Genomic DNA, 123994 nt, shown 5'->3' on the forward strand with positions numbered 1-123994 from the left:
TAGCAGGAGGCTTGGGGCGGCTAACTGTTTTCTTCATGGCAATACTCCTCATCACTGGAGGTTTTAAAGTGTCCCTTTGCCACCCTCCCAGGTACTTAGGCCTGTCTGTCTGTCAGGCTGTTAAAGAGTGACTAAAGATGATTTATCTCTCAGATTATCAGGGCTGGTAGGTATTCCGTCACTCATACGATGCCCTGCAGAGTCAGGCCAGGAACAGATAACACCTCCTAGGACCAACACCCTTACACCTTTATTTGTTATAGGGGAGGCACCGCTTATAGCTGGCCTGCACCTTTAACACTTGGACATGAGAAAGTCACATCCTCGCCTTATGAAGCGCATGGGCAGATTATAGGTATGTATTTATTTGCAGATATGACATTTCTTCAACATAAGGTAAAAGCAGCTTGTTCTTCCATGCTTGTGTCAGTGTGTTTTTGTAATGTACGAACACGTTGGTGTGTGCACATGCAAGAGTATGTGTGTGTTTCTGTTTATGTCAAAGCACAAGGTGCTGCTTGTGCCTGCCAGTTCCATCTGCTGTTCTGTTTACCATAGACGTGATGTACCTGCCACTTCCCTCCTCAGCTGAGAGGTGTGTCTGTGTGTGTGTGTGTGTGTGTATGTGTTTATGCTCCCACCCTGTTGTTAGATCTGACAACTACTAACGCGGGCTCATGCTGAAAAAAAGAGGGGAGAAGACGCTCAAGTTCCATATCCCACCCTGACTTTGACAAACTGTCTAGAACTGTAGAAGAGCTACACTTTTGCATAACTTAGACTTTTCACCTCTCTCCTTGCCAGGATATCGGGAGGCCAGTAAAATTCTGATATCCTTCCCTTTACTGGAAGTTATTCTCAATGTTTTATGTTTTTCAAAATTAGTTTTCTTCAAATTCAATTACATTTCCATGCTACATGTAACCTCTTTTCTATCCCGTGTGATAGAATTTACAAGAGTAAATAATTCAAATCAGTTGTCAAAAAGCTAAAAAGACCTCTTTATCATCAGAGATGCACAGATAAATTTAGAGATTCATCCGGTTTTCAAATCGATTTTCCACTGGCACTTATCGGAAACCCATATCGCATTCACCTAAGACACAAAGTTTGCAATTTGTGATACTTGTGCCACCAAAGAATAGTCACAAGAACATTTGAACAAAATAAATCAGACGCTTAAAGCACCATCACATAGCTGAAGTTGCTGAAGAAAAGAACAAAGGGAAAGTGAGGGAAAGTAAAACCAACTCCAGACTGCTGGCCTCACCAATGTATGACGGCTAACTTGACTGCTTCTGCAGCTTGTGAAACTTTCAAGTATAGAAAGAAAGAAAGAAAATTGAGGCCGACCAAAATCAGCATTGGCAGGTCAGACAATTTTTGGCAGCCATGTCAGTTCAATACCTGCAGCTCTATTTGATACCTGACTTAAAATGGCTATCTATGAGATCTGTATATCAAATGATGTAAAAACATTGTGAAATACAGTATTTGTACGTCCTCGCAGCTTTACAGAGCTTGAAAGCACATTTTAGCTCACTGTTTTGTTGTTCAACCCAAAACAATGCTATTTTGAGAATTTTTATTATTTTCCTGATGTTTTGTTTCGCATTTGGCTGCATAAGATAAGTTGGTAGGGACCAAAACAGATCAAAAAGAGAGTCAGTAGTTTTTCCTTAAATGTTCTTAAATTCCTATTGAATTATTAATACAATCACCCTGCGTGAATGAATTAATTCACATTTTTTAGTGAAACTATTAGTTAACATATAAAGTAATTAAAAGAATTAAAATGGAGACTAAAAACTTTTTTGTGAATACTTGTTTGGATACCTCAAAATAACAACAACAACAACATCATTCTCTGTATTTGCTGTTGGCCATGCTAATGATTTAATACCTTTACATCTTACATTACCACTTCTGGGACTTCAGTTGATACAACCTTTCTTTTTATGTAATTCTTGACCTTGAAAAGCAATAATAATGATTCCCAAGTTCATGAGATGATTCCTGAAGAATCCCAGTCCATATTCCAACTGAGGAAATCAAGTATAAGTAAACACCTACATTTCAGTTGGTAGAAAATAAAGAACCCAGTCCTAATTGACAAGAGTGAGATGAAAATTAGATGTCTAACCCAAGAATAAATCAGCCTGGCCAGACTTTTCATCACTCTAAATAAAGTAATTTAATCTTTCTAAAACAATATGACAAGACAGAGCAAGTCTGTTTCTGTTTGGTCTGTCTGCGAATCGACTGAGGATCAATATCCTCACACTCTGTATAAATCCAAATGAATATGTGTATCAGTTGCAGTAAAGTGTACATTTGTGTGTGTTTGCATGTGGGTGCAGTGTGTGTGTGTGTGAAATGAGAATACATACACACTTAATGCATTCTGGCAAGCCATTTCCATTTCATGCAGGGCCATAGATCGTCAGAGGGCAGCAGGGCTCCCTCTCCCAAACACACACACACACACACACACACACACACACACACACACACACACACACACACACTGTCTAGTAGTTCTGGTGGTTGTAAAACTGGCCTTGTGGCTGCCCAGCTAGATTAATTAATTATCCAGGCCTCCTCTCTCTCTCTCCATTGCTGAGCCACTTACTCCATGTATGAGCCTGGGGTCCATATATATATATATATATATATATATATATATATATATACATGTATGTATGTTTTAAAAGGGAAAAAGAAATTGTCTGAATGTGCGCACGCATAATTAAAGATATAGCTCATCCACAGGCCGACACTCCCACTATCATGTAATATGAGATTAGCTATGCAGTGATATTGTTTTATCTGTGAATTGACAGTAGATCTATGTGCGGGTAATTGTTGGTTAAAGGAGAGGAAGTCTTTTTATGGGTGTGTGTGTGTGTGTGTCTGTCTGTGTGTATGTGGAAAGGAAGAGAAGAGAAATAAAGTCCTTGTTGATTAGGATTCAGAAGTCTTGGTGAAGCAGTGGTTTTTCATTGACCCATGGCCTAAAATCATGATTGGTTACGTGGACATGGTGGGTCTGTTTTGGCACATACGGGAACCACATCTAAACTTCTAGCTGTGTGTTCTTTACTGCCCTCTTTTCTTATAAATTTTGTTTTCTGTGGAATATTGCTTGACCTTTCAAAGCCTGGAGTACCAGTACACAATGCTACAGTTGTATGCAGAGAGGCAAGATGTTGCTGGTAATTGTGTGCGGGTGTGTGTGTGTGTGTGTGTGTGTGTGTGTGTGTATGCATTTGATTGATGTGTCAGCAGATATACTGGGCTGAATGAGCCAAGTATGTGTGCGTGTGTGTGTGTTTGTGTGTGACATACACCAACTCGCCCTGAGGGACAGGGGAAGCAGAGCACTGCACCTCCTGCAGGGGGTGCCGTGTCTCCCGGCAGGGGGGTGCAGCAGGCAAACAGAGGGGTGCCTGTACCGCCCTACACACACACATACCCAGCCTACTCCACCATACTGCACTCCAGGATGGGCGGGGGGTTTTCAGGACCCCGTGCTCCTCTAAACCTCCAGTAATGTATAATTCATGAACAAGTAGCAATTTTGCTAGGGGGTTAGAAAAATATGAAAACATCTCAAAATAAAGTTCCACAACAGAGTTTTGAGTTAAATTACATCACTACCATGATTAACTGGCAGCGCGCAGTCGGTAACGCTGCAGTTTACAGAGCTGTAGACTCTAAACACAGTGCCATTTACATCATTATTTTCAGACTGCCCTCATACCGTCTTAATACCTCCAGAAATGACCATCAGTATTCTCTACAGTAGTTGTATCTGCTCAATCCAAAGATCTGTGTCGTGGAGACGTTGGGCCCTCTCACACAGCTCAATAAACATAATTAACATGGTTTCATCACATCAAAACTTCATGATCTCAACTGATGTTTACAATGTCACAGCAGTAAATGATATATTATCTCAATTTAGGGCGTGTCTGCTGCGAAACATGCTGGAATAGCACTTCCTATGACTTCTGTGTAACAGACAAATAGACAGACAGACTGAGAGACTGAGTCAGTGACTGACTGACTGACTGATCAATTCTATAAGAAATATGGGAAATACAGATCTTCTGAAGTCATTGAGGTTCCCCTAAAGAGATCATGTAGAAGATGTTCAATAAACACAAAAAAAAAAAAAAACAACACACTTTGTTTTTTATGGTTATAGTTCTTTTGGGTCTATCACATTTAGTGATACAGTATCAACACTGTGTCCCTTTGAAGAAGTAAACAAAGGCTTCACGTTCACTGTTTGCTTTGTCTGCAGTGAAAGGAAAGCACACGGGGCCCAGGAGGGAATCTTTTGCTAGGCATGTAGTGCAGCCTCACATGCCCCCTCTCTCTCTCGCTCTCTCTCTCTCTCTCTCTCTCTCTCTGTCTTTCCACAAGGGCAGACAGATCTAAAAGGACTGTACCTTGGTGTGCGTCCAACAAAAGCTCTCCGCTGAATTTCATCCTCCTCTGAATTTGTGTTTGAATAACACTAACAGCTACAAATCAAAATATGTTGGACACTGAGAGTGAGGTCATGGGACGTAGATCATTGTGGCTTGCGGAGAAGTCTCCTTGTCTGAGGGACGGGAAGGGTGGCTGCTGCTTTGACTGATGGCTGTAGAGACTGAGAGTGCCGTTTGGTGGCCATTCTCCTGAGACTAAGTCCATGCCTGTGCCAAACCCCTCATTTCCCCCCCTGCAATATATTTCATTAAACTTTTAACTCTTTGTGAGGTAATTCATTTGACATTTCAAGGCAGTGCTGTTGAAGGCTGCTGAGTGTACCTCTCTGTGTAATTTTACGTCGGAGCAGATATTACCCTAATGCAGCCCTAAAAAATATGTTTCAAAATCTTTCTCTTATAAAACTCGTAATCAGGAATAGTAAAATGAATGAAACTGTAAAACATCCAATACAGCAAAGCTGAGCAGCATGGCACAGCATTTCATGGTTACAACCATGCAGGTCCCAGTGGCGCAGATATAATTAAAACCTCTTCTTAATTACTTAATAAGCCTAATTAGCAACATTTCTGAGCAGCAGATTTGGCTGTAAGAGCGATTGAAATCAGACGAATGTTAAGTCTATTTGTTATTTCATTTAAATCCTAATGTTAATGAAATTAGTGCATCATGATATAACAGGAACAAGCCACGCTGGGATTGACCATTGGGTTAATGCAGTTTTTTATGCTCCAGATAAACATTCAGTTAAGTAGCACAAAAGGAGGATAAAAACGATCGTAAAAAACATGCGTAAATATAGTTTCTGTTGACTGCTCCAGTCATTAAGCATTTATTGTATCCACCTCTTTTTTATTTTTCATTAATCCTTGGCCAGATGTGATGGAAGAGGTGCGTGAAACTGACCGGAGGTCTGCTGTGTTGTTGTCTGAGGCGACTAACTAAGACGAAGCCCACCAATCATGCACTGGAGCTGCTGCTGCATTCTTGGCCACTTAATTAGAAGTTGTTGATACCACAGAAGGTGTCACCAACCTTTTCAGGCACCGAACAGATGGTGTCCCCTCTTTTTGAGGTCCTGCCAGTGCCCACTCTGTGGCTCCTGGGAAAATGACCTAACTCACAGGCAGCTGCTTAGTGCGGCTTGAGTGATTCTTTACAGGCGCTTCTATTGAGGGGAGGGTGGGGGGCTTAGCAGGACATACCACTGCAAACAAGGGGTGAGGCTGCCATAGTTAGGCCTCTAGATAGCTGCTAAAATCTGTTTTGGTTGCACTGCTGCAGTTGTTAAAGCTGTGTTTTTAATGGCGGGTGCAAAGATGAAGCATGGACCTCGACCCTGGAGATCTTGATGTCTTGGTGCTAGTCGGGTTTGTGTGCACCTTCCTCTGCCGATGGCAGATGGTGTGAATATCAACAGAGAAAGGACCGGGGAAGGCCTGCTGAACAAAAAGTGAAAAGGGTTCCTTGACAGTTACAAAGAGGCCCCATGGATAGGTGGGGGGAGGTGATGGGGGGTGGCCTTCATCTTAATGGATAAGAAGAAGGAGGGGAGTAAGAGTTTGCAAGGGCATTCGCTGTCAAGGAATGAGAGTGGATGGAGAAAATGCGAGGGCCGCAGATTCGATATGTGTGGAGGCGGGGGGTCGGGGGTTTAACATGCTTCGTGCTGCGTGGACAGAAGATCTGCTGTCACTCTGTAGTTGGTTTGGCTCAACCTTCCTCCAACCACGCAGGAGGTGGAGAAAGAACAAGTTGAAAATTGGATGACTATGTTTTCTGACTAATTGCTTGATATGCATTACATTATGTGGGTTTCATCTTAAAGACATTTTAACCTTAACGATTTTTGCAGCAATTCCAGAAACAGATTCTTTAAGTAACATGCAAAAATCCTGTAATCAAACTACTCAGAACTGTAACAAACAGCTGCAGACTAAATCTCCTGCGCCCATTTGTATTTGGAGAAATCACTAGGGTCATGCCAGACGTAGCAGTGTGCTGCTCTCTGAATCCCTTGCTACTGATGATGAGATGGCTGAAAAGCTAGGAAGTCTTCGTGAAAAGCGGCTCAGCTCAGCGGTGCTGTTTCATTAACATGGCAGGGGACATAAAATCTGTCATTTTCATCATGTTCCATCGTGGGTAAACCTGTTTCCTGCAGTTTTCTCTATCAGATATATGCCTGTGTGGGTTTATGGGCGTGGAGCTCGGGCAGGCCCGATCAATCTCTCGGAGCTGTAGCTTTTAATAGGTGCACGACTCTCACTAAGAGGTACGCGGTGGGTAGTGTATATTAAATGACCAAAAGTGAGGAAGGTGGCAGGTCCCGGTCACTAACATTTTCTGTTTTATGAGTCAGAGTAGCAGTTTTCTCTGCACTATAATGTCTTTTGTAATTATTTGTGGTTATAGAATTTATAGACGGCCAAGTGAAGAACGCTAAAGAAATTATATATGATGTGCATTGACATGTATGCTGTAAGATTCAATGTGGTGATGTGTTCATATAAGCAAAAGCAATGATTGAAAATAAAAAATGACGATTTTCAGTCATGGCGAAGAATTATTTTCTAAGGACTTTGGGATAAAGATTTTATATTAATAAGGCTAATGCTACAGGACAAGTAAGGTGACAGAAATATGACTTTAATTAATGCATAAATTTGTGAGTCAATGATTTAATTAGAATAACCGGATACATTTAGTGAAATGGTCATTAACGTTACATTACATTCAATTTATCTGGGGCAAAAGACAGTTCAAGTGCCTCTTGTTGGTGTCGTTGCCGATGAAGCACTGCCATTCTGGTAAAAGGAGTTTACGGCTGCTAATATTTTATACTTTCTCCACTGTCAAAATTACATGCAAAGATCAAAGCCCATGATGAGTTGCTCTTGAATTAATCAGGGATCGTCTGTTTATTCAGAGCCTTCTTTATAATAATAATAATAATTATTATTTTATTATTATTTTTAGTCATTTAAACCTCCACTCTGAGAACTATTAAAACTACATCAGTGACCCATTCTGTTGCCTCATGTCTTCCTCATGAGTTTGAATATGGGTCTTGTACTTTATGTATGTACGCAGAATCTTACATTCACTGTCCTGGTCCAATGAATAGTCACAAGTGCACAAAACCTGGATTAATCTGCTGCTGTTGAAAATACTGAGCCTTTTTGAAAATAAATAAATAAATAAAATGAAAGTATGTCTTCAGTAGAAGGTCAGACAGTAATAACTGAAAATAATAACTTACTGCTTTTGGTCACAAGAAAGAAATATTGAAAAATATTGAATGAGTCGGGCTGCATGGAGGCATAGTGGTTAGCGCTGTTGGCCTGGGGCCTTTCTGTTTTCCCCCTGCCCGCATGGGTTTCCTCCCACTGCCCAAAGACATCATGTTTGGGTTAACTGGCGCATCTAAATTGTCCGTAGGTCTGAGTGTGAGTGGTTGTTGGTTTCTGTCTGTCTGTGTGTTGGCCCTGTGATGGACTGGTGACCTGTCCAGGATGAACCCCGCCCTCACCCAGAGTGAGCTGAGATTGGCGCCAGCACCCCCAGCGACCCAGAAACAGATAAGCAGTATAAGATGAATGAATGAATGGATGAATTGAATATGTCCAGCCTAAGACTGCAGTCAGAGCACTGCCCTGAAAAGGCTCCATCATATCGTCATTACAAAAGAGCAGTTAGTAATATTAGTTTAGATGCCCACTTGAACGTATTTCAAGGAAATCACAGTTAATTGTAATAAGTTGGGTTTAGCGGGTTCTAACACAGAAAATAACACAAAATCAAAATGCTTTACCTTTAATCATGTAGTATAAGCTCACCTAGAACTTCGAGTAATACGTGTCATTATTTCATTCTTAATAAGACTCCATGTGAAATGATGCGGTCCCAGTCACCTTCAGCAGTTGTGTTTTGCTACATGTCAACAGATTTCGCAAACCCCCTGAATGACCTTGAACTTCGGCAGTGCACCTCAGCCTGCACACCCGCCTGCCTAATGCTATTATGCTGGGGCCTACATGCTAAAAGTCATTGGTGGTGATAGCGGCTGATTAGATTGTGTCCATTGATCGTGCAGCGTGCTGTTAGGATGAGGACGTTGTGTGCAGCAGCTCCTGCCTCTCCTCCTCGCACACACTACAGTCTGAGACAGAGGAGATGGAGCCTCATGCAGGGCAGCAGATTGAGTTATTGATCAGCTCTCTTTTCTCCTGCCTCTGTCTCGCTCTCGACTGCTGCAAGAGACCCCGTCATCAGGATAATGAATTTCACTTATTGCAGATTAACGGCATAAGGTTTGTATGGTAATAAAGGCAGAAATTAGCTCTTTGTCACCCCCTCTGGATTTCCAAAAGGAGGAGGAAGGTTGTCACGGCTCTATTACTCTGTCTGGGGACTGTGACTTTAACAAGAGGTTGCTGAAGGAGAGAAAGCGCGTGAAAAAAGAAAGATTTGAGGGAGAATTAAGGGGAGACCCATTAGGGCTGTGATTTTGGCATCACTGAAGCAGCAGAGGAGAGTTCTGGTGCAAGAAATTTGGGTTTGATGGAAGAGGGTGAAGGAGAATTTAAAAAGGAAAAGAAGAATAAATAGCAGGTGGCTCAGTGGAGTAGAGAGGGCAAAGAGGAAAGATGAGAGCAGATGATTCAAAAGAAACATAAAGAGATGTCAAAGCATGAACACTAAAGAGAGAGAGTAAGATAGGCAGTGGTCACACAGTCACCAGGCAGCGATACTGTTTAAGGGGCCGCCACTGTGTCTTCAGCACCCAGATAGGGTGGTAAAGAATGAATAATGAGGCTTGATTACAGTCCATGAGATGGCACATTGTTCAGTATCAATCCTCCACGCAATTACAGGCAGCACAAGCAGCAGCCCTCAGCCTTAGCCCCGGACAGTGCGGGAAGCAGCGGTGTCAGAGGACAGCATCATCTTCATCGCTGACTTGTTGCCTTCTTACCTTGCTGCCATTCGCATTTACTCGCTTCTGAAGCACATTCAGCCACCCACAAAAAAAACAAAAAACAAATAACAACCAAAAAAAAACAAACAAACAAAAAAAAAACAACAGCAACCTGTAGTTCACAAGCGTAACTGCATGTGTGCTTTTAAGATATAGGAAAAGTATGAGTGGATATTTTCTTGCTTGTCTCAGGTACGGCTTTGGGCTGTTGGATGCAGGGCTGATGGTGCAGCAGGCGGCTCACTTCAACACTGTTGCTCCACAGAGGAAATGCACCAAAGAACTCTCCTTCAATCCTACCAGGTATAAAAGCATTTTTTTTTCTCATTAATTTTCAATGCTCACACTACCCCATAGTTTCTATTGTTCTATTTTTATAGCCTTTACTGATGTTTCTTAGTTAAATTTTTTAACTTTGGGTCTCAAACTCTGTCTATTGCTTTCATTTTGCCTCAACAGAATGCCTTCCCCACAGGGATTAATAAACTCATATTTATCTTCCTCTATACTCTCGCTGCTTTATGTGTGTCTAAAGAACGTGAGACAGACATTTGTTAATTGACGTGACAGATGTCATGATTTATTTTCCCAGGATTCTTTCTTCAGGAGGTGGAGTCAGTGTGACTATCCAGTCGGATGCCTGCCATGGGATGAATAATGAAATCAGTACCCTGGAGCATGTTCAGGTTAGTTAGTTGTTCAATAAAATCAAATGTCATGAACAGACTTTTGTATAAGTGTATGTATTTCTTTTGGAATAGCTTAAATATAAAAGGCTACATCTTACGTGATAGATGAAGAGATCCATATCGGCGTGTCTTATGTTTGAATCTCGAGCCATTTATCTTAGCTTAGTGTAAAGAGTAGAAACTGTAAGATGTAAGAGTTCATTGTTTCTGGCCCAGTTTTGCCACTTCAGGGTGAATTAGTGAACTTTAAAGTAGCAACCAGTGAATTTTTTCGTCCCTGGAGAGAGAAGGACAATCTGCTCTCCCCTGCTTCCAGTTGCTCAGTTAAAACTGCAGTAAAGATGGAAAAGTCTATTTCCACCCAAAGTATAGATAGACTTTCTTTTACACTGTTTTGCGGTTTGGCTGTATATCTGATCTTCCCGCCCTTGTTTCCTTGTGCCCTTGACAAGATACAAATTGAGAAATAATCAAAACTTAACTTCTGCCAACAACTGGGGAAGATTGAAGATTTCATACGAATTGTTTTCAGGTTTCTGTGTCATGGGTTTTATCTGAGAATAAAGGAGAGGATCACAGTGTGATGTGTGCCGTGTCAGCTGTGTCATTTGCAGAAAATGGCAAAAGTGTATCTTGTTTAGTTTAGTTTAGTTTTTTTTTTTTTTTTTATGTCTACAGGCGCATACATGCAAATGTGTTTATATTTGACTGTGTCAGCAGGCATACGAACTGCATGTGTCAATGTGTGTGCACATTTCAGTTTGTGCGAGATATCTATATTTGTGAGTGTGTGTACTTGTGAAATAGCTGGAGAGCGAGAGAGGAGGAGGAGAGGGAGTGTGTCAGCATGTAAATTGAAAAGGCTTCATCTTTGCGGCTCTGCTCCCTGGCAGAACGCGTGGGTCAGACCATCGCTGCGAGGTGTGATTGATGGACGTGTTGCCGTGGTAACACGCCGTAAACAGGAGCGGGCTGTCAGTCTTTTTGCAGCTTGGCAGCTCTCTCTGCGATGTGCCATTGTCACACCAGATGTGCTGCTTGTGATGAACAGGGACAGGGAGTGTTTACTGGAAGGGGATGGGGATGGTGTGGGGGGGGATTTGAGGGGTACATACACTTATTTAAATCATTTAGCTAATATTCCCCTCAGCCATCTTTGTCACTGTGTCTTCTTCTTCGGCTCCTTCTGTCCTTGTCTTCATCTTTTAGTGGCTATGGACACACCATTGTTTTCTCCATCTCTCTGGCACAATCAAAAAAGCAACAACACTGATTTCATCCGGATTTAAACTTTAAACAGAACCCGTTACACTGCACTACGGCTTTTGCTGAGTTTCTCTCTCCTAACCAGAGTGGCGCTACATTGTTTGTTCATCAGTGTGTCACACTAATCTTCCAGGATGTCACTAATGAATTCAGCAGTGCCATATTTATAAAGGAATAATATGTCATTTCAGGATATGTATTTGTTTTCTCCCTTGCTGAAAGTAAAGATGAGATGAGTGATTATATAATAACAATAATATAATATAACTCTTCTGCCAGTTAGGTTAGCTTCTCACAAAGACTGGAAATGACTATCTTGGTTCTGTGCTTTGGGAACAAAATTCATTGACTAGTTAAAACATTGTCTCTCACTTTAGTTTGAGCTTCACAAAAAGAGAGTGTACAGCAATGTTTCCAGCCCAAAGTTTGGGGTAAAATACTAAATATAAATAAGTATATTTCCCAAAATGTTGATTACTTCCTGCTTCCTTAAAATGTGCGCTCTTCAGCCTAAATAAGCACTATTGGACATCGAAGGTAAAATTTCAAAAGTAATGAAAAGTATGTCTAAGAATAAAGACAAGTTTTTATTTCACTTTTTGCCATCACACGAGTCACAGCAGCCACAGGCTGTCGAACGGTAATACCGTGAATCTGGGGGAAGGCCCGGATCGCCGACAGAAGATAACATGTTCATGTTGCTCTGTTTCAGCGAACCCTCTTCTCCTCCCTCTTGTTTTCCGTCTTTGACAGCCCTGCATCAGTCTCCTTGTTCACACCTCCCTCTCTCTGTTTCCATTCCTTGCCATCTGTCTCTCACCAGGTGAGAGTGAGCGTCAGCGCTGTGTGTCGCGGTGACCTCTCCATAAGCCTGGAGTCTCCAGGCGGCACAGTATCCCTTCTGCTGGACACGCGACCCAATGACGCCTCCACTGCTGGCCTGCAGAACTGGACTCTGATGACCGTGCATTGCTGGGGGGAGCAGCCGGAAGGCCTTTGGACCTTTCAGGTGAGGGAAGTAAGCTGCTCTCTCTTCTGCTTTTGTGCCAGCACCTAGTTTATCCTCAACTACTGGGAGTTTAATGCTAATTAGATCATTTTAGCACGCCAACTTAGATGGAGATGATGTTAAGGAATATCTTATCTTAGCATCCATATGTTGACATTAGTGTGTATTAGTGTGCTGAATTTAATTCAAAGGTGGTTTGGGGGTTGTTTCTGTTTGTATTTTTATTGTTTTGGCTACTTTGAAATCTGCAAAAAGTACAAATTCCATCAGGCAATTCATTAATCAGCGGTGTTTTGCTGTATTGAGAATGGCCCACAAATTTTATTAGCTTTATTAGCATCTCTAATTGTTTGTTTGAGTTTTGAATTCAGGGGAAAATTTCTGTGATAGCAAGTGATAACTAACTCTACTAACTATGCTAACAACATTAACCAAAATAACCTTGCTGGCGAAGCCTATTTACTAATTTTCACACTCCCTCATGGAAACCTTATTTCACATACCTTCTCCCATGATAGAGAAATTATTTGCTCTGCCTCACATTGTCCTCTTCCAGTAGCCGTGGTGTATAGAAGTTTAAAAATAGCCCAGCACAGCACAGCACAGCTCAGCTCAGCTTGGTTCAGTTCATTTCGCCATAGCAATGTGAATCATCCTCTACTTTCATCTCAGAGCTTCAGCCAAGCATGGCAATCTTCATTTTCCTCCCCGCACTCTTCTTTTCCTGTTTTTTTTTTCCTCTCATAAATGTGCTGATGTTTGATATGGAGGAAAGAGCTAAAATGGAAGGGAAATTAAGACTAGAAGGTTAAGTAACCTTGGCCGAGTTTGACAGACACAATACTGCCGACGTCTGATTAGAATCCATATTCACAGACAACAGTGCACTGAGGTCATTTACTGTATATACGTGTGGGTGGTAGCAGTAGGGGTGGAGGGGTGGTGGTCGGGAAGGGGGGTGGGGTGGGGGGGCTCTCTCACTGGGTATGTATGTGTGTGTGTGTATGCGTGCAAATACGCATCAGTCCTTGTAAACAGTTGGAGGTTTATAGAGAAAAAGCTGTGAAGATGAAAGACATCCGCCCCCTGTCCTCTATCACCTACCTTTTCCTGCAAACACACACACACACACACACACACAAACACACATGCAAAGACACACTCTTTCTCTCTGCCTCTCCCTCTTCGTGTCTCTCCCACGTCCTCGTGCAGATTTACTGTCCCCTCTGTGACCAATTACCAGGACCTGGTGTGTCGCAGAGATGGGGAGGAAACACTGTGAAGCCGAGCCACATAACAGCGTCTTTGCTCATTACCCCAGGGCCAACACAAGCCACCGTGATGCTTCAACACGAATTAACGCAGGCGTCTGACGTGCTGCATGCCTTCGCATGCCACTAATCAGCCCATACACAGACACACTGATTGGCTTAATGCTGGTTGTCAACTTTCCCATAGATTACAGAGACACGTGTACAAACGCAATCACAAATATAAGCCATTACAATGTCTGAAGGTAAAATGACTCAAAAAAAAATCCCAATGTATCCTTTCTGCCTTTTTTTTTTTTTTTTTTTTTTTTTTAAATACTGTTAGTAGCATTATTTAATGCCATGGTTTAACCAAAGTATAAGTTGACTCACTTTTATAACAGTAATTATTACACTATGTAAAAGATCTTGTTACATATGTTATATTATTTACTGCACTGAAAATCTAAATAATCTCTAGCCAGCAGCCAGGCCAATTAATGGTTGAAATGGCACACGGACAAGAAATGAGGATGAGACAAGAAAAACAGAGGACAAACAGGACTAATAGAAAAGACAAGAAGGCAAGATATGGAGTCAAGGGTAAACTATAAAAATTGAGGCCCTGGGAACAGAGTTTAACAGGACTATCTGCTGGATCAGTGTTTAAAAACTCAAGGGCAGCAGAGGAGGAGGAGGAGGAGGCTCTATGGAGAGTCTATATTGATTTGTCATGATGACAATTGTCAAAAAAAAAAAAAAAAAAAAAAGGCGCTGTGGTACTGTTGAAATAAAAGCCAGACTGAAGTGAAAAGGGAACGAGTGTTATTGCTCGAGGCTTGACTGACCTTCCAGCGCTGTGAAGGAGACGAGACCGCAGGGCTGGAAACACTCTCTCTCTTTTCTCATATCTGCTCTCCGCTGTGCTCTCTCGACCGCCATCTGTGACGCCTCAGCTCAGCTCTGAGCTTTTACTGGTAATCAGAGACAATATTGCAGACGGTTTTGCACAGTATAGAAGCCTATCAGACAGTAATGTACATTATGTATTCAAACAAGAGTGACACCATTAATTACATAATTTAAGAGCCATAAAGTATAAACATTAATATGAATGATAACCATTAAGGACAGTCCATAAGCTGATAGAAGTACTTTGTGTAACTTTGTGCATTTAGACTGTGTCCCTGCTCATTCTTTACTTTCTCTTCAATATCATCCCTTACCCTCTCACTGACACGCACACACACATGCACACACACACACACACACACACATGCACACACACACACACACACACACACGGCCCCGCCTCACAGTCTCCAATGCAGACATAGACCTAAAGGAAAGGAAAGGAAAGGAAAACATGTGACAGTTTTTTCTTTGATATAGCAATGGCAGGAATTGTGTTAATTCGGGTTCACCCAATTTACAAAGTCTTTACAAAGACGGTATTGTTCTGTGGTTTTATCTGCAGAGGTTTTGAGATATCTGCATCCCTGATAGCTGCTCCATACACTGTAGCTAAACTTAAATGTCTTGGTGCTCTAAGCACTGGGAGGTGTGTGTTCTGTGAATCATTTAGATTAATGAGGACAATGTTTTCAGAAATAAATATTTATTTTTTAACTTAAATTTTTCAGGCGCGCATTAAAAGCCATTCACCGCCATTGTACTGGATTATTATGTTCTGCTTTCAGACTTTCAGTCTGCACAGCCACAAACAGAAAACACACAAAGATAAATTAAAGTATAAATACAATTAAACATCGCTCTCCTTTCTACCTCACCTGGCTACATGCTACCATGCCCACAGGGAGCTGCTGCGTTTTTGTGTGAGCAGGGTGGCAGCGGTCTTTGAGCAGAGACATCTCTGATTCCCAGAGGAATTTGAGATTCAAGACTACTGTGAGTAGTGCTGCTGTAGGAATATAATGGCACTATTTAGCCTGCAGCACTGTGATTACACAGACACACCACATGCGCATGCGCACACACACACACATGCACACACACACTGAGCCACCTTTGCTGGCCATGACTGACAGATCACATATTTACCGTCATCATCCCCGGTGCTTCGTGTGGAGTCTTTTCTGTTTCTCTTGTTTCTCCAACAGATTACACAAACCAAACACACACTGACTAACTGATAGCAATATAACCAGCAGGTAGTCTAAATAAAGTGTGGGGTTTAAGCTGCACACAACATTTAGCCATAGATTAGCCATATTCCTCCAGTTCTCTGTATACACTGAGATGTAATTCCACCATGAGCTTTTAAATCTGTTGAGATAAAATGACATAAGATGTCTCTGAAGCTTGTACACCCTCTGAAAAAATATCTCGAAAACACCAAAATGTTAGGTATGATATGTTATGATCTTATAATTTTCTTGTTTTAGGCGAAGATCGTAAATGTCAGCACGCAATATCCAATAGTGACAGCTGTAATGTGAAAATATCTGTGCCAAGTTAGCTAGTGAAAACTTATTCTAAGTACAACAAAATTCATCAGCCAACAAGCACAGAATTTAGTGAAGTAAATCAACAGAACGGCAGAAATTATATGCTTTACATCATCAGGAACAATTCATTTCAACTCTTTTTACCAACTTGTGCCAGTACCCGATCGACCTGGGTGTCAGTGTGGTTACTAAGTAAGGACATACATAATATATTAATTAATTTCCTTTTTTTTTTTTACGTTTTTTGTTTTTGTTTGGTTTTTGTATGAGTGAATGTTGTCCACTGTCTGTCTCATTTGAACTGATAATGTTAGTTTTGATTTTGAAATAAAGTTGTGGTATGTTCTAAGAGATCAATACAGAGAAAGTTGGGCTCACCTCTGGTAAACTAGTGTAAAAACAGCTCCAGACTTTGCTTTAACTAAACAAACTCACACACAGCATCACACAAAGCCTCCATGGTTCCAACAGTGCAAACTTCTTTTACACGCACATTCGCACAAATGTGTGTTTTCACCCACAAACACACCCAAACAAACACACGCATACACACTCACTCTGGCCCAAGGTGGATTTCTAGAGGTGCATATATTAGCATAAATTTGCATGTTTAATGAGTTTTGGGAGATCAAGCGATCCGAGTGGCCCTTTGTGGGTATTTCTTTCTTTTCTTTTTTCTCTCTGTGTGTGCGTGTGTATGAGTGTGTGTGTTTGTGTGAGGACGTGGGGTGGGTCTCCATGTAAATATCACCCACTGTGTGTTGGCACCCATCACAGATGGTCGGGGGCGAGGGCGCCCTGTGGGCACAGGATACCTATTTCTGTTTGTCTGCATGCTTTGTGTGACGCTGGAAGGCAGAGAGATAGTGAATCTGTGCATGCTGTCTTTGTGTTTCTGTGTGTGTTTGTGCATGTGTGTACGTCGTATGTCATTGTATGCATCACTTACTATAAGCCCTTGCAGGGTGTCTGTATATTTCCCATTTGTGTATGTTGTGGAATAGCAGTTTGTGCGTGTGTGCGCGCGCGCATGCATTCAGCACGTTATAAGTTTTCCTTATGAGTGCAAGTGTGTTTACAAATCAGTACATATTTGTACATGTGTGTGTGGAAAATTTCTTGGCGTTAGTACAGCCCTGCGTGTGTTTGTTCAGTTGTTTGTATGAAAGCATGATGCAATGTGTGTGTGTGTGTGTGTGCGCGCATACGCCTGCATGTGAGCGTCTCCCAGCGTGTAGTGTGGCTATGATGGCCCTGTTTCGGATGATTGATGTGTTGGAGGGAGCAGCAAGGAGCTCAGGTTGGGCCAGAGCCTTGGTCTGACACACTGCTGCTTCCCTGCTGCTTTACATATGTAGACGCAGCAAGACTCCTCCTCCCCTCCCGCCTGACACTGCCTCCTTCTCCCTCTCAGCACAGCCGCTGCTCACAGGTTCCTTTTTATGGTTTTATTTTGAAGCTTCTGTTTTTCCCACAACAGTCTGCAGAGTGATGTGGTTTTTCTGTCAACTTCCTGTTATATGACAGTTGCTTGGTGGGATTGCAGCCTGAGGGGCTGGTGTTTAAAATACCAACACAGATTGGTGTGAGTGTGGACATGATGGAGATTGTCCTCACTCTTTATTTTGATGTACTGTAATTGTTTTCAGCAGTGTGGCAGGTGAAGATGCCACTTGTCTTCCTGTTTGTTGTAGCAACTGGCACTAGTTTTCACTGGAAGATGGTAACTTGAATTGAGTCCAATAAAATATTTTCTATCTGAGCTCACAGATGCAGTTTGTGTAAACAATGCAGTGCGAAAACATCTCTTGGTCTAGGATGCCAATCAATTTGAACTGAAGACCTTAGCGCCACAATGATTAATCAGCTTTATGTTAGATGATCAATAAATCATGATACTAACAAACAGCATCAGGCTAAATATTCCACTTTCAAAGACTGAACATTAACCTATCAAATAGATAGAGATAAATGTATTTAACGTGAATTCAAGAATGCTGAGCTATGATGAGCATATTCAAAGCACATTCAGATTTTCAAACCCTGAACCCAGGTAAAGTGTATCCCAAGAAAAATGAATATCAGACCTAACACTTCTCCTGAGCTTAATGTATTTTTCGCAGAGAACGTGTCTGACATGTCACAGCGGGGGAAAAAAATCACAGATATGAATTGTAAACTTAACGGCAACTGAAGTTGATTTCTGCGCAAGGATGCTGGTTTTGTGCTGACCCACTCCCCCTGTTGTAACTTCAGAGGGATCATGTCCCGTGGCTGAACAAATATCACTGACTAACCATTTAGACTGGCCCAGTAATTAAAAATTTTTATTTCCTCAGCCCGACATGGTGCCATTTCCCTCTCCTCCCACATTGTGTAATTCATATTTATAGTGGGACATTGACAATTTGGCATTGCGCAAAACTGGGAGAGTCGCGAAAGAAAACATCTGAGCTAAATTAGATCTGAGCTAGCTTGGCTCATTAAAGTCCTTAAAACGAGTCAAGCCACTTCTAATGATGTACACTTCCTATGTTCTCATGAAAGACCCACATCTTTTAAACTCCAAACTGTCCCCCAACATGTTCTGATATTGAGTTGAGTTCGTCTCTTAGACAGATAGATCTCACTCTGGGAGGCAGAGGACATGATACATCTGTTTTCACAGGTTGTGTAGGGCTCTATCTAACTAGTAAATTGACTGGCATGTAAATTTAGTCTTTAGTGAAGCCTTAAGTAGAAACTGGAGAAACACAAAACAACGCCAGTGCCTTGTGTATTTCACCTGGACTGGAATATATCTGCAATTTTCCTTCTCTTTATCTCACTCATACCTTCCCCTGCCTTCTCTGCTTCTGTCCTGTCCCACCTCTGTCTTACCTTGTCTGTCTGAACTCTTTCTCCTTTCAGACTTATGGTCTATCGGGGGTTCTCACTTTCCTTTCCCTGATACTCACTTGTTTCGATATCCTTCCATCCCCTATCACTAATCCTCCCACCCCTCTTTTTTCTCTCTGCAGTTTCTCTTTGAGATCCTTCCCCTTTCCCCTCCGTTCCTCTCCCTCTGCTAATCCGCGCTTCTTTTTTTTTTTTGTCACTCCTATGTCTAAAAGTCAGTTTAATTTCTCCTATCTCTCTGCCCTTGGTTTTCTGTGTTCTGTAGTTCTCACAGTTTTTATCCCCTCTGTAGTTACACATCATTTAATATGGACTCAGTATAATACTTGCTTTGTTTCTTCCCAATTATTTGTGATTGATGGGAAGATAGAGGCCAATTGATATGAAGATTAAGTGTACATATGTGTACATATGGTTGACACCTTCTGCAAGCGTGACATTTACTGCTGCATTAAATCAATCAGTCAATCAATTTATTTATAAAGCACAATTTTAAACAAACACAAAGTTTACCAAAGTGCTGTACATTAAAATAAACAAAATAAAACAATAAAACACAAAATACTAAAGGTAAAAACACAATAAAACACAGTGAATCAAAGATAAATAGAACTGTAAAGCTATAGATTTCTTGATCATGCTCGAGGAGCAACTTTACATTAAAATTTAACTTCAGCTCAAATGAAAACAACTAGGGAGCTGAAAATGTTTAACTCATGGGGTTCCCCAGTGACAGCAGGGTCACAGCTCCTAGGAGAGCCATGTCAACTCAGTAGAGAGGCATGCTGGGAGACTGGGAGGCATGCGAGGCGTATCGATCTACCTGTAGCATCCAGCTGTTTGTTGACCAACAACAATTCAATATGGCGCTCTGCTGGGGGCCGCCAAGCCTGGCCTCTGGTCCGCTCAGAGCACTCACACACTCACTCATTGTGATTCATTGTGCTGGAGTTTTAATTCCACATGGAGGAAATTCCCCTTTTGCACATCAATCTGCAATTGAAAAATGTGTATTATTTTTTTATAAGGAATCAAAAATTTAGTTATTTCTTTATTTTATTATTCACAACCTGAGTATATTAAGGAAATTAGATTGTGTTAAAGTGGCATCCTTAAGAATGGCAATGTAGGAAAAGAAATGATTATTCATAATAAATAAAGTGTAAAAATGGGTCATATTGTGATTATTATTAATATTGTTGTTGTTGTCATCCGTAATAATAATAACAACAACAATCATCATAAACATGCATAGCACTTGTATAGCACATGTCTTGATACTCAAAATCACTTAAAAAATAACACCAACAGCAAAACTAGACAAAAAATAAATAAATAAAAAATGAGAATGCACAACCAGCCAACAAAATAGAGTGAATTGGTCTGAATGTTTGCTTCACTCAAGCTGGGCAGCTGCTCTGCTCTGTCTCACCAGCTTTGAATCAAGGTGCTTCTTGGCACCTTAACATGATGGAGAAACTCTTTGCATAGACAGAAATATCAGCTTTATATAAAGTTTGAATAAGCAGCAGATATGAAATGTATTTCCTCTTGTATAATTTTTTTCACAAACTACATGATTCCAAACTAATTAGGTGATCAGTTGAAAATGGTGCTATAAGGTAAATGAAAGTTTAACTGAGACATGTGAGCAATAATATAATTGGCATAACATGATAGATTGTTGTACTTGAGAAGGCGCTGGCTCTGTACTTTACAAATGAACTTTAGAGTACAGACAGTGAACACATGAACCAGACAATGGTTAAGCTGTATTTTTCTACAGCATTAATTGCATATAGCCACGTTTGTCATTCGTCAGAATCAACCCAGTAAAATTAACTTTATTTTTCTTTGGTCATTATGAGTTCAAGTTGTGCGTCGTCGAGGCTTAAGTTGAAGTAAAATTTGATGTAAAGTGCGCACCCAACATCATGTCAAGTGTCTCAGGGTCGCAGCTCTGCGCTCACTTAAATTCACAATCAAATTACATGACATTAACCCACACCGTCAGGAGCATAAAATCCACATAATGCACCATAGAAGAAAACAACCGATGCATCAGGTAACATCTGGCTCCCTGCGATGTCCAGAGAAAAGGAGTGATCTCATTTTCTTTTGCCACATCCTGCTGAGTGTGACAACTGTAACATCTTTTGTGACAGATGCAGAGCATCTCTACACACCTGTGTGTGGAGAATGATGTTGGTGCTGCCAGATGAATGGTGAAGAGCTTCACTGGCACTGGCTTAGTTCATAGGGACAAGTACGTAGCATGAATCATTGCCTCGTACTTGGATATTGTCGCCTTAAGGTGCTTTACGCTGCCAGTACCTACACAGATTCAAATAAATCTAACAAATAAGTGCAAGATCATTAATAACTATATTGCAAGTTCCTTATTCAAAATGTTACCAGCAATTAATTTTGGACTTGGGCCCCCACCAAGCTACTCTACAGCTATTTTGTAAAGTTACCAACAATGTTATCTTTGTGTTGTTTTACTTATATGTTGTGCGCTATGGTCATATGATAAATAAAAACTGACTTCATTGCTTTAATTATACTCTACATGTAAAATTCCAACTAGGCACACGAGCGGAAAATTAGCAGCCACTATAAACTCTCTGTGCAACACATGAGTGTCATGGTTTGTACGACAACTGTGTTAAGCAGGATTGCCTCTATTAAACAGATTAATAAAACACTGAAAGCAAAAACTGAACAGCAGCACTGAAGCAGATTCTTAAGAATGTGGTGTTTTTTGTCTTCTCATCATTTTGTCGAATCTGCTTGTGACCCCAAAGTACCACAAAAAAAAGAGCATAGAACACAAAAAACTATTTGCACCACAAAATAGCTAGCTGTAATGAATATGAGTTTGTTTTGACCTATTCTGATGCGAGTATGAGACTTCTTTGCCGTTTCCTCGGTTTTATGCAGGTAGAGACAACCAAAGGATTGGCCTTTTCTGTTCAAGACAGATGGTAAAGGTATAATTTCCTATCCATCCTATCCATTTATCTTCTACCGCTTATCTGGAGGAAACCCACACAGGCACGGGGGAGAACATGCAAACTCTGCACAGAAAGGACCCAGGGCAGAAACCGAACCCATGACCTTCTTATTGTGGCTAACAGCGCTAACCACTATGTTGTTGTGCTGCCTCGTTCTATCCATCAGATATTAAAACACTGCCAGGCGTCTCCCTCTAGTGTGGCTGTACAATGTCCACTTCTGGAAGTTTTCAACATGAATTATTTCAGAACGCTGCTGCGTATGTTTGTTTCCAGGTAACTGACCACAGCGGCACAGTGAGGAGCTGTACGAGGGGGACTGAAGAGGAGGCAGCTGGATCCTTACTCAGTGTTTCTCTCATCCTCTATGGCACCTACCACCCACACAGGACCGTGGACAGTATGTGAAACAGTCAACTTGCACTAAACTTATGCAGCTTACTAATTACACAGTTTTGACGCATGCAGTGTAGTGTACTTTTGATAAACTGCATTCACTGAGAGCCTAATTAATTAATACACAAGTTTATTGCAAAGAAGAATGTGAAAAAATAAGCACATGATATTTGTACATAGAAGTGGTATTCTGATCAATCCCAAGCTTTTGATTTTGAAGTGGGAAGCAAAAAAACCTCCCAACCTTCCTTTCCCACCTCCACCTGCCATCTCTGCTTCCTTCCACTGACCCATTGTAGTCAGAAGAAGTCTGTCGGGCCGCTGACCACAGGGACTGTGATGTGTAATTACAGCCCGACCCCTGGTTGCCCTTCCCCAATACCACTTCTTCTTCCACAGCGTGTGTCAGCTCCCCCAGTGCTCACGACCTCCGCACATCCACACAAACCAAAACACACACGCGCGCATCGTTAGCCACACCGGCACAAACAGCACTGTCCTCCCTCTCCCTGTCGGGGGTAGTGGGGTTGTTAAAATCACCATGGCATTCTGTGAGATGGACACGGAATCAGACTTTTTTCTTGATCTCTGTCAGCAGGAGTTTGCACTGGTCGTGGAGGTCCTGGGTTATCATGGACTTTTGTAAAATAGAAATGAAAAAGTCAGGGACCTTAACAAATATAATGTGAAAGGATTTTACTATTGGTTTTATTTCACCCATAACTTCATCACTCCAGCTACATTATGGCATGCTTTTAACGCAACTTGATGTAAAACCAGATGACCAGGAAGAAAAGAAGAAAATCTTCAGCTCAGCTCTGGGGACCTGGATAGAGATGGAAAAGTCATGGAATTTCACCTGAGGGACGCATTGGGAACTCTCTCTCCCATTCCCTGTGTGTGTGTGTGTGTGTGTGTGTACGTGTGTGTGTGTGTCTTGCTCTGATGCTCCCTCGTCTCTTTCTGTCAAGATGCTGATCTCTCTGTTCAGAAATCAATGGCTCCCCCTACTCCTCTCCCTCTCTCTCCATCCATCCATGTATCCCTCTCTGTCCTCCTGGATCTAACCCAAGTTCAAGCTGTTAGTCAATCTGCTGTCTACACACACACACACACACACACACACACACACACTCATTCACAACTCATTCACAGGTTCTTACAGTGTTGCTTATCCTCGCTGCCATCAACCTGAGGTGGTTTAAACACTGTGCTTTGAACGTCACCTTCGGCCACAATGTTGCGATTCTTATTTCCGGATGATCTCCTGTTAGAAGACCTATGATGATGTTTGATGATGATGATGGAGACTTTCATATCTTCAACATATAATGAAGGCAAAGCTTCCATCTTTTGAAAAGTCCTCTTCGGCTTACCAAGGCTACATCCACCCCACTACATTTTTGTTGTAAACAGCAAATGGTTTGGAAGCCGTTTGAAAACTATTTTGGACACACAATGACACCCAAGCAACATAGAAAATTAACCATAAGTTTTACTGACCTTGTTGTCTTTGGTATTAGCTGTTGTGAAGCTAAATTCTGTCTAGTATCAAAAATGCCTTTGATAATCGCATATTAATGCACTGTCACACAAATATTTTGAGAAATTGAGCTGAAACACTCATCTGTAAAGAAAAAAAAAAACAGTGCATCCTTACAAAGGAAAAAGCCGTTAATATAGCCGTAACCCAATTGTTGCCCTCTTTGTGCTAAACTAATTAGCTGCTAGCTCTAGCTTCATATTTAGCATGCAACTCTAAAAATAGTACATTTTCTTTACTAGCTCTCCAAAAGGAAGCACATGTGTATTTCCAAAAGTGTTAAACTAGTTCAAGTGTTATGTTCATATCTAAGATCAGAACACACGTCTGTCCTATTTGTGTTTATTCACCTTTTTTTCACATGAGCAAACCTAGGCTGCTCTCGCGTTTGTATCCTTATGTGATATGGGCTGAAGATACAGCCACAGACACCCCATGGCCAAATGTACAAAGGCACCTGAACAAAATATGTAGTTCCCTCTTTGTAAAGTCTGTTAAACCCATGTGAAATTAAAAAATCATTATTAACCAATGTTAATATGCTTCTGTAGCTGACAAGCCCCGACTCTTCTGGGAACGCTGTTTGTAAAATTTGGAAAACTGGCTGCAGGCATGAAGCCACAAAAGCATTAGAGGTTGGATAGTGATGCTGGGCAGTAAGGTCATAGCTCGAAGGCATTGACAAGTTCAAGTTCTTCTTCACCAAACTGGAAAAAGCTCTTAATGGAGCAGGTTCTGTGCGCAGTGACATTGTTATGCTGGAACAGGAAAGGGCCAAGCACAAAGTTGGAAGCACACAAATGCCAGAATGTTCTTTGCATTGAGGTATCTTTTAATTGGAACTAAGGGGCCGAGCATAAGACATGAAATCCGCCTGAGGTATATGCAGAATTGTGCCAGCATTTTTAGCCATATAATATGAGCGTCATTAAGGAACATTTATCATTTGGTTTTGAGAAGTCCCTGGTCAAAGAGTGCCAGCAATAAATGTGAAAGACAAAATCTTTGTCTGGGGAAAGTCCCAATTCCTGTCCAAAGAAATTTAGCGTCACTAGATGATCTGCAGTTTTCACTGGAGTGATTTTAATGATTTCTGTCCTGTTCCAGGTCTACCCTGTGATTATTATAGACCACGCACGACCCATTGGGAGCAGAAATTACTAAGCAACTAACATATACTGATTTTCTGTGACCCCTTGTGTCTTCTGTTAAATCCTCTGTTCCTCTGCAATTTATTGGAGTCAAAGAAAGAATACAGTTGCCAGTTAATAAGTCACACCCGGCCTAAACTAATGCAGTCTAATACAGCAGTCCTGCAATAAATCCTACCGTCATGCACCATGAACTGCAGCCTCCGAAATGACCATCAAGTTGAATGAACACTTCAACAACAACCGGGCATAACAACCTTCAGCAAAATAGGATTTATTGCACAGCTGTTACAGCGGACTGTATTTGTTTTTGTAAATAAATTGCCGTCTCTGTCGCCTTTCTGTGCTGTCTAAATGGAAGCTAAACTGATTTCTGGGCAGGAATTATTTATGTCCTCCAGAGGGGAGGATATCGGGGACAAGAGGTTACGATGGTGGGAAAATAATTACGTTACTCATTCCAAGTACAGTAACACTCAATATACAGCGCCTGGGTGTTTTATGTAATGACAGGTGCCAAATGATTGTCTCTGAACCCATTAGTTATCAAGAAGGGATGAAATTTCACAGAATCCCATTGATTCCCAATTTACATGACGGAATCTGATCCAAGACAGTTTTATGCATTATCATTCTTTTATACACTAATAAACTATCTGTGCGTCAGAAACATCGATAGATATGATGTTGTGAGCATGTATGCAAGTGCAGTTGTTTTTAGAGAAAAAGTAAATTAGCAGCTATGTCAGTTACCCTGCAGATACCTCATGGTGAGCTTTACGCTCCTTATGTGTAGGATCACATGTTTGTCCGCCTCTTTATGTGTGTGTGCCCCCATGAGTGTTTGTTTGGTGGCTGTGTGGCAAGTGAAGGTAAATTGCTGTGATTATGTGGCAGTAATTGAACAGGGATGGTATGTTTAATTGAGTTGTTGTGTCCTGATGTTTCTCTGTAGTAGCAGGAGCCGCCGCGCTGACAGGTGCCTCGTCTCGCCTCACGGAGATTAGAGTTTTTCTTTTGTTTATACACCGTCACATAGGCTTTGTTGTGTCTTTTTTTTTTTTTTTTAAACCCATCTTTCTGTGTATTTTGGCTTAATGGTATTTGTTTGACTCAGGGGTGTGTGTGGGCTTTGCTGTTGCAGCAGGTAGAGGGAATCGTGCAGTTTACGAGATACTACTTTCAGCCCTGACAAATCATACACATGATGTTTGGATGTATAGCTTTAAAGTAATGTGACTGTTTGTTTGTGTGTGTGTGTGTGTGTGTCCACCTGTCTGTCAAACTGTGCATGTATATGCATGCTTACTTCTAAGCACGCAGATACAGTTGTTGCTGTATGGTGTATGTCCTCTTATTTGTGTCCTGTGGGTGTGAGTAGGAAACTGTGCATGTACCCTTTGTGTCATTTATGTGAGTCTGTATACAAACGGTATGTGCATGTGCTGTACCTGTATGCAAAAATATGTGTGCTATGTGTGTGCACATGTGGCTCTATCTGATCTGCCTCCTGGGCTCTATGGCCCAAATCAAATGGTAGGAAACATCAATTTCACCATCCTCTCTCCTACTCCTCCTTCCCCTCCCCTCCTCTCTCTCCTTGTATAATTTCTCCCCTGTTCTTCCTCTCCTCCCCTCCAGCTCCTCTCCTCCCTCTCTCCTCCCTTACTCGATGCATTGCTCTCCGCGGAGGTGTGATTATGCTACTACTCTGAGCACCACTGATCTGAGGGTTCAGTGTGTGTGCATGTGTGTGTTTGGTGACTGGTTGGTGATCTGAGCAGCCCGGCGCTTGGTATTGTGCGACGCAATTCATGGACGACATCTCCAGATGAATGCCTCCATTCACAATTACAGCCTCTCCATTAGCCGCAGCCCTCACCGCCGTGTCGTTGTCTTTTCTTCTCCTCTGCAAAGAGAAAAAAAAAAAAAAAAAAAGCAATTAATGCTGGACAAAAACAAGCTAGAGCACAAGCAGAGTACCTGGAAAAAGATTTAAAAAAAAAAAAACAAAACAGCAAGGGAGGGGCTTTGGTAGTGTGTGTGCTCGTGTGTGTGTGTTGGGAGGTGATTCTGAGTTTGGATTCACATTCACTACCTCTGTTTTGTTCTGGAGACAAACCTTCTGCATTCATTTCAACATTCACTCACTCGCATGACTAGCAATCTCCTCCAAGAGACAACAACTACTCGGTGTCCGATTTGTATATTTTATTCCCCTCCTCAACTCAACTCAACTCTAAGTGTCTTCATCCCTCACAAGCATAGGGTGTCAAGGAAACCCCTGTAAAGGGAAAACATTTTGCTGCTGCTGTTCTTGAAGGAGAACAGGTGCAGGATTTAAGCTTTTATTCATGCTAAATCAAAGTAAACATTGGTTGTGTGAGGTTTGTTGTTTTTTTTTTTTACACCCACTGTCACAGTTTACAGCAAGTGAGCCTGTAGGAGTACCTACAAGTCCAGTTTCAGCTTTTTTCAAAATATAACTCATTCAAAACCCTGAATGAAAGTAGCAAGAGGATTTTATGATAAAAGGCAGGAGGCTTCTTTTCATGGTATTTCAATTTTGCTAAAGAAATTTTCCAGTGTAATTAAATTTAAAATGATTTTTTTTTTTTTTTTATCCTAAGGATGGTATGATTTGCCAGTGTTGAGAGCTGTCCCCACTTCTTTATTCTACATGTGCAAAAGCTAGCATCGCTATCATCCAGCTGGTTACTATGTCATGAAAATACCACGTCAACCCTTTATTTTGGTCATCACACGTTGTCACTGTCTCATAATAAAATCCGTCCCGTGTTTTGAGAATCATTAACTCTACCACTACCACTAAGGCTAGCTATATGGAGACTATTGCTGAAAAGGGGGCATTCATAAATATTATCAAATCGGCTCTGTGAAAACTGTGTAAAATGTATTTCAGCTAAACTATTATTAACTGATTCAACCATTTCAAGTTGGAAAAAGAAGGCCGGAAAAATCTGTGTCTGGTTTGTATTCTTTTATTTTTTTATTTTCATCTCTCACTGCACCCCACTTGATGCATTTAGGGACCCAACGCCCATTTAGTCCTTGGAAACTTTTTAAACATTTGCAGAAAATTTATTTGACATTTGAATAAAAATGTAGCTATTCAGGCAGGCAGTGCCAAACAACACTTTAACTGTAGTTCTATGCTTTCTCTTTTTGTATTTCAGGGAGACCCCTGCAGAGTATTGTGTCCATGGGGTCGCGTCACCCTGTCCCTCCCAGTGGGGAGTACAAGAGGGGCTGGTACCCCCCTCTGGATCTGATTCAATGGGTCTACCAAATGGAGAGAAACGGGAAGGTGCGGGCTGCTGATATCACTGTACCAGTCAGACCAAAGGTATTGTAGCATACTATATACTGGAACACACGTTTCCCACATCGCACGCTGTGATTTACTATTCCAATAAATCACTGACGCCACCTAATTTCCTATGGATTTCAATTTCCCTCTGGACATATCTGCATTGATCAAGCTCAGGTGTAAGGATGTGCCAGGCGTCGCTCACTGTGACACTGAAGAATGGCTCACTGATCTGTGCCGTGTGTGCGTGTCTGCCGCTCTGCGTGTGTGTAGGGGGTACGAAAGAGGATTTGTGCAGATGCAGCATTTCTGTTGAACACTGTCATCACCGTCAAGGCTTTAGGATACAAATCCTTGAGTCTGAGTAATAACATCTGAAAATGTCAGAATCATACAGACAGAGATAGGGATCAGACAGTTGAATCAAGACTTGAGATATTGTTATTCTGATCATATCTGCCAGTGGACCGAGTCTAGGCCTGATTATAAGGAACAATTAAATATCTTTCTGGGTGCTTTAACAGTTGACAAAAAAAAAAAAGAACCGAAAAGAAAAAAAGGCCAGCACATGACTTCCTTTTGAAATTAGAGGGCATTTTGTGGTCTTCTTAATCATCTTCCAGCAGTGTCTGAATTGAAACAAATATAATTTTCTTTCAGACTTAGGATTATCCTCTCAAAATCACCAAAGCCTTCTGTCTGTGTCCTTTATGCCGCATTATCAGGCCAATTACAGCTCTGACAAAAAAGTGCCGCTGGACGACAGGTAGCCTTGTTTGTGTGCACGCTGCCGCCCGACATATCCTTGCAGGCGTACACGGTCCCTGGGCCTGTAGATGAGTTTGAGCCCGTGTTAGGAGGCAACAACGCGGCCTGACAACGTCTTTACCCCAAGTGCCTCCCCTAGAGGCAGATCTGAATGGATCGTAGAGGCTAGGAGGAAAAATAAATTGGAGAAAAGGATAAATCGATGCTTGGCGGAGAGGCAAACAGACCTTCCAACCCTCAGCTCAGACGCGCACACACACGCACACACACGTACCACAGCGTGGCTTTTTTTCCTTGGGCTGTATTGGATTGGTATGCAGAGCCGAGGAGAGAGACGCTCAGAAAAGACTTGGCCTACAAATGATGTCCTTTGTTTGATCCATTAGGTTGGGGGGTTGGTTGGGGGGGTGGATGGGGAGGGTCGTCCCACGGAGACAGTGGAAGGGCTGGGAAACAAACATCTCTGTCTATGAGCCTCTCTCTCCCTCACTAATAGCCTCTCATCCAAGGGAGAGGAAAGAGAGATCAGCTGCAGGAAAAGCTGGTTATCATGTGTTTTTGTTGATGAGTTAGAGGGCGGTCAGGATATAGTGTACACTGCTGAGGTACATGCTAAATTTACCCTCCAAAGCTTTCAATCTGAAGGATATTTCCTGTTTATTTCCACTTGTCTATTATTTTTTGTAGTTAAGGTTATTCCCATGGCTAATAACACGACTATGCTCACTAGGTTCATTCCTGACAACTGGCCATCATTCAGATTTATTTATTTTTTTATTTTCAAAAAAAAAAAGAAAAAAGAAAATGATTTGACTCATCTTTTAACACTCACTCAACATTCTCGGTCTAACCACAAACCTCTCTAACTGTTTTCTTTGAGGTTTCTCAGATTCACCAAACTATTCTTGAGTAAGTCTGCATTTATTTGTGATTTGTGATAAATTATGAGATTTGATCATTACAATCAAATCCCTCAAATTTACTACATAAGGACGCATGTGCCTCTCCGTTTTTGCAAATGTTTAATTTGCAATTATTGCATGCAAGCTCAGAAATTGAATCAATCAGAAAGCAAAATCAGCAAACAACAGATTTAGTCATGTCAGACCTGCTATTAGGTGATCAAAAATGAAAGAATGTTACAGTGATTTTGCACAGTGTGTCATCAGATAGCAGCATTCATGGTCCCAGAGGATCAACACCAACGACTGATGCTCCACTGATTTTTCCAATAAAAGTGTGTGAACTACAGCGTGGGGTTTTTTCCCACAGGGCCATTCTTAAAGGAGTAGGAATGATACATATGCATACATATATTTTTTTTTTTTTGCATCATCCATGTTGATGAAGGTCCAAACCAGACACTGCCCTGTGAAACAGCATCGTTATTAATTTTGGAGAGCCCCCAAAATTTCACAAATGGTGTTTTCAGGGGTGCCCCAGTATTGTTAGGGACAGCCAAGCTCTCCCTGGCTCCACTGCAGTTGCCGCCTTTTACATGCAAACGTATCTGATATATTTACAGGTATTACATTTATGCAATCTTTTCTAGAATTTGTATCGAAGCATTACGAGTGAGGCAAACCATTTCTTGCAAGGCCCTAACAGCTTGTTAGCATGCTAAAGCTAGCATTTGGCCGAAAGCCTCAGAAACACAAAGAAAACACAAAGCTTGTTTCATTTTAAGACTACAGGAAGATTAAAATCACTCCATCGTAGTTAATTACTTATACAAATCAAGCAAATGCTTTCTAGGCGCAATACAATTATAACAGCTCACGGCTACTGTTTTTATGAGTAGCTGCAAGCGGAGTGAAAGTTTATCAGGCAAGCTTGTGTCAAATCTATATCCTCAGTTGTTGACACTGAGGTTTTTGCTCCATCACTGCTCTTCCTATCTATACTCCGGCACACTATCTCTATTTCTGAGGCACACTCTATTCTCAGCTCTGCACCAGCAACAGCATACGTCGCCTTTTATTTTGGCTTGGGAGTTTTCTTTTCACTCCATGTCTTTTTTTAGTTTGGTCGTTCATACTGTCCGCCCCGCTGTGCTTCTATTTTCATGAATGCTGTGAGAAATAATTGAAAGTGCCGTGTACGCTGCTGCCTGTTGCAGTGCTCCCACTTCCTCATGCCTTGTAAATACTGTATCACTGAAACCCCCGATGTAAGCTGCCGGCTAGGGATTCCTCACAACTTGGAGACGTCAACATTCACTAAAAGCTTGAGCCAAGATCAAATCCTTACTGGAATCTGAACGTGGCTACTGTGGACAGACCCAATTTTTGATTGGTTTCAAATTTAGCAGTTTGTCCTTGTCTTTTTCCTTGAGAAAACAGACTTGACTCAATTTTGTGGGAAAAGCTCATGTTCTGTTTCTTTCTCGTGTGAATGGTTTCTCGATTTTATTTGCACCTGTGACAGCCATAAGGTGGGGGGAAAGGAGCCACAACCCCTGCCGCAAGTGGTGTTGATGTGAAATGCAACAGACGGAGGGCCTCAAGGAGTCTTAACAAGAATGAATAATGTACCACAACAACTATAAATAAAAATGGTGGCTTTTTAGAATTAAATTAAAGGACCACTTCACAGATTTATCACATGGCTGTCAGTACACCAGTCATAGGGGGAACCACTAAGCCTGTAAAAGTAATGTCTTTTGGGGGCACTGGAGCAGTCTGCGGAAATTATACCTTTTGATGTCACTGGATTAGTTTTGGACACTAAAGTGAGGTTTCCAGCCAAATGTGTTGCAAATTTTAATCAGTGAAGTAGAATAAAAGCCTGTTTAAGTACTCGCAGTGTTCGGACAGATGAGACAACTAACAATTTATTATCTTCCAGAAAAAAGAAAAAAAAAAGTGATTGTTTTGATTGTTGATTTATCCTTTGCATAATTTTTTTCTTCTCCAAATAATCTATATTGTGTTGTGTGACAGTAAAGTATTATCTCTGTTACCTCAGGCTTTAGCAAAAGATTTATTCATTGTTTTCAGCCATTTTATAGATGAATTGATCAGATTAATTCTGATAATAATCTACCTATTATCATAACAATAATACAAAAATACTACTGAAAATGGCCCACTTGCCTTTCTCTATGCTTCTCATTAGTTTTTGTATCGATCAAGTCTCTTTTTTCATGCATTCACCCTCACCTATTTCACATCCAACAGTTACAAAAGTCCATCGCAAGACCTGTTGCTGTGGAGCTTTTTGAGACATCAGAGGCCATTACAGATGAAGTGATCAGAGAGATCAGATCCTTACCGTCGCAGACTCTGCAGGATGCTGTCATAGCAGAGGTGCCCTAGTCAGACTCCTCAGATCCAGGAGGTGGAGGAGCTGGGAGCAGGAAGGAAGAGGAAGAGGGGGAGAAACAAACATGAGCCATGGTTAAATAAAGACTTATTTTCCACTGTGCAGCAGACCTCTCGACCGTGACTCAATCCACAACGTACTGTATTTCGACTGTGTGGCCTCAACGTCAGCAGAGATCATTTATTGTAAATTCCTATGGTTTTAACACATTCTTCAGAAACACACACACACACAAACATACAAATCCCTCCCAAAAAAACAAATAGTCCCAGAAGCAGGAATCGGAACTCATCTCCACTCTTCGTTTGCCTCTGAATGTTGCAAAGGTTAGTGAATGATATGTTTGTTTTTTTCCACTTCAGTGAAGGGTGAATTCATCTCGGTGCAAGAAGAAATGGATTACTCATTTATTAAAGGAACTGTGTCACTCCTCATTGAGTTGGACAAATAACAAATTAATTTCTATCTTCCTAATTTCTCTCTGTTCTCCACTGAATTTAATGTTGACTAACTGATCACAACCATGTGAGCTCCCTCAACTTTTTATCAATTCATTAAAAAATGTGCCACAGTGGAGATACAACAGGGGAAAGGCTCATCCTGCCTTTCCCATCACAGCACTGTACACAAAGAGAAGCCAAGGGAGGTGTTTCACTGAACTGACAGAAAGAAACTATTCCAAAATGTTGCCGTTTTGGAATCAGCCAGGAACTTTTTCTCAGGCCGCATGTCTCAGTACAAAACAAAGATGAGTTAAAGCGCCTTTTTGCCAGTCAAGTGCAGGTCTGTAGGTAGTGGCATTTGGTAAAGTAGCAGTAGTGTATTGACAGGGCAGTATTGATGTTTCAATTAGAGCAGCGTTACATAGTGCCGCAGCATGGTAACATGGTGCGTCTCCTGCCATCTGCTCTGCCTCCACGTCTGATGAACGAGGCACGTGGGGCTAATCGAGCCGCACATGAGCGATGGGACCGCGAGATCTGTCACACACACACACACACACACGTACACATATCCTATACTCACGTCCTTATGCAGAAAAATGTGTGTGGGGGGGGAGGGGGGAACTCCACAGCCCTGCTGTTTAAACAGCCTTCAGAAAGCTTGTGATTCCTCCCCTTTGCCTTGCACATGTGCCACAGGAGCAGCCAGCAGGTTATTTCTCTGACAACGAAAATAGGCTATAGCAGCAGATGCACAAGTTAAAAATCTTCAAAAGCTCATCTGACAGAAAGACAAAAAGGCAACAGCTTCTGCCAGGTTTTCTCTTGCTGGGACGTCTGAAATAACAGTGTGCATTATGCCTGGCATTATTGCCTGCCAAACCACACAAATCAAAGACCTCATTGTGTGGATTACCTCGTTAATCTGTTGATGCCATTAAATAGTATTGCAGGTGATAATGTGCCAGGTTTTTTTTTTTTTTTTCTCTCTCTCTCTCCTCTCTTATTGGGGAGGTGTAGCGTTAGGTTGGTAATCTGCTTTAAATGCTTTCTGGGGGATGAGACGTACTGAAACCCAGCCAAGAGAACTCTGCTATCGTGAAGAGCGCTCTCTTAATACAGCACGCAGAGGGGACTGGCTGACTGAGGCTACGGCACTGATGCCAACAGGGAAAAGCTAGTCAGCTACACTCCCCACGCCACTTGTTGAAATACATGACTGTATGAATAATGAAAGAGGAAAAGGGAAAGTGATAGTGCTAAAGCAGTCCCACAATGACATCCATCACAGAAATGCCTCATTGGTTGTCATCTTCTGTTTCCTCCTGGGGAAAAAAAAAAAAAAAAAAAAAAAAAAAAAACAACTCCAAGTTGTGTCTCTTTGGTGGAGTTAACCAAAGCTTTGCTCTGTGCCTGCATGAGCTCAGATACTTTAGAGGTGAAACCAGAAAGACCGAGAAAGAGCGATAAAGAGACAGAAAGAGAGAAAGACAGAGGGAAAGGGACAGAAAGAGAGGTAATCCTCCCTTTTCTCTGCTCCCCGGGGTGGTCTCTTCATCCAGGGCCTCAAAGAGGGACAGAATACACCTCCCCACTACAATGGAGGGGACCCACAGGGGCTGTTGCTATCAGTGTGTGTGTGTGTGTGTGTGTGGGGTGGAGGGGGGGACAGCTTTAAGCGGGCTTTTGAGTGGCCTAATTGCATTGGAATACAGCAGCCTGAGAGCTGGCTCAGATCACGGCGGGCTGCTGGAGGGGTTAGCGCCCGCACCTTGACATCCACACTCAGCAAAAGAGCCCCGACACAATGCACACAATTAATGCTCTCCCTCTCGTTAACTCTCTCCCCACTTTTTGTCCTCTCCTACTTTTCCCTCATTCTCCTCCCTCTCACCCCATATCTTACCCTCTCTCCTCTCACTCTCTTGTTCCCCAGCCACTCCCTCGCTCCCTCCCCCCAGTATGTCGTCACTCACCCACTGTATTAATCCTCCCATACAGCCTGCCAGTCTCCCTCTCTTTGATGCACACAACAATTACAGTAAGGATGAAAGGCGTGGGTAGACTCTCGTTATGTAAGACTTGAAACGGGCTGTAGCGAGGATTTTTGATATCTGAACAGCTAATCTGAAATAAAGCCTCAACAACATGACATCTCTGCTATTATGGGCTGTGCCTGATGAAGACGTATTGTTTTGTTTTTAACCATATATGTTTGACAGTCTACGGTAATGAAGCAAGTTACATTCTAGCACAGGATATCTTTAGAACATGGTTTAATAAGTCGGATGACATTGGTTTTCTTTTCTTGTGATTTGTGAGTTTGTGTCTGCTTAGGTAGACGTAAAAGTTGCGGCACGTGGTGCAAAGCAAAGAAATATCCATCTGTTATGATTGATGAGGCAATAATAAATCACCAATGCTCCAACTGGGAAGTTTAGTCTTTGTAGGAATAAAGTTAGACTAAAAACTATTGTACTTGTGTGTTTCTTTCTGGCCCAGACAATAGCCCATATGCAGTTGGGCTAATACATATAAAATGATTAATTGGATAAATTGATTAGTGAATCTGCATATATTTTAATTATGAGTTATTTGTTGGTTAAAAACAAGTCAAATGTCTTGTTTCAGATCCTTAAACAGTTTCTACCTCTAAATACATTCGAAGTTAGAGCTATTTAAAGACTTTTTTTGCTGCTCTTCCTGACGTAGTTTTGGTACAAAAGAATTTTTCAGTTATAGTTAATAGTTTGTCTCTGATATGGGTTATACAGATGCAGTTCCCTACACTCAAAATTATATGCAAACTTTTTCAAACATTGAAAAATATAAATATTGAAATACTTCAGCTACTCAGCCCAAGATTATGATTCATTGAACAGACCAGTCTTAATCTGTGTGTCACTGCAGACCCAATTCTACAGACCACAGCTGTGTAAATTTGAATACTGGCCTGTGACTGGCTCCAAACTAGTTGTGATGTCACAGGTTCCAACGTGCGCATGCCTTAAGCTGAGGTGAGTGTAAAGACACGTTCCCCTTTCTACTGTCAAACTCTGCACCCACGTGACTTTTGAGAGAGAAGACCAAACATCCAAGGCAAAGTATCAAAAGCCAGACACATTCATGAGAGGAAGGAGAGTTTAAATATGTCATTCTTGGTGATTTTCACTAATTGCTGAATGACTGACAGAGTAGCCGATGACATAAGTGCACATGAGAAGGGACCCTGTGCTGAAATTCTCCAGTGGGCTTTGTAAAATCCTGCTGAAAGTTATTAGGCATGGAGAGGTTCCTCCACAGCAGACACCAGGCGGTTTATTATATGACTTAATATAGTCAGACACACATAAAGATCCTAGTCTCTCTGCTCCAGTTTGAATCCAACAGCCCCTGTCTTTAAATGGCACTCAGTGGACTGTGTGTGTGTGTGGACGAATCAATGATTTAAAAAACATATCATATTTAACCAACCCCCCACCCCCTCCCCCCTTTGATTTTCTTTATTGCACGAGCTGCGTCTTAATAAAATCTAATTATTTCCGCTCACAGGACGCTTTCTGGTGAGAAATTGGCAGAGGGATGTGAGCTGATGTATGGGGAGACAGTCGCTTAATTAGAGCGTTAGAAATTGAATCTTTACAGCACACGGGTCATATAATTATCCTACTGTTAATTTAACGCTTACATTCTCTGCTGTTCATTTTTATTTCCTTAAATGTAGTGTGGCAGAGGTCCTCACCGCTCAGTTCTGGGTTTCTACAGTACAAGAGCAGGCAGCATGGCCCCTAACGTTGGCCCCTCTGAGCAACTGAATTACCGAGGACCCTGCAGTCCAAATAACAAGGTTCGCATCATTTATGCATTGTTAAGCCATGTAATTGAAACGAGCCATAGTTTGCATATTACACCATTAAAATAATGTGCTTTGCGTTTCTCCCAACACGACTATTTAAGCCTGTGTGGCGATGTGGTAATTCCTTGAATTACAGCCTAATTACCACAATGTTCTTTTGATTTGGCCGATTTCAATGTTACGCCACAATAATGTTCAATATTACCACAATGAATTACTGAACCATGCCTGGCAACTTTTCCTCATATGACTTAAATCCTTGCGGCTTCATGTGCTGTTACTACAGCTGGATTTACATCCATAAAGGATTATTAGCCTATGAAATGAGACCCATTAAAGACCCAATCAGTAATACTTAAATGAAGAGCTGGATTTGTACATGCAATGTGAGCATTTTGGCTGATCCTCAGTTGATTCTATATCACTGTTTACAGGTATTATTAATAAAAGCAGTCCAGCAGCATGACAAACATGTCTGACCAATCTGGTTTACTGTTTGTCCGTAAAAATAAAACACAAACTTATTAATTACTAATGCTTGTAGTATCTTATATGTAATTCTAGTTTTATTTTGGGGAAGAAAATCATTTGAATGTTTGACTCACTCAATGTACTTGTAAAGTATGAATATTTTATTCCTCTTTGTGAAAAAGATCAATGTTTTGGCTTTGTTACCACCGGCCTTTAAAGCAACATCATCAAGACAAACAGATAAGCTGTAACTTAGTGTGTGAAATGAATCCAGGTCATAAAAAGCAGAGAAGAGAGGACATTTTATAATTAGCACTTAGCTCTAACCCTGAACCCTTTGTTACATGCCAGCGTATTGCACGCACTCCATCTATACACACGACATGTGTCCCTGTGTGAACTTTTGGAATAAATTAATGTTGCTGAGAATGATTTGTGGGTGAGCATATTCAGTGTTTCAACTTTTCTGTTTTCACTGCATGATTTGATATATATTTTTGGTGAAAATATTTCTTTAATAACTGCTTTTTTATTGCCTTTTAATTTTACTCCTTGGTCCAAATTATTAAAGAAAATGTTTAATTACAGTTTCAATCATTTGCATAGTTTAGAAGTTATAAATTGTGGATATTGAAGAACTGTCTGCGTTGATTTATAGTTTTAATTTGTGGGCAGTATGTGTTACTTTATTTCTGGTGGATTGAATTGTTAAGGGCCTTAGACTAACTAAAAGTGCATTTTAATTGCATATATACAGCAGGAATTATTAATGCCTTCTAATAATCCGAACTAACTGTTTGCCTCAGAAGTTTAGAAAGGAAAAAAAAAAACACTTGTCCTCGCATTTGAAGTTTTGTTTGTCATTTTTCTCACAGTTTGCTTCATCTCGCTGGAGTGTGAGGAGCAGCTTTGAGGACAGGCATAATCTCTCTCATCTTTTTCACTTTTTCTAGCCCTTTCTCCCTCTCAGGGCCCTGTGCTCTTTACCCCTCCCTTCTTTATCCCTGCAAAGGCTTTGTCCCCACAGCAGAGAGCCTCTCTAAATAGAGGCCTTTAGATAGTCCAGGAACAGGGTGGAGATGGAGGGCGGTGGGGGTTCAGCAACGCGACTGCCGTTGTTTCATTTACCTCTCCCTATGGCAACCAGCAGCGGATGGCCAGGAATGTCCCCTCTCTGGACAAAGTCCTGGTCCCTGAAGCTGACACCAGGGGACGACAGCTGGGATGGGATCGAAGCCTGCCCTCTCTACTCTGGACCGGAGGCCTGAGTCTGGACTTAATCCTCCTCTCCACTTGCATATGGCCTTACTTTAGTGGATGGGAAGCATCCAGAGAGGTTCTTTCTCACACTATTAGCTCTGAAATAGCTGCAATAAGACAAGAAAATTATTTCTAAATGTCTCATTGATGTAACAAATCCTGGAAAACTCTCTACTGATGCATCACACTCTGGTGGTCCCACACACATCCCTCAGACTAGAACTACAAGTCATTCAAAGTGAATTTACTAAAGAAAAATTTTCAGGATTAAATTCCTTAAATTTCCTTTAAAATAATCAATAAATCTCATCAATGCATTTATTTCATAGCCTCAGCATGAATCCAGGCCCTCCTTTTTTCTGTTTGAGGCCACTCCTACTGAGGCTGGCTTGTAAAATTGACTTTACAGCTCAGTTGGACCCAAAACATTTACTTACATTTACTTTATGAAGTTTTCAAGCCAAAAGACTGGGGGAAAAATTGTCTTTGAAAAGTGCTGATAATTCAGACATCAACCAGAAGAGTCATACATACTGAAAGTGAAACAACGGTCCTTGCAGCGATGTCAGCAGTCAATACTATTCGTTTTTTTAATAGCCATATTGCTCAGTTTCAACAAACTGTAAAACTTTAACCTGCATGTTCTCAGCACAGTAAATGACAAGGCTACATTAAATCCAGCATGGTCAATTTAACTCAGCTAATCCAATTTACTTACCTGTTATTACATGAAAGATTTTTTTCTTCGGTAAAATTAATTGGATTTCAATAAATCACGTTTTCTTATATATATATATATCTATATATATATATCGATTTAGAAAGCAAACTATTTATAAATGGTTTTATTTAAACTACAATGCACCTTAGAATCTCAAACACACAGTGAAGGCACTAAGTGTCTTATCTGTCATTATTTCATCATGAAAGATGATTTAAAACCGCTTTGAATCAATTAGATTTCCAATTATCTTCTCGTACAGGTAAATTAAAATGCCACGGTTTTATAAATGATGTTGAACTGAAAAGTAATGGCTGATTGATTGATTGATAGAATTGTTCAATTTCCCAAAAATAAAAATATACTCTAGCACAGTCATTTCTATCATATTCACACAACACTGCACAAATGAGACAGTCGGAACAATATGCATAAACTCACAACGCCTTAGCAGAAATGTTGCAGCACAGCAGAAAAACACCCATCTTCAGTTTTCTGTCAAACAGCTCCAGTCCTGTCACAGTTTGCCTGTGCAGACTACATGAATTTGATTCTGAGTAATCCAGCTCTCGATGCAATGAAAAAGTTGACCTTGTCCAAACGTATCAGTATATATTTTTCACACAATTACAGCATTTATTATTACAAGCGCCCGCGAGAGCAGTCAATAATTAACAAGAAACTTTAAAGTCCACTTCAGTAAATAATTAGACATGCTGCAACCACAGCCTTTTTTTTTTTTTTTTTGGCATTAATCCTCCCAGCAGAGGAAATACTGATCTCCCTGGTAGTAAACTACTTACAGCCTGAGTCTTGATAGAACATGATTATCAAAGTAAATCAACTGTATCTTACAGTTGCACTGCTGATCCCGGTGCTCCGTCTCCCCATGCTGCACTCCGGCTCTCCGCATCCACGGGAGCCTCCACTCGCACCTCTCCAACAAAGAGAGTAGTGTTTGTTGAGACTTCCGCGCAGCCAATCGCCGCGCCGTTGCCGTTGGCGACCACGTCCATCATCCTCTGAGGTCCAATGAGCGGCGGGGGCGGGGCCGACTCCAGGTGCTCCTCGGCGTAGACTTGGCAGAGCGCCTGGGAGCCGCCTGTGGGCAGGAGAGGATCTGTCAAATGCGAGGTTCCTTTAATAAGAGCGACCAGTCCGGCTCCGAGAGTCATGGCGACCGCAGCGTCTAACCACTACAACATCCTCACCTCCAGCGCATCCATCGTGCACTCGGAGCCCGGCAGCATGCAGCAAGCCACGGCATACCGGGACGCGCAGAGCCTGTTGCAGAGCGACTACCCGCTGCAGAGCAACAGCCACACGCTCAGCCACGCACACCAGTGGATCACGGCGCTGTCCCACGGAGAGGGAGCCCCGTGGTCCTCCAGCCCGCTCGGCGCGGAGCAGGACATCAAACCCGCGGTGCAGGGCGCCCGGGAGGAGATGCACAACTCCAGCAGCAACCTGCAGCACCAGACGCGGCCGCCCCACCTGGTGCACCAGACGCACGGGAACCACCACGACGGCCGGGCATGGAGAACCACCACCGCGGCGCACATACCGAGCATGGCGACGACGAACGGCCAGAGCCTTATTTACTCCCAGCCGGGCTTCAGCGTTAACGGGCTGATCCCGAGCAGCGGCCAGGGGATGCACCATCACAACCTAAGAGACAGTCATGACGACCACCACAGTCCGCACCTCAGCGAGCACGGCCACCCTCCGTCCCAGCATCAGCACCAGCACCGGCCGCAGAGCCACCACGACCACTCGGACGAGGATACGCCGACCTCGGACGACTTGGAGCAGTTCGCCAAGCAGTTCAAGCAGCGGAGGATCAAGCTGGGTTTCACGCAGGCGGACGTGGGACTCGCCCTGGGGACCCTGTACGGAAATGTGTTTTCCCAAACCACCATATGCAGGTTTGAGGCCCTGCAGCTCAGCTTCAAAAACATGTGCAAGCTGAAGCCTCTGTTGAACAAGTGGCTGGAGGAGGCGGACTCCACCTCGGGCAGCCCGACCAGCCTGGACAAAATCGCGGCGCAGGGGAGGAAAAGGAAAAAACGGACTTCAATCGAGGTAAGCGTAAAGGGAGCTTTGGAGAGCCATTTTTTGAAGTGCCCTAAACCGGCAGCGTCGGAAATAATCACCCTGGCGGACAGTCTGCACCTGGAGAAAGAAGTGGTGAGGGTTTGGTTTTGTAACAGGAGACAGAAGGAGAAACGCATGACCCCTCCAGGAGGAGCTCTGCCGGGGAGCGAGGATGTGTACGGGGACACGCCGCCGCACCACGGGGTCCAGACACCGGTCCAATGAACTCTACTGGACCGCTCCTCCAGGACTTGTTTATCCTTTTTATTTATCCCCCAAGGTTATATATAAACCACTGGACTATGAAACGATATAGTGGGTGTTTTATGTATAATAGATTGCAGTGAGTACTTGACACAATATCTGCAGTGAATTATCTGAGAAATGGAAAATGAGTGAGGGGAGGACAGGACATTTTTTCCTTCCCCAGAGCTAAAGGAACATAAGCCTGTGTTGTGTTCTCCGAGGATACATGCCCAGCACTGTGACTCCAGTCGACGCAGTTTCAAGGTGTAGCCCCTATTGTGTATTGAAATCATACTTGACGAAAAAAAAAAAAAATGAGGGGAGGGGATTGAGGGCACCTGGCTTCGGACGAAAAGCATCCCTGAATGGTTTCCATTTGCCACTTTTGTATCAAGCCCGACACGTTTTTCCTCCCTCCGTGCGTAAAAGGGAAAGCAAAGGCAGAGGCGTATAGTTTTGTAGCTCAAAAATGTGCGTCCAGCGGTGATGGGTTGGTGGGTGGCTGGCTGGTGATGGGTGGGGGTGGGGGGGGTGGGGGGTCAAAGGAGCTGCGTTAATGGAGTAAACTGGAGGCCAGTAAAGGCTGCAGCCCTAGTCCAGTGGAGTCCAGCTGAGGGTGAGCATCGCCCGAGTCCCATCTGTCAGCCAGGCAGCACAGAGCCGCTCCATTCAAAACACTGCTGGGAAACTGCAGGCCACTCAGCTCTTATTTATTCTGTGAGGACCGTGGTCAGGATTTAGTTATCAACAGAGATTATTATTATTATTATTATTATTATTATTATCATTATTATTATTATTATTATTCCATGTTTGCAGCTCACTGGCTGAACTCTTCAGTAATTGGCCTGAGTGCAGTGATGTGGTAAAAGTGTGTGACCTCTACCATAAGTCAAACACCAGTAGGCTCACAAACAAAATGTGCTTTCTACTTTTCGGAAAATAAGCATTAAATCATTTTATCTACCCCTCACAGAGTGTCACAGCTCCAGGAAAGGCTCGGTGGCGATTTATTGGACTATTTGGCACTTTTCCCCAACAGGATGGGCAACAGATATACTGATATCTGCAAAACTATACGTCACCAACTCTTACAGAACATTTGGATTCACTTTTGTAAATATTGTATAACTTTAAAAGTCTTGGCTTGATTCTTTTTTTTTTTCTTTTTCCTTCACTGGGGCACTTTTTGAATTAATGTTTTCAGAAACAAGCAGGTTGACTCCATCCATAACCTACCGACTGCCTTGTATTTGTGTGCTATTTAACGCTAAATTCTGTTTCCGAAATTATGGTCATATGCGGTTTAACATTTTTTATGGCGGGTCTAAAGATTTTTTTTTTACCCATGTGGAATCGATTTAATTTGTTTAAATTGTCTAAGGAGTTCTGTTTTGCCATTTGATGTCCGCACTAAAATTGCATTAGATTGTGTTTCCAATCAAAATATCGTGCTGGAAGGAGTGACTTCAGATGAATCGATAACCCTACTGTAGTCCACAAATGAATCAGACCTAGAAAGGATAAAAGACGCGATTACCATCAGGATTAGTGGCTTTGAAAAGAAGGAAAAATAATAATAATGATAAGGCCTATAAATTTATTCCCAAAACACATTTAGGTGACATTCCAAAAATTGCAGCATATGATCAAAATTATTATTATTATTATTATTATTATTATTATTATTATTATTATTATTATTATTATTATTATTATTATTATCCATAGGGTGTTCTTTTAATTTCTCTGTGAGCTCGTTGCCATTAATTTCAGCCATTTTGTTCTTCTTCGTCTGAGTTGCTTTATTATGGGGCAAATTGTTCGTAGACCTTTCATTTCATTTCTTAGTTTTGTTAATGAGATTGTAATTTATTCTACGATGGGTTTTTTTATAGACACAAAGTGCGAGATATATATGAAACGACACCGAGGAGGCTTTTGTTTTGTAGGGAAGAAGGGAGACATATTTTCTATCTGTCAGCGGGATTGCCACAACCTGGACCGTCACAGCTTAATGTATATACATCTTTTCTGCGTACAGTAGCTTTTTTTTGTTGTTGTTTTATTTTGTTTTGTTTTGTTTTTATGCAAAGACAGATATCCAGGGATGTTTTTTGTTTCCTCTTGTGTGGGAACAAATTTTATTTTTGCTTTTTTTCTCTCTCTCTCTAGCCCTCCTTCCTGATTTGTGTTCCCCCTGCAGAAAACAACAAGCAGAAACGATCATGGCATTGGATTCTTTCCTCGGTAGCTTTAATGAATCGATTTGAGTCATAATTCACTGGAAATTCAAGTTGTGGGACGTAGACCTGTAGCAATCCGACGCTGTTGTCTTGTTGTTTCCTTTCATTGCTTGTTAAACCAGTCGTTTGTTTGTTTGTTTGTTTGTGTTTTTTTCTTTTTTTTGGGGGGGGGGGGTAATTGGCTATGTCATATTCACTGGATGAACTTGGGATAGATATAAAGCAGAGGAGATAAATGTCTGTAGGTGTTTCATCACTTGACACATGAACGACGGACTTGCACATTTTTAAATAATGGGGTTGATATTAAACAGCTTTTTTCCAACGTCGTGGCTAAATGTATTTTTCTTTTCTTTTAATTCAGCAAAGGAGAAACCTGCAGCGGTGATTCACTGTCTGTCTGACAGATGTGCTGGTCAAATATATATATATTTTTTTTTTTTTTTTTTTTTTCTTGCTCTGAGCCCATTCGTTTGGGCGGAATTAATGGTTGGGAGAAAAACAGGCTTGATGAATGGAAGATTATGAGTCGTTGATGTGTTGTTTCTGCCCCAGGCTCCGTTTAAATCGACTGGCTTTGGCTGGGAAAACCTCAGCTTCCATCAAAGGTTAAATTAGGGGTTGCCAAAGTACGGTCCGAGGACCGATTGTTGGTCCTAAAGGGGTTGAATATGGCCCAACATAGCAATATTTTCATTTCACTGCAACTTTATATTTGAAGCTATATCTTTCGCTTTCCCTTTAGCTCCGTTACAGTGTTGGAGACTTTAAAATGAGCCATCTGCACTTTTTTCCAAATTAAAGATAATTACTCTTTAATTAAAAAAAAAAAGAAATCACAACGTTACTGGGTTAGTTTTGTTTTTCTATATTTGTACTTCAAGATGCAAAATCATCACGTTTTAATTTTTATTTATATAATCAACTTCAGGAAAGAGAAAATGCATTGTTCTGGACATTTGTTGCCTGTAAACCTCCTCCTGGAGACGGAGGCCAACAGAATGAAGGATTATTAAACAATTTAGTCTTTGAACGCACCACGTGGGTTGTGCCATTTAGGTAACTAGTTCCATGATTTCAGACAAAAACTGCTGGACTCGTACACGCTCGTCATGGCAGATAAACACAACGAAATTCCGTTCAGGGACCCTTTCCGGTGCAGTGACAGTGATGTGCACAGTGGTGACCCTGTTGGTATTTTCCTATTCCCTCTACTCACTTCTCCACAGGACTCCCAAAGGAACTCACTGTGTGATATTTGTGTGAGCATCTTCTCCAACATCCATTCATGTCGATTTTATTTTGGAACACACAGCCTCATTGCAAAGTTTGCTGTCTCCTCGCCGCCTCCTGTTTTAGCTCCAGAAGTGTGAAAACGTGTCGCCCTCTGCGGTTGTCATAATAATATGAATTGCAGCCGTAATGTTCTCCGTTTCAGCCCACAGGCTGCCGGTCCTGAAGTTTGCAGCAGAGTGTAGAGAGTGAGGTGAGCAAGAGGGGCCGGCAGGGTGGTCTACAAGCCTCAGCGTTATTGGACAAGCCAAATGGGATCTATGGAGCAATCGATAGCCGATTGTTCATTTATGGCCAATTAACTTGATCATAAACAAAAAGTTGTGGGGGCCCCTTTTCTCCCACCGAGGCGACCGAGTGAATAAACAGGACAGACTCCTCTCCATTGGCTGTTTTTAAATAACCCCCTCCTGATCACCCAGACAAGACGACATTCATTTCTGTTTGATTTTGGACCAGTCCATGACAGAGGAGCCAAAGGCCGGTTGTAATTCGAGACAATACACAGGGTCAAGAGTGTTTTGGTTCTGACCGCTGTGTGCATATATAAAATCAGCTGTTGTATGGTGGATCTGCCTCTAAACGGGTTGGTAAGCATTTCCGCATGCCGTTTGCTGGAAAATAAATCTGGTCGCCGCGGCCGTTTGACCCGCTGTGGCCGGGATGAAGCCCCCTCTCAGATCTCTTGAGGAGAATTGAGAGGAGCCCAGTAATCAGAAGAGTGCGCCCTCACGCCCTTCATCCGCACTCCAGTACGCGCAATTAATAGCGCGTCGCGTTAATTACACCTTCATTTTTATTTAGGTGACTTGAAATTTCCCATTAGGCTCCCTGGGAGGAGGAAAAGCTGCAGAGTGTTGTTGTGCTGCTGCTGCTGCTGCTGACTGAGCTGAGCTGAGCAGAGGAGGAGAACACAAGGCGGAGGGATAATCGGTGCTCTAGCGCCATCTAGCGACGTCAGCGTGACCGAAGGGTGAGTCCCGGCTGCCGTTTCATTGTCTGACAGGAACAGGTTAGAAAGAAAGGAGCAAATCCACATGTGATCTCACACACGACTCGTGATGGAGACGCGTCCCGTCAGCGTGTGTGGTCCGGTGGAGGAAGTTTGAGTTGAGGAGATGAAACGTTTAGTGAAAAGATAGTGGAGGCCTTGGAGGCCTTCATTACAAGCTTAGCGTATCACAAGTGACACCGTCCAAGTGGAATTTATACTAAAAGGAAATATTACTATAGAAAAAAATGCCATTCGTACTTTCATGTCATTGTCTTTGTTGTTGTTTTTGATTTCCTTGACATGCTGAAGTCATTCATCATACAGTCCATTAGTTGAGTGACAGATAATTGTCAACAAACATAAACATGTTATAATAGTGTACTGTCACTTACAACCAGAAAATGAACTTGAGCAAAAATACTTTTTTTTTTACTTTAATCAATCTGTAGCATTTTCTTTTATTAAAAAAACACATAGTCAAATTTATTCCACAGTATTTATGTACAAGAACAAAGCTGAAAATTTACAAATTAAACATTTTACATAAGACACAGGACTACAAATCAGAGTCAATGATGAAATCCTGTTTATGTAAAAATCCAATGGTACTCAGCATAATCTCTGTACCTAAACATGAGCCTTTCTGCTCTTTTTTTTTTTTTTTTTCGTGATGCAACTATTCACCATATAGATGCAACTACTACTGATGTGTTATGTTAGTGAAGCGGTCAATGTCAACTGCTGTTGCTGTGCTTAAACTCGACTCCTCACAGCAGCTTGTTGTCACCCTGGGTTTACGGGTTTAGATAATAACCACTGTATTTTTATTGAAAAAAATAAATTCAGCAACATTAGATCTGTCGTAACGCTAAGATTTGAAGAAAAAGCTGCACCCACTGTTTACCACGATGTCTGAACTGATTGGTAGAGCCTGTTGTTCTAAGGGGGGGGGGGTGTAATCATTTATATCATTTTGTTCACTCAGCCCTCTAAAAAATACACAAAATAAATACAAATCGATTACACGTGGAAAGTGAAAAGACTGAGAGACCGAGCATTCCCTACCACCATGTGATGAAGATGGTCCAGTCAGAATAACAGTCTTCTCCTTCCAACATGTGTCTGTTAAATAATTGAGAAAGGCCAACAAAGGTCTTTTATCAAGCAATGATGCAAAGCATTGCTGGCTCCACATCTGAGTGCCTGTGGCTTCTCTCAGTTTGACATCCTTGTACACTGAATATAATTCATAATATTCATAGGCAAACAGTAATGAAAGCAAAGGTGTAATAAATAAATAAACAAATAAATAATTACAATTTATGATTCTTGACCTCCATGTAGCTGCTTCTGCTTCAGTTTCATGGCTGAGGCAGATGCACTGTCGTACTGTCACAGCTCAATAGCACACAGAGCAGTGGCTGTTGATGTTATTTAATAACTTGTGCATCACCAGCTGCAGACACCACCTCATACTCAATGAACTCATTGTTATGACCAATTTACTAAGCCATTAATAAATAATATATATATATATATATATGTGTGTGTGTGTGTGTGTGTGTGTGTGTGTGTGTGTGTGTGTGTGTGTGTGTATTAACAGTAGTTCAGATTGATTTCTAATAAAAATAATTGCATCTGCAGCCCTGGACTGACCAATAGCAGGAGTCCTGTTAGGATAGTCACACTGGTGTGAGTACCCCTATGAAAACCGACTGCGAAATGTGAAAGAACATCTCATCTTCAAACCAATTTTATGCTAACTTTCAGCAGGCCATCAGATTTACTGCAGAACCTTTTCTGTCCCAGCTAGCCCGAGAAACGCTGTTTCTGAGTCAACCTGCTTTGTTTACTTTCATGTTGTCGGTTATTCTGTCAGAGACGCACATGGCTGGTGCCTCCACCAGCCATGTAATGAAGTGGTGTCCAGACATGGTTTAACAAGCCATGCTGACTCAGCTCTTCTTGCCCTGTCACTACAACAAAACATTGTGTTTTGCAATTAGCAGATTCACTAACTTATGACAAACAGTGACAAATTTAAACACAATCGCAACAACAAGCAGACATATCTCAGTGGCATCAATACTTAATCTTAGTCCGATCACATCATGTCATTTGACATTGTGTGCAACTACATAATGTTTCAATGTAATTTCCTGGAGTCTAATTAGTTGTGAAAATGAATGTGTTTGTGACTAACTTTGTGTACCCCCCCCCACACACACACAGATCTTAATCTAATGTCTTTCACAGTCAAATATCATGTCCATCTCTGATACAGAAGCTTGATTCATCTTCACAGTGTTCAATCATTCATTCAGTCTATCTGTCTCACACCAGCCATCCACACGCCTCCTCCTCCTCCACCCCCTCTTCCTCCTCCTCCACCCCTGAGCACACAGATAACAGTGATACAAGCTCACGACCTGAACATTATTCCACCATTTGACATTGTTGTTCTTCAATCTCACTCAGATGCATCGCAGCTAATTACACTTTGCACACTTAAGTACACAAATGCGTGTGTGCGTTCATTTGTAAACGAGTTATTGTTTAATTATAACTTCTCATGAACTTCGCTGATCAGTGGGGTGAAACGTGTCTCCCCTTCAGCACATAATTATTCAGGCTATAATTGCTCGGCCTGTTTGTGAAATATGCACATCTCTCAGCAAGGCCATTTCACAGAGCGTCTGTGCCAGATCCTCAGCGAGAATGGCCACAAGCTTCTGAATGGCTCTGCTAAAGGCTGCTGAGAGAACAGGGAGCTTCAGATGGACACCACTTAGGTGTCTTTACCACTATCAAAGATGATTAAAAGGTAAATTAAACGTTTTCCTGGTTAGTAGTTAGACTTCTAGTTCAAATGCACATTTAACACCCAAGACAGTGGCTCCTCTCAGAAAACATTATATGTTAACCTATCATGCTTAAAAAAGAATAATCAAAATTTCAGGTCCACTCACAACGTTATGATGCATGTTAAGGTCTTATGATCATCAGCTAAGGTGAGTGGGTTGACCTAGGCTAGAGAGCTAGTGAGGCATTTCCTTACTGAGAAGTGTCTTGAAACTCACAGAAACCTGTGATTTGATCTTACCTTGTTAGAGCAGGGACAATTAGAATTTCCAATTCTTTGCACGTCATATGCTCTATTAAATAATACAGAGGGACAGACTTGAGTGAAGTCCCTTTCAATGGTCTTTAACATGGACTTAAAGTTGTTGTTCTGCTCCAGCAGCTCCCAACCCTGGAATCAAGATCAAATGGACACCATATTTAGTATGGGACATGGTGTCCTTTCACCATCAGGCCCCTATAATGATATGAAATATAACTATGGATCTGTAAAGCAAAACTAATGCCTTCTAACTCACATCCACACTGAGGCCATAACCTTTAACAACGGGTCATGAAAAGACTTGGCTTCATTTTAAACTATTTTAAACTTCACAAGCCAGAGAAGTTGAAAACCACTGGAAAGTGTATCCTTTACCCTGATAAGAGAAGACAAACTTCTAAGTAAAAGAACAGGCAAAGGCTTGCTGCAGGTTTTATAAGATAGCACTAGCACTATATCAGCACCACTATCATCAGATCATTGTTACTTAATTTGTCTCCAATGTGGTGCCACTTGTTTACAGTAATTACTACAAAGCATCACAGTTGGACAGTGTGAACAAATGAAAACAGATATCCTTGTGGATTTGATGTGCCGAAAGAAACAGTGCATCTCTGCTGCCTCAAAAAGCTACCCATGGATTATAGTATTTAGATGGATTTAACAAACACGGCACTGACATTCTCTATATCCCTAAAAACAAAACAAAAACAATAATCTTTAGACACAGCAGTGCAAGGACTGACAGAGATGTCTTCATTATTAGAGTCTACGCTGGGAAACTAGAGAAGGAACACCAAGCCACATAATAATGGGTATCACGCTGAGGCCTCCCTCAGGCAGGTCTGAGGTCTATCGGGTCCCAGCCTGAAGAGGACCCAGAAGAGACAGACCACAGCACGTGTCTCTCCATTATTACTGGCTGGAAAGGTGCTGCCATATTTGTCAAGGTACGTTCATGTGTCAGTCATGTGGTTTGCAAATGGAGAAAGAAAGAAAGTGTTGTGCCAACCCCCTAACCCTTGCCTTGTTTAGAATTTAATGGTGGATTTATTATTCCGAAACAATATTTATATCCATATATTCCCCCTGCAGATTCATCAAGCTACGTCCGTAGGCCCCTGAAAGACAAATAAAAAGCTGAACTAATTGCTGTGGATCCCCCCTGGATATATCAGCCTCAGAGAGCAGCGTGACAGCAAGAAATCAAGGCGTAGCGCAGAGCGGAAAGCCTCCATGAATCACGTTTGCATCCGCACTCACACACACAGCGAGCACAGACAGCACTGGTAGTGGTGTTGGTGGCTGAGGAATAATCATTGGGGAGGCAGGCCAAATTAATACTTCAGCAGAGGCCGCCTCGTTCTCCGTCATTAGGGCACATTACAGGGCCACAATATACATCATTAAACCAGGCATAAACAATTCATTAAAAAGCTGTTAAGAAGACAAGCTAACGTCACTTCTCCCTGTGGTATTAATAGACTGTAAAATAGCAGAGGGTTAAGGCATAAAGGATCATTCCACCACTGCTATTCAGTCCATCATCCTGACTAAAAGCGTCCCTAGCTGTGGACAACCCCACTTCTCTTCGTCACACTTACACCAGAAGCCTTAGCTCGACACAGAGAAACAGCGTCTGGTTCTCCGAAGCCGGAGAATAAAGGGACGGTGTCCTATTAGCAGGTGAGTGCATTTGCAGTGATGCAGACACTCCGCTGAAATATCCACGTCAGCACAGGATCACAGGAGGATTGTGAGACATAAGGGAGCCACACAGAGACAGAGACAACTGTATCGGTCATCAGCCTTCAGTTTATTTGAAATCTGGTGAAAGTGAAGCACCAAAATTCATCTTGACAGAGGGACAATCTTATCAGACAACGGTGGCTCTCACACTGAAGCGCAGGGAGCATCACTGCGTGTCCTTAACCATCAGTATGAAGGCTGACCACACGTCCAGATGGGAGAGGAAAAGAGAGAGAGAGGGTATATTACATGACGGAAAAGTAGGGTCGGCCCAGACACTGAAGTTTAAGAAGAAACACAATGCAAACACCAGAAAAGCGTTGACCCAAACTGCTTCGTTTTCAATTCAGTAAATAGCCTGTCTCACTGCTGCTTTACACACTATACTAACATGGTCAGTGCTTTTATGTTGTTGCCATTGTCAAGTAATTATCTTAAAATAACTGCCTGGTTTTAGGCGGACTGGGCAAATGTGATATATGCACTTCTTGGCTTCCAGTCAACCAGCTATAATAAAATTGCTTTCAGCTACAATTATCTGATTCCCATTCCCAAGTAATATTTGCACCATCAGAATGGAAGGGCTTCTAAGTGCAGGCATTGCAGTTTGCACACCCATTTCTCTTCACACACAACCGTGAAAAAGGAATTTCAACATAAACATAATTTTAATGGGACAGTCTACTATTTTTCATCAAACCAATAATTAGACCAGCAGACCAACATGTTGAATTTCTGGGAAACTAAAATAAACTGTGTGATGATTTTTAGCCTAACTTAGCACAAAGGCAATGGGAGCTGCTAGCATCAAGCATCATAATGAAGATATAAGAAAACAAAAAAAGTTGGAAGTTTCCCTTAACCGACCCCCAACAAAGACTATATTACAAAGAATTTATTATTTACCATTAATAATCTGTACCTCTCATGTATCATTTGAGTATTTGTATTTGCAGCGAATACAGCATTAGAAAGCACCACACCTTCAAAGCAGAGGGCAGATCTTGCCTCCATTTGCTTCAGAGCAGACTCAAAAATGGGCCATCTAAAGTTGAACCCTAAAGCAGTGTTAGCTGGGAGCACATTGTCCCTGGCACGGTGCAGCGGGAAGCTTCACACCGTTACAGGCGCTGCTTGTCTAGCTGTTGATGATGATAACATTTCAAGCCCTGATTCCACTTTATGCTCACCAGGGTAAGCATGTGGTGTACTTTTGTGCTAAGCTGGGCTAAAGTGGTACTTCCAATTTCTGTGCTGAGCTATGCTAGAACTACTGAATGCAATAATATGAAGGGACTTTTACATTGGGTAAATAAAGAAAAGCTTTTTGAATAACATTTTTATCACACAGGAATGAATAAATAAAGGTATATTTTGCATATTATTTAACACAGCTGATATACAATATATGGCAAATAAACTGGTCAAATATAGTAGAGGAGCTAATGACCAGATTTCTTTGTATTACTTTGGTTGAGGGGCATAAAAGCAAAGCATTTCACTACAATCTAAACCACATGGACTTCAAACTACAGTCAAACAGGAGTATAAGGCACAAATATTGACTAATGGCATGTGCTTAAAAGAAAAGTTCAAGTTTTTTCAAAAACAGAAATGCTTCTCAAGCACTTCATCCACAGTGCAACTGTGGCTTTATACATTACAAAAATTAAATAATTATAAACAGGAATATGTTTTTTTTTTTCACAATCATACAACTAATGCAACATTCTACACTCAATGAACTATGTTTTTTCTCTTTGTCACTTCAAGTGGTAACTGATTCGTCTCATTTGTGTTTGTTCTTTCAGAGCAGGACCTTTGGCAGCTGACTCAGTCTGATGTTACCTATAAAGATGCCTGTTGTGCTGGTTTCTCAAGTAAAATATGTTAAAAAAAATTAAAAGCAGATGATATTTATAACCCCTGAGTTTCAGGACAAATACTGAGGTCATTATTTACATGGGGCCATTATCGAATACTATTCTCATCTTACTTAACAGCACTCCTTCCCATGGGCAGATCTTCCTTTTGGTGGGCACACACCTAACTAGTGCTGCAGTCAAACAGCATTGAAAACAGCTTAATGTAAATAACAACAGGAAAGAGAAATGGAACCAGTGACAATCGAAATTCATCATTTAGCTTTGGAGACAAAAACTGTTGAGTATGCCTTCTAAAAGCCCAACACATTGACCTCCGAAATGACAAACAAGGACTAACAAAGTGTTTGACCTGTATGAGCTAAGCATTTAGAGTTATCAAGCAGTCCGAATAGCTTCAACGTTGTCCAGGCTAACTTAAAAAACCTGACCTGATTTTTTTTTTTTTTTTTGCTTCCCTTGGTCCTGATAACTAAAAATCGAACTGTGAAACAAAATTTCCATTAAAGGGCACATTTCAATGTTTAAAAAAAAACAAAACACCTGGGACAAGTTACACCTGCTGACTTTTCCTACAGGTCTAAACCAACAAAAGAACCCTATATGTCTGATTATGAAGGCCTCTTCCCTGCCACAATATCAAATCAAAGCTCTTTCCTAAATTATATATCACTTTTATATCCATCTGTAAAGTATGGTGAAAACTATTTCATGCACTGCTATTGAAAACTTGGAAATGAATTTGTTTTATCTGACCTGTTTTATTGCAAACTTAATGATAATTGACTAATTGTATCAGTCAAGCAGTCACTGGTTACAGCCTCTCCCATGTGAAGATAAGCTGCTTTTCTGTTTTATACATTACTTCCCACTGCTTTTATTTCGGATGAGCCCATCTGTCTACTGTTGATAAGGTTTTTCTCTCCTGCTTCTGAATTTATATCATGTGTCAATTATAACTAAATTTGTTGCAGTTTGTTTTCAGGTGTTGGTAGATGAAAATATGTTGTTGGTGAATCTCAAGTGCAAGGGCAGTTGATGACGTATTGTTTTTTCACTTCAACATGAAGTCCTCGCACACAACTCTCTGTCGATTTGCGGTAACAAATGACTTGTGATACTTGCATTAAGGTTCGAGTGGACACAATCCACACAATTAGTTGTGTGTTCCTGGTACCTCCAAACAGAACAGCAACATATTTGATTTAATGATTAAAACAAATGGGTTGATGTTGACAAATGCCGTCAGAACAGTCCATGTTTGTTGCACAAGGCACTGACCTAGGCCCTGATCTTTAAATATGTTATGTAAGTGGCTACCAAATAAATTTCTATCCCCTTTTGTTGTCCTACCAAGAGATTAATAAAGGATAAAAGGGGATAAATGTTGTTGTGGTTTTCTTTTTTTTTTTTTTTTTTTAGTTTTTTGCATCCACGAGAAAGCCTAGTATTTCTTGGCAATACTTAAGTGGTGATACATATTCTGGGAAGATGTAGCAGCTTTACTGCAACGACCCTGATTTTAAGTGTTCCAAAAAAAGGTCTCTTGTTCTATAATCCATTAACGACTCCGTAATGTTCTGCCAGTTAATCCAAACCACTTTCTCACCCAGTCCAGCTTCTCTGATTCTTCATCAATGTAGGATGTCATATGTAATGCAGACGCAATCTTCTCCAGCATCTTAAATGACCCTTAGTCTCTCTGGGGCAGTGTTTGCTGGAAGGAACCTCCCAGCTCCTCTGGACAGTGAGAAAAACGTAACAGTGCTGGGGTCACTGAGTGAAACTCTTCTTGATGGCAACATTGGGGAAGAGGCCACAGAGCTCTTGGACAACCCGCATGTCTATTTGAGAGCAGAAGGAGATGTCCAGGAGGAGAAGCTTCGGACATGACTGGAGGAGTTTCTTCAACGAGGCACAACTCACCAACCGTGTACCTGTGGGTTTGTCATGTCACAGCAGAGACAAGAAGGTATGAAAAAACATAAGCAAAGAAACACAAGGTAAGTAATGAAAGTGCATCTGTGATACTAAAGTGAAAAGTGAAGCCAACGCTGAACTGTCTGAAACCTGTATTCTCTCTAATGACCATCAGGGATTGACTGCAGTGGTTGCAAAAAGTCAGAATGATTGAAGTCTATGTGAAAATGGTCCCATTTCTTACTTCATGTAAGAAAGATGCCTGTTGTGCTGGTTTCTCAAGTAAAATGTGTTTAAAAAAAATTAAAAGCAGATGATATTTATAACCCCTGAGTTTCAGGACAAATACTGAGATCATTATTTACATGGTGCCATTTATAAGCACGGTAAAAGATTTCCTCATGAGTTTATGGTCTAGTCCTCTTCAATACAACACAAGGTGAATTTTTTTTTCAATAATGGCCCCATTTACGGGAAAATAGACCAGAAAGTAAAGGAGGGATTGGCACATGACTACTGTTTGATTGACAGACTGTACTACACACAGTGACCTTCCAGACAATCGGGATGGAGTAAGAGAGCAGGTCAGATCCACCATCACTCCTCCTCGGCTCCTCCATCTCCTCCAAATATGGCTTTCCTCTGGTTTAATAAATACCAAAATAGCAAGTTCAAGGCTTCAAAACAGTAGGTTATAAACCAATGAGTGGCCTTGTGGTGGATTGCCACTTAGTCCGTACCAAAAAACTTCCATCTTCATATTTTCTTTATTTATGCAACTGTTCATTTGCTTTCTAGCTGCTGTAACACACCATAACAGCCAAAGAACTGATAACATCAGCAAACTGCAGCCAGCCTGACTAACAGTCATCATGCTTCTGTGCTGTCACACTCATCAACTTACGCAACTGGAAGTTATAATTTTAGTATACAAAAACTAGCACTGTGGTGAACTTGCTGAATGAACAGTATTGTATTCAACATTAAGCAGATTTTTGAGCTTAATGTTCACAGTACATTTGGTAGTTTTTGAAAATTGTGAAATGCATATTTGGGCTTGGTTTTGGCACAATCCCATCTAGAGTGGGAATTAATTTATGAAGATCCTGAATTATAAATAAATGCCATCTTTCACTAAATATGTGCTGCACAAATCAAATATTTCATGGCTAAATACTGATGGATAGCTAAGGGTCAAACCAATATACACCTTTCACATTGTACTGTATAGGAACAGGGCAATAACTGAACATAGGTGAATATGTGTAATGTTTACATATTTGCGTGGCTTTGTATGGCTGCTGTAGTTCACTATCACATATGCGCCACAAGTCCCACATTTGAAAAGCTCTGCTAAGTCTAAGCTCTATTTTAATTAACTGGACAAAAATTCATAAACAAATGTTCATGAAGGGATATCCATGAATGTATAAGGTAACTGTTTACCCAGTATGTCAAGATGCTGCAGGGAGGGGCAGCTGGCAGCCAGCTCCTCCACATCTGAATCGCAGACAGTGCGGTTGGCGGTGAGGAAGAGTTTGCGCAGACGGGGCAGACTGCGGGCAAGGTGCTGGAAACAACCAGTGCTGCTCTGCAGGGTAGGACACCAGCCCAAGTCTAACTCCTCTAGCATCCTAAACAACCACAGACCAAACATGGATGACAGTGTAAAATTTCACATTTTGTGGAATCAGATATCTGCTTTGGCTTTGTGGTTTGCAAAATTTCAGTTGCTTATCAGGATAATGGTGTCACAAAGAATATAACTAGAAATAGCACCAAATGAATGTCCAAGTCAACTCCAAAGCCACATTACAGAAATCTTGACTTTTGACCATTAAGATCTAATAAGTTTCAGAGTCAAAATGAACGCTTAGAGCAAACTTCAAAGGATTCATTTGAGGAGTTCCCAAGTTATCAGATTCATAAATCAAACAGCAGCATATTGTGCAGTCACCAGTGTGAGGATGTTAAAAAGACTGAAAACACTGGCAGCCCTTACTGGTTTCTACACTGTATTTACACTTTGTATGACATGTAATCCTCTGGATTGCTTTACAACACAAAGCAGCAGGACACACTGACACCACCAACCTGCAGCCAGAGACAAGCTCAGCCAGGCCTCGATCTGTCAGGTTTCTGCAGCGCCACAGGTCCAGTGAGCAAAGTGAGTGACAGCGAGCAGCCAGCATGCTGGCCACAACGTCATAGTCCTCGATCTGCAGGAGAGACAGGCAGAAGCTAACAACCATAGACACTCTCTCCAGTGCGGGCAATATTTGTAGGGCAACAGCCTGTTGGAAGTCTTGGGAAACTCTGGTAGTATCTCTTTGGAGAATCCACACCAGTTTCAACATTGGGTCCTTAGAAAATGCGTATCTACGTCAATCTCCTGAAATGTTAGAGCTGATTTAGGGGATGTGATTTATCTATGGTTACTATTTTTCTGTAAACATAATTAAGAAGCAGATAAGATTCTATGGTGTTTGTTTCAGATACCTAAAATACCGTAAAATATGGTATATTTCTAACAGTGAAAATAATGAAAAATAATTGAACTGATGTGAGGGAATGAAGTAATGAGTGAGTCAGTCAATAGTCATTTTCTTCTAACTGTCTCCCTTATGCATTGTGACAAAACTTTCGAAATGCGGTGATAATAAATAGCTACTTAGATGTATCAGCTGGTTTATTTGTTTTCGAGGGAGAACAAAGCTCTAAAAGAGAACATCATCATCATCATCATCATCATCATCATGAACAAAAAAAGAAAAGAAAAGAAATAGCTTTTCAAGAAGTGATTTGTGTTTGCACGACTGTTATTGTTCTTTGGTGTCAGGTAATGCTGGCCATATTTCATCCTTTCATCCAAAGATGAAAGCAAAGAAATGGAATTCAACAGCCAAACAAATAGTGCAAGTACTTCACCTGCAGAAATGACAGCATGCAGAATTCTCTTAGCAGTGGACTGATGTTACATCTCTGGATGATGTCATTTAATGTCTTTAGGAAAAGTAACAACGGAAACCGTGAAACTGAAATTTTGTATTCCTCTCACATTTTTTCCTTTCTACATCATAATTTGCATCAAAGATAAGTCATTTGAATGGAAACTAAGCTAATGACACACCCTGTGTGGTTGAATGACAGTTAAAAGGAGTGAGAAGTAAACAATGCGTTTCAGGTGAATGTTCTCTTTTTGAAATATCTTTTAGAAAAACACAATACTTTTTATCTATGATGCATAAAAAACACTTTGGTGAATATATTTGCCTAACCTTAACCCAGAAAAAGCCACATACTGGGAACCGCACACCACGGTGGACAATCTTACTGAGCAGAACACAAATTAACAGTTTCATATTTTCAGAAACAGCATGCATTTACTTTCTGGCAAAGAGTAAAACAACAAGACACTTATATCGGTCATTCAAACATAAAGTTACAATTAGAACCCTACCTTTGGGTAACCTACACTGTATTGCATGTTACTTTGTGTAACATGCATGCAGTGGTGGCAAAAGTACTCATATTCTGTACTTAAGTAGAGACACGTGTAAAAAAAAAAATACTCTGGTAAAAGAAAGTACTGATTCAACTCCTTTACTCAAGTAAGAAAGTACAGGCTCTGAAATGTACTTACAAAGTAAAACTAAAAAGTAAAAATTAATTTTTGCAATTAATGAAACACAATACATCTTTTGATAATTTCTGCTCCAGTATAAGTTCTCGGGTCTCTCTCTACTGTCCCCTCACTCACTAGATTTCTTCTCGCGGTTACCTGTCCCCCCCTCCTCTTCTCCCTCTTTCCCTCTCTAGTTCGTCAAGTCTTTTAAGTATGCTTTAACGTTGTGTCATCTGTGAAGTTTTTTTTTTTGTGTATAAATGTAGGGAGTAAAAGTAAAAAGTTGCCAGAAAAATAAATACTCAAGTAAAGCACAGATGTCTGAAAAATCTACTTAAGTACAGTAACGAAGTATTTGTACTTCGTTACTTGTCACCTCTGCATGCATGTTACTTTGTGTAACATGCAATATCTAATTTATTAGTGTCAACATTTGGCACAGAAGCTCCAAAAGTGTTTTGTTCTTTTTTTACAGATAAGTTTCTTACAAATTTGACAAATGATCTTTAGAAGTGCTGGTCGGTGAATTACTGTACAGAGCAGCCTTGACAGATGGCACTGCCCTCAAACCTTCATCTAACCTTTATCTTCAACTTCAGGTCTCACAGAGAAAGCATATTAATTAAGAACTATTTCTTTAGGTTAATGTAAAAACTCATGAATGCTATCAGTAAAATACTTTACTTTATTGAGAATCAAGTTCCCTTCTTTGGGTGACGAGGATCAAGAGTCCTTCTCTGTAAGGGTGTTTGTGTGTGTGCGTGCTGATGTGAATACTTACCCTCACACAGCTCCCTAGGTTGAGGTGTCTCAGCTCTATGCAGAAAGTCAGGATGTTGAGAATAGCTGTTTGCTGGATTTAAAAAGACACAGAGTTAGTTACTTGTGTCATTCATTTTCATGCAGTTATAGCCCAGAGACTACAATGTAGTAAGAAGTGTATCAGAAAAAAAAGGTAGCATTGAAGGACAAACCAGTGATAAAAGTTAAAAACACATTATATATTTTTATATATTAATGATAAATAAAGAAATAATAAATAAAATTAAATAAAAACTTAAATTCACAATATACAATTCCAGTCTGAAGTTTGTGTGTCCAAACTTTAGATTGGTACTGTATATTTAAATCACAATAACAGGTCCAGTCATGCCATCCAAAGTCCCTCCTAAGTGATTTCTTGTCTGCTACCTGACATATTCAGGTAACACTTAACGCATTTAAGGGAGTTAAATATTGCACAACATATTTTTCTCTGTTATATCGCCTCATGGAGTCAGCAAAGCAAGGACAGAGACATCTCCAGTGGCACAATAGCGAGGATGGAGATATCGGAATTCAACACTGCAATTGCCAACACATGAACCTCAGCGCCAGGGGAAAGTGTCAGACATGAAAGGGAAAGCCTCTGGTGCATATATGTGTGTGTGTGTGCACATTCAGTGTGCGTACTCGAGTCTGTTGCTGGCATCTTTACAAATGCCTCTCTGCGGCGAGCTAGCCATTTAATTAGAACAGTGACAGGGTAATGACAGCTGAGATGTCAGGGCTTCAAACAGACACACAGCTCGCTCTGTCTGTCTGGGTATAAACAACTTGCAGCATGTTGCCTGGCTCCACCACAGAAACTCTACACTACCTACAGCCCGCAATGCCGCTTTGAAACATGACAAACACTGGAGAAAGGCTGAGGTGGAACGCCAACACAAGACAGTGGTTTTACACGTCGGACAGGCCTGGACCCTAACACATGCAGTATGTGTCTCTAAGAATCTCTAAGATTAAAGTTGATTCAGTTCATCCTATGACACAATAACAGAGAAGCATCCACCCCTTAACATGTAGCAACAAATAAGCAGCTTGTAGTGCAGCAGCACAGCAGGAAAGGACTTGTAAATGTTTTATTAAATAGCTAAGGAAATGGTTCAATTTAGGCAAAACTATTTTTTAACCCTAAACCTAACACTAAGCCCAATAATCCATAATAAATAGTGTCTTAACAGTGAGGTTAAGCAATTGAGTACATTTTCATTCATTCATTTTCAACAGCTTATCCATTTCCAGGTCACAGGGGGTGCTGCAGCCAATCCCAGCTCACACTGGGTGAGGGCGGGGCACACCCTGGACAGGTCACCTGTCCATCACAGGGCCAACACACAACCTCTCACACTCAGTCAGACCTACAATCTTTGGAGTTATCTTTGGACATTGGGAGGAAACCCAGGCCCTGGAACCCTGCCTTGAGTAAATTTGGCTTTTGCAGTTTATAAACATGGGTCCGCATCCCCTCAAAGGTACGTTTTGGTTGTTGTTTCACTTCACATTTCTGTAGCCGACTGCACACGAGTGTTTAATACTAGGATTTTTTCACATTCACATATTAGTTTAACGTATCTGTATGTATGATATGATTTTTTTTAAGTAGTCCTTAGTCCAATATGCATCCAGAGGTATTGTGATCTGTCAAAAAATTATAAACTGAATAAAATTTCTGAATTTCTGAAATAAAAATGATTGTTTTTTTTACATAAACAAAGGGAATCATTAAAGGGACAATATGGACATTATTCAATTCAAATTAATAAATACAAATTATAAATTTTTTTCTGTTGTTGTTTTGGAGTAATATTACTATTGTGTTGTGCATAGACTTTCAAAGATGCCCTGAGATCATGATGCTAAACTCTTGGTTCCAGCCTATCCTGTTTCTTATGGTCACATCATACCTAAAGAGGTGATTGTGAACCATGTTAATGTTCATTTTGCCCAAGGTTCAGCATCAGAGAATGAAGAGCTAGTGCTTGGGCTATCAGTGTTCAGTCAATAATTTTCCCTCAATTAGCCTTTAGTTGAGCTGCCCCCCTTGTACATATTCAATGGCCTGGAACAGTTAAATTAAAATTACTTTTTAATCACTCTCTTACACTTCAAGTATTTCTGTGATCAAAGTGTAGGCTACTTTACATTACAGTCATTTTTGCTGTTGTTATTATCTATATATTAGATATTGGCAGGAAGACGAGGTCCAAATTTAGTGTATGGTTGGACAATGCTGTATCAACATTCTACTGCTTTCTCTCTATGCTCTTACATGTAATACTTTACATTGACAAATTCCCACTAAAGTTTCTGAAATAAAACTGAAACTGAAAACTGAATAAATGTAAATACAGAAGGCTGGCCCATTAAGAAATTCAAACACAACACAGGATGCCATCTGACAAAACCACTAAATAATTAAAGACAACAGCTGTACTGTGATTTGACAAATGTGTGTCTGCAAAGGTAAAGCCTCTCACATTTGCAAGACAATATTGGCAACTCTTTTCTGCAATGTCCTCATAGGTTCACATCTGAAAAAGTCACTGTCGGTGGTGAAAAGTGAAAAGTTAATCTAATGACTGCTAGATTCACATTACATGATGCCAATGTCAAATTATTTACAAGAGCAATGAATGTTCTCCAACACAATCATTTAACTTTATATCTTGAGATTCAGACGAGTTTATCATCAGTCAGCAACATCTGTATTAAGAAGACTGGCCACACTGATGAGGCATGTAGGCTATTTGGCTACTTTGCTGTGTTTATACAGGTATAAGTTTGTAAGATATAAGTCACCAGTACTCTCTTTAGGGTGTGGTCTCCCAGTTATACTCTTCCATTTGTTTGTGTACCTCTATCTTTGTTCGGTAGAGCACGAGCCTGCGGAGGCGAGTTAGTTTCGAGATGTGAGTGAAGGCCTGCGGGTGAAGACGGTCACAGGAGGACAGGTTGAGCTCTTGCAGCTCTGGACAAGTCTGGGAAATGATCTCCAGACAGGCCTCATTCAGGAAATGGCAGCATGACAACTCGAGACAGACCAAGCTGAGACCACACCCCTTCATGAAACTGTGGATAGACATTAGTGGAAGTAGAGAAAAAAAAAAACACAGGTAACAAAATGAATCCCTCCAATTCGTTCTGTCCCTGTTTCAGAGTATAATAATAACATTTTATTTCACGATCTGGTAATGAGTTTTTGTCATGAATTACTGATTTTTTTCTTTTGTTTCAGTATAGCCCACTTTAAAAACAAATGCTTGTACTTGTGAGTATTTGGTAGTTTTTCAAGGTCATTCCCATTTTACGAACACTTGTGGGCTGCTGACAGTCTGACCTGCTGAAGCCAGCCAGGGTGAGAGCTCCACGGTTGCCGGTCCAGGACAGGTTGAGCCTCTGGAGGAGGGTGCAGCGGCTCTGCAGGTGTCCCAGGGAAGCGTCACTCAGCCGGGCCCAGTATGGCTGCAGACTCAGCTGGGTGTACTGCAGTGGGTCGCAACAGTGCTGGTGCAGCAGCTTACAGCTCTGGGCCAGACGGCAGAGGTCTGGCAGGGTCAGGTGGCTCAGTATCAGCTGGACGAGCTGTGGACAGAGGATGGGGAGAGGGGTTAGGAGGGGAGAGGAGAAAGGAAAGGGTAAGATATGGTGGGGGAAAAGGCGATAAAAAGAAAGACGGGACACAAAAGATGTGAGTGCGTTGCAGAAAGCAAAGTATAACAGAGAACATTAAACAATACTAGAAGCTTGTCAAGAACAGCAACAACAGAAGAGAGTGGAAAATGTAAATCGCACTCCCTCTGTCAGGCACATCTAAATACTGGTTATCTGGGACACAAAGCCATGATAGCTGGATCACTGGCGAGGTGAGCCAGTGTGTTTTGCACTTTGTTCGTGTGCCTCTCAAATTGAAAGAATGACTGTGCCTGTGTGTTGCAGTGAATTAACAATACACAGTGTTCAAGCGGGTATCAGCTGACAGATAATAGCTATATTGTGTTTCTGAAGCAAACACACGCCGGTTGTGAAGACTGCTGTTAATGGCAGCGGTTTGGAGAGGAGATAAGAGAATCAGTATCAAGAGCACTGTTGGTGCTTTGTAGCTCGCCTCAGACAACATGATACGTGTGCTTGGCATGAAAATGACTATGCGTCCGTGACAGCACACAAGATCATGTGTCAAAGTGGGTCCAAGCCACAATGTCCAAATGTTTGTGTGGAATACTGTTAAATGGAGTATGTGAGTAGGTGTGTGCGTGTGTATACTCCTACAGAGTACATATATTGATTTTATAAATACGTGCTGCAAACAATTTTAGAATTTATTGAAAATTACAGCATGATCGAAATCTGCTGTGAAGCTGTTAGAAAAATACTGGGATGTATGATTATAAATAATTACTGTGGACCAAGGGAAAAAATTTTAGCTGAAGTGATTTTCTTTCTATGTATTTTTTCCTTTCATTGTTTTGTTTTTTTTTTTTTTTTTTTTAAATCAGAAAACTTAAATGCAAATCTTCTACAGAAAACTTACATGACAATATGGTAAGTAATTGTTTAAGTTCTTTAATTAAAGTTACTTTGTGGGTAGAGTCTCAAATGTGAAGATTTGCTGTTTTTGTCTCTTATATAACTGTACAACTAATTTTGCTTTGGTGTTGACCATTGGTCAGACAAAAAAAAAAAAAAAGGACATGAAGACCTTACAACGAAGTGCAATCACGGCCACTTTTCACTGTTTTCTTTGATGTCCTCTGATGGTCAATGAAAATGGCCATTAGTTCAAGGTAGGATGGGTACATCAGAAATTTTTTTTTCCCCCATCAGGCAGCAACCTCTGGGGGAAAAAAACCCACTTCGTGCCAAAAACATCTTCCAATGTCCACTTGATACGAAAGTGAGTACATTTCCCATGTTATCATTAATTTACAGCAAAGGTAAACATATGTACAGCCATTTTTTTTATTATTTAGCAGCAACTGTACATTGTTGGATTTTTATACAACTCACCTGTTTAAAAGTATGCAGGTCAGGAAGCGCCATCTACGAATGGCAGGTGGGTGAGCATATGCTTGCCACAAATTGGCATTCACAAAGGTTTTGGCACCACCCAGGCTTCAGCTCCATTTTTGGATTAGCCACGAGTAAGGCATTAAGTCAAATTTAATATTCGTTTGTATACCAATATCGCTATCAGGTTTTACAGTATCGCAGCAGCAAATTCTGATTATCTATTCCTCAGCCTACATTTCACTCTGGCCTATATTCACCTCATAGGGCAGCTTGTCAAAGTAGCCATTTCCTGTTCTTTGGTGCTTCCCATCTCCTCCTTGCCTGAATGGGCCACCCACGTCAGACAGCTCCTCCTCGCTGTCACTCAGGCCACTAATGTCGATGATAGGCATCTTATAGAGAGCCAGCATGGGCCTCTCTTTCACCCCTCGAAGAATAACAGCATCCAACTCAGTGTAGTAATCCAGCAAGGAGCTGTTGACCTCAAGGCGCAGCAGGTTGGTGGGAAAACTGATATGCTTGATGTTGGGGGAAAACTGGCGTGCCTGGGGTGTCAGCACCTTGGTGGGTTCCCCAGACCACAACACCTCCCATCTGATCAAGAAAACACATACACAACAGTTGTACTGTAAAGCACCATTCTTTAAGATGGCCAGCTCGAGTCTGTGGAGAGAGTTGGCCTAAATCACAGAGCGGGTGAAAGGTGAGAGAAAGAATTTTTATTCCTGTAGGATATCAAGGGGGCACTAATTCTCTTTCCCCCTAGATCTAGGACCATAACTCTGGTGATTTGTGGGCACCGCTCTACTTGTAGTACAGCACATAGCATCCATCAGACCAACAATCACTTTTATAGTTCAGCTGTGGCACTCCAATGTGTTATATGACTTACAGCACCTGACCACTTTCATAATCCATCAGGACAATGTTCCCTAACTTCCACCTTGCACTTTACCTCCAGCTGCTGGCTCAGTGACTAAGCTTGCTTTGTGTGCTTCATGGGCCGAAACCATTACATTGAGACCTCTGGTTAAAAAAAAAAAAAAACCCTCACTTTTTGTCTTTGACAAAACCCCTCAAAGATTTTGGAAAAATGATGAGCAAAGATAAGCTAGCTCCCTGCTGCTGCTGTCTCACAGATGACACAAGGACAGATAAACAGTGTGAATGAAACTGATTTTTATTTTTCTGATTTTTATCTGGAGGAATTTTTAAAAATGGTAATGGTTCCAGCGTTTTTATTTTAGTATCATTATAGGTTGGAAGGCAAAGCCCCACATGGGAGGGGCTAACTCAAGACTTGCAAGTCAAAGTTTGATGAGTGACACCCATTAAGGAGGAATTCTCTGCGGACACCAAACCAACATCTACTAACAACTAACTAACAAGATTTAAGAATGGAGATAACCATAATCATATCACAGCTTGGTTAGAGTTAGGAAAACAAAGAATTAATCGACTGATTTTTTAAACACAAGTCAACAAAATTTATCCCTAACACTAATCCCTAAATATAAATCAATTTCTTTTATTTTAAACATAAAAACATACCCATTTTAAATATTAATAATTGGCATGGAATACAATTTGGCTGTTGACCAGGTGTGTTTCACAGGACTTGCACCTTTCTGTACACAACCATGTTATCTCACCCATAGCACATATTGTAATCACAAGCTAAATTCATTCATTTATCTTCTACTGCTTATTCGTCTACGAGTCACGGAGGGTGCTGGAGCCAATCCCAGCTCACATTGGATGAGGGCAGGGTACACCCTGGACAGGTCCCCAGTCTGTCACTGGGCCAGCATACAGAGAGAGGCAGACAAACCTACAGACAATTTAGAGTCACCAATTAACCTAAACAAGTATGTCTTTGGATGGTGGGAGGAAACCGGAGTACCTAGAGGAAACCCACGCAAGCACGGGGAGAACATGCAAATTCCGCAAAGAAAGACCTCAGGCCCTGGAATCAAACACGTAAACTTCTTACTGTGGGGCAACAGCGTTAACCACTATAGCAGCATGCTGCCCAAGCTAAACTCAAATCAGACAAATTATTTATCAAATATTGCATGCATTTTCTTCACTTGGATGAAAGCTTGAGGTTTTTTGTGTCATTAGAACATTAGGTTATGTGGGCTCTCTCATTTTTTTTTTTTTATTTTAACAATGAGATTCACTCAACTCTTCCCTACCTGAACTACGACTCATCAATCAGAAATTTTATTTGTAAATGTCAATTTAACTAGATAATTCAAGTTATCTGGTGTGTTCTGTTTTCAAGTGTAACAGAATCGTAAGGATTACATTTGCACCTTTAGTTTTCATTGGTTTAAAGCTGAAACATAACTGCCATTCTGGTACCACAGTGTGGAAAACTGAGATCTGTATGTAGTAATGGACATCATTTGTTGAGACCTTTTCATAACAACACAACAAAATGTTTTACAAAAATTAGGAAATAATGAAGCAAATCCAATATGATAAATAACACAAATGTCAAGAATCAATTTGCAAGGTATGACATATTTTATAAATACAAATTCATGCAATAGGACATATATATAAAAATACATTAGTGGAGCACTTAGAGTGAAGGAGCAGATGGCTGTTGTTACCTGACATCAGTTGGTGGGTTCTGTGAGAAGGGATTGTGAGAGCAGGCCAAGATCTGGACAATGGCTCCAGGATAATAAGTCTCAAGCACCTCCACTGCTGTTGGATAGACAGGCTCCTCAAAGCCCAGCTCAATGTAATCCTGACTGTAGAACCCTTTAGGGGTACGGCGGAAAGGTGGCGGAGCGCTGGCACACTGTTCCCACCATGTCCCATAAGCTCTGAATACAGCCGTCTGGGTGAAGTCCCCTGAACTGGGGTACACGTTGGGTACCCCTGCCAGGTTCCACATAGTGTAGGACATGCTATTCTCGCTGCCATAGTGGGAGCTAAAGTCAAGAACCTCCTTTGCATATTGCTCCATCTCCACACTGACTGGCAACACCGCCCGCTGGCCCGACTCCACTGCCCGCCGACTGGTCAGAGCCTCGCCTCGAGTCCCGCTCCTGGAGCGTCGCCGCAGACAGATATAGTAAAACATGCTCAAGAGGGTTAACATAGGGAACTCTAGGCTGACGGGGGCAGAGGGGAGAAATGGAGGGTAAGGGGAGGAAGGGCCTCCACCCAGTGGAAGCACACTGGTTCAAGTGCCAGGGGCAAACAAAGCGCAGGCTAGAGGCCGGGCTGCATGCATTACCTGTGGGTTAGGCAGAGACAAACACATACAAGAGTGAAAACAGTGCAACAGCAGGTGGAAATTCTTATGTTTATCTGTTTCAAAAATACATAACTGATATTAAATAGGGAGAACTGTGAGTTAAATGTCAATGGAATCTCTCCAAAATATAAAATACACCCACAAAAGAATAAGTTATTAAATCCATGCCATTCAATTTTAACATTCACATGACCGTCTAAGCAGAGCTAAGAGGTGTAGCTTGAAAAGGTTACTGACAGCATACATCATATGCTGCCATAAGTTCAAGACTCTCTTACTACTACACACCTAGGATAAGGCGAGAAGGGGGTAGGCTGGTACTACTATTTGCAGATGATGGAAAACACCTAATGTGCACAATTATACCATTATTAAACGCTCTAGCCGAGGATCTCTTTATGGGTTCAGTGAGTAGTCTCCTCCAGACATCTTTTCAGACTGGCTCAGTAACTGACAGGACTGGCCAGCTCTCCAGGCTGGTTTATGAGCAAGAACCCCTGCTGTCAGTACCAGACTGACTGACACAATCCTTTCAAACACTGTCCTTAGCAAAAATGCTTCCTTAAACGTTGACATAAAAAGTAAGTTAAAATATTACGGATATGATAAAGCAAGTACATAATAACTCGGGCTGGTCGGCACCGATTTAGATGTGTTTTGTCAAAGTTACTGAGTAATGTCCATCATTGTTTGCCATTAGCTAAGTTTGTCCTGTCAACTGTCACCTCACCTCCACCTTCCTCCGTGTACAGACGTTACTTTATTGACAAATAAAGCTAAATTATTTCTAAACCTCGATTAACTTATGTTGATTTGTCATGTTTTTGATCGCCGTCACACTGACGTGAACATAGCCCCAAAATAGAAAAGCTAACCTGGCTAAAGTAAAGCAGGAGCTGCCCCCCAGCAGGGTAAGCAGACCTCCCACTCCGGCTTATGCTGTCGGTGTTAATGTTAAATAGCTGTTAGTTTAGCAACCGTTAGCTAGCTAGCCTACACCAAAGCTGTCAAAACATTACTGTTAGCTTTCCCAGCTAGCTGTACAGAAATGTAACAACCAGAGAGGAACGGGAACAGGTCATATTTACGAGAAACGAATGTCGATATATCCATTCATCAGGAGGACCGTCACCTTGTCTTTATCGGGATATTTCAACCACCAAACAACATTCTCGTCCTTTACCTCGTGATGCCTTCCCTAGCAGTCGGACAATTCTAAACGCGATGAGCGCACATGCAAAAAAATATTATAGAGACTTTTGATGATTTCAAATATTTGAGGTGTGACGTTTAAAAACCAAAGAGCATATGAGCAAGTGATATTTCGACAACTGTGGATAAAAAAAAACAAATTCAGTGGAATCCATTTTTAGACTCCTCTTGTGCTCCCCAGCGTACAAACTGGGGAGACATCGCTTCTCTTGTCAGACGACTACGGCGTAAGATAAACTGTAACATGTGGCCGTCGACAATGTTTCGTCCACAAAGGTTATATGAATGTGCAGAATTCAGGTTACCTGAAATAAAAAAGAATTACGTAGGAACAGTAAAAGTCCCATCAGTTCCGCACAACAAATTATCAACATCCGGTCAACGTTGGTTTAAAAGTAAAGGATTCTGGGAACAGTAGTTCTTTAATTACCTGCTAAATAAGAAATTATTTCTTTAGATTTTTTAACTTCAATTTGTGATAATAGTTAACAATTGAAATTAATTAAATAAGTAAGGATATAGGCATCATTTTATGGTATCAAATATATATTTATCAAAATATTGTGTGTTCTTCAGAGTGCTTAAAATGTGTTCTTTGTTATTTATCTCCATCTGATTATCATTCATCCATATGAAACTGTACTATATGTTTAACATTATATGTATAATATATAAAATATAAAAATATTGTATAAAGTTTTAATACACTATTATTAATTCACAACAAAAGACCCTGATAATTCTAATAACAAAGCACTAAAATATTGTTTTACAGAGGGGATTTCCTTCTGTCACTGATATCTTCAACAAAATCAAATGCTTTTTAGAAGATAAATGAAAAACAGCAGAAGTAAAAGTTACGCACTGTGACTGGACCTGATGGCTCAGACACAAGTCAATGAATGAATAATTCCTTCTCGCTGTGATGTTGACGGACTCGTCAACCCTGACTGGCCGCAGTGTGGTGATCAGTCATTCTAAACTGCAGAATTGACAGAGACTTATCAGCATGTGGGATCACAATTTGTGGAGGAGTGGTAACTAAAGCAAAAGTGTGGTTCTAATGTGAATGATGCTTGCTGACCACTTGTTGGTGTGTTGGTTTTGGTGGTGTGGGAAGGAGCAGGTGGTTCAGCAATGGAGCTCAGGGAAGGAAATGAAACAGCAGATTCTGGGCTGAGTGCCAGCAGTTCCTTGATTCAGCCAGGCTTTAGATCAAACTGTTGTGGATGGTGGAGTTAGCAGGAGGTTCAGCACTGCCGGTCAGGTCAACCTGCACTGCAGAAATGACACGAAACTTATTCGCAGAGTCACGGGAGGAGGTGGTGAATGTGTGGTAATAAAGGTAAGTCTGGTTCTGAGGTTGGCATTGACACCTCCACAGCTTCATCCAGGCCAGTGGTAAGAGGAACAGGTGGAGGAGAAAAGACTAAAGAGTCAGCACTGATAGTCAAATGGTTGGCCTGCAATGCAGAGATAACAGGGACAGGTTGTCGGCAGGGTTCAGAAGAGCTGGTTGGACTGGAACTATGGCAGAACCTGGGTCTCACATGTTCACCATGCAGGACTGAAGCAGTGACTAAAGGGTGAGCAGCAGGGGTCAAAGGCGGTTGCTGAGCTGGAATCACTGCAGGACCTGGTTGTAGCCATTCAGGACAGTAATGTTGTCCAGAGGATCAGCACTGATGCCAGAGTAATGGCATCACAGGCTGTTTCTCTGAATGGGTCACTGTTCTCCTCCAAACCAGGCTCATTATCCACATCTTCAGCCTGTTTTGGACTTTTGGACTTGTCAGAGCCTTTAAACAGAAGGAAAACACTTGGTTCTGTTCCTCTCTCCCTCATTACACACTGGTGTGACATGAGCAGAAATAAGGTCAGGTGTACTGGACTGTGTGTGAAAGAGTCAGAGAGTGAAAAAGAGAGAGTCACTGCTCCCTTGCTGTGTCTTTGCTCTACTGCAGCAGAAGCTCAGTCAGAGCTTCAGCAGTCACCTCAGGGAGCTGATCTCTCTGCTCAGTCACCAGTAAGAAATAAACAATGTACATGAGATAGTGTATGTTCCTTTTTAAGTAAAACTCACAGTTTATGAGTATTTACCTGGTATTTTATGTTGGTGAGGAGTTGAGAACTATTGTATGTTCTATTAAGACTTGATGTGCTGGTACCTCTACAAAGCCTGATCATACATCTGTGTGTCAAACACCTGAGACGAAAATATAATAAAGTCAAAAACCATTATGAGATAAACTCAGATGCCATCATGGGTCTGTAGATGCCTCTGCTTCCTCCAATAAACACCCTGAATCATTTGCTGTTTGGTAAAACGGTTTAACAGTCAAAGCAACAACAAATGTATCATGACTTTAAGCTCAGTGATAAGAAAACAGTCAAACACAGTAAATCATCCAGACACAAACGAACACGGTGTTCATAGAATCAAACAACCTTCATACACAGATTTATTTGCATGTCAGATAATATTGTTATTTTATCAGGTACAACCGTCCCAGCTTCATATCAGTAGCGGATGGCATTTCAGAGACTCATGATGACAAATGTTATTTTGCTTAATACATAAAATGCCAAAATTAATTCAACTGTGGTTGTTAGAAGTTTTAAGACAGAAAAGATCATATCACATTGCTGTCAGTGGCTATGAAACACTGAATACAAAAGACCCATCTTTAAAGTTTTTAATTGCATGTTGCACTTTTTCGCTGCTGTGGAGCCAAAGTGACTGGTGTGAAATTTTTATTCCAAATGCAAAAATCACATGAAAAATAATAGATAATTACGATTTTCACATTTGTTTTTATTTTATCAAGGCGTTATGTAACTTTGTAAACAAAGAGGTGAAGCTTGTGCTTCAGCAGAAAGCAGCATTTCGCTACTTATCTTTGTGCGCTTTTACTTTCACTGAGATGAAATCACCACTAGACACATGCACTGTATTGCTCAATCTATATCTAAAAAAAAAAAAATGCAGTTTTAAATTCCTTATCTATGCGGTGTTCTTGAAGCCATTGGCAATTTTAACTAAATCTTCTTCAAAAATTTCTCAGCACTCTGCTTGCTTTCATGATCTCACTTTATTTTTCAGGCTCTTTAAATGTAGATACAGTAGACTTAAATGAATTGATAATAATAACATTGCACTGATACAGTTGAGGTGTTGCTAACTCACTCTCCATGAAATCCCACATGCTCCTGAAGTGTCATGAAACAGCATCAGTCGTCTTCCGACTGGTGAATGGCTCTTCTCTCTGGAGTTGTTACTGTTGTGCATTGGTTTTTGTGCTGATGTTACATTGTAATACGGATGCGGGAGTACACCGCGGATATACATGATCTATATCCGTATTCACACCGGAAGAGGCGGGGCTTAAACCTGAAGTTGACGTGGCTTATACGATAGATACGACGATACGATACGATACGATAGAAGCCTGAAATTGATATGGGTTGGTCAGAAGTTCCGGTATTTATTGTAAGCCTCAATATATCTATAACCCAAAAAATAAAAACCTGGGCACTGCCAAAGATCAATAGTTTGCTGCACAAAAAACATTTCAGTTTTGTTTAGCATATAACATATATTATATATTTAAATAAAATATTTTTAAATATAATAAAAGAACATCTCATGCTTTCAGTGACCAGTTTTTGTTTTATAATTACATCATTTCCATTTCTGTTTCTTTTGTAATATCAACTGCTCACTGTGACTTGTCAGTCATTAACATTTATTAATTGAATTTGTTCTACTTGTTCTAAGTAATGATGACTAATTAATGGCTTAATTAATATTAACATAAAATTACATTTGTAGATTAGTGTTTATGTGTATGTCTCTAGATGTGTGAAATATAATTTGTATCAAAAATTGATACACATAAATTTCCTTGCAGCCTCAGCTTTAAAAAAAAAAAAAGAATTTAAAAAAAGGAATAATTTGCCTGGGAAACTGACCTGTACAAAGTTAAAATTTGGCAAAGTAGTCACATTTTATGTGTGTCATGCAGAGGTATGAGAACTGGTACAGTTTGCCAGGAATATCACTCAGAAACAAAATAATGAAATATCACTATAATATCAGTTTAATAACAATATGGGCACATAAATACTTTGGTGAACAAAACCAACAATACCAGAAATCAGACTTTTTTTCTCTTCCATTATCTGATTAGTGAATCCAAATTAAACTGAGAATAAAATTTAATTGGGTTTCATTTCAGGCCTGAAGGCAGTGGCAGAGGAAATCTGAGGGACGTGGAGCTTAAAATTGAGGGAGGGTGGATATTAACACTAATATTGCTGGTACAACTCAGTGATGCAGTAGCAATATCATTGGATCTTTCTTTCTTTATAACAGCCTCTGGTGGAATTTTTCAAAATTCAGACAGATGAACACAATCTCATACTCACAGATTGTGTCTCTCTCATCTTTCTATCTCTTTCCACTCACACACATACACCCAACTGTGTATCCCCTGATATTCAAGAGCCTAATGGATCTTGTGGATGCCAATGGTCACAGCTTGGCTGGCATTTGCACAGATGAATGACTTGTCCAGTCATTCTGTCTCTGCAGTGCACCATGGCTCTACTGTCAAAACCAGTAGAGCCAAGCGTCTCCACAGACCCATGGGCAACCAATCACAAGTCCAGCTCTCATTAGCAGGCAGCCATTGTGGTTGACAAGAGGAGATAATTACCTTTGACTACAAGAGCTCTCGCTTGCTTTCTGCCAGTGGAAACAATACTTGGTCTATAATAGAGGGTATAGATGACTTTAGAGATAAAAATAGACCCAGTGTGACTAAATTGGACTTTTTTTGACAGGACACTTGCAAGGTGCTTCTGTTCAATGCGTAAGTTCTTGAACACATTGAATCAGTTTCATTTTGACATCGGTGAACTTCACTGACTTTGTGAAAATGTTTGTGAGAATCCATGTACTGGTTTTTCATCACTTTGTCTTTATGTCTGTGAAAAAAGATGCCAAAAGCTAAGAAAGACAGTAAGAAGAATCATTATTCCGTTCCACTGACACACATGCACACACATACACACACAGATACAGATACAAAAAGCAGCCGACCAGACTTAGAGTTAACAAAATAGAATGATGTGAATAGGTGGCTAGTGGGCATGCTCAGTGATTGACAGGCCGGGCCGATGTCAGCTCCTCCAGGCAGGCATCAGCGAGCAGCAGCCCTGCTACTGTCAGAGCTCTGTTCTGGTCCACTGTGCCACACATACATATGCACATGGCCAAGCACACACATATGCAAATAGGGATGGACACATGCATAAGCTCAGGCAGAGATATGTGTCTACACACACACATATAAACACACACATATACACACTCCATTTAACACAAACACATGGACATTTCTTTTTCCACAGTGTGTCACTAACGCTCACATCCATGCACTTGCACACTTTCAGCCCAGTGCTACGGGCCGGCTGTCAGAAGCCAGTTAAAGAACGAGCCTGCTGCTCTCCGTCCTTTTTTGCATTGAGGCGGGGATGCTTGGTTATTGCTCATGTAGAGGTGGCGGTGTGTGTGTGCCTTTCTCTCCGTCCACATGGAAAAACGTCTCATGAGGATCTGAGAATATCCATACAGGTCCTCTAATCTTTGTTTATCTCTGTACAGGTGCTAACCTCTTATTTTAATGTATTTCCCAAGTAAATAATCAAGCATATACATATATGGTGTTACCCTAGTTCATGTACAAAGCCCACACTGAGACGTTTTAAACTTCATAAGATTATAAATGGACCTGCAAAAGTTATATTACAGCATCATTTACTTCAGACAGGTCTGTGGTCACTGCCCTTACAAATATGACATCCAGGTGGCAAGACATTTATTATTCACATACATTTAAATATTTCTGATGGTTCAACATGTTTTATTCATTTTGGCATTTCAGCAGTGCAGCATGGGCAGTTAAAAGCACCAGAAGCTGCGAGGGCTGCACATGACTGACAACAGAGAGCAGAACTGGCACATGAGGTGTAAGGCAGTGCAGTTGTTCTCATGTAAAGATTTACTCTGGTGTTCAGGATGTATGAGGTGAAGCAGTAAATAAAGACACAGTACTTTTGCTCTTCAGGTACACCAAAGTTAATATAGGAAAGGTGCCGGATGTAAACATTGTCCTCTAAGACACAGCCAATATATATTTGTATAGATCCCCATTTATAAATTAATTTTCAGTATTTTGATAATGAAACAATATATATTTTCATACTGGGGAATTGTAAGCACATCTACAGAACTCCTATTTTGAATCTGTAACTTCTTAAATGAGACTATATCAGCTGAGGTCAGAAAAAAAAAAAATCCCTAATTCTGTATTTTATCCTGTAGGGTTGGGGGTTTTTTTATGTGTTTTTTTCCCTTTGTTTAATTTTTTTTTACTAATTCCCTTTTTCTCTGTGTCTAAATGATTTGGAGTTTAAAAGTCTGAATTTGAATTTTTAATACATCAATAAACAGTTTTAAACCTGCAAAAAAATTATTTGCAAAAAAAAAAAAAAAAACTATAATTAGACTGCATCCGCTACAGGTTGCTGTTAAACCTCCAGCTGAGTGTATTATGTTATAACATGCAGAGCCTGGCTGAACCTCTTAACACTGGTTGCTTTTGGTGCAGGTCTCATCCGGGAACAGTAATGAAATACTAATCCATATTAGCCTAGAAAGTTAAAAAGAATCTTTAATGAAATAATTTGATCATACGTTATTGTTTTCAACATATTTTGTACATCTCCATGTTCCCATTTAAGCGATCTCAATAATAAAATGTATTTTTTTAAATGAACTTTAAAGCAACTAATTCTCAATTACTGTTTTCTGAGTGGAAAAACAGAATATGGCATATTGTGTGTGTGTGTGTGTGTGTGTGTGTGTATGCGGTCTTTATATAAATGAAAATACTGATCATCTCTCATCCCCACAAAACTCAGTGGAGCGATGGGAAATACAATACATAGTGTTTATGTCTTTATGTCATGACTCAACATGTCAGTCAGTAATGTGTCAGTCTTTGTATTCTGGTATCTTGTATTCCATTAGGAAGAAGTGGCTATTATGCTTTTTGACAGAGATAAGATGCTTAAGAAATCAAAAGCAATAGATATAAAAGCTTTGATAAAAATATTTGTCATTCCTTGTTTCGATTTTGTTCCATCCTCTTCTATGCAAATTGAACCATGTTCATTGACAGTGAGAGAGTCATTCTCCCTGACTATGACTGACAAGAGTATTGGCAGGAAAAACACAAACCACTTAATTTTTCCTTTCTCCTACTTTGTCCATTAAATGCTGTGTTCCTCAGCAGTAGTGAGTATGAGAAAATACGCTGACCAAGGTCATCATTTCAAATCATAATACGTCACCATCATTGATCATGGTGTTGCCCTAACAATTACCCTAAGTGCCTTTCAGGTAAGGTTCAAACATCACTCTACTAAATTCTAGCACGAAAGGAGAGCCAACACAATAATTTGACATTGCAGATCAAATCTCTTCACCATTACTCACTCAGTTTTCACTCAGATTTGACACTGGCCCCGAGTCAGTCTTTGGCAACTGACACTCTGTTTCGAAATGCTGATAGTGTCATTTAATTGAATACTGGGAATATTTTTGACTGATTGCAAAACTTATTCAGCTTTTTAGTCTTAATGACAGAATCTGCAAATATAATTACTGCTGCAAGAAAACCTAGCTGGAGATAGCGGAGAGAAGCTGTCATCGGCTATTGTTTTCAAATTTGTGTCCTCCAACTGAACTTCACCAACCGACAGTTTAATTGGTTTCAGGGAGTCGGGTGTGAAGAGGAGTCACGACCTTGATCTTTCTCCCTGATAAATGTAATTTTTTTTTTACCAGCTATACATGCAAATATGCAGTGTGTGTGTGTTTGTGTGTTAGGGACTCGAGAGGGAGGTAAACAGATACAGATTGTCTCGTTTTATTGTGTGTTTAGTGGCTGATTAGAGGCCTAATTAAATACAGTGTTAGTGAGTTCAGAGGCAAACAGAGGAGACACTGACCCTGCGACTTCTAATGCACCCCGGGGGATCATCTGAACAAAGAGACTAGATGCACACAGGCTGATAGAGAACATGCATTCAGAGACTTTGAACAAACAAGCATCATCAGACCTTTATCATCAGAGCCTGTCCTTAATTCACTCTTCACCTTGTATGATGAATATTAATGAGAGGGCAGGGGGAATTTAAACAAAACTAAACATGAGCTCATGATGATTTTGATTTAAGTTCAGACCTGCTGAGTGGAAAAATGTGGTAACAATAGCGTTTGTTGGAGACGAAACTCTACCAAAGGGGTGCATGTTGCATCACAACGGTATCATAAATAAAAGATAATTGGGCACCATAGAAGTATTTAAAACAACAGGCACTAAAAGTTAAGTACCCTCTTCCACCTGCACTGCTTAGAGCTAACCTTTGTCACAGCATAAAGATTTCATTTAGATGGTATTATATCAAAAAAAGGCTAAAGCTTTTGTCAGTATTTGACAGTGTTACAGAGTAAGTTTGTAAAAAACCAACACTCAGGATATAAGAAAAATAAATAATGGCCAATCTTAACTGTAACCTAGCCTATTCTCAGATGCTACTGTGGTTAAGTAAAAGCAACCAAGTAAAAATCACTGGACATCAGCTCATCCTGCCTAATATTGTGTTAAATGCATGTTCATTCCAGAGTAACTCTATCATATATTTATACTGTATGTGAAGCAGCACATGCTCCACAAGAGGCTTATCATCTTGTGCTGTGGAAGCGATGTGGGACTTCACGAAGGTGATAGCTGTAAATATCCTAACACGATTTTAAATGTCTATTACATTAATGACAATGGCAACATTAAAGCTTGGCTGGTTACATGCTAGAAGATATGATGTGATTGAAACACTGCAGACTGCCGTGGCTGAATGAATGAGTGTATGAATGAATGAATGACGTTTGATGTTTCTTCTAGGTAGTGCTCAGCAATAGCAACACTTAAACATATCAACAGCTTTAATTATGAATATTATGAATTTGAGCAGCAGTGCAGATAATTGTGTTATGATAGTTGTCAAGGAGAAAGAAAACATTTTTAGATAGATAGACATAGATATAATTATAGAATTTTTTTTTATCACTACATCAGCAAAGTCTATAGAACAACATACATGACGAATACAGACAGACATCTTATCAGGACATTCATTTCACTGGGGCAAATAATATATGTCAGTGTGATGTGGGGACTAGAAGTCTGTAGCTGTCTAAAATGCTAGAGCTGGACTGTACACAGCACATAGAGGCCATGGGAGCACAACGCATATCAGCATTGCTGCGAGTTGTCAGTGTTATCACCAGTTATCTGAACCAGGGGAGGAAATTGTCTAAAATGAGCCAAAATATCACTGAAGTGGCCAAACCTTTGATTTCCATTTAACTCGTCTTCCTCCTGAGGCCTGTGAAGGCTATTTCGCATGCACACCCCCTCCTCTATTGCCCCCCCCCCTTTATTCCCCAACCTTCTCATCCCTCTCCACCCCATTGGCACTAACAATACCCCTCTCACTGCACCGCCCCACTCTCAACAGGCTTCTGTGGAATTTATTCAAATATTTTGACATTTCGCCTCCCCTCACTTCCCGACCAGAAATGATTTGTGACAGCTGGAGATGGGCTCGGTCGGAGGAGCTTCCTCCAACACTCTGCCATCTTTTTTTTTCTCCACTCGTCCTTCTTTGTAGAAAGGCCGATTTTTCTCTTTCACTTTCAATCTTTTTCCTCTCCTGCTTTATTCATTACTGCTCCTCTTGTCAGCCAACACAAGCCTTGAAATCTCCTCTCCTTTTTTTTTTTTTTTATGTGACTCCACAGTGTGATAGACAAACTGGGTGATATACATCTATTTGTTGACATTTTGTATTTGCTGTCTTTTTGTGCCTTTTGCTCAGTGCCCTCCTGCTGTTTGAGCCTGTGCTGACACCATGTATTGGCAGCGCAGAGGGTAATCCTCCTCTAAAAAGCCTTTCATCTGAATCCTGTTTGGCCACCAACAACAAAATTATCCCTTTTATTATTTTTGGAAGATGATTATATTAAGGAAGTGATCACTAGTAGATGATCTCCACCTGACCCGTGTATAAACACAACAGCAAGTGAAAGCTGAAGTACCAACAGTTTCAAGGTGCCTTATTTTCTCACATGCATTTCAATGGGGTGAAGCATCAAAATGAGGAAGCAGTGTATCAGGCGATGCTGCCTGTGACAGCAGTGTGCGGACTACAGCGTGGCGCACTGACAACAAAGACTCCATTTGAATAATGCTGCTCATTAGTTGGGGGACAGGGCCTTTTTCTGTTGGCGCCTGTCCCTGGTCACTTTGCACCGCTACGATAGACAAACACGCTCACTCAACACCAAGGTTGTCATCCATCACCGCACTGAGAGAAAAGTACTAGACTCTCAAGACAAATGCGTCTTTGGGGTTTTTATTTCCACTGCAATGATTAGACATTTCCTCTTTTGAAGCATCACAGCATCACAACGCAGAGAATAAAGTGTTGCCAGCTTTCTCATACTGTACATTGTGCCGTCTGAAAAGAGCTATTGAAGAAAGATCTGACGATCCAGGCAAGACTCAAGCTGCTGGAAGTTCTTTATGAAGTCCAGAAACAGTGTAATGAACACCCTGACTCACCAGGCACTAATATGCTGATTATCACTACAACTTGGCATCAAAACAATAGGCTTCCTGTGAGGTTGAGCCAACCTCTCAACCTGTTAGACTTTATTCTGTGAGATGCTTTTTTTGATGAGACCTATGTGAAAAGAATGATATTAAAATTGCCTTTATATTAAACAAGACACACCAGCAGCCACTTGGGATATCTTAGCTTAGCACAAAGACTGGGAACAGCTAGACTGGCTCTGTTGGGAGGTACTAATATCATCCTACACCTCAGAAATTCAGTATTTCATTTGTTGAACGTATACAAACAACACAGACCAGTTTTGCCACCAGCATAACATTACAGACAACCAGAATAGGAGTTGTTTCTCAAGGCCAAGAAATGGCACAGTTGTCTTTGGCCAACCAGGTGTTCCCTGTTGTTTCCACTCTCTGCTAAACTAAGCTACCAATCTGCTTGTGGGTATGAATCTTATTGTCCTTGGCGACACAAACAGCTAATCTTTCAAAACTATTCCATTTATCATTTTTACCAATAAGCCATTGGGGATGCAAAAGTATGGGAGTAGAACAGTGTTGTGTAAACAACAACTGCAGTATCAAGTAACTCCATCTACAAGACGTGCACAAGCAGGATGCCACTAAAAGAATTTAATCAAAGGTGAATCTGTTATGCAAATGAAAAATTGTGAAAATGAAATAATTTGATTCAGACAGAAAAAATAAGGACATTGTGACTGTTTGAACAGACCTGAAGAAAATCCAACTGTAGCTCAATAAAAGACGAGAATCAGTCATCTGCCATGGACAGCCAGAGCTAATAAGTGTGTAACATGATAGAAAGAAAATTAGTTCATAGCTGTCATCTTCTTGATGAAGAGGCAATCAAAATCAAAGTGAATCATTCCGTAAGACGGACTGTGTTTTGGAATTCAAACGGGCAATGCTTCAATATGACAAATCAGCCGGTGTGGTGCATGTTGATTGATTCCATCCATGAAAACCTAATAGATTTAGCCCTCCGTGAATTTGGCTCTCATTAACCTCGCAGCGTTTTCATATGAGAATGTATTGGAGCCATTTTATCCACCACTCAAAGGCAATTCACTGGGTGATAAATCCTGTGGCTTATCTGGCTGCAGGTGACAGCACCGCAGAGCACTGAAGCTGGCTGGGGCACAAGCACACTGAAACACGCAGAAAAATACATGCACGCACACATTTTCTCGTTGCACATAAGACGTACACAAACCCACACACGCATTTTCTTGAAGGGGTCGCCATGGTGACCTGTGAGCGGAAAAACCTTGTGATCCAACGGGAACCGAAGACATGCTCCTCGACCTGAGCGACCAGCCGCAACAGAGAAACCTTCCTCTCAGCTCTCCAAATAAGAAGAGAAAGAAGTAGATGGAGGAGGAGAGAGAGAGAGAAAAAAAAAAACAGAATTCAATTACACAGTTGAAACCCACTCCTTGCCCTCCGGGAGTGATATCAGCACCATTTAAAAGTCTGATTACTCACAAAACCAATAACATTTTGATTCCTTGGTAATGGACCAGTAGATTAGAAAATTTAGATTACATTTAACTGCCTGTAGATTCTCATTAAAACGCCACCAACTAGTTAGAAACAATAGGTAATTAAGAGTGTAATGAAGCGCAGTAGCGTTAGTGCACGTTGGCTGTATGCTACTCTTGTGGGACCCAGCCTTACTTTGCACTTATCCTGCAGCAAAGCCATACCAGCAGCTCATTTGGGCAATACGACATATTTAATTAGATTAATGAATTTCGGTGGTGTCTCTGCGGGGATGGTTGTGCTCCTTGCGGTGACAGTATAACAACAGATTATATATTAGGGGAGGCCTACTGGTGGCAGGCCGGTACAGGTTGGTCCCTCGACAGAGGTGCGATGTGTGACGGTTTGGGTGGAACCTGTCTCACGCTTACTCCTGCTAAATTGTCAAATGCAAATAATCAGTACACGTGCTGCACGAATAAACACAAACTCTTATCCGAAACTCCAGATTTGATTTAGTTAAGAGAAGCCTTATGAATGAATGATGATTTATTGTAACATGGGGAGAACACAGAAGTAAGAAAGCTCAGGGTCACGAATGGGCTAGTGCCCATGTTTGGCGTTAAGGTAGACTCTGTGGCTCTGGATGGCCAAGCTAAATCCTTCTGCACAAAGTAAATACCAAAGGAAATGAAACAGGACATGCCTCTGCTAGACTGAGATCAACTAGTCTGAAATAGCTGGAGACGGTTTCAGACTCCCAATACACTCAAAACAAAATCACGGTTTAGTAATGTGTGAAATGTGGATGAACTCTGAATAAACATACAACATGAATTATGTGCTATTGACACAAATAACAATTTTTTATTTTTATTTTTTTATGTGGACAGCCCAGATTCAAATTCTGTTTAATAAAATCCTGTTGAATAAGAACAGTTTTATTTTGTTTTTATTTGCACCTCAGTGCATTATGGACCAGCGTGCCACAGGAGCTGAATTGCCATTGTCTCTCCTCCACCCTGACACTTCCGCTTTCCACAGCAGCTTTTCAGTGTCGCATGGCCTTCTGTTTGTGTTTCTTTCCGAACTCAATCCTTTGGGGTGGTGAAAACTGACAGATTTCTTCTCTCCATTTTCGCAAGCAGATTAGATGACAGCTCGTTTCACAATATTTCAGGTGCCCAGGGTTATGTCCTCGGTTTAAGGCTGCTAGAGTAGTCTAACATTTGCACAGCTTTTATTAAAAATTTTAGGTGTAGTTTGACAACACATCTAGTCTCAGGTTTGTGTTAGATGTACATTTTTACGTTACCTGAGGTGTGTAAATCTGTCTTTAGTTATAAGTGGTGCTTTATTTTAAACTTTGCTCTGGGCTACATGTGCAGTTTGAATTTTAGATTCTATAAAGTTGAACTTTAATTGAGGACCTCCAAGTTTTGATTGTCTATATAGCTTTGTTTTTTGTCATTTGCAATTTAAAACTTACAATGAAATATAATGTAAAATTGTGGTTTGACTTGAGCTTAAATTTTGACTGTTTTTCTTTTTCTTTTGCTTGATTTAGAAACAGCACATTATTCCTTAAGTGTCATTTGGCTGTGACTGCACACAAACATTGTCAAATATCTGTACTTAAAGATGGCAAATGTTCAAAAGAGAAGAGGCAAACACAGAACAGCTTAGTGTGAGCAGACTCCACATATCAGGCTTGAAAAACATACATTAAAGTCCCTGTAACTTTCAAAACACCTGTAATTGGTTCTCATTAGCAACAAACCACAGAGTGTGCTGCTCCCACAGCACACACTCTCACACCTCTCTGTAGCTGGTGTGGACTCTGTGTTGTCTGTGAAATTGGGATTTTTCATGTCAGTTTTCTTTTGTAGTATCACACTGCCCCCTGTAGGGTTTCATTCCAAGTGCATTGGATTTGCTATCACGCGCGCACGCGCGCACCCACGCACGCACACACACAGATGTGTATTTCTGTCTCATAGGATATAAATACAGACTCAGCTGGTCTATTTCAGTCATCCTTTTTTATAGAGTCATGCAGATCCATATTTCAGCTCGGCAAAAAATCACATTTTACTGTGATTTAAGTAACATCTCTCTCAACTGAGCTTCAGCGTGTGTAAACTGTAAATGGCTCACTGTATTATAACTTTTATGCTTTCAGAGACAGGCACAGATGTTGCAGTCTCTATATGTATATACAGACTGTATGTGAATCACATGGGGAATATGTCTAGAAAACTCACTCACATACAATACACACCTCCAACCTGGCGCAGTTTGTGCTTGTAAACACTTGAATAACTGAGCCAGATTCAAACAAGGAATCTTGGAAGAGGAGGAAGAGGAGAGGAGCAGAGCAGATGGCCCAGTGCAGATACACTCAGAGACTGGGAGTGCGAAGTGATCTCTGAAGGACGAGGTCTTGTATTGTTGTGGCTGCAAAGGCCGCTCTGTCACATGGCGTAGCAGGGGTCCCCAAAGAGCCAGGGTCTTATGGTGTCAGTGTCCCCCCAGTCCTCATCCCCAGCCCTGGCCTATTGTCATTCCTGTTTTTTAATTTCTCAAACGCAATCAAGTGTGACACAAACTGTTTACCTAGCGTGTCTGCCACAACCAGAAAGAGAAAAGGAGGAGGGAAAAAAAACAGATGCACAAGCCAGGATCTCAGCACAAAATAATCCTCCATAATACCAGAGAGTTTAAAGAGGCTTTGCCAACACCTCCCTGAACCCCCACACCCCCACCCCTGCTCCTGCCACCCCCACACTTACTCAACCTCTCTTTGCTCTTATGAAAAAAGGAGGGGGAGATAAAGAGAAAAGAGGAGGGGGGGGGAACCACATCAGAAGAAAGCTGTTAAATTCGCCCCTCAGTCTTGCTTTGGATTGCTAATTATTGTTTTTAGAGCACAACAATTGGGGTATTAGGGCATAAGCGGCTAGAGATAACATCCAGAGGAAGAGAAAGGAAGGGAACGGTGAGGAAAGGAAAGAGGAGCACGGGGGGCACAGATAATGGGTCGACAGAAGGTAAGCTATGATAGGTTCTAGTCCACAGTGGTGTCTCTGTCTTTGTGCCTCAACACGACACAGTATCAGGAGACTGACTGCCTTGCTCTGTCTCCATGGATGTGGAAAAGTGAAAGAAAAAAGTTTCTAAAGGTTGGCAGTAAATGGATCGAGAGCGGGCGAACAGGATGGTAGAACACATTTTGTCTTCATATGTGTCTCAGTTCAAATATTAGTATAAATATCAGATAAAGACCTCACCTCACTCATTATTCATTATTTTCATAAAGACCACTAGAAAAATATAATCAAGGTCTGCAGCCTTCCTTCGTTTTATAAGCATTGCATTGCTTTTCTATTCTGGGCTTGGCTTTCACTGCAGGTGTTAAAGTAAAGAAAATCTCTGAACTTCCTGGATGCTATCTGCCTCACAGAGGCAAAGGTAGCCACCAGCCAGAGAGCATAATGGAACATGTAGCAGCTAAAGGGAGGGACTGAGGAGGCTAAAACCAGAGCAAAAGGGAGAATGAATACTGGACTTAGACTTGGCTAAACATATCAAAATCAAAAAATATGTGCCTACAAGAGGCCGTTTTAAACACACAAGTTTTTTATATGCATGCTTCAAACAACATATTAGAAGTGAGGTAACTAAAAGTAATTACTAATATAAGTAGAAATCAGTCGAACCTTTCCTCAGCAAGTGAAATTAAGGGACTGTAGCTGAGAAACAAGATCATCAAAGCCTGCCTTCTCAAATTGAAGAGTAATTTCATTCTCAAGAGGAAATGGAATGCTCCATGTAAAAAGGCTCAGCCACATAAAATTCTCTTATCAAATCTAGGAACTGTTAAATAACAACAAATAGAAATGGTAGAGAACACAGAGTGAGAAGACTGAAAAACACAAAGGAGTCAGTCCATTTAAACGCCAGTAAATCAGAGGTAGGATTTTGAAATCAATGTTGGCTTTTATGAGTAGCCAATACAGAAATTGATGCATCAGCAAAGGTGTCTGATGGTTGACCTTCACAGATCTTGTAAGGCTTCTTGCTGTCATGAGCAGCACAAATAAAGTGTAATACTGTAAAGGCACATTTGTTTTCAATGTCTAAGTTGGAGAAAAAACAGAGGCAGCAGCCAGTCTTGATAGGGGGTCAAAACCTATTCAGGAGAAATAAGTATGTCATCATGAATTATGGATACATTGACTAATGCCAATCACCGTCTGACTCCACCGATAATGCAACAATACAGTCTTCAGGAGAATCAAATATGCTACATTTTTACATATCCAGCGACCTTCAGACACATCATTTCTCTGCCTTTAACAGCTCAGAGGGGTCACTGACGTTGCATGTTTTTGGCATAGCAATGAGCTTTACACTGTACGCTGTTCTGGAGATGTACTCAAGTGGCAGAGTGTGCAGACAGGTAGGTGTACATTATGTGTATATTAAAAGGCCCACATACACATCCTGGAGTACCATCTTGTCCTTTGAACAGGAATTTGTTTTATTACTGTGTTATAATTTCAGATATAACCCGCTCTGTTTACTATTTCATCATTAGCTCATGGAACACTGAAGCATCCTGGTGGGAGTGAGAAATACAGTTCAAAATGATGCAACATCTCATCACATCAGTGACGATTTTTTTTTTTTTTTAATACTCACAGGAAGCATTTATCTAAACGCTGGGCATAATAAAAGTATAAATATACTACCTGGTAGATAATAGGTGGTATCTCAGAGGAAAGGAAAAAAAAAAACATCCTGGAAAACTCACAAACGCAGACACACACACACACACACACACATTCACACACTCCCTGGCTTTTATCCTGTGGCTGAGCAGGCCAGCCAAAGTCATCTGGAAGCTCCACCATGCCAATGAATAAATAAAGCTGTAATTAGTAAAGAAAACAGCGCCACCTGTTGGTGTCTCACCCCTGTGAACTCAGGCCATTATAGGGAGCTGTGGGAAACACCTGAGCCTGCAAACGCTGCGTGTTAAAGGGTTGGCAGACATGAATAACTTGTGTGTGAGAGAAAAAGTGAAGAACATTTTCATGTGGGCCACCCATGTAACCATGTGTGTTTCAGGGCTTCCATTTGTAAAGAGGCTTACTGAGCATATGTGTTGGTATTGTGAGAGTGTGTGTGCATTTGTGTGCTCCTCTGTGTATGTGTGTGTATTTTAAGAGGTCCAATTGCATGTCCTGGGGCCCACCTGGCAGTGCAGTGCAGATTCTGAGGCCCGAGCAGCTGGCCTGGGGGCTAGTGAGGGTGTTTGGTGGGAGGAGGTTTGAGAGGGGTGTGGGGGGTCTTCCATGGCCCCTGTCCCACCAGACCCAGACAGTAGGAGGCAGATGGACAGGCCAGAGTCACTGCCAGAGGGCCAGAGGGCCAGAGGGGCCATGGGGCAGAGGGAGAGGGCCAGCCAAGACCAACTGAGTTCATACATACAAAAAAAGAAGAAGAAAAAAAACAGTCTCTCTCTCTCGCGCACACACACTCACTCACCCACTCACACACAAACATAGTAGCTGATGAAATATATGTGGAAAAAAACTGCCTTTTGACATTGAACAGAAAATAGCTAGGAACATAGAGCATACAAATGATTCATTTAATAACAGATAATGATAAAGGTTGTTTTAGAAAAGCTTTTCTACTCCAGAATTTGTGAGGGTTGAGCTTTCTGCCAAATGCGCTCCAATCATCTGTGACTCATCTATAAGAAAAAAAAAAAAAAGAAGATATTAATGCCTCTACAAAAACAGACTTGTGAGCTCTACTATGAGCAAAAACATTTTGCTACTGAAAGACAAGAATGTGCAGGGGGCAAACAATAGCACATGAAAAATGATGGCTGCATGCATGTTTACGCCTAGTTCAAAAAAAAAAAAAAGGATCAGCTTTCAGCCTGATAAAAACCTGTGTTAAGGTCAATGTCCAAATACTATGCCACATATTACATGTCGGTCTAAATGCACTGAACACTGCAACAAAAACACGTAGTGTACCAGAGCAAGGGCTGCTGGACAGATGTTCCCTTTGACTATCAACAAATGAATAACATCAATAATGAACAGAGAAAGCAGGTGTGTTACATTGAATCAGAACAGAATAGAAAACACTTAATTGGCATTCAGGGCTGCACTACTGTACACATATTTGCGTATGACACACACTGATGCTCACAAACATGCATCCACCAATCATCGGGTCTCTTTTTCAACTTCCTGCAGCTGCTTTCAACCATGCACTGGTGGAAAAGGAGAAATCAATGCCCAAAACAACACTGCTTTAAAGACAGGCAGACAAAGTGAGTTGAAGGGAATATGTTTGAGTGCGTGTATTATTGACACAGAATTTATTGCGTATGTTTGCTATAGGTGTTGGTGTGAGAGGTAGCCACCGGCTCCAGTAGTCCAGAGAGCCACAGATGCTCCACTGTTTGTGTGTTGACTCTCTGTAATTTGTTTGCTCTAATTTGTTTTGCTGTACCAGGGGAGTTCCGATTTTAATTTTGCTCTGTGTGTGTTTACCCCTCTTTGTGGATCGCTGATCTGTTAAGCAAGGAGAAAGAGAGAGAGAGAGAGAGAGAGAGAGAGTGAGTGTGGAGGGTGGGCTGTTCAGAGAGCCAAATTAAAAAAGGAGCAGTGCAGATTGTTTTAAGCTCTGGCAGCCCCTTCAGGCCCAAAGGCCTCGCTCACAGCCTGCACCTGCTCCGTCCCCCCGGGAGCCTGGTTCCCTGATCCGTGGCCCTCGCTTCTCTTCCCCGGGCCGCTCGCCCAGCGGTCTCATCCTCTCCCTCCTTTCTCGCTCTCTTAAACTTAAATAATGATATTACCTATTTTTATACCATCTTTCAGGCAAAGTGCTTCACAGACAAGATTAAAAACAAAGGTCAAAAACTAAAAGTAAAATAAATCAAAACATGACCTAAAAACAGAAGTTACCCATATGAAAAAAAGATCAAACTCTTTATTTTCTTGATAAGGGAGTTTACTGTGTTTTGAATGAACAGTGATTTTAAGGACGCCTCTTTCCACTCCTCCCTGGTGACTTCCCTCTATCCCTCCATTCCTCAGTCCTGGCCTCTTCACCCCTTCTCTCCTCTCAACCACCTGCTCTCCTCATCCCTCCTTTTCGTCTTGCTCCTGGTTACTTCCCTCCTTCCTCAACTTTCTCCATTGCCCCTGACCCCCCCCATAACTTTTCCTCCACTGCCTCCTTCTGTCTTGCCTCCAGCGACTGGCAGAGTCTTAATCAGCCCCCCTCCACACCTGAACGAATGCAACTTGTTAGCCTGATTGAAAACTCACAATCCCAGTCAGAGATATCACAATATTAAACAATAAAATCCAGTGAGCAGCTCAGTAAAGTAAAGTAAAGACATACAACCCAGGACAAATGATAAGGATGCATGTTTAAAATTGTCACAGCTATTCTTTATTGAAATCATCCAGTCTCTCCACTTTTAATGACTGCAAACCTATAGGCAGTTTGATCAGTCAGTCAGCTCTACATACAGTATGGTATACTTTGTCACACATACAATATTTACAATAACCCAGCAGTAATGCTATAACATGTTTTCCATTAACAAGACTCCTGGTTTTAATATGGCTTGAATAAAGCAGTCCAACTGAATATGAAGTCCAGACTAGGTGAGAAAATCACACGACCCAGGCCAGGGCGGGTCAAGATGCAGACCACAGGACAACACGATGGAAGAAGGTTGTTTTTTTTTAAGAGTCTGAGTCACTGGATCAAACTGGTTTTCCATCACTAATCGTTGGAACAGGCTTTTGATTTTTAAGGATATGTTCACTCATAAGACAAAAGATCATGTCTTCTCGGTTACATACAGTGGTACATAGCCATGCAAACACTTTTGGTTTCCATTATATCCAGGTTCAAACATTTTTGTCTCCAGTCAAACAATGAAAGTGAATAAAATGTTGTTTGTGATCCTCACAGCACTGAAAAACAAAAACATTTAAAGCCGTATCTAACTGGAACCCTTTTTTGGCCACTTGGGGGCATGAGAACAAACAGCACAGACAGACCTGTGAAGTTCATATGATGAGAAACATGAGCATTCATTTGAAGTTATGTTGGGATCCACCTGTTGAATACAAATCCAACTTTCAATCTCATTTTATCTCTGTTTCGTCCTTTATCAACTTCTGGGGGAAATACGAAAGTCAGCAGGAAACAGCATCCACTGTGTTCAACAGCTAGATGCTGATCCTCTGCTGCTTGGTGCTGCCAGAAGCAAACTCGGTGTTAATCAGAGCTTTTTCGATGGAAACAGCTCCCTGTTAGGTCTGTAAATCAATATGTGGTCACTGTACAAATTCTGACTGCAGCAGCTTTAAATAATTAAACAAACACCTCTGTACCAAAGCGATCCCTGCTAGTTTAAATATCTACCAACGCCAGTGGGAACTACAGCTATGAAAGATTAGCTTGTTGAGTGATTCAACAAGCTTTTAACATGAGATGCAAATTACAGTCAAAAATAAACTTGTATGTTTACTTTATATAAGAAAGATCACTAGGCAGATGTACAAAATTATGATACCACAAAACCATCTGGGAATTACTGTATGGTCACATTTGAGATTTGTTACAACAGAAAGTATGTGTATAAAGGTCCTATACATATCTATATAAAGATCTATATTCGTGGGTTGAGTTCCCAGTCTGGGGCCTCCCCATGTCTGCGTGGGCTTCCTCCGGTTACTTCAGTCTCCTCCCACCGTCCAAAGACATCGTGTTTGGGTTACTTGGTGACTAAATTGTCTGTAAGTCTGAGTGTGAATGTGAATAGTTGTTGGTCTCTGTCTGTCTCTGTGTGTTGGCCCTGTGATATATATATATATATATATATATATATATATATATATATATATACACACACACACACACTGATGTCCGTGTAAAGCTGTCAAGAATAGAATAGTAATAGTATTTTACAATGCTGTGAACACCACAAATTCAATCCCATGTCTCCCTGGATTAGGGTGGAATCAAGACCTGGAAAAGTAAAACTAAAAAAATGGCATGCATGGCTCAATATCACCACACCAATGTGAGAAGACACAATTTGTTATCTAAGTGAACTACTCCTTTCACGTAAGTCACGTCTACTCTATATGCACCACAATCTTTTTACAGCCGTCCTACTGTATTGCCATTACAAGCACTTTGACCAAACTTAACATGACAGATAAATGTGAACATATCGTGAGACATTTGGTCCCCTTTCCTTCCTCCTCCTGTCCCGAGAACTTCTTACTCAGGACTTTTCATTTAGTGATGTTCAGTTCGGTCTGATTTGGTATCATGCGTCTCTGCAAGGATGTTTTCATCATCTGTTTCGCGGATGACATTCACACAGATTGACATTCAGACACACAGCCAATGTAGGCAGCACAGTCCCCTCATAGATACACACATTTATGCATCCCATAACCCCCCCCCCACCCCCCAGCAGACTGTACCCGTTGAAATAAAGTGAAAATACATTTTCACTAGTGCAAAATAACATTTCTCTTTGAGATGAATAAAAAACAGATTAACAAAAAATATATATTTGACACATACTTTCATAAAGAATTAATAATAATCAAGGGCACTGATAATAAATCACAGAGGATTTTCACCCTTCAGAGCAGTCAGACCAGTAAGGCTGATTTTTGCTGTGCTCAGTCACAGTATGCATGCAAAACATGTATATGCACACACACACAGATAGGTTACCTATGAATGTGAACCACAACGCTAAAGTTTAGGACTGAAAGAGACACAATTTGCTGTGTTGTTTCCACTGCAGGTCCTCCTGGTGGAATGACCTTGATGTTACAGAATGAAGGAGATGTCAGGCTGACTGCTGCCACCATCTAGTGGTCTAATATAAAAACTGCATCTTCAACAAGATTAAAAGGATCCATGACTGAATGTATTACCAAAAACTCCAGGCTCACCAAACAAGTAATTAATTCATGGAGAGAAGTAAGATGAAAACCAGTAAATTAAACAGGCACGAGTCTGCTCAACTTCCGTTGTCACTCATATCCAGTTGGCCTACAGGTTGATCTGGGCTCAAGATCAGATGGAGAGACATCTTTTTTTTTTTTTTTTTTCATCCTGAATCTTCCCACATAAAGTAGTACAAAGGAGATGGCATAAGGATAGATCGAGGACACAAACCGGAACTCACTATCAACTGTCTTTCCACCTCAGCACATAGATGGTTAACAGCTGAGACACAGATGTTCCTTTTAGCCACATGATTGGTTTCCACCTGTCTGAATGGGTTTGTGTATTCAAACACACGACAGAGTGATGTTTAGTTGCATCATTTCATAGCAAGTGAAGTGCCACTTGTCTTGTCTACTGTACTTTTCATGAGATGTTTCCTTCGTGTTAACTTCTCCTACCAGCTTTTGCATCTTAGGACGAGACAAATAAGGCAAAGAGAAACTGCCACAGGGACAGTTCTGACATTATGGGAGGGGACAAACGTTTCAGTAGCATGTGCATTATGAGGTTAAGTCTGTATGCTCTGCATATAAATACCCAATGTGTCCCCCAGGGAGTTATAAGATGTTTGGTATTGAGCTGAAGTAGTTTCTTCAGCTGTGAGAACTGTTGTCTGGACAGGCGCTTTCAACCAGGTTTATAAATCAAAGCTAATTGTTCCTGCCTCCTGTCAGTCTCATCCAGTCAGCCAATCACAGCCATTCTCAGGTCAAACCTCCAGGTCTGGCATTAACTCCTCCTTAAGCTGAACATCATTGTCAGACCCAGTGCCCACATCAGAGTCAAAGAGTGAGTGGTCGGAGTCGGGCGAGTGTGCGTGAGTGTGTCCAGCTGAGTGGCTGCTGCCGTCGCTGTCTTCCAGGGTGTCAGTCCTGGAGAAGAGGCCAAAGTCCAGCAGGCCTGTAGGCGAACCATCACTGCTAGTCTCGCTGTCTCCATCGTAATAAACATCCTCCACCTCCACAAACCACTCGGGCCAGAACCTCCGCCGCATTCGCTCGCAGAACATGGCCAGGTTGATCAGCTCTCCTGTAAAGAAAAACACAGGATTACATGTCCAAGCTTTTAAAGATAAAGCTGAGTCCCAAACTGAGTTTGCTGCAGAGAAACTAGGGACACTAGGGAAAGATAATAAGACAGGCTTTTTTTTTTTTTTTTTTGTCTGCAAGCTCTTTCATTATGTCTCAAAAAGGCAACCATTTCTACTGTCTGGAGAGATAAGACACTTGGGTTCTTGCTCCCTGCTCTGTGGAAGTTGGGAAAACACCAATCAAAGCACTGCAATGCAGCAGAAAATTACTGCCATCTAGTGGCAGCATGAGAGCTCTGTGGCTTAAAGGAAGCAGTAGGGAAAACAGTATTTACATTGTGATGTAAATGCTACAAAAACAGCAACACAACAAAATTCTTCATGCAACAAAGTTACTGCAGATATCAGCCAACAATGTGAAGACAACTATTTATTTCTAAGTGTATATGACTAAATGACTTCCAATATATTCTGCTGCACTGATGTCTGAACACTGACCTTTGATAAGTTGTTCTGGCCGTGTCCCAGGAAGAGTCCACATAGCCTGTGCTAGATGCCCAAACACGGTAGCATCTAGAGTTGACATCTTAGAGCCCATGAAGTATTTCTTATCTCCTAGAGAAAAGAGAGGAGAAGTTTCACAGCTGAGAATAAGATGCACATATTTTAAAAGCAATTGTGTGGTCGCAGCTCAGAGAGTCTATTCTTTGAGTGAAATGCTCATTATGCCACCCGTCACATGCCACTATTTATCATGTTCAGCTTCGTGGCAGTCAATGGGGTAGAAATTGAAAATGTTATTATAGATGTCAAATTAAGTAGTCAGGGTATAACAATGCTTTAAAAAGTAACATGACCTTAATATCTATAGTTGATACAAAGTGTTTGTGGCCTTAAAACCAATTGAAACTAAATCAATGATATCCTCCTTCCCTGCACCTGCAGATAATACACGTCTTAATAAACCAATTTCATCTTGGTGGTGGAGAAGCAGCACCTTTGGCAGCCAAAATACATTTTAGATTTACGCTTCTAGCACTTAAGCTCGGAGCAGAACATTAAAAGAGAAACCACATGGTCGAGCAGAGCACCCATGCATTCACTACGGGAGCAGCTTTCCATTTTACAGCCAGTGGTGGTCATTTGAAATGGCACAAACAGATCGATGCAAATCACTTTTCTTTTCAGCATCTGTCTGTTTATTTCATTCTGATGCATCCCTGTGGCTGACGTCTGGACCTTTTCCACTACTAGAACCGGTCAAGGATGAAATTTTGATATTTTAATCCGAGGAAAGTGAAATAAATTTTCTGAAATAAATAATTCAGGGTGCCAGGGCGGTTGATTACTGCTTCATCATAATGTTTTATAAAACCAGATTAGCCTGCCAGTGCTTTTCAGTTCTTTTAATGATGATGAACTGGGCTGTAAAGTGGAGGATTAACAAACAGATTTTTCTTTTAGGTGTTTTTGTGGGTTTTATAGAAATATGTATTTTGAAAATGTGTCAAATTTTTCACAACTCTGAATGAAAAGAACTTTTGGAATAACAGGGTAGTGTTTTAATAAAAGAAACAGAAGTCTCTCTGCCAGTGGCCAAAGATTTGTGGGAACAGAAGCATGGCATTTTATTATCCCTTATAGTAATTATTTTATTGGATCAAGAGTTTGCTGCTCATTGTTTTAATGAGGCAAGTGTTGGATCTAATCATTACATTTCCATGGCAAAGGTTTTGAGAAGAGGCAGTGTGAATGCTTAACCTACAGGCACACAAACACACAACAAGCATACATATCATGGCCCCGTGCCTTACCCAGCAGTGTGGCCAGTGTCCTCATGTCTTTCTCCATCAGGGCGTAGACCTCCTCCTTTGAGAAGCGTCCGATGCCATGGCCATACATCTCTCTGCGCACCATGCCGCCATTCAGGTGGCTCAGGAGCCACTTCAGTGTGTCGCTCAGAGGGCCACTCATCGCAAGGAGCTTCTGGGTTTCCTCCAAATTGTCCACCCACTGACAGTAAGCTATTGTCCTATAGGACACACAAAGTTACACTGGTAAACTGATTCTGTAATAATACGATCGCCAAGCCACTGATTTGATTAATCTGTGAAATTTAAGACATTAAACACCTCTAGCAGAATTTCTGAAAAAAAAAAAAAAATGGAATTTGACAGTTGTCAAATAGGGTGTTGCGCTCCGCAAACACACAATCTCTCGGGATGGAGCCATTGAAGGTCGGTGTCGGCAGCATTAACTGGTCTGCACCATGTGATCAATCTGGGGAAGTGTATGCTGCGTCTGGAGCTGTCTGGGATGTTTCCTGACATCCATGCTGGCAGGCTGGAACCTCACTGGTAGAGACTGGTTTAGGCTTTTAGTTTGCCATAATCCTGTTTGTAAATTCTCACTATAGCTTTCGTTCTTTGTTGGGATTTTGGCAAAGATTTCGAAAGATTTGCAAAATCTGATATCACATCGTTCTCTTGGGAAACATTATGAACATAATATTGGGGCCAATCTCAGCTGACATTGAGTCAGGACAGGGTGCACTCTGAATTGGATTAACCGCGTCCTAATCAACAAAAGTACACCGTCCCACTGCCATTCATCAGCTTTACCACTCTCAGGTCAACGGCACAACACAAAGACATATATTCAGAATCTCAACCTGCCAGCTTGTTTTGAATGTTTGGATTCGGTCACTCCCTCTCAACCAGAAAGCGTTTAGGGGAGAAAAGGTGACACAGCTGAGAAATTCTTACAAACGAATACTCCCACTTATTACTGCACTGCAGTCTCTTCATGGAGTCATCCAGATTTTGTTTTGCTTGTATTAAAATTAAAAAAAGGAAACCTGGGCAGCTACAGGAGCCATCCTGGCATCAAGCAGAGATTTGTCTCACAGCAGCACACAGACTGAGCCATGTTTAGGTGTAAACAAGATCGACTCAAAGCTTCAAAGTCCCTATTTAACGCCGGTCCAATTTATCTCCACCTTTATGACTGCAATACATTTATTAAAAGGCGCCAATAAAAAAGCGATTGCTCTGCCTGGATTCTCCTAATTAATACACACAATGAAAAGAGTATGTGCCCCTGATATGTGGAACCTCCCGTGTTGTTTCTGCTCTTTGTTTTGCTTGTTTTTGCAGTCAAGCTGTGCGTGTGGACATTAACAGGATTACACTGCTGCAGACTCGCACACTTGCACATTCTCACGCTACCTTACTACAAATACAGACATGGAAGCCGCATGTCACTTTTCTGCTGGTAGGTGGCGGTGACGAACCCATTAGCTATGATGTGACAGTAAAGAAGCCTCTGCCTCCAGCCTGCAGACTTCAGGATGGCTCTCTCAGAATGATCACTCAATGAAAATTGAATTAGAGTATCTGGCCTACATTACATATGGGAGTGGTTAACAGCCACACGCTGGTTGCAGTATCTGGAATTCCACAAGGATGTACTATCCTTTGTGTCCAGATTTGGGACATGTGCTTTATCTTTATCTAGCTGTATTTACTATATGCATATGTTGGGCCAGCAACCCCACCCTCGCCAAATGTGAGCTGGGATTGGCTCCAGCACCCCACAAGACCCAGAAATGGATAAACGGTAGACGATAAGTGAGTGAGTGAGGTGTGTCATGGTGTAAGACTAGCTGCCTGTGATCAGCATGTTGTTGGCTGTTCATCCATTCAGCATTGGCCTTCAGCTGAAGTTGGACTGCTGCCAACTTGGAGAACATGAGTCCAATGTCTTCTCTCCTTTTAGTTCTGTTGTGTGCCAACTCCTGAGGGAGAAACCAGACTCTTCAGTTGCTAACTGTCTCTATCTGTTGTTGGTACTGAATAGGTAAAAAGACAGTTTGTCCCTGAAAACAGTTGCCTGTGACTGCTTGTGGCAGTAAAACAAGCTTCCTGTGAAACAGGTTCTTGTTTTTCCCCATTATCTTTCTAAACTAGCAAGGTATTAAAATGGCTAAAATGCTTTTTAGATCTAAAAAAAAAAAAAAAAACTCTCCAGGTCAATAGCTCTCACACGTTTTCACATCCAGGACCCTTGTACTGACACAAATTAAACCATGGACCCCAAGGGCATAAGATTTTTGCATTTAGATATTTTATGACACAAAGTGTTTGAATCTGTCCAAAATAATTATACAATCTGTTATTGTGTAACTTATGGATGGAATTATGGCGAATTATGCTGGAAACTCCCCAGGAATATCTTTAATTGACCCTGAAAGTCTATGGACCCGTTCTGTTCTTTGTTCTTCATTATTGTCATCTAATAATTGAGACTGATCGACTGAAATGGCAAATGAAGCAAAAAGCCACAGTTGGCAGTCCTCCAGCTTCCTGTTGTCTTATTTTTCCACCAGCATCATTTAGATAGTTGGCGAAGAACAGTATCTGTATGATCCAACCATACCACAATGTCTGCTACTGCCTTTCACCAACATAAATAATTCAATCAATACTTCTATATGTCGGCCTAAAGAGGGCCTAAGGTGGAGGGAGGGGCAGAGACAAGAGAGCTGGAAGGTGATACAAGCAGAGAGAGAGAGGGTGGGTGCATGTTGGTTACACAAATGACCTCTGTTACTCAGGTGTGTTATACAATTCCCTCTTTGCAACATAAATGAGTCAATAGCAAATCTGTTTTCCGTTTTTTTTTTGTTTCTCCAATGCAAATTTTTTCAACCAAAGACTACACAAGTCTCATACTTATTTACGTTCTTTCACAAAGGTGAAAACCTTTAAATCTGTTTTTGAGTCATTGACTGATTCATGAGTCTCCATACAGACGGAACTAGCTGGTTCTCTGGTTCAGTCAGAACTATCTGGGGTTTAACCATGGACTTTCGGAGAACCCCCTCCACACTCCCCCTCTCACCATCTACAACAACACAGCCCCTTCTGTGGATCTCCTTGATTCCTTGGATCACACATAGACACTGTCCAGAAGAAGGCCAAGCAGAGTTTGTACTTCCTGCTGCAACTCAGAAAATTCAATCTGCCACAGGAACTGCTGGTCATCTTCTACGCTGCCTGTCTGTGCTGTGCACATTCATCACTGACTGGTTTGGCTCAGCCACAAAACAAGACAGGCCTAGACTGCAATGGACAAGCAGGTCTGCAGAGAAGATCATCAGTGTTTATCCTCCCACCATACAGGACTTCAGGTCCAGTGTCAGGAAATGGGTATCAAACATCTCTGCAGACCCATCACATCCTGGACACAACCTTTTTAAACTTCTCCCCTCAGGCAGGCGCTACAGAGTGCTGTTTGCAAAAACCAGCCACCACAAAGAAATTTTCATTCACCAGGCTGTCAGTCTGATGAACACTGTACATGACTGTAAATAACACATGGTTAATTTAATTCTCAGGTCATTTGTACAGGTGTTTTTTTTTCTATCTGCTCTGTGAATGAACATTCAAGGTATACTTTTATATTCTCGTCTAAAATGCTTGCATACTGAGATTGAAATGAACTAGCGTTACAAAATTTGTTGTTTGTGTGCACAAACTTGACGATTAAAGACGATTCTGATTCTGGTCTTTTGAATAGAGGACAACAGGCTACATCACATTGGATCAAACATGGTTAGATCAGTGTGTGTAGCGTGAAGTGTGTATATGTGAGGAGTCTGGGTATTGGAAGACGGATAGTGCTTTTAGGAAATGGAAAACACTGTGAGTGGCACTGGGCATGGGAGGAGTGGTAAGCGATTTCCTAACAGCAGCGTGTGTCTCACCCAGGGCACTGGAGTGACTCACTGCAGAGAAATATGGCTGATTGGATAGCAGTGATGGTGAAGATTTTTTTTAACCGTAAATGGCAGATTATTGTTTTCAGCTTGATCATTGTTGATGATTCCATGATATCAACAATGAGCTTACATGTTAAAATGTGCATTTCATTCTGAAAATGTAAACGCAAATGTAGATATTCAAGCCAGAAAATGTAGAATTTTTGCCTTCAAGCATGACAGTTATGGCAGGTTACTCCCTTTAATCATTTTAGAAGAAGGTGGCTTGATAATTGGATTTACAACAACAGGACTGTAGATGTCGCATACCAGTAAAGGTGCTCCTCAACCATTTTGGTGACAGCTCGGGACACAGCTCTCTCCTGTGGGGTGAGGTTCCTGTTGAGGCTGACACCCAGCTTCTCTTCCAAGAAGTCCACAATGAACTCTGACCCCGAAGCCTGCTCATGGTTGTACTCCAGCCAGGGCATCTTACCCTGAGGCGACAACTTCCCGTCAAAGTAGTTCTGGAGAAGGAAAAAGCTACATGTGAGAGCATGAACAGATTCTTTATATTTTCTGTATTTTTTCAGACGTGTTTTCCTGTTTTCTCTTTCTTTTTAAGCCACATCTATAGTTTTTCAGAATTTAGCTTTCTGTTGTGGATTACAGCATACTTTTACCAATATTGGCCTCTGAAGGGAACTGAAATAAAACAAAAACAAACAAAAAAAAAAAAAACCTTAAACAAACTCTTAGATTGAACTGCAATCAGTGATTAAGAGTCACGAGCAGTGTTGCCAGCTCTTGCGAATGAAACAAGCCCCCAAAAAAGTGAATCAACTTCTCAAATAAATACAAAAAAAACAAACAAACAAACAACCAGTGACCTAAATCTACAACACTGTGTAAGAGAGAGGCAATTTGTATTGTTTGCTAGAGAACAGTAAATATCTTTCATCTATTACAAGGGAATACTGGGCACCTCCACAATAACTCATCAGGTCTTTGAACATGCATGGGTCAGTTGCACCATTACTATGGTTACTAGTTTTAGCATATTGACTTCTTCATCAGTCAAAGTAGATCCAGCTAGTTCACCGAGATGATCGACATCTCTGACTGATGTGTGACAGGCTGTAAGTGGCTATCTTCAGCTCACTTGTTTGCCTTAGCTCATTTTGTTTTAAGACAGTCAAACCGATGTCTGTAAGCCTCACAGATGAAAAAGCTGTGGAGTTGTTTTTTTTTTTTTGTGATGCGTGTGACAGCTGCAGCTGCAGTGTTCTTGGAGTAAATATTGCAAGAACTGGCTATTTATTCCTACAAACTACTGAAACTGAAGCTTCACCAACAGATATTCATAGAAACACCACAGCAGTTGTTGCTTGTGTCCCTCTGTGAAGCAGAGTGTGTGTGTCACCTGGTAGGGCAGGTCCACCATGCGCAGGTATGTCTCTATTTTGAGGCAAAAGGGTGAGAGGCTGGGCACACCATTCTTTGGCCTGGAGAACTGGTGGAGGATGATGGCATCTTTAGAGTCCAGCTCCTGCTCCTTCCTGCACACAGACAAACAAAGTCAAGTCAGTACAGTGTTGTTTGGACTTCTCTATTGCTCATTGACACAGACTCCCAGAAATGCACAAAAAAACGCAAAGCTGAATATGTATTTTACTTTTTTTCTGACATTTCATTTTAAAAATCAATACAAAACTTTCATTTGCGCGGTGAATATAGTTAATAAAAAAAAACATTGACACAAAGCAGAATGCCACTGTACACAATGGTATAAACAAAGAAATAGTCTCTGACATGCGAATTTAGGGTTTCATATTAACGAGAAGAGATGTTTCCCATTGTGTTTGATGCTTTACAGAAACGACTGTAAGTAGTTGATTCTTCAAGGAGGAAAATAAGCTTTGATATCTTCAACCCTGCCAACTGCATGTGGACTCCAGCAGGAGCAAAAGCAAAGAGGCCACTGATACGAGCTTCAAACACGGCAGTGGCTACTTTCCATGAAAATGTTCAAACATCCTGAGTCTGGCTGGAAATTGGAGCACTGTGACATAAACACGGAGCAATACTCAGCATGCAAACAGAAAGCAGGAGCTGCTGTTTAGTTTCCAGCTCTGACAAATCTTCCTAGGAGGAGCAGGTCACTATAGCACTGACAGTCCCCATGTTCCTGAGCTATAGTTTTTTGGGTTTTTTTTTTTTTAACACTATGCAACCACCCACCAACCAACACATTGATTTTTCAGTTTGCAGTGACTCAGGTGGCCTTACCTCATTAACATTCAAACAATAGCTCTGTGCCGACCTACATTTCCTGCCCCGGTTGAACTCTGGGATGGAAAATCTGGACTATTCACTGATTTATAGGTTGTTGTGGTTTACAGTCTCTTTGTCTCTTTACCTCACATATTAGCAATACTATCTTGTGTGAATTATTACCTATGTTGACCTGTTTAGAGGAAACTATACTATAATATGTTTATTTGAGGCTAGCTATTTGAGGAAGTGAGAAAAGTTGAGCTTGAATTTAAATTGACTACATGTGTAGCCTATATGTGGAAAAAGATTTTTGATACTTTTTTTCCTGTATCACTATAGCCACTCAGCTGAGTGCTCTTAGGAGCGTCAGTTAGAGCTGAAATTATTGACGAAATGAGTCATCACATTGCTCCAGTTTCAAGCTGCTGAATGTTTCCAATCACTCTCTACAGCTACAGTCACGCTGTAAAAGCCTGCATTTATAAATGACTGCATTGTTTGTGATGTCAGGGCAAGCAGTGGAAGTGAGGTGAAAAAAAAAAGGAAAAGAAAAAGAAAAGAAGGATGAAATCATTTTTAAAATAGATCACACCAGTATCAACACAAAACACGATATAAAATGTGCTGTACGCATTACGTACGCTTTACGTATTTAATTGCCATTTCTCTGAGACTTAAGTGTGCACAGCCTAATTCCATACACTTTACTCGAGAAAATACATTTAATTACTGATCAAGTCAAATCTGTTTCCTCACTAGTTGTTATTAATGCTCCACACTGGAAAATTTAAAATAAAAATTTAATCTACTCATACTAAGATTCATATTCATACTAAGATGATTTGATGGACAGTATATTCAGGAAGGAGCCACACTGTTGACTCTTCTGTCAATGTTCTGATCTTATCATTAAACCTACTTATCATTAAACCTACCTACTGTAATTCAAGTAGCATCTTTCACTGTTGGAAAAGGCAGCTGTTGCAAGTAAATATTTGCATATACCTGCTATTATCAACTCCTCCTTTAACCCCAGTCTTCTGCTTGGGGTGAAAGATGCATTGGCAGCTGATATCTCATGGATTCCCCTGATTTTAAGGTGACTTTAAATTGATGCCACGTATCAGAGGTTCATTTCAGAAAATGACCCATTACTCTTCGGGTTACAGTCTAACACACTACATTATTTTGGCTATTTATACATTTGGACAACAGGCGCAATATATAGCGTAGATTGGTCCATGCATAGGTCAACGTGTCATAGATTACAGGTCTAGGTCTTCATTTCATAACGATAAAGATTCACTGTCAGTCTTTTGTTACCTTAATAAAGTGCCCATGCCAAACTTGGTGTTACTTGTATGAAGATGAAATTAGTTTACTTTACCTTTACGGTTTACTGAGTTTTACACATGGAACAGTGAGGTAAACAGAACACACGCTAAAGTAGACAGGGTGTTTTAGTTTACAGTGCTGGTTGGTTGTTTTCCTACGCACAGTTTGTGGGCTGCTGTAGTGTGTTGTGGTGCTGAAACAGCTCCGGGTCGCTGTCTACAGATATATGGTGCTGAAAGCAGATGCGCTGCTGTGTTGTGGAGCCAGTCTGTGTTTGTGTCTGTCTGTGTGTGTGTGTGTGTGTGTGTGTGTGTGTGTGTGTGTGTGTGTGTGTGTGTGTGTGTGTGTGTGTGTGTGTGTGTGTGTGTTCATTTAAATGCAATGCTAAATCCTCCCAGAAGAGCCACTTAAAGAACTGTGCAAACATTAAAGGGAGCTCTCATTAGACGGACGGGGAACAAAAAGCGACTACACGTCACATGGAAGGAGCAGATGATGCCGGCAGGCTGCGGGTCCAGCCTCCGTGTCCTGCACGTGATTCAGCAGTAGCAGCAGCGTTACTGCATGAAATGCATGGTTACGCAGATTATCACGGGGGAGGGTGAGTGGAAGAACAAAGTAGCAGGCCACTGTTACAAGATGTACCTCTGCTCCCCGGCACTGGGCTGGCCCAAAATAATCCGGAGTGCCTGCGCTAACAATAGACCCGAGCTAATCACTTTCACATTGTAGGAGATGATCGCCTCTCATCCATCCGCTCGCGCACACAAACACACACAGACACACATACTGCTGTTGCTGCACATGTAAGTGTGTTTGTACACAGCTGCAGCTGTATGTCCCCCGGGAGGAGTTCGTGAAAGCGCTCGGTTTGTACACGCTCAGGTGTCGACCGAGCTGGCACACGAGCGGACGCGTGACTCCGTTTTTTTTTTTTTTTTTTTTTTTAATTATTAATTTTTCTCCCCCTCCACCTACTGTCGCGTCCTTGGAAGGAGGCAAACAAGGAGAGGAAGCACAGCAACCACCGCGAGATTTTGTAAGCAAATGACATCCCACAGTTGCGCCTCTACATTCAGCCCCGGTCCCCAATGACACAATCCCCGGTCACCGTCTGCAGCGGTGAGCGGTGTCTAGACCCTCAGCTCCGGTGAAATAAATAAAGAGCCGCTGTTGGTAAACAGATGAGGCGTGCTGTGCAGACAGCCCTACCTGATGGCGAGCAGCTCATGCAGCAGGTAGGCTGCAGCAGCCAGCAGGGCCCCCCCGGTAATGTACAGGGTCTTCTTCCACCAGGAGTCCGAGCCCAGAACCGACATGATGCCTCCGTAGTCCTGTAGAGGGAAGGCAATGATATAGCCATACAAAGACTGCTGCTGCTCGGAGGTGCACAGCCCGAGGGGCAGGCTGTGATTCCGCCCGAGCTCCACCACACACGGCCGGGAAGAGGCGAAGCCGGCAGCCCAGTACATCCTCCCTCCCACCGGTTAGAGCCGGCCCGCTGCCTCCCCGCTGCAGTCCCCGGTAGGCTTCATCCGATCGGCCGGCGGGGCTCTACGGCACGGCGGCGATGCGGATCATCTCCCTCCACATTATCACCAGGGAGCAAACATTTGGACGCCCTCCCCAGTCTGACGCTCCGCTCCAGCTTCCCTGCCCCGGCAGCTCTGAGAGCGTCCCCGGAGACGCACAACGACTTTACTTCCGGTGACAGCTTTCAAAATAAATCACCCTTGTTGCTTTCTGATGCGATGCTTTTTGCAGTTCTCTTTAAGCACTATTTACATGTTGAGACTATCACTTGGTGAACTAGTGAAGCTGTCAGTCACACATACCCCTTCTTGTGACAACTAAATGTTCATGTCTAGACTGCAGGCTTCATTACCAGTCAAACTGCACATTATTTTGGCTGTAAAATGGCAGTACACGGTTTATATGTTTTGAATTATGGTTCAAAAATCGATGATATTCATCTGACTTTTATATCAGACAGACATGATTCATCATCACATACTGGAAATTAATCATTATTGTAATTTTGCATATAAACAATGATAATAATAAATTAAATTGGTTTATTGGTGACTGTCTGTAGTGTCTGAGTGTGAGTGTGAGTGGTTGTTGATCTGTGTGTTGGCCCTGTGATTGACTGGTGACCTATCCAGGGTGAACCCCACCCTCACGTAATAGGAAGTAGGATTGGCACGAGCGCCCCCGCGACCCGGAAAGGGAGAAGTGGTACAGGTGGCTCAATGAATGTTTGTTATTCACTAACAGGATCGAACAAGCAGGATTAATATGACAATATTTAGCTTTTTCCAAAATAGTCTAATATTTTGGTTCTAGTCCTACTCATACACAACGTGTATTTATTTTTTAAAAGTGGTACTTAACCACATAATTTTAACATAATTTTTAAAAACTTTTTTTTATCCCTAAAGTTTGCTGTGCTTGGGCTGTTTTTGCAATAAATAAATGTGCGGGTGTTGGCATATAAACCAAAGTTGCGATTTATTATTATGATTGATTATTATGATCAGGTGGATATTATTGAAAATAATATCCAAAATTGATATAAACGAATAATAACGCAATGTGACTGCTTTTATTTTTAAGATGAATTTGGACCCTTTCCGGTGCTAACGCGTTAATGTTAGGCAGCTTGATGCTGCTGGCCTATTGTCTACTCCAGTGGAAAGTCACCCCGCCCTGACAAGCTCCCCGCATCCCAGTGAAACCAGTGTGTAATCATGACGAACACAGTCTGCGGGTCATCAACACAACATGACACACAATTCATCCCAAATCCGCGTGAGGGATGACAGTGTGACAACAAACACAGCCTCGATGTGTCCCCTCTCTACGGGCTCAGTCACTAAGGACCTAATGGCATGAAGAGTTCGCTGTGCTGCCAGCTGAGCACCACAGAGGCTCCATCCTGTGAGTTCAGACAGACAGCAGAGTCCATACTCACTCTGGGGAAAGTTCGCAAAGTGAAGAAGAGGTTCATCTTGACTGACCGATCCAGCAGGTGCACTGACAGTCTGTGCGCCGATCATGCCGAGAGGTGGACGGGACAACTTGGGAGAAAAGAAGGTTTCGTAAGCCGGATCTTACATCACAGTCTGGATGATCCCGGAGCCAGCGCGGTCCCGTCCCCTGTCCGGTGACGGCTGCTCCCGGTCCAGGTCAACAAAGGGAGCTCGACTTGAGCCAAACGGGACGCGCACCAAAACATCGACGGCAACCGTGCATGGTGGAAGTTCTGTGCGCGCTCCGCGGAGCCGCGGGCGCACGCTCCACAGCAGCAGTTCATGTTTTTGCATGCGGCTGAACTAACGTGCGGAAAGCCCGCTGGAACTGCCCCCCCCCCCGGCTATTGGACTTTTAAGAATCTCATGTAAGCATGACTTATTCTCTGCCACTGACATGATTTGCATTATATAATACTTCCACAGGAGGCCTATTATAATCTCAGAGGAAGTCCCCTCTCTCTGCTTCTATAGGCTTTAAAGATTGTTTCTGTCGAGCCATCCTAATCTGATTTTTGCTATTGTGCTTTCACTCATAACAGAGATTTAATAAAGGATACAGCAAATCACAAAACAAGCAGCTCTGGCACACTATTTACACTGCAAATGATCCATGTGAACATGACAGATTGTGAAGCTGTGTGGTTGGAGCTCTGCTACTGAATTACATCATTCGAGGATGCACAGTTGCCTTACACAGTTCATCAAACGTGAATAAAACCATTTGCAACCCTGGCTCAGATTAAAGGAAAGGCTGACTGAAAACCATAGCGCAATGCAATCTTATTGTGAGTGCAAATCAGCAACTGCAGCACATCTCTAATTCTATCTTCAGGCTGTTTGTCCCTTTCCTTTAATAACCGGTGTCCCATGATGCATCCCGGCCTCTGTTTTCTGTGAAGTTATGGCTCCACATCTAAATTAATTTATCCTTTTTTTTTTTTTTTTCACACTTTCTGACTTGCTCTCCAGTCTTGAAGCTCAGCTGTGTGTGGCTGCAGCGTGGTCTTCCGGGTGGGGGCAGCTTTCCTCAGCCCGATCTGGCTGGAGGCTGTCTCTTGGCTTGACAGCGTGGAGGGCGTAGTTGATGGCAGTGCTGTTTGTCCAGCTCCAGCCTCCTGATACTGGGTTGTACAGCATTCCTTGTACACACTGCACAGAGAAACCATCTGATAGAGAATGAAGCAATCAGAGGGGTTAGATCGTGAAGAGGAGAGGGCAAGACAGCAACACTAAAGGCAAACGCATCCCATTTCTATATCTCAAGAGAATATTTTGCAATGTGGGCATCACAGGGACACACAATAGTGACAGTGCAGCTGATTTCAACGGCTGGTTACATCACCGAGCTTCATCTAAAATTAGATTAATTATTATATAAAAGCAGTAGCAGGGCGGCACAGTGGTTAGCACTGTTGCCCTACAACAAAGAGATCGCAGGTTCTGTCCCCAGATCTGGGGCCTTTCTGTGAAGAGTTTGCATGTATTCCCTGTGCCTGCATGGATTTCCTCCCACCATCCAAAGACATCGTGTTTGGGTTGACTGGTGACTCTAAATTGTCTGTAGGTCTGACTGTGAATGGTTGTTGGTCTCTGTCCGTCTCTGCGTGTTGGCCCTGTGATGGACTTGTGACCTGGAATCAGCCCATATGCAATCAACTACGAACTGACAATAAGTCTGACTGTGATGTGAAAACCTTTTGACTACTTTTATTATTATATTAATATAAATAAACGTGCATTTTTTTAAAAACTGAACCCCCACCCCGGATACAACATTTTCCTGTCAGATTTTATTCTGACTGACTTTTTATTCATCTTCTGGCCATGTGGGAATTAAAGGGACTTACGGGACTCCAGGAGGCGTTCCAGATCCACTGGGCTGATGAACTTTTCCCAATCATGCGTTCCACTGGGAACGATATGCAGCAGCTGCTCGGCTACCACGATTCCCAGTGCGTATGACAGGTTGGTTTTATTAATAGTAGTGATGAAGAGCGAGCCACCTGGCTGCACACAGAAAGAAAGTAAACGCAAGTGTGAAAAACTTTGTAGCTTCTGTTTGACCACACTGTAGCTTTCAGGAGCACATTTAAGCACAGCAACCCCCCGCAAATGTTTTCTACTCATGTGAGGTGCCTTTGCTACCTGAGTCACAGAGGTATTTATAGACTGGATTTAAAGCTTTCAGTGGATAGAGTCCTGTGCATGAGAGGGATGACACTGCCCAACCTCAAGGTTGTGTACTTATTGTGATGGACAATTTGAACAGGAAAGGAGGAAGAAGGAGAGACTGGAAGGGATGGAAAATAAAATAATGAGTGCTGCTCCTTTTCTATCAAGTGAATCTAAACTTTAAAGAAATTCACTCTGAAGCATCTCTTCCCAAGTGTCCTGAAGCAAGATACATCTTACACTTTTTTTGTGAAAGTATAAACACTTCATGCATGATTTGGGGCAGAGTTAGAGAGTTGGGAGGTGGGGGCAGTTGTGCCTAAGCCAAAGCCAAATGCAGTGGTATTAAGTGAAGATTAGGCTGTCTTTTTCCCCTCTACAGTCCACCCCAGTGACCGATGAGCTTATGATCATCTGGCATCAGTAATGATTCACAGCTTTCACGCAAGCTTGTCAAGGCTCAATGCAAAGCGCAAACACTTAAACACATGCTAACCCATTCCCAGTGATGGACAACAGATGCAAACAGCAAACATAACAAAGTCTCCATATGCACATTAGCATCGGCTCAGATGCACAAATAGATATGTACTCTACTGATGCAAAAGTGTCTGGCATGAACTAACAGCTGGCAGGAGACACAAACACACACATACACACAAGACATACCTTAAGCACGTGGCTGCAGCAGAAGGCGAATGTTTCCAGGTCTGCCAGATGTTCCACCACCTCTGATGCTACGACGGCATCAAATCGGTCCGCTACCGGCTCCTGCTCCTCCGCCCCATCTGCTGAGAGCTCCTCTAAAGTGCAGGCTTGGTAAGCGACCCGGTCACGAAGGTCCGGGTCATAGGACGCGTGCAGCTGGGCCGTGCCAATGCTGTTCTCTACAGGGTCTATGCCTAACACATTAGCCCCCAGGCGGCCGAGGGGCTGAGGAGAAGGAGAGAAAGGAGACAGAAATTGAAGCTACTCTTTTTTATATTGTTTTAAGATGGCTCATTAGACCGTCAAATTACGGAAAATGATCTTCAGCCTAGCAACACTGTAAAACAAGAAATAAATAAATAAAAAATACAGAACAACAACAGAACTAAAGTATCCAGTGTCTTATAATATTTTGCAAGAAAGAACTGCAGCACACAGTTTGAGGATATGGGATCATTTATCAGCTGAAAAAGGTTTCTTCTTGATGCCATTTATTTTTTTCATTAGATTACGCTCACTTTTGCACTCATTCACTTCATTCATTTACTATTCTTAGCATTTTTAATTTATTCCCAATCTTCAGCCTCACATAAAACACGACCATGTTTAACAAAAACAAAAAAACTTAACACCAGATTCCAAAACTAATTTTCAGGATTTGCTTAATTACTCCAAATCATTCAACCTCATAAAGGTGTGATATCCTCAAAAACATAAAGCAGTGAAGTTAAGTTGGCTGTTAAGTACAACGTCTACAAATTTAAACTCCCAAACAGTTTCTACAGGATATTCGGTGGCAGCTTTTTGCTTTTTGCTTACCCTCATCTGAAGTGCATAATCCAAAAACTGCTGTTTCCTTTGAAACATAGAGCGGAAAAGATACCCAATGGAGATGTGTGCAATCTCTTGCCGAACACAAAGGACCATCAGAATGATATTGTCTGATATTTTAGTTTGTTCATTTTGGGCATGAATTGTAAATTCTTTGGTGTAGAGAAAAAAAAAAAAAAAAAAAAAAAATCAACAATGGTTATTTATTCACATTAAACGGAGACAAAAATATCCAGTCCAAAATCTAACCATAATCCATTGACCTAAAAATGTAAAAATGAAAATAATGAAACAACTCCATTGGAGGGAGATCAGCTTACTCATCAACACAATCGCCATCATCTGTGGTGAGGTGAACTACAATGCCCTCTTCTGGCCTCTACATGACACTGTCCTGCGTTCAGAGCTGCACTGGTCGCCTTGGGGCCAGTCTCCATCCTCCCACAGCTCATCCCCCTTGATGGGACGACTTATAGTGACAGGACACCCAGAGACACAACCACGGTTTAAATCTCAGACACTTTTTTTAAGGTGTATGTGTGTCTGGATGTGACAGACTGGGTGACAGAGCAATATAAATCGCAGGGCCTGATTTTGTCTTCCCAAATCAGACAATGTGGCTGGTAGATCCTTGGTTCAAATGAAGGCAGAGACAGGAGCTCTGCCGACGCTGCACAGCCATCGACACTAACAAACAGATAAACAACTGTAAACGACTGACTGTCCCATCCACCACACCAAGACCAGTCAGATCAAAGGAGAAGGAGAACCGGGCTGACGTTCAAATGTTTTTCCAGCACTGGTACGTGAAAGGACTGGCACTATAGCACACAGCACACTGAAAGCAGAGGCGTGTAATGCCAAAGACTGCTGTGATTTGAAAGGTAGCAATTGAAACAATTGCTACTAGACAGAATGTGTAGATATATTGGTCTGTATGTCTTCTTTTCAGTGGGTCTGCATCTATCTCAAAACACACACACACACACACACACACTTTACCTCTGTGAGCAGACCTCCTCCACAGCCAACATCGAGTATTCTGAGGCCTGCCAGTGGTTTCCCCGGATGATGCGCTCTGTGTACATTCAGCAGATTATCCCTGTGCAGGTAAATGAACTGTTGAAATTTCATATCACAACATCTCTCAAACGTCACTTTGTCCCCTCCTGATGTCCAACGGACAGCCGCCATAATCTAATCTGACGAGACGAAGACTGAGGGAAGAGGCCTGTTTTCTTGAACATCCACAGCCTCCATAATGCTGCCAAACGCACGGTGATGTATGGGAGGACAGGGACTTTCATCTGTCACAGCCACCCCCATTTCGCTGCCAGCTACCGCGCCTATCAGCTGACAAGCACAAATTATCCTTCGGCTACAAATGTAACTCTACGTTGCTGCTGTGCCCCTTCCTCCCTACTTTCCTTTCTTCCCTCACGCTGTCTAAGGGCCATCTGCCTCAGGCATGAATCATCCAGATAAGGCCCAGATCTGGGCATGCCACATCCCCGTTAAAGCTCTGTTGTGGTGCAAGAGCATTCATGCAAAGAGTGCAGGAGAGAAGATTAGATGTTGGCACACATCCACCTAACTAGCTCCTTACATCACCACAAAACACCAAGACATTGCCAATTGCTACTCGTCCACAGCTTAAGCGGACTGTGTGTAATTTCTTGTAATTATTACAGTGACGGGCTGTTATGCTCATGTAAACTATTTGTGCCTAGTTAACCATCATCATAAAATGCATGTCATTTAATCTGTTTTGTCACCCTTCACTCTTCTTCTGAGTGAAACCATATTTGGTTAAATTCAGAACAAACATGTGTAGGAGACAGATATTGTGTGTCTGTTGTGTTTATGATCAAATTTCCAAGTACCTGAAACCATTGCATTTTAGTATCTGAACACCCATCTGCTTTTAGGAATCATATAGCCTCCAGTACTTTTATGTGGCATCTTCTTCCTGTGTTGAATAATTGATTTGATGTTTTTGATTTTGCTTTTATTTGATGTGTTTAGATCAATTGATTTCATTATTTCCATTGTAAGGAGCTTTGTGACTTAGCGTCCCTGTAAACCAATGACCATTTCCTTTTTGAAATGCAACAATGTAAGAAGCTCATCGAAGAACACAAACGATCATATTCTCTATCCCAAATTTAACCTGAGTCAAATCATGCGTAGAAGTCTGTAACATTACATGTAATATTGTTTGTATCTATCTACAACCATTAACGGGTTCTGGAACAGACCGTCAGAGTTTAGAGGTAGAGCAGCAACAGTAGCAGCGGTATGGCTCCCTCTCATTTAGACACACCCTGAGGGCACAGCCAGATCAGGAAAATCAACCACACTCAGATGTACGCTGGCACTGGATCTGTCATACTGTCAGCATAAACACCCATCATCATCATCCCCAGCAAAGGACCTTGGAGGGGGAGGGGACGTTAGTGGCTGGATGGGTAATTTAATGATTATCATCCTTGGCCCCAACAGCAGATCTTATCAATCAAAACAGCCGCATCCAGCCCCCAAAACATTCCCATATGTAGACTGGGGGAGGCTGAAAATGTGCAGATGTGTGAGGGAATCCTGTCACATTACATTTCTGTTGCTTCACTGTTTCTCTCAAATACCACGAGACTAGATCAGCTTCAGGCTATATTTTGATACAAATGTCTCCATTAATCAATCGCCGTGTTGACAGTGACGCAGGAATGACATCACAGCATTACAGAAGCTCAGTAAACATTCAAACATATATTCTGTTCAGATACACACCGTATAAAAGGCACCCTCAGGTCATTCATAGCATGAAGAGCTGCAAACTCCCCCTGTTCATCCCACCACTTGCTAGCCAGTGACTGGAACCTCTTCACCTCATCGGGGTCAACTGTGGACTGGGAGGGTGACCGAGTGCTACAAAAAAACAAACAAACAAATAAAAAAAATAAAAAAAACACAGACAGCCACAGAGTAACTCAGCTATGGTTTAAATAATCAGCAACAGTCAGATTGTGAGAGAAAATCTTCCGTCTGGAGACCAAGCAATGATGTACACACAACACTCTTCAGAAAACAGCATGTCCACTGTACTGTCACACAAGTCACAAGTTAGTGAGATGAGAATCAAGCGAGTCAGGTCCTCTATGAGTCACAAATTAAGTTCTATGAAATTTGATCAACATCAGTTCCCACTTGCAAGTCACAAAAAGTCTAATTTGATTTCCAACATTAGCAAAAACTCTGACAGCTGCTTTCACATGATACAGTCTGGATATACTGCTACATTTATTAATCCTATTACTACTATTAAAAATTATCACTATGGATACCTCTGCCAGGAAGGTTGAGTTTCCTGCTGTGTGTTACATTTTCAGCAGGGTTAGAGAGGTTTGTAATCCTACTTTTGTGAATTTGGTGATGGGATGGGACATGGAGAGGCCACAGAGGAACCTAGGACGAATGAGAGGACCTGTTCTAAGGAGAGAACCATGAGATCAACCCAGTACATTTACTTTTTCATTTATAGGATTCTCCCACCTTGGTGCAGGCATTCTAGCTATTACTACACATCTCTATGTTCAACCTGGATCATTTCCTTCTGCAATCCTCCCAGTGATCCAAGAGGCTGGGTTGTTGGCTTGTTTGTGTCCAGGGAGGTTTCCACATTTATGGGCATCATCACAAATGGCTGAACAAATCAAAGGCAACCAAGTCTCAAGTCTTAAAATACGAACTCAGTCCACCACCTGTGGAAAGTAGAGCTAAAAGGTCATCCTAACATTGTATGAAATATTCACCCCCTTCCCCTTCAGGGTGACACTCAGAGGGAGCTGCCTCTGTAGTACAGTACCTGTTGTGGCGGGACAGGGCCTGGTGCTGGCTCCTCCGCAGCCACAGTGCCCGCTGTCTGCACACGGCCGCCCGGCTGTAGCTCCGGCCTGGCCCGCACAGCCCCAGCAGCGGGCGTCCGACCTTCCTGCAGTACATGTCACTGCGGGTCAAGCTGCTGGACAAGCTGCTGGACAGTCCGGCTGATCTTCGACCGACTTTCGTCAGAGAATCGTGAGTGCACCAGCCTTTCCTGCTCGGCCAGAAACGAGGCAGCTTTTTGGTTCCGACTGGTCGGAGACGGAGTTTGTACAAAAACTGCCTAATATCAGAGGGAAAATGTATATAATATGACTATATTGTGTAATTAATGACAAGTATTTCCATGTTACTTTTAATTGGTAGACTGGGACATTGACGTCTTCATAGTAATTGCTGCTGTTAGGTCTATGATCTGTTCATGTCACATTCATACAGCCTGGGGGATTATGGCCTCCACGTAGAAACTATATTTTCTAATTACACACCAACACTTGTTTCACATAGCTAAGAGCACATTGCTACAAATAGGCTGTAAAGCCTGATGGTGCACTGCTGTGTGAACGGCACAATGCAGGGAATTATGTCCATAGCACAGGACAGCAGCATCAACTCTACTGTGATCCTGGGTTGACTTCCAAATCTGAGTCCTTAATGAGAACTGTGGCATTAAGGTTTCCTAATTTACTTCCATGATAAGCATAAATCAGTAAGAAAATAGATGAAATCCTTGAATCCAACTTAAAAGAATAATCTTTTATCTGCTCCTATTTCACCTACGTTTACACAAATAAAAATTATAATAAAATTGCCACTCATATACCGCTGTTAGTACCTGACTTACAATTTAATGTATACCTGTTAAAAAAAAAAAAAGTCAGAGACCAAGGCAAAAATCAGCAACAAACTCTTTTATTGGACATTTACAATAATATTTGGAGAAAAAAGTTACTCTTCTTATGGTTAAAATGATACAACTTGAGTTTTAGTGTCCACCGAGTCTTAAGTTTTGCATAATACAAGTGAAAACTCCTACCATTCAAAATATCTTGTTCTTCAGTCACACTTAAAAATAACAACATATATACAAAGATGAAAGAAATGTATGAGGGTGTTCACCTACACAACTGCCTCTATAATGAGACAAGCCTGTTCAACTCATGGAATTTAAAATGGTAACGTGCACAGATCGGGACGTTAACTGTGCTCCTCAACGTCTGCTACGACGGGAGGGGGATGCTGACCTGTAAGAGATGTGTGGACACGACATTAATACAGATCCCAATGCACTTACCCATGCACACTATAAAACACAAACATGCACGATCACCCCCTCCCATCAGACATACTGGCAGAGTACAGTACATCATTTCCATAAAAACAGACTCTAGAGAAGCACATCTTCGCTGAGCAGAATAGTGCAAAGACAGAAATGTTTGCTTGGTTCACTTAAACTGCACACTTTGCGCTAGAAACAGTATCAAATTTTAACAATGTGCTAAAATAAGGCAAAGGAAATAAGGCAACGGAGGACATTATGGGGACTAAGGACATCTGGTTAAAAATTTATCAATGGCAAATTTGCATTTGATAGAGGGAAACCCATCACTACACACGAAAACTTGACTTTACACAACCAAGCAGATGCGACTGAATTTGAAAATTTCTCAAAATAGCAAGGCAACAATTTTCCAAATGTTCCTTTGGTTAGTTAGAAAATGTTGATTACAAGGAAACCAGAGAAACAGAGACAAACAATCAGAACATACATTAGAAAAAGAGCAGGAAAAAAACGAATACTACCTTGATCGTGACTTAGACTTGTGTTTGCGGCTTGCCTTCTTACCAGACTTGTGAGATTTTTCCGTCGACCTTGAGCGACTACGTTTTGATTTCTTCGATTTCTTTTCCTTACTAACTTCAGGGGAGGGAGACCTACTAGAGTCAGAGTCTGAGTGCCTCCTGCTAGCTTTGGCGGAGCCCTTCTTGCTGGCTTTGTTATCATGCCGAGAGTGCTTGTCACTCTGAGAGTCTGTGCACAGGTCACTCTCCTTCCGCTTCTTTGATTTGCCATTCTCCTCTGCAATTACAGAGCTTCCCTTTTCTTTCTCCCTCTCTCTCTCTTTGGCTTTTGGTTTTTCTTTCTTTTTGTCCAATTCTTTTTCTCTATCCTTGTCTTTATCTTTCTTTTTCTTATCTTTCTCATGGCTGCGACTCCTCTCTCTCCTCCTGTCTCTATCTTTGCTGGAGGCCTTCTGCTTGTGTTTACTGCTCCGGCTATGACTGCTGTCTCTGCGCTCTCTGCTCCTCTTCCTCTCCTTATCTCTGTCTTTGTCCTTCTCTCTGTCTCTGCTGCGACTGCGGCTGTCTCTGGTCCTGACTCTACCTCTGTCTCTCTCTCTGGATCTTGACCTACTCCTACGACTCCTGCGTTCCCTGGAGTCACTGCGGTCTTTCTTGTGACGACCCGACCTCTCAGCACTGCTCCTCCTCCTGTCCCTGCTCTTCTCACTACGGTGCCGATGGGAACTGTGGCTGCGGCTGCGCCGGCGAGCCTTGTGAGAAGAAGATCGACTACGCCTCCTCTTCCTACGTGGGGAGGAGGATTGTGAGGAACTGTGGGAAGATGCTGAAGAGGAGGAGGATGATGATGAGCGACTGCTGCTGTGGCTGGAGGTGGAAGGGGAGCTGCTGCTGTGACCATTGTCTGGAGAATCACTGCCAACTCGCCCTGATCGCTCTTTTCCTCTGCCTGAGTGTTTGCCTTCACTGCCTTCCTTTTCACCACGGGACCTACGCCTCTCTACCAAGGGCTCCGCCTCCCTCTCTTTTACTTCCTGTTTGTGTGGATTTTCTGCCTCGCCCTCATTGTATTCCCCCTTTTCTCTGATCAACCTCTCCTTCACCATTTCTTCTGTAGAGACAAACAAAAATTAACAGTAAACAAACCAAAAAAAAAAAAAAAAAAAAACACTAAACAAAAACAAAAACCACCACAAAGTGTGTAAAGATTATCGTTTTCAGCAACATTCGAGATGAAATCAAGTCAGCACTAGTCTAGACCAGGATCGTTTCACTAACTCCTTTGTTGTTGAAATATTCTAACAACGTCCATAAAAACTGAAAGAAAATCATCAACTTGAATGTTAAAAATTTACAAGGTAGAATAAAACTGCACAAACATTTTTTTTTAAATGAATTAGGAGATCATGTCTTACCCCGTGCAAGCTGAGCTTCCTGCACCTGTTTTTCTTGCAGCTGCTGCATTTCCCGCTCTTTGCGGCGGAAGGCATCCTGCTTCTCCCGGATGCGATGGTGCAACTCCTCCTCATCTGTGTCAGAGGATTCAGACCCCCGCACGCTGCGATCATCCTCATCCTCACTCTCATCAGAACCATAGTCACCAAGCCCGCCTGCCACAACAGAGCCCCAGGTGGTTGAGTGTTGGAAAAAACTGAGATCCATTTTCACAATCAGGTTTCCCCTCAGTTCCAACCCAAGGTACCCCTCAATCCCAATGTAAGGCACTTCTTCTTGTTGAACTTTATTCTATCTCTATTTCATACTAATGACCCCTTTTAATAAAAACTAAAACATATATAGAACCCTTACTAATATTAATACTTTTTATTTGAGCGCATGCTTCTAACAAAATGCAAAAACTAAACCCAAAACAATCAGTAGGATGCCACTTAATCTTAAAAATTAACAAGCGTATTTGGGCGTTATGCCCTGCAGCTCTCATGTTCCTACTTATACCGCACCAAAATTAAAAACTCAAAATGCTTTCCTTCCCTCCCCCCCATGACTGAAAAAGGGATACTCACTGAGACCAGTCAGAGAAGCCAGTGCACTTGACTGTGCCAGCTGTTTTGCAGGAGCTTTGATTCACATCAACAACAGGAACAACATGTTAAAACACATACTGCCATTTTCTCAAAGGCATGAGTCGCTAGAGAAGGCGGTCACAGATAAAGCACTATTCACAAGAGCTGCCGTTAGTAACAAGAGAGAAAAAATAAAATAAATAAGAAAATAAAAAACAAAAAAAAAAAAAAAAAAAGGAGAAAAAAGAGAGGGTTAACAAACAATCTTCTGTCACATAATCCAAGTCAAACAGTCGGTCTGGGGGGGAAAAGCCAATCTGTACTAATGCACAGTCACTTCAATGGAGATAGTCTTTGGTATTTATAAGTAGGTGCTGGTCAGAGTCAATGCTGACCTTATTCAGCCATGCAGTCTTTCAGCAGGACCTTCAATACCATGATGAACAGGTTTTCAAATACAGTTTGTGAGAAACATTGCTCTGCTCTGTTCTGTTCTTCTGATGCATTAGCAGAGAGTGGTTGAACATGCAAATCAGACATACTCCCATGTTTGCTGCTCAATCAGCCTGGTTTACAAGGCATAATTGAGTTTGAAGAGCTTAAAGAGATTATTAGCACATAATGCATTCTCTTCAGATTTCAACAGAATGTCTTGGTGACAGGTATAGATGTTGCATAAACTGGAAAAGACAAGAGCAGACCTCGAGTGGCTTTACGATGAGTCTCTTTAGCCACATGCAGGATCTCCTCATTTGTGACCTCAAGAAGGATTTCTGTCAATAGCGTTTTGGTGATGATCATCTTAAAACAGAGGGGGGTGGGGGAGAGGTAAAAAAATAAATAAATAAAAATCAAATAGTGGCAACAAATCTTTTTCAGAAACAATCCATCAAAAATCAGGTAATCAAATTGTCAAACTGACCAGCTGGAATTCCTTCTCCTCCTCTGTCATTTCAGGTTCACTGTCCTCTGCTGGAGGCGATGGGCTCTGGCCAGAAAACTCCTTCTTTATGGAAGGAGTTTCTTCATCATTGTTGTCATCATTACCCTCATCATCACTGTCCTGTTGCAGAAAGAAGCAGCGACAGAGAGACACAGCAAAGGGTTGATCATTTGTTAGGTCAATTATTGACACATTGCTGATAGATCAGCCATGAGTTCAATAGTTCATGTCATATCCTTTCACCAATGACACAACAAAAATTAAACTTTGTAAACAATTTAAAAAGAAATCACTCTGCAGTCAAGGCCAGAAAGGGGCTGCTTACAAACTTGCTCTTGCGGGGTACACGCGGCCCATCACCCTCCTTATCTGGCTCATGCCCTTTTCCGTCATCTTTGGCCATTTCAACTCGCTCTTTCTCCATCCGTTCTCGCTCCAGCTTCTTCTGCTTTTCTCTGTCCATCTTTTCAAGGCCCTCACGAATCCAAGCAGGTAGTGTGCGTCTTTTTACAGCATCTGAAGGTGAAATTCAAGGTGAGAAGCGGTTATCCTCATACTGCCAGGTTTTTGTTTATTTTTGGTAAAGGTTCTATTTTGGGATTTTACATGTGTTTACAATAGCTCGGAAAAATGTTCATGTTCATTATTTGTTTTAACTGTGTTGCTGTTTCCTGGCCTATCTGCAGGGAACAATAATATAAAATGTAAATATAAGGGCTTAAATTCTACCATCAGGTGTTCAATCTAGCACAGACAAGGAAGAGGTGGTAGAAGACTGACCTAGTGGTGCTGGGGCCTCCTGTTTAACAGGGAGCTGGATGGGGGATCTGGGCCGGTCTCTGAACGCAGGTGGTCTGGCATCTCGTCTATTCTGAGGAGGACCCTGCCAGTAAGGAGAGTGGAAGCCCGTAGGTGTGGGGGCAAAGGATGAAGCAGCTCCATGCTGTAGAAAAACAATGAAGATTAAGAAGAGATTTAAGTACTTGGGGTCCTGTTACTGCCACCAAGTGGCATTCAATGAGCGTAGGGCTGTTTTTGTCTTTACCAGTTAATTTTAGAAACCATTTCCCCCCAACACGCTTAACTGCATTACAGATTTCGGTTACTTTAAAGAGAAAGAAATCACTTTAAAAAATAATACCAAACCATGGTCGATCCTCAACAAGCCAACACTTTCCTCTGCACCGCATCAAGAAAGCAATGACTGATACACCTAGATGCTGGGACCCGGCACAGTTTCTACACAGTTGCTCCTTCCTGTGTTACTTGGCTGTCACACTAAAACCCGAACGCTTCAACAGTTTCTATTGTAGCATCTGCATACCTGATAATCAAACTGGTTCATGGCCATGGGGGCCATGGCGTAGCTGTCGGGCTGTGCCCCATACCCATGGCTGTTCTGGGGGTAAACCCCATGGTGGGCTTCAGAGTTGAATTCCACGCTGTCCTGGCTGTTGCTGTCCTCACTCGGGTTCACCACATCCATTGGTCCTGAACCTGGAGGGATCCAGGCCTGGTCCGGGGGTGGAGGAGGAGGAGGAGGCTGTCCGTGCATTCCCCATTCTGTTAAAGATGACCAAAAGACTAAGTAAAGGCCAGCAACATATGAATGTCTATATATCTTGAAAGAGACAATATTTGCTAAAGCCCATAAAATTGTGTGCCAAAATTCACTTGATTTCTGCACTTCAACTTGTTGTCAAAAAAATACTGATGATCAATTACAGTGTTTATTTAACCTGTTAAGCCCTGACAACATTTTCAGAAAAAAATTAAGACATACCCAAAGTACACAAAGATTTGTTGCAGAATAATAAGGTTCTGTAAGGCAATAAGGCATGTTCTTGGTGTTTAGGGACCTCAAAGAATCTGTTACTAATATTTTATCTGTTACGTCATCTGAGAAAACTGGAATAAACCAAGGCAGAAATGTGAAGTTTCTATTCTTGCCTGTGTCTTTTCCCTGTTTCACAGAGGATAAAACTATGCTAACAATGACTCCAGGCACACAGATGTCATTGATCCCTTCAGCCACTCACTGACGACACATTTAAGAAATGTGATAGAATTTTAGCAAACTGTAAAGCCTCCACAAAGGTTTGTAGTAAGAATACCACCAGGTGGACACTCAGTTTGCCACAATTTGGCACAAAATGTGTGCCAAGTGTCCCAAATGGGTCACTTTCTACTTCCAAAGGAAACAGCAACTTTAACACTATAACTATAGTAATAACTACATTTACAACTATAAAAACTCCCCCAAACTCACTCACGCTTCGCCCAGACTACACGCACCATCACCTTGCTTCAGCTGCTTGTAATACCCTACGGAAGTAAGGGGTTTGATTTCAACTGGGTGATGTAGTTTTGCGATTGGTATCATTCGAGTCAGTAGCTTTTCCCCTTTCATGAAACTACAAACATGGCCGTGCCATGGTTGGATTTACAGTCAATGGTTGCCTGACCGTTGACATCTCATGGCATATCGAGAAATCGGGTCTATAAAAAGGTACTATCTGAAAAGAAGCTCAAGCTAAACTAATCTGAGCTCTCGATTTGTTTCCACCTGATGTTTGCAGATAAACAAATTACTATAAATAAATGAGTGTACTAGCTTTCACTTTCTGACAGCTTTGTGCTCAAGTGGATCATTAAAATGTAACTAGGCTTCTTCGATGACTAATCTGCTATCGACTGTCCATGTGTTATTGAATGGGATAACATCTTCATTTTACAGTAAAAGTTTAATCATGATCTTCTTGCCCAGTTTATTATTATTGCCCTTACTAATTTTTACATGTAGCCCTGAAAGTGAAGATTTGTCACATTTGAGTCTTTCTGCATTTGTGAAGGAAAGCTAAATCCTGAACATTGAAATCAAATCAGTGATGCCAACATCCAGCCCCAGCCAGTGCTGACTTCACCTACAATCCAAAACATGTTGCTTGACTTATGCATGTACTGACAATATCATACATTTGGAAAACAGTGAGAGAAGCTTTGAAAACAAAGAAACAGGGGAAAAAAAAAAACAAAAACAAAAAAAACAGGAAAAACATCCAACATCTTAGGTGCATATCTGTTTACCTGGCTGCCACATTCTGCCAAATGCTGGGTCACCCTGAAAGGCACCGTGGTTACTTGGTCCGACCGGTTCAAGTCCTGGAATATCCTGGCCATTTGGTTGAATGTTGGGCTGCTCTGCTCCCGTCGACTCCTTTTGGGCTATCCATGCCTGTGCCAGAGCAGCCCAGTCAACTTGACCTACACGAAGATGAAGATTGATCCTAAATGAGTTACTCGCCTAGTGGAAGCCTTACTATCAAGGCTACTTTGCGCAAGAAAAGCAACAGGTTTATTTGAAGAATAAGCTTGTTTTCCTGGTGTGTGCGCATCATTCACTGACCTGGATCTTGCTGGTGCTGGAAAGACTGCATCCACTGCTGCTGGCTCAGAGGCCACTGCGGCCAGGGCTGCCCTCCCTGGTCCCACATCTATCCTCTGAATTCACGCCTGAATCACCCAAGAGAAATATCCGGATATACTCAGCATTTGTCGTGGTTATATTGTAAGAATAGTGCACGGAGGAGGGAAAAGGTGAGCGTTAGCTTCAGTGAAGTGCTAACGTTATGCCAAGCTAACCAGTTAGCTGTTTGTCCAGCTAGCTAGAGAGCAGACCGTCTCCTAATGGAGGAAACACGAGCTTCTGTCCTTGTAGCATTACTGGGGGCGATAATGCAATAAATTTAGAGTAGATGGAACTAAAACCTGTAAGCTACGTCTGGTTTTGTGTTCGTGAGCTAAGGGAACTCATCCAACCTAACGTGCGCCAACGTTGGGTATGCTACAAAATGAATGCTAACAGTTAGCAGCACCAATGTCTTAGATGGGTGAACATTTTTACCCGATAATTTAAATTAACACTCCGCGCTCTATAGGAGCCCGATTGTAATTTATGTCAACATAGTGCTTAGAGAAACATTCCCCCACCTTTTCCAGACAATTTCTCCCAGGCGCTGCGGCTTCAAATCAAAATGGCTGCACAAGCGAGCTGCTCGTAGGAAGTGTGAGCTGAGGCTGAGACCGAGACGGAGGCGCAGCTGCTGCTGCCGCCGCCTTCATGGGTTGCAGGAAATAACCAAATTCGCCAGACGGCAGCGTGTTCAAAAAAAAAAAAAAAAAAAAAAAAGTGTAAAAGACAAACAGGGTCCCCATCCGCTCCCTGAGTCTGCAGATATATTGATCATTGGAAGTTGCGCTGAATGAACATTTAAGAAACTGTACAGCTAGCAGAAGAATCTTTAACATTATGGATTGCACTGGTAATATAAAAACAGCAAAATGTGCATAACAGTCTGCGATGCAAAGATATTAGGACCACTCCAAAACGGTGCCCGTATTATCGTTAAGCAGAAATTAAAATTGATTATATGCAATCAGCAAAGTTATGAAAAATAAAATAGAAACGTCTGAAGCTATGTTGGATTCAGTGCATTCCCCAATTGTTGATAAGCTAATATTATTTAGGTGTCTCTTTTTTTTTTTTTTTTTTCGAGAAAGATAAAATTATAGTGGCAGCATTTTTCTCCGGTGAGTTTTGCTCTCGGCAATAACTTCAGGTTACGAGCAGCACGTAAAGGCAGCATTGACACCCCGAGAGTTTAGCAGAGATGAGGTTGGCGTTAATGTGTTTGACTGTCACTCAGGTCGTCGCTGTAATGAAAAATATGAGCTGGTGCAGTCATTATAAGTAACTGCTTGTCCCGTTATAACCGCATCACATGTTTTCTAGGAGGTTTTGGCGCTTTTCCTTTGGCCACACAGGTTGACAAATGAAAGCAAGGAAATGATTGGTCCCCCTTCCTCTCTCCAGTGATACACTACAAAGAGCGGCAGTTGTTCCAGTTCAGCCACCCCCTCCGACCCCTGCTGCTGACCCTTCAGTCACTGCTTCAGTCCTGCGTTGGGGGGAATCTGAGAACCAGCCTCTGCTATAGGTCTGGTCCAACCAGCTCCCCTGACCCCCATCATCTCTGCAGTGCACTGGAGAGCACTTGGCCACCAACAGCCCAGACAACAAAGAGAAAAAACATCAAGCCTAGCACTAAACCATTTTGCTCTTTCCCCACCTTTTTTTTTTTTTAACTAAAGATACAGTTAAATAAATGAAGCTATACAAAGACAGAAAAGACAAAAAAAAAAAAAAAACAATAAAATAAAACAATGAGCCAAAGTCCAGAAAATATACCTGATAATGGAATAAGGAGAAGCATGGAGTATGGTAATGTAAACTGAATCATTAGTCTTTATAATATTTGTCCATGACAGAAACAGTTTTTAGAGCTTTCTTGCTATTAGGTCCATTGATACTATTGGAGTATTATTTCAGTTAGAAAGTGATTAAAGTTGGGTTTCTTGTGTATGTGAAATTTTATATTCCTATAAAAAGAAACAGCTGAACAAAAAAAAAAAAAAAATAAAGTCTTTCTCTTTTTGCCTCTCTTCAAAACAAATAAAAATGTCTTTTCCTTTTAAGTGAATTGTTTGACCAGTTTTCCTATTGATGTAGCTATGCACATCCCTCCAGAATATTCTAGCATACATATATTCATAAAACAGATGGCAAATCGCTTCATCCTCAGATCCACAGGAAGCACGAGAACATTCAATGTCTTTCTTTGCTGGATATATCATTATTTTAAGCGACACCGCTTTAATTTTGTTATTCAGACAGAATTTATCCCCAAATAACCAATTCACTTCTCGGTATGGCATCCTTTCCCCACGTGTTGCTCTTACAAAAAGAAACTGGACTCACTGTTGTTCCCACCTTACCTACTCCAGTGACTCTGCTGTCTGCCTATTCTCCTATGGTTTCTCAGAGACCGTTAAAATTAAATATCATACTTTGTGAGTTCATCCAATTCAATTCAAAACAACATAAAAATTAAAATGTTTTGGACAATGTAATACGTTAGCACGTGGAGTCAGACCACCACCTAAGTACTTTTACTTTTAAAATGTAAACTACATTCTGTTCCTAATGCTTGTAAACTTTACTTGGAATGGACCTCAGGTGGTATTGCTGAACAAAACGTTATTAATAAAAAACCAAAAGTCTCTGTCAGCTCCTAAACAATGAATCAGAAGTGCACCTTCAATTTCTTTGTTTAATACCGAGGAAACCCACACAGAAATTGCCTTGATGTCCTTTGGGCCCATGGTAGTTTTTCATCAGTCTGACCATTTATTAACAGCCATTTCACTTCCTTTGTGCTGGCGCTTCTCAAGGCAATATGTCTCTATGAGCAGTGGGTAGCATCCTGTAAGCACGCGGTGGTGATTTTTCTGGATAAACTTCAACAGCAAGCAGGATGTTAAAACAGCTTTAACAGTTGTCAAAGTTTCCACTTGGCTGGTTTATTTAACTGTGTGAAAACATGGAGCCTTGTGTTGGCCTCTAAGTGTAGAGTCCTGTGAAGAATCTTTTGGAGCTGCTCTCTGTAAGGCTTCATAAGAAATGCCTGAAATAGCTTGTAAGAAATGGTTGTTTGCAAGTGTCCACTGCTCTATCATGTCCTTTGTTGGTGCTAAGATGTGGTGTTGATATGTATGCACTGTGAAATTGTGATGTGTTACTGCACGTTTGGGTTGGTGTAAGACTGGCAGTGGCCACATGGTGAGAGTAAGAAGATTTAACCTTCACTGCTGGTAGATGAGCATCCCAGCTGCACCTTATTAGTTTTTTACAACTGCCTCACACAGAGGGAGGTTGCTTTTCATTAACTGAGATTAAATCACATTTAGTACTGCAACAGTGTGTCCTAGAGCCATAAACCAGACCCGCCACACCCCCCGTTTTAAAAATAGGCAAATACATTTCAGAAAAGATTTGATCTTTCTGTTGGTGGCGGCTTGACAACCTGCTTTAATGCTGCAGCAGCAGGACTGGGATGTCACACTGTGTGGGTACGAGAAGATGTGTGAAACGATGTTTTTGGACG

General features: G+C 41.5%; 6 protein-coding genes across 9 annotated transcripts; 2 read left to right on the forward strand and 4 right to left on the reverse strand.

Moving 5' to 3' along the window:
• Positions 1–263: 263 nt before the first annotated feature.
• On the forward strand, positions 264–32584 carry LOC115044613 (neuroendocrine convertase 1-like). Its single transcript, XM_029503741.1, has 7 exons — positions 264–355; positions 9674–9784; positions 10074–10167; positions 12260–12445; positions 22355–22478; positions 28366–28535; positions 32447–32584. Exons 2-7 carry the CDS (start codon positions 9705–9707, stop codon positions 32582–32584), a joined length of 792 nt encoding a protein of 263 aa, XP_029359601.1. The 5' UTR covers positions 264–355; positions 9674–9704.
• Positions 32585–40497: 7913 nt separating this feature from the next.
• Positions 40498–41661, forward strand: pou3f2b (POU class 3 homeobox 2b). Its single transcript, XM_029504832.1, has one exon. It carries the CDS (start codon positions 40516–40518, stop codon positions 41659–41661), a length of 1146 nt encoding a protein of 381 aa, XP_029360692.1. The 5' UTR covers positions 40498–40515.
• A 9544-nt stretch (positions 41662–51205) lies between these two features.
• Positions 51206–68808, reverse strand: fbxl4 (F-box and leucine-rich repeat protein 4). 3 transcript variants are annotated; one of them, XR_003840883.1, is made up of 10 exons: positions 68714–68808; positions 66970–67604; positions 64606–64942; positions 62676–62920; positions 62194–62407; positions 59298–59369; positions 56986–57110; positions 56338–56525; positions 54581–54908; positions 51206–51286 (listed from the first exon to the last, which is right to left on the reverse strand). XR_003840883.1 is itself a non-coding variant. In XM_029505160.1 (9 exons), exons 2-9 carry the CDS (start codon positions 67464–67466, stop codon positions 54745–54747), a joined length of 1842 nt encoding a protein of 613 aa, XP_029361020.1. In that variant the 5' UTR covers positions 67467–67604; positions 68714–68808; the 3' UTR covers positions 54311–54744. The 3 variants fall into 3 exon arrangements, 2 of the variants coding, with proteins under 2 accessions (XP_029361020.1, XP_029361021.1); XM_029505160.1 differs by lacking the exon at positions 51206–51286 and having other exon boundaries at positions 54311–54908; XM_029505161.1 differs by lacking the exon at positions 51206–51286 and having other exon boundaries at positions 54311–54908; positions 68758–68803.
• A 22869-nt stretch (positions 68809–91677) lies between these two features.
• On the reverse strand, positions 91678–103067 carry faxcb (failed axon connections homolog, metaxin like GST domain containing b). Its single transcript, XM_029505114.1, has 6 exons — positions 102808–103067; positions 99407–99542; positions 98314–98510; positions 94037–94254; positions 92721–92837; positions 91678–92221 (listed from the first exon to the last, which is right to left on the reverse strand). Exons 1-6 carry the CDS (start codon positions 103065–103067, stop codon positions 91902–91904), a joined length of 1248 nt encoding a protein of 415 aa, XP_029360974.1. The 3' UTR covers positions 91678–91901.
• Positions 103068–105509: 2442 nt separating this feature from the next.
• coq3 (coenzyme Q3 methyltransferase) lies at positions 105510–112418 on the reverse strand. Its single transcript, XM_029504992.1, has 6 exons — positions 112204–112418; positions 111129–111266; positions 109344–109443; positions 107472–107735; positions 106478–106637; positions 105510–105796 (listed from the first exon to the last, which is right to left on the reverse strand). The coding sequence occupies exons 1-6, from the start codon at positions 112338–112340 to the stop codon at positions 105609–105611; spliced, it is 987 nt and encodes a 328-aa protein (XP_029360852.1). The 5' UTR covers positions 112341–112418; the 3' UTR covers positions 105510–105608.
• Positions 112419–113116: 698 nt separating this feature from the next.
• pnisr (PNN-interacting serine/arginine-rich protein) lies at positions 113117–121109 on the reverse strand. Of its 2 annotated transcripts, XM_029505060.1 has the most exons (12): positions 120981–121109; positions 120397–120503; positions 120078–120254; positions 118315–118553; positions 117771–117933; positions 117316–117506; positions 116970–117110; positions 116749–116848; positions 116048–116101; positions 115439–115633; positions 114024–115134; positions 113117–113464 (listed from the first exon to the last, which is right to left on the reverse strand). In XM_029505060.1, exons 2-12 carry the CDS (start codon positions 120482–120484, stop codon positions 113431–113433), a joined length of 2493 nt encoding a protein of 830 aa, XP_029360920.1. In that variant the 5' UTR covers positions 120485–120503; positions 120981–121109; the 3' UTR covers positions 113117–113430. The 2 variants fall into 2 exon arrangements, with proteins under 2 accessions (XP_029360920.1, XP_029360921.1); XM_029505061.1 differs by lacking the exons at positions 113117–113464; positions 114024–115134; positions 115439–115633; ... (1 more) ...; positions 116749–116848; positions 116970–117110 and having other exon boundaries at positions 117365–117506; positions 118379–118553.
• Positions 121110–123994: the final 2885 nt, after the last annotated feature.

The sequence above is a fragment of the Echeneis naucrates genome, chromosome 6, assembly GCF_900963305.1.
Source record: "Echeneis naucrates chromosome 6, fEcheNa1.1, whole genome shotgun sequence".
Taxonomy (NCBI): domain Eukaryota; kingdom Metazoa; phylum Chordata; class Actinopteri; order Carangiformes; family Echeneidae; genus Echeneis; species Echeneis naucrates.

What these genes read in the sequence shown, in the direction of transcription:
- faxcb (XM_029505114.1), bottom strand. Translation starts at nt 103,067, where the DNA reads ATGTACTGGGCTGCCGGCTTCGCCTCTTCCCGGCCGTGTGTGGTGGAG. An exon ending in TGGTGGACCTGCCCTACCAG is followed by an intron (nt 98,511 to 99,406) that starts GTGACACACACA and finishes TTCCTTCTCCAG; the next exon opens with AACTACTTTGACGGGAAGTT. An exon ending in GCCAGAACAACTTATCAAAG is followed by an intron (nt 92,222 to 92,720) that starts GTCAGTGTTCAG and finishes TTTTCTTTACAG; the next exon opens with GAGAGCTGATCAACCTGGCC.
- pou3f2b (XM_029504832.1), top strand. Translation starts at nt 40,516, where the DNA reads ATGGCGACCGCAGCGTCTAACCACTACAACATCCTCACCTCCAGCGCA.
- coq3 (XM_029504992.1), bottom strand. Translation starts at nt 112,340, where the DNA reads ATGTACTGCAGGAAGGTCGGACGCCCGCTGCTGGGGCTGTGCGGGCCA. An exon ending in GCCCTGTCCCGCCACAACAG is followed by an intron (nt 111,267 to 112,203) that starts GTACTGTACTAC and finishes GTTTTTTTGTAG; the next exon opens with CACTCGGTCACCCTCCCAGT. An exon ending in GCTGCAGCCACGTGCTTAAG is followed by an intron (nt 106,638 to 107,471) that starts GTATGTCTTGTG and finishes TTCTGTGTGCAG; the next exon opens with CCAGGTGGCTCGCTCTTCAT.
- LOC115044613 (XM_029503741.1), top strand. Translation starts at nt 9,705, where the DNA reads ATGGTGCAGCAGGCGGCTCACTTCAACACTGTTGCTCCACAGAGGAAA. An exon ending in CTCTCCTTCAATCCTACCAG is followed by an intron (nt 9,785 to 10,073) that starts GTATAAAAGCAT and finishes TTATTTTCCCAG; the next exon opens with GATTCTTTCTTCAGGAGGTG. An exon ending in AAGGCCTTTGGACCTTTCAG is followed by an intron (nt 12,446 to 22,354) that starts GTGAGGGAAGTA and finishes GTTTGTTTCCAG; the next exon opens with GTAACTGACCACAGCGGCAC.
- pnisr (XM_029505060.1), bottom strand. Translation starts at nt 120,484, where the DNA reads ATGTGGGACCAGGGAGGGCAGCCCTGGCCGCAGTGGCCTCTGAGCCAG. An exon ending in AGGAGAAGGAATTCCAGCTG is followed by an intron (nt 116,849 to 116,969) that starts GTCAGTTTGACA and finishes CTCTGTTTTAAG; the next exon opens with ATGATCATCACCAAAACGCT. An exon ending in GGAAGCTCAGCTTGCACGGG is followed by an intron (nt 115,135 to 115,438) that starts GTAAGACATGAT and finishes TTGTCTCTACAG; the next exon opens with AAGAAATGGTGAAGGAGAGG.
- fbxl4 (XM_029505160.1), bottom strand. Translation starts at nt 67,466, where the DNA reads ATGTTAACCCTCTTGAGCATGTTTTACTATATCTGTCTGCGGCGACGC. An exon ending in TCTACCGAACAAAGATAGAG is followed by an intron (nt 59,370 to 62,193) that starts GTACACAAACAA and finishes TTTTAAATCCAG; the next exon opens with CAAACAGCTATTCTCAACAT. An exon ending in GAGCTTGTCTCTGGCTGCAG is followed by an intron (nt 56,526 to 56,985) that starts GTTGGTGGTGTC and finishes GTGGTTGTTTAG; the next exon opens with GATGCTAGAGGAGTTAGACT.